At 41.3% G+C, this 121,896-nt stretch overlaps 3 protein-coding genes across 3 annotated transcripts; all 3 read right to left on the reverse strand.

The window, feature by feature from the left end:
- Positions 1-13,033: 13,033 nt before the first annotated feature.
- Positions 13,034-15,138, reverse strand: msx2b (muscle segment homeobox 2b). Its single transcript, XM_028421507.1, has 2 exons — positions 14,668-15,138; positions 13,034-14,341 (listed from the first exon to the last, which is right to left on the reverse strand). The coding sequence occupies exons 1-2, from the start codon at positions 15,044-15,046 to the stop codon at positions 13,884-13,886; spliced, it is 837 nt and encodes a 278-aa protein (XP_028277308.1). The 5' UTR covers positions 15,047-15,138; the 3' UTR covers positions 13,034-13,883.
- Positions 15,139-55,842: 40,704 nt separating this feature from the next.
- On the reverse strand, positions 55,843-88,721 carry nsg2 (neuronal vesicle trafficking associated 2). Its single transcript, XM_028421394.1, has 5 exons — positions 88,432-88,721; positions 87,941-88,114; positions 79,618-79,728; positions 59,046-59,156; positions 55,843-57,160 (listed from the first exon to the last, which is right to left on the reverse strand). The coding sequence occupies exons 2-5, from the start codon at positions 88,067-88,069 to the stop codon at positions 56,969-56,971; spliced, it is 543 nt and encodes a 180-aa protein (XP_028277195.1). The 5' UTR covers positions 88,070-88,114; positions 88,432-88,721; the 3' UTR covers positions 55,843-56,968.
- Positions 88,722-91,747: 3,026 nt separating this feature from the next.
- Positions 91,748-117,340, reverse strand: cpeb4b (cytoplasmic polyadenylation element binding protein 4b). The gene is made up of 10 exons (XM_028420859.1): positions 116,922-117,340; positions 114,908-116,145; positions 106,519-106,609; positions 102,909-102,959; positions 100,004-100,174; positions 99,751-99,840; positions 99,285-99,403; positions 99,051-99,165; positions 97,930-98,111; positions 91,748-96,395 (listed from the first exon to the last, which is right to left on the reverse strand). The coding sequence occupies exons 2-10, from the start codon at positions 116,096-116,098 to the stop codon at positions 96,168-96,170; spliced, it is 2,238 nt and encodes a 745-aa protein (XP_028276660.1). The 5' UTR covers positions 116,099-116,145; positions 116,922-117,340; the 3' UTR covers positions 91,748-96,167.
- Positions 117,341-121,896: the final 4,556 nt, after the last annotated feature.

The raw sequence follows: 121,896 nt of genomic DNA on the forward strand, positions 1-121,896 counted from the left end.
TTGTGGACTTTAATTTTTTAAAACCATCTGTTTGATGGAGGCTTAGTGCTTAAGAGAGCTAGGTGTAGCAAGAAATGTCAAAGCAGAGGCCATGTCTCTAACAGACTCTGGGTTTTATTATCAAAGATGATCAGATAAGATCAGCTCAACGTGTCTTCCCTTTTCCAACAGTTGCATCACATATATATGAATGAGAATATTGCATTTCTGTTTCAAAGGAGCTGAGATCTTTTAGCCAAACTGTTAACACTGGTTATTTCTAGCAATTAATCACAGCAGAAGAATAGAATACAGTAAATACATTAACACACATTCAGTTTTGAAAGTCATTAGTCATGGTGTTCTAAGAATTATGCAGACAGAAATGGATTAGGATGAGTTCTTGGAAGGTAAACTGTGAAGCAGTGCTGCCAAATGAGATTCCTGAGACCCATATTGTCCCTCTAAAGTTCGATTACTCTTTCCCCCAACACAATGAACACAGATAAAAAGCTCATTCTCCACACACAATTTTGTCCTCTATTAGGTCCAGCCTAATCTTTAAGCCACAGCTGAGAGGGGGACACTTTGTAGGCAGTCTCTGTCATGTTGTACCTGCTCCCGCAGCTGAGAATTTCACATGTGTGTCTTTAGAGCCGGGGCTCACACATTCTGTTTCTCATGCACCATTTATCTTCATAAATCCAGATTAGGACACATATTTTCCTAATTTCTGTATGTGTGAGAAAGAGAGAAGAGGAAAAATATACAAGAAGCTGTGTTTACAGTCTGGTGGCATAATATGCAAATGAAAAGGGAGATTGGCATACGATTTATACTGGGGATATTCATGAGAATACAGAGGGCTATTTTTCTCTTCAATAGACTGTGTGTGTGTGTAGGTGTGTTTGCATGTGTTGTCTGTATCCATAAAGATGATTGTCATTTTTCTGCTGCCCTGCTGGGGTCCAAATTTGCCAGTAATGTAATAGAATTATTCATAATACTCAGCACCACAACTCCTTCATTTTCCCATGAAAGGAGCATCATTTAATTGTTAATAGAAATCAGTATGGATTAGATAATCCCACAAATGTTTCCTCTTTCCAGCAAGAAAAAGATTTTTTAAGCTCTCCTCAATAGCATTCAGTGGAGTTTTGTTTTGCACGCTGGTCATTTTCTCATGTTTGATTAGTTCTGTCCTTCAGTAGTATTATCATTCCTCTTCACAGACTGGCTTTTGGCTCTCCAGAGGGGATGGAGACAGACCGTGTGTGTGTGCGTGTGTGTGTGGAGACAAAGACTAAAGAAGAAATATTCAAAGTAATGGCCCCTTTCATTAAAATAAGCATCTGCTTTGGTGAATAACACACACAGCCAGGGATTCAACACTCAAATTGCCCAGTTAATGAAAGCTTTTATATTAGTGGCTCCCAGAAAAGGATGTCAAGTAGGAAGAGCAAGCGATATGTTTTATCTTTCTGCAGCTGTAGCAGCACTTAAATGAAATAAAGAGAACAAGAGCACAGAATTAAGCATCAGCAGCGATGTCAGAACCAGCAGTTAACCCATAGGAAAAGCACTTTGGACTAATGTTTGATGGCTAAATGAGGACTGGGAAATGAAGTTCATAATTTACATGCACACACATCGGTCTTTCATAGATCTGTGGTTGGTTTTATCTTGAAACACATGTGAACTTCAGGGAATACAGACACAGAATATTCACTTCTTTTTTTTTTTTTTTTTTTTTTTACACTCAGTTGAATGACGTGGTGACGACTGCTGCCTTGACCGGGAGCCTATATATGCACATCATCACACGATGCGTGAGGTCACATAGTAACCCAACAAGGGATGTTTCCGTCGCCTTTAACGTTTGACCATTGCTGTCATTTCTCATGCCAAAGACAAGCTGACACAAACGTCCACCAGCATCTGCTTGGTGATTTGCACCTTTATATATAGCCCTCCATCCATCCCTGTTTTCCATTTACCTCATAAAGCTGAAGCATGTTTCCTTCAACCACTCTGCCTCCTCTTTCACACCTCCTGTCTTGCCACTTTCTATTAGCATTCCCTGGTCAGGGGGCCGTATGAAAGTGAGACGCACACCTGCCACAGTCGAAGTCCTCAGACTGTCACTTCTCAACAGCTCGGTTCACTTTGGCTTCAGCAGGTTGGATAGGTGGTTACTGGGCTAGTTTCTGTTTAGAATGACAGATAACTTGACTGGCTTTGCTGATTGACTTGCTCAGCTTGCCAACTGGTTATGTAAGTGCATGGCTGCCTGGCAGAATAAATGCCTTCAGGGTGGATGTCTCCCCTTAGCCGCTCCCTCTTTTGTCCTCTCTGCTCCTCTTCTATTCTCTCCTTCGCTCCCTCCTGCCCTCCCCAGTCCAAAACCAAACAGCAGCTGCACCAGAGGTAGGAGTGTCAGAAAGTGCCACAACTGTGTTCCTCTCTGTTTTTAGGCAACTTCCTAGAATAGAACAGTGTTCACAGCGTGTAGAGTGGAAGATAAACCCCAGAGGCTAGCCGTTTCACTGACATTCAGGAGCAGTGGTACTTAAAGTAGCTGCCATGTGCCCGCGCGCACACACACACGCACACACACACACTCTCTGGATGTCCAAACAAAATGGAATGAAAGTGTGCACGCTTGCGTACAGAATTGAGCACAGTGATGCATTTGCACATAAAGCATAAACATTAACACACACACACACACACACACTCACCAACACTTGTGCGCAGAGCGCAACAGATCGTGCCAGATAGGATTTCACTCTTACTTTAATATTGAATTTAGAATGATTTATTGATTGCAGCTATTTTAAACTGACTTCCCTCCAACTGTCTACTTGATGAAAAACTGAGTAGTAGGTTTGTAAACTTGAATTGGATTAGAAGGATTAAATGAACTGTGTGTGGTAGAGCAGTGTGTCAGTCACATCCTTCATTGTCACCAATATAAGTTACTTTTTAATGCACGGTTTAATGCAAGGTTTGTTTTTTTAATTGCAGGTTTGTTTGTAGTGACTGGTAAAATAACTACCAGCTATTTCCGAATTCTTTTTTTTATATTTGTGGACCTTTTGCTTTAACTGTATATGTCCAGCCATCCGTGCAGCTTCTATGGCTTTTACCAGTACACAGATGCATTCTAAGGTGTGTAAGCTGTGCAGACCTTCCACTGTGTGAATACCTAGGGAGTAAGGATTTGGTAGAAGGCGAGTTTGCACTGTGTCATTTTTATCTATGTGGTTAGCAGGACGTGTAAGAGTTGTGTGCTGAAGTCATGTTGTGTCCCCCCTTCCTTTGCTTTGGAAGTTAACCACAGCTGTGAAATCATCAAAGAGGAGCAGGCGAGCACAGAGCTAATGAAACCTCATCCAGATTAAAGACCAGAAAACAAAGGGGGTGGGGGGGGTCTGTTTTAACGATGACAAATGGATAAACTCTAAAACTGTAAGAATGGCCGATATCTTCAGAAACCCCTAGGTGCTCTTCAGATGTTAACAGCTCTTGTCATATTGCATTGCCCTTTGAAAGGTCACACACAGCAAATTGCCCTTGCAATGGTACGAAAAGGGCCAAACGGGCTTTGTCAGACTGACAAAGCAGGCAGCCACCACCCTCAGGTCATCTTGCCTTTAATGTGACGCAGCAGTGGAGAGTTCTGCTGACTCTTAGGGATGCACAATGTGTAGGATGCTGACTGACAGCCAGACCCTCCTGCTGTATTTGCCACAGACTGCAGTGTGGGAGGTCTTCCCTCCTTGCTGTGAGTCACATACATCCGTCCATGCAAGGGCATCTGACCCTATGAGAGGAGATGTTGAGAATAAAATCCCTTTAGGTTATTGTACACACACACAGTTGGATGTAAATTTGACAGATTAAAAAAAAACTGCATGTCAGTATGTGTTCTGACCATATAGTCCTTCTTCCAGTGTACGTGTTGCACAGTAAATCTGGATCTTCTGACAGTGTGCAGTATTTAAACATTTTCTATTTATAATATACTGTAATGAAGATTTCAATCAACTGCGCGGGCGTCAACTCTCCAGATCTTCAGCCTCTTCTAACTCTCTATGGTTGTGGTTGTTTGCAGTTTATTCTCATCAACCTCATTTTAAACAGCAGCGCCAGCAACAAAAAGGAAGTTATGACAACCACCTGTGCACAATCTGCCCAGCCCCAAGAAGCTGACGGTTAGCAGCTAGTTTGTGGAGAAAGTAGAACATCTAACATTAGTAGCTAAAGACCTAGATGTGTTTTTTAGGAATAAAGTCCCCCTTTTAAACTGCATCCTAATGGACTTTGTTGTGGAAACAATATGCGCTGCAACAAGTTTAACGGTTAGCATTGCAAATGGCTCAAATGGCATCTTATCATGCACAAAATACATCAACAACATGACTGTTAACATGCACGCTTTATCTCTAGTTTAAAAATATAATTATTTGTAGTGTCTTTTACAATCAGATTTTTTTTCACTGTGCTTTATAGAAACCAAGAGCCTGACACCTGAGCAAGCACATTTAAGGCCAATTTTACAGTATGAAACCTTGAGCAGGACCCTACTCATAAGTGGGGTGTAGCCTTGTGCTGATGGTCAGCTGGATAAAGGAGGGGAAGAGGAGGAAGATGGTGAAAGAAAGAGGAAGGGGACGAACAAGCAAACATATAATATAAGAACAATGAAGTCTGGTCATGTTGCCACATTTAATCCAAAGAACTGTTAGTGCTGTAACAGCAGGACTCACTCTGAGAGGTGTGGGTGAGATGTGTGTCTGGACAAATCCTGATTATAAACTCGGTATAAGATTGATTGTGAGGTCATTTATCTGAATATGAGAGAAAGCTTTTATAAATGGAGCTCATTCATCAAATCCTTCTTTGTTCATGCTGTTATGATGTGAGCTCAGTACGTCAGTATATCCACTGTTTATTATCTTCATGGCTTCTTGGCATCCATCAGAACAAAGTATCCAGTAATGCTGTTTACTTGCTGTCAGAATGAAGGGCTTTATTATCTGTCATTTCATGCTTATCGATTCCTTTTTTTTTTTTTTTTTTTTCTTGCTACTGAGAAAAGCAGAAACATCCCCACGGCTAAAAAGGTTATCACAAAAAAGCTCATCATCGTTCATCATTTCTTGTGTTTTATGTCAGATGAGATTATGTATATCAAGAAGACAAACTGTTTATTAGCACCAGGATGTGTGGAGCCACTCACACATTATTTCAGAACTGTTTGTTTTTGCTGCTAAAATGGCTCCACTAGGTTTTTATCCAAATAAATCTTTCTGAATGTACGAGAATGAGAATATGTGTGTAACCGTTACAGATAATACAGCAGTGGTGTTATCAGAGAGGGCAAACAAATGTGACTGCCTTCACATAAGTCATCACAATCCCCATTGTTGCCTTGTGTGTTTGCCCTCTGTGTGTTAGCTTATTAAATTATATCCCACAAGTCATTTCCAGTTCATAAATCTGTAGTTTTTGTCATGTAATTCCCCAACAAGGTGTAATACTGACTATAATGAGCAGCCAAATGGCATGAATACAGGCAGCATGTATTCACACACACACACACACACACACACACACACACTCACTCTCCCATCATTAAAGTTGGCACAATAGTAGCACCTTGGACACAATGTCAGTATTCACAGCTACAGTCTGTTAGCTTTGTGGTACTGTGTGCACTGCTCAACACTCGACATGAGTGGAATATGATCATATATATATAAGGTATATTCATCATAAACAGTAAAAACACTCAAGGCATTGTAATGTCTGCTGCATCCTACACCACAAATTGAACGGACAATTCTGAAAATAAAAGTTTTCTCACGTTTTCCTGACAGTGCCTCACTAGTTGTTGAAAATACTGTGAAGCTCAGACACATAAGAAGCGAGGGCTCAGACTCAACTGTCCTCATTCTGTGCAGCTAATACACCACAATCAGTCCTCTGATATTTTATTGATCACTGTACACAGGAAAAAACACAGACTGACAAGCCTTTTTTCCTCTATCGCACTCTTTTTTGTTATGTGTTTTGATAACTACAAAAAAAATAAATATAGCAAAAGGACTGAAATCCACAATGGGTTTCACTTTGTTAATGTTTATTGCTTACTACACCACAGGTTAAAAAACTGACACTGAATTGGTACCTATGCATTACACCTAGTGAATGTGACCCAGTGTAGTTGACAGTTTTATTCTAATGAGCAGCAAATGAGCCTGCAAGGAAGTGAGTCTTTGTTTAAGGCCTTTATTCAAACACATTCAAATACAGTATGTGCAATCTAAATCAAGCTGGGACCCTGTGAAGATGCAGTGTGTGGGACATTTTAGATCAGATCTAGCTTTGCATTTCTAAACTGACTGTGACTGTGTAATGTGGTGTTGAAGTGTGTCTGATCACAGTATATTTTGCTGGATTTAATAGCTTTGGGAGAAAGCTCTTATGTTTTAGTTTAAAGCTCTTCTTTAAAAGATTTGTGACTGAAAGCATCCTGGCAAGTTTCCAAGTGAACGTCTGGAGGGCTATTCAGCAGACAGAAATCTAGAGAGTGTAATTTCCAAGGATCGTGAACTCACCGTTATGTCTATGATGTATGCAGTTTACTACAGATTTTACTATAAACGATGTGCCGTGGTTATACTTGTTATTTTTATCACACATACACACTGCACAGGCTCTCTGAAAGAGAAAGATCCTCCACCCTCTCCCACTTACAGCACTGTAATCCCATAATGCTCTTGTGTTTCCATACACACACACACACACTTGTCACCTGTGCCCCCCCCCACTGATCTTGTCCCTTTAGATCCTGTGCAGATGCTTGTGCATAATCCGTAAAAACGAGATAGAAAGAGGTAGAAACGCATGCAGCCATACATGTGAGTCTAAAAATAGGTTTGTGTCCCACAGCTATGTTGTCACATGTCAAATTCAAACTGACCTGCTGGAATGTGAGTGTAATTGACTACTAAAAGGTCATACTACATCACAGCTGGAGTCAAACTATTCCAATAGGTGTGAAGGAGGTAGCTGCATATGTAAAGGGTTAACACTCATTATCTGACTTATTAAATCAGATCGTGTATATTACTAACACTTTAAATATAACTTTAAATATAATGCAGATACAGGCACTGTGCCTGTATCTGCATTATACACTCAACAAAAATATAAACGCAACACTTTTGTTTTTGCTCCCATGTTTCATGAGATGGACTTGAAGATCTAAACTTCATTCCAGATACACAATATTACCATTCCTCTCAAACATTGTTCACAAATCTATCTAAATGTGTGATAGTGAGCACTTCTGCTTTGCTGAGATAATCCATCCCACCTCACAGGTGTGCCACATCAAGATGCTGATCTGACATCATGATTAGTGCACAGGTGTACCTTAAACTGCCCACAATAAAAGGCCACCCTGAAATGTGCATTTTGTTTCTGCTTTATTGGCGGTCTGGGGACTCAGAACCAGTCAGTATCTGGTGTGACCACCATTTGCCTCATGCAGTGCAACACATCTTCTTCGCATAGAGTTTATCAGATTGTCTATTGTGGCCTGTGGAATGTTGGTCCACTCCTCTTCAATGGCTGTGCGAAGTTGCTGGATATTAGTGGGAACTGGTGCACGCTGTCGTATACGCCGGTCAAGCACATCCCGAACATGTTCAATGGGTGACATGTCCGGTGAGTATGCTGGCCATGCAAGAACTGGGACATTTTCAGCTTCCAAGAATTGTGTACAGATCCTTGCAACATGGGGCCGTGCATTATCTTGCTGAAACATGAGGTGATGTTCATGGATGTATGGCACAACAATGGGCCTCAGGATCTCATCACGGTATCTCTGTGCATTCAAAATGCCATCAATAAAATGCACCTGTGTTCTTCGTCCATAACAGATGCCTGCCCATACCATGACCCCACCACCACCATGGGCCACTCGATCCACAACATTGACATCAGCAAAGCACTCACCCACATGCTGTCTGCCATCTGCCCTGAACAATGTAAACCGAGATTCATCCGTGAAGAGAACACCTCTCCAACGTGCTAGACGCCATCGAATGTGAGCATTTGCCCACTCAAGTCTGTTACGGCGACGATCTGGAGTCAGGTTAAGACCCCGATGAGGACGACGAGCATGCAGTTGAGCTTCCCTGAGACGGTTTCTGAAAAGTTTGTGCAGAAATTGTTTGGTTATGCAAACCAATTGTTTCAGCAGCTGTCTGAGTGGCTGGTCTCAGACGATCTCGGAGGTGAACCTGCTGGATGTGGAGGTCCTGGGCTGGTGTGGTTACTCGTGGTCTGCGGTTGTGAGGCCGGTTGGATGTACTGCCATATTCTCTGAAACGCCTTTGGAGACGGCTTATGGTGGAGAAATGAACATTCAATGCACGAGCAACAGATCTGGTTGACATTCCTGCTGTCAGCATGCCAATTGCACGCTCCCTCAATGCTTGTGGCATCTGTGGCATTTTGCTGTGAGACAAAACTGCACATTTCAGGGTGGCCTTTTATTGTGGGCAGTTTGAGGTACACCTGTGCACTAATCATGATGTCAGATCAGCATCTTGATGTGGCACACCTGTGAGGTAGGATGGATTATCTCAGCAAAGCAGAAGTGCTCACTATCACACATTTAGACAGATTTGTGAACAATGTTTGAGAGGAATGGTAATATTGCGTATCTGGAATGAAGTTTAGATCTTCAAGTCCATCTCATGAAACATGGGAGCAAAAACAAAAGTGTTGCGTTTATATTTTTGTTGAGTGTATTTAGGAAAAAGGAGGCGCTCTATGGTTAAAATAGTACAAAATAAAAACCATGAGTGGTTTGTTTTTTACTATTTTTAACATTTTTTTTTATACCAGGGAATGCCACCTTTTGCCTGAGTGTATTCTGGAGAATACAGATACCTCTTGAAACATGTCTGCCAAAAGCTTATCAGTTTGGGTTAGCACTGGGCCTGTAGCTGGGAGCGAGGCGAGTGGAAGATGAGGCAACAGAAATAATATACTTGTGTGTGTGTATGCGTGTGAGAGATAGAGGAAAGAGAGAGCTACAGAGAGGATGTGTGTGTTTGTGAGGTGTAGCTCTGCAGAGGCATGTGTGACTAGTGCTTTCTTTTGCACTGTAATGTCAGTTTCTATTGCTGTGACATTCATTTGTGAGGGAGAAAAGGTGTTGTCGTGTGTGTGTGTGTGTGTGCATGGTCCACATGGCAAACTCAATCTTTGACATCTCAACTCCTCTGTCTTCCCTTATGAAGTCATGAAGGTTAACTGGATGGAGGATATCAAAGTCACAAAGGTGGAGCACTCAATTCATTCTTTCTCCTTCTTTTTTTTTTTTTTTTTTAACACACTCTTATTTAAGAATGCGAAAAGCACACACACACTCACACTCTTGTACTGGAGCTTTCTGCTGTGTAAACAGGTGCTGGAACAATATGGGAGTGTATAAATACGCCAGCATGTTTTCTTCTCCCTATCATTTGCATTTTTAAAGACATGATTATTCTCAGCTCACCAGTCACCAGAAAAGCTGATGAATGTTAGACACAATTTATGCAGCAGATGCAGATTATGTCTTTTTTTTTTTATTTTAACCCACAGACAAATAAAATGTAATTTGGTTTCTTAAGGAGCTATTTTAAGAACAGCAACCAAAGGGAAGCAGCCGGTTTTGGATGCTCTCTGGTGGATTGGTTAGGTTTTTGGATGTACACAGTGAGAGCACATCTGCTAAATGTTGTTGCTATAGTGACGCCTACTGGTCAAAAAAGGAAACTTCAGCATCTTATTTCTCTCCCATCCCATCTACTTGTTTGATGTAAAATGTAAAAAGTTGTTTTTTAACCATCTAAGCTTAACAAATACCTCATGATGTCAATGAATTTTTTTTTCAGTAATGTACATGTTATATGTGCCATTGATTAATTATACTTGCATTACAAGATAGGTGCCGTGGCTAGCAGGTTAGCATGCTAAATTACATCACTGCAGCCAGTGATGGCATTTTTGCATCTTTGAATGTTTCAAACTTTACAATTCCTTAGAGTTATGTCCAAACTGGCACTGACAGAATCATATTAAGTACCACACTGTTTCCATCATACCCTAGACTGTGTACAATACCATCTCAATGAAATGGTATCATCCACTTTATCCATGTATCACAGCTGCTCATCATTTATGTGAGGATGTTAATGTTAAACCAAACATGAATCAGTTTCTCAGTTTCCTGTTTTGTGTGTCGCATCAGTCAATACCTGAGAGGCCATACACATAAACAAGCAGCACATTTGCATCAACAGCTTATTCATGACACCAAAAGGACAAACTGAGAGGTATAAAAGGCCATGTAACTGCTTTCAGAAGCCTCTTCAAGATTTGATTTGGCCATAGAGAGATGCCTCGAAGCGTGCCTGTGCCTGGGGAGCATCGAATACGCTGCTGAAGAGTCGATCCTTCTTGTTTAGGAGTCTCATTAGTGTGTCTGTCAATGTTTGTCTGTGAATAAGTAATTTCATAACATCTCTGAAGTGTCTACTCATTAACAAAATGGCAATTTATTTAATTGCCTTCCCTCTCCTTGTGTGTGCTTTACCTCTGTTTGTGTACCAATCAAAGTCTGATTAATATCAATATGTCTTGTTATGTCATTAGTTGGAAGACTCCAGCAGAGGAAGACAAAATAAATAAAGGGCAAAAGTGCCTCATTTCTCTTTTTAAAAGGTCACTGGATTTAAATATAGGGGTCAGAATCGGACCGTTCATGAGAACCAGCTTAAGCACATGCTGTAAATGGCACAATCAAAGAGGAGAATTGACACGGCATTGAACCTTCCCACAGCCCATTGTTTTCTTGTGATAAATGTACTGGTTGAAACCAGTGAACGCCAGCATGGGCCAATAAATCAATAATTGTTAGAATGATGCATGGTGTAATAAAGAGGTCTAAAGTTTATAAAGTGCACTAAACCCATTCAAAGCTTCAATGTCTTCGCTAGTTGTGTTAAAATGACTGGTAGACTTGTCATCTTGTAGATTTCGCTCTGTGTGTGTCGTCAGTGAAACAGAAGCGTGTGTGTTTGTGTGCGCACGTATTCTGTGCCCAGTGTTGTCTTTAGAAGCTTTGGCCGTCTTCCTCTTCCACTGGCCTGCTCCCGGCAATTTCCCTGCATCTGCTGCTGTGTGGTTCTCGAGGGATGTCTGGCAAAACCCACTCACTCACACAGAATTCCTGTGCACCATGTCCCAGCCTGAAACTCACAGGGGGTTTCTCATTGTTGACGGCTCTCGCAGAGGCATCATTATGTGTAAACGAGTTAACTATGAGTAATTATCTGCAGCAGAAGATCCTGACTGCTGTTGTACATTGGTGGTTCACCGTAAAGAAAAGAGGGCCTGCCTCTGTGAAAAAGGAGGATTCAGCAGATTTTTCTTTAACCTAATAAACTGAAGACGTATACTACAAAGGTCAGTGCTGTGATCAATACATCAGAGTGGCACTTTTCTGATTCTGTGCAGCAGCTTTATTAGAGCCGCCCTCCAGCTTCTCTATTATTGTTTAATTTTACACAGAAACACACCAAAACCTTTAATGCTGTAGGGAGTGATGGATAAGGCTTTGACCTAAGGTTGAAGTTACTCAGCTCTCATTACATACATGTAAAATAGCCATGTAAAAAAAAAAAGTTTGAAATCAATCCTTTTTCAGGTAGTAATTGCACATCAGTGGAGTCATGTGCTTCCTCTGTCTCACCCAAGGAAGTTCACAAGCACATGGAGACAACAGAGAATCACACACCTACACAAGACTACTGTAAACATTATAATATGCAGGCATATTATCTTAAAATTGTAATAAATTTGAATTATCTGTGGCAAGTTGTCCTCCCATAGTTAAACTGATACCCACAGAGAATCAGCTGACTGGGTTGGTTACTTCCATTGTGCATTACAAAACATTTTCCCATGATGCTGTATTACAAACAACCACTAGAGGAGGTAGTAGACAAGCATATGCCACTGATCTGGAGAAGTGCACAGTCACTTCTTTCACAAAACCACAAATATGCCCAATCACTGCCACAAACGATGACAAAAACAAGTCCGCATTGCTAATGACAACCCTCCACACAGAGATACTTGAGATAATATTGAATTGAGCACCGCTGAAATATAAGACTCCTCCACTAAGTAGCACAGACTTGATGCTTCACAAGAGATTCACAGTCACTCCTGCCAATCTGCACTTCATTAAGCTGATTGCTAGCCTGTGTATAAGCCACTTGCTTTGCCTGGCCTGGCCCCACCGCCTTGTTCTGATTAAAGAGGAAGCTCATAAATATGCTGCTGCCTATAAACGATTTCCTTCTTACATCAAAGTCACACGGAAGTTGTAAGCTGCTTTTATAATTGCAACAAAGCACAGGCACCACCACACAGCATCAAACCCAGCCCTGCGGCTCCGTAGAAACTGGCAACGAGCTGGACCGCACCGGCTGATTCAAACTTTAAATATTAAGGAGTGGGACCATGATGCTGATTAGGATTAGAGCTGTAACATATGAATATGTGGCCCATCGACACCTCTCCCACAAGCAAATTGGAAGATGATTTCCAGTCAAATAAACAGTGAGTGCTGCTAATACTTACTGGTAGTAAAGCTGCATGTTTGCATTTCTGTGCAAAATAAACAAAGTGTATTTCAGTTTTGTAAGAGTTGGCCCGGTGACAGCTCAGTAATAACAGGAACTATCTGTGAAGTTGGATAATTTATGGGTATCATTTATGGTTTGTCAAACATCGCCTTGAACTGACCACTGTCTGATGGGAAACACAGACCCAAGATGAAACCACACAAATACACACACACACACAGGAACACAGCTGTGTATTCAAAGAAGAAGCAGAAAAAGAGTGTAACAGCTGGCTTGTTTCACTCATATTACTTAAAATGTGACTTTCTGTTGGAAGATCTTAGCTGCACTTTATTATTGATTTTTTTACACATAAAATTAGATGTCATCTTTTACAAAGGAACAGTCTGAAAGGCTTTGATTCTTGGTAAAACATATACATTTATAAACTGCATAGCACGTCGAAGGCCCTTTCAAAGGGACGTTCAGGAAGGAAAAATTATATAAATACACTTTTTGGTCAAACTTTTGTACGATATTTTCATAAATACACAGCATGAGGCGCTCATACATTTCCAGCATTATGATTTGAAGACACTAAACATGTCTATAAACGTCTTAAAGTAAAGATTGGGAAAGGCTTTTATTGCTACCAGTGATTAAACACAACTACAAATGCGTAAAGTTTAAAGAACCTCACGCCACACACCTGATTTTTTTCTTTTTTTTTTTTTTCTTTCCAAGGCAGACATTTTTGGAAAAATATATATAGAAGAAAGAATGTTTCAGTAATATGTTATATTATATTTGGCCTGAGTTGCTGAAACACTCATTCATCCATACAGGCATCTTTTAATATTAAGGCCCTTTTTTCAGCTTTTGCTGTGTCTGTGATGAAGAGTGAGGAAAGTCGCCCGGTCCTCGCCCCCGCTCAATTATTGCAAAAGTAAACAAGTGAGAGTATAAACAGCTGGATAGTAACACCTCTCCACATATAGACAAGTTGTGTAAACAGGCAGTCCAAAGGGGGCAAGAGAGTGGTAGTGTATTTTTATCCACACTGTGAGGAAAAATAGACTCTTAATTCTACTTGAAAAAATTGTGCATTTTATAAACGTTTTTTTTTAAAGCACGCATCCTTGGTGTCCATTGTGGGAATCCTTGGGAGCACATTTGTCTGTGATAGTTCCATGTTTTTCTTTATGATAAGTGGTACATGCTGTAGCCCAGAGGAGCAGCGTACAGTCCTAGAGGTGAGATGGGCAGTAAGGGTCTGCTGTGTTGGTGGTGATAGGCAGAATATGACTGTCCGTACAGTGACATGGCACCCAGCGACAGTGGTAATGTAAAGCCGGGGTGCAAAGCTCCTGCGGCAGCTGCAGCCACCGCCGCTGTCTTGGCATCAGCAGCCATCTTGAGTTTCTCCAGCTCTGCCTCCTGGAGCCTCTTGGCTTTTGCCCGGCGATTCTGGAACCAGATCTTCACCTGGGTCTCTGTTAGAGTCAAGGAGGAGGAGAACTCGGCCCGCTCTGCGATGGACAGGTACTGCTTCTGCCTGAACTTCCTCTCCAAGGCTAGGAGCTGAGAGGTGGTGAAGGGGGTGCGAGGCTTTCGGTTGGTCTTGTGTTTCCTCAGCTGACAGGCAGGACTGATGTGACCTGAGGGAAGAACCAATAAGCTCTTAATGAGGATAAGATCTGGAAATGCAGCATTTAACTGACAGAATGGCACACATTTAAACACAGTCACTACTTTAACTTAATACATTAAAAAAAGAAATCCACATTTTCCTTTTTGGTTTAAAAACATGACATATTTTGTCCAGCTGACTGACCACCCTGTCATCTGCTTCATGCTTGGAAAAGTTTCTCCTCTTCATCCACTTTTTAATTTAATGATAACAGTAGGTAATTGATTAAGATGGAAAAATGTAAAAACGTATCAATCAAAACTGCCCCGTGCTTGGTGTGAGAGAGAAACTTACGAGGTTGTGTGGAAAACGCGCTGCTGGTAACCCAAGGTGCGCACTCCTCTGACTCTGATGCTTCAGACTTCACCGGAGACGAAGGCGCAGTCATCACCATCTTTCTGCTGCCCCCGGGAGGACTGCACGTCTCCCGGCACAGATAAAGAGAGTTTAAACCCGCGGTGCACACCGCCGCTACTGATCTCCCTTTCCCCTCTCCGTCCCGGCTGTCCGTCTTCCTCCCGGACATGAGCGCCTCCACGCTGAACGGGTGATGTCGACGCACAGCCACCGGGGATGGCTTCTCTTCCCCCGAACGCTCTGTCAAGTCCGCGCGGCTGCCGTCGTCCTCGGATGAACTGCTGCCCAAGTCGTTAAAAGTCTCCTGGGAGGCCATGTCTCCTTCCAGGGGTGTCCTGCGAAAAAAAAAAAACAGGTGAAGTGTACTCCACGCGGACTGAAGGCGAAACTCGCTCCGGTGAGCGCAACGCTATGAGCTGTCAGTGGAGTGTGGGAGTCTGTAGACGCAGCACGTTGACACAGCTCAACTTTGACCAATCACTGCTGCCCAAAATGTTTATGAGCGGGCACGTGCTGCGTTCAGGGACCGTAGGAAACCGACTCTTCTTGTGTTTTCTTTTTTTCTGAGGAATGTGGTTTTCACCGTTCCCAAGTTTATCATTATTTTCCTCATTATCATTTTATTACTGGTGTTTTAAGCACCCTGGTCATTGTGGGTACAAGTATATTTTTTATATTTCCTGGTAGTGACCTTGGTTAATAAATGGATAGATTGTTTATTCATTTTAATTCCTCCACTAACTGTTCATCAGAGTTTTCAACGGCTTAAATTAAGATTTCCTCACATCTTCATGTCGCCTCTTTGGTTTCATTAAGTGATTCAAGGGGGGGGGGGAACCATGTGCCACATCATTATCACATGTTAAGCTTTGGTAATAGATTAGCTCTAACTCTAACCTCATGAGACTGCGTGTGTAAACACGGGCCCCATGCGGATAATTATGGAGAATTATACCCAGGATGAAACGCTGATCCCTTTCTTTTTTATCTCCCTCTGATTTGTTTGGTCTTCCTTTTATTGGGACTTTCCATTGTAACCTACAAAGCTATTGTGCACAGTGGCAGAACGGCTTTCACAGAATGGTGTTGCACTCAAATTACAGAGTAAATTGCTTCACTTAGTTTCCACATTTAGTTTTTTTTAAATTCTCTGCTCGGTCCGGCTGCTGTCTTTAGGGCGCCACTGGACATAAACTGGATTAGACGTTCACATGTCTCTCTCTCGCCATGTTTGTGGCTGGACCCATTCATCTTCCTGTGCTATGATTCAATCCCATTCACTGTGCATATTAGACATGAAACAACTCTTTGTGATTCTTATGAAATAAGTCATTGTGATTTTTGTCCCACGGATAATTTCACGTCCTGTCAGATGAAAGTGTTTGACTCCCGATGGAGAACTTCACACTTCATTTATGTGAAGAAACAGCTCTTTGATGGTGGTGGAAATATTTGGAGCTGAAATGTTTGACTTATCTTTAGATTTTTTTTGGTCATGCTTGCTTAAGTAATTTCTTATCTGTTGCCTAATTGGTCATATTTATGACTGAGGGCATTACTAATTAAATCTCTGTCGCTGACAAGGCCCAATCCAGTCATAATCTGCCAGTGTATACACAGCTGCTAAATACGGTTACAGTCTTACAATTCCACAGGAATAAGTTGACTTTAAGATTGTTTTCCTTCACAAATGGCAGCAGGAGTTCTTGAGAACTACAGAGAAGAATCCCTGTGGATTTATATACAGTAAATACTGTGGGTTTTTCTGTATTTTCACTTGCAGCCAGCAAACCTAACTTGTCTGTGTCGGTCTGTGGAGTAGTAGCGTTCCCAGGAGGCCGCCACCTCTTCCTTATTAAAGTGGAGTTATTTCACAGACAATCAGAGGTTTGTGAAGGCGCCAGTGAGCGGCTAGATGAAAGGACTGACTCCTCAGGGGAGAAACTTTTTTTTTTCTCCAGCTCCGTTCAGGATCCCCACCTCCTTCTAGCTAACACAACCCCCTGTCTCTCGCTCTCTGTGTGTGTGTGCTTCTACATGCTGCTTGTCAGTCTGTAACTCATTCTTTTCTGCCATCAGTGGCACATTCCCTCCTTTCTCTCTCTTTAACTCCTGTTTTCTTTGGTGCACTTTCATATTGTTATCTGTTCAGAAATGCTTTTTGCTGTCCTCTCTTGATTGTCTTCCTCTTAAACCCTTATGTCCTTCCTTTTTTCCAAACACTTCCTCACAATAAATAATAATTACATCCTCCAGAGTCAGCACATGGCTACGTTTATACTAATAAAGCATATGAATGGATTGCCTGTCATACAACATTATGTTATGTTTACACAAATGGCACATTTGATCATATTCCCCAATGTGATCCAATCATGGGACTGATACAGCTGCAAAAGTCCATCTGAGGTAGAGGTTAGGGATGGGGGAGGTCTATGTAACACTGCAGACTTTCATTCTGGAGTCTGAGGTTCAAGACCCCTGACACCAGCAGCTGTTTTGTTTTGACCTGCTGATTTTTTTTGGTTAAGTGACTTTTTTAATTCCAAATAAATTTGGTTAAAAAACAAGTCTTGTGGTTAAGGAGAGGTATTAAAACACGGTAAGGGATTAGATCAAGATAATCTTAACACACATGAATTCATAACAATAAACAGATTATACAGGGAAAACCACTCTGTCCCACCGTTGCCAGGATAGAAACGCTCCAATCAAATAGGGAGGGATATTGAAATCATTGTTTGTGTGTGTGTGTGTGTGTGTGTGTCGATCCGTCTTTCAGCCCTGGGGCATGTAGGAAAGTTCCAGTGGTAGATATTCCAATCACTGAAACCACTGGCACTCATTTAATTGTTTTATTTTGAAAACATGACGCATACTGTACCAATATGACCCACAGCAAATATGCACTCTTGATGTGCCGATACATAGATACTTATATCATGTATAGACTGCTCTGCATTAGTGTGTATGTAAGTGAAGATGAGACCACAGATTCAAAGTGAGCATTTTGCAGAAATAAGAAGTAAAGGAAGGAAGGAAGGAAGGAGGAGGGGTAGAAATGAGAGGGGTGCTCTCCTGGGTGTAGCAAAATTACCCACACATCCCACTTCCTTTTTTCCATAATATCATTTAAGCTTGATAATAGCAAAAGCAATTTGTCTGAGCATGTTTGTGTGTGTGGATGCCTGTACAGTATGTGTGTGTGTGTGTGTGTGTGTGTGTGTGTGTGAGACAGAGAAGCTTGAGAAGCCTCTGGTTGTGTGGGTCGGGCACACCTCAGAGCATTGTAATTACAGCAGAAGCTTTGAAGTGGTGGAATGTTTGGTTGGGATAATCAGCAGGCTGGGCTGCACTCACACACTATTTACATTCCCATTAAAACACTCGTTCATGCCATCACACCAACAACTTTTTTTTAACTATCTAGACTGACAGAAGCAACATGTTAAGTATAATGTGAGTGTTGCTGTCTCTTCTTTCTTCTGAGCAATAAAGAGCAACCTTGAAAGATTTCCACCATGTCCATACTGTGTGTTGAAATGTGTACATTAGAGATGCGGCAGGGACAGCAGAGACATCTGCTTCCTCAAAGTTCAGTCCTTAATCAAAAAGGGTGAGACAAGAAGATGGACAGGTTACAGCACAGAAAGAAGACATGAGCAAATGAGAAACAAATCCATTTACCTATAAACGATAAAGAGGTGTCTGACATTTTCCATTTTAATTTAAAACAAAAAACGTGTCAAGAATATTTATGACAGGGTGACTCAATCATTTATGTCCCGTGATGGTGAAATTCTCAGAGAGCCACACACTGGATTTGAGTTGACGTCTGAAATATCTGTGCAAGTTGCGTGTTTGTGTTTGGCTTCAACACCAGGAAGTAATTAATCAACATATACTGAAGCTGACTGTTGTGGTTGAGCAATATCATAATGTTTGGTGGGATATTGTATTAATTTCATAAAACAAATGCATATATATCTTTAAAGTTATATACTGTTGCAATAAGTTGTACATTTTTTCAAATCTTGAAAAAACACTTGTTTGGAAACACTGACTTGGACCACACCATGTAAAATCATAACGGAATACAATTACATGTCAACATACAATTTCCCTGTCATTTAGAATTACAGCTCAGCCAGCTTTGTATAATGTAACACTCCCTCACTCGCACACACACACAGAGAGACTCATGTATATATGTATTGCTGCAGAACAAACACACCGTGCTATACACACACATTCTTCTCAGTGAGACAAGTTAACTTGTCAAACCAGTGGGACATGTTGTAAATGACTGACACATGCACACTCAGGCTAATCACATTGGTTTGACTCGGATCCAAATTATCTCCGCACTGACACTCACCCCACCTCTCTCTTTCTCTCAGTCTCTCTCTCACTGAGCTTCCCAAGCCCTCAGAACCTCCGCCTGTAATGCACCTAAATGACTACCTTGAATGCCACAATGGCGCCAGAGCCAATTAGCTGTTAACACGGGAGACAGATCTATTCAGAAGTCAGAGAATGAGGCCTCCTGTAACGTGAAAGATTGATGCCCACTTTGCTAATGACAAGAGAAGCAGGTAATCTGTTGCTTGACTCAGTCCTGGGCTATGTTACAGGATAGTCAGCTGATGACTGTGAGCCTGCGGGGGAGGGCTTTGGACTGTAGGTCACTGGAGGGGTTTAATGGAGGACATTAAAACACAAAACATACTGCTGTAAAGACGTGTTGTAGCTGGAAAATGCAGGGTTATATTTTACAGTATCGTATAACCTAGTTATGTCTTTAATATTCCAGGTTGTATTTAGGTCATTGACAGTATTGAACAAAACATAACTAAAATGATTCCTTGGCTCCTTGCACCATGAGCTGAAACTGTTCTCCTGCAATTACATTTTTGGAACTGTTCTCTGCTCTTTGATGAAGGTTTGAACACTACCTGCACACTTTCACACTAATACAGGTTCATTGCTTCACCTCACCGTAACCCATCATTATAACAGGTCTTCCTTTCATTTCACAACTAAAATATTACACCTCGGAGGGTTTGGGAAAATTGGGTACATTCAGGCTCAGCCTTCTTTTAACCTTTTCTCGTTAATAGGTTTGCATTCTTTGCCTGTGCATGTAAGCGCTTATATTTATTTATTGTCTGTTAGTGGCGGCATTATAGCATCTCCTAGGAAACTCCTGCATACTTTGTACAATCAGCATTTTCAGATATTAAAACATAATCATCCCACAGAGTAGAAAAGAGACGTTAAGTAGAAACGGTAATTGTAGTGCTTCACTCCCTTGTGTGGTTGCTGTTGCTGGACGCTTGCCTTTTATTTCTTTACCTGCCCTTTTTTAATTTCTACAATATTGATATACTCTGATCTGCTTAAAAAGCTGCGCAGCACCTCTTTGCTGCTGGGATCAGACCTCCAGGCACCACATAGGATTCTTGTAACTGGAGGAAGCTACAGTGACTCACCAGTGGTCCGACGGCCACAGCAGCCACTACAGAGGCATCTTTCATAACATTACATGACCTATTTATGAATCTTGTAAATTTCACCCCCTTTGGTTTTCAGCTGACTTTGCATTCATGCTTTTGGAAATCATCAGACTTTTACTATTTGACTCACAGGCCTCATGACTTAAGTTTCCGTGTCAAATCGTCCCTCGGATTTAGAGTGAAAGAGACTAGCCAGGGGCCCATCTGTTCCACGTACAGCCACGTAGATTCCCTGTGACACACTATATCTTAATCAGTTTTGGCAGGTAGGATTTATGACAAGGCCGTCGTGTAAATCACAAGGAGGCTTGTTATTATGGAGAGGCACTGAAATGGTATAATTGTTTTTAAGTGGTGCTGGAGGGGGCAAGTGTTCATGTATTCCTGCGTGTGTGTGTTGTTGCATGTGATCGTGTGAACATGCACAGTATTCTGGGAAGTTTTCCAGAGATTGGGGGAATCCACCTTCCACACAACAAACAACTACAAACCACAAAAACAAATCTCCTTAAAAGAAATTTCTGTCTCATTACAGCAAATACCATTTCATGGTAGGAAAAAGCCACAACTTTCCCAGCTGTTATGACTGTGTTACACGCACTGCACAGGCTTATATGAGAATGAAATGGGTCTCATACACAAGAACTGAAGTGGGACAAATTTTCGTTTACACTGCTGTGACAGAACAGAACTGACATGTTACTACTGCTGCTTTATGCTATATGAAGCAGCACATTTTCAAAAAGCTGTTAGCATCCACACCAGAAAGGACTAGCCTCTGTGACAGGACGTTTCAGGACTCAGCAAGCTGGCACCTTGGTCATTTGGAGGTTGTTGTGGATGACTGCAAGGGAAATACCCAGCTCTGTGTGTTATTCATCGAGGTCATGTCACAGGATGCAGGGTCATCACCTTCAGCTCTCTCTCTCTCTCTTTTGGTATATTTTAAATTTAACAACCCACCTCTTCAGAACGCTGTAATAAGGTGAACCCTCCCTGGCCCTTGAGACAGAGGTAGAAGATGACCTCTTTTTTTAAAAAAATGAAAACCCAAAACGGAGATACAACAAAAGTTATTGACTGAAATGTACCGGTATGATGACTTTATACAAAAATGATTATTAACCCTTTGGAAAAAAAAAAGCTGTTTTAAAAAAATAAGACAATAAAGTTCAAACTCTCTTCCTCCATATTTATCATAGATGTTTCTTTATCTGGTTCTTCCCATAATGTATGCTGCCAGTCTCTCAGGATTTACAGTATACCGTTAAACGTTCACTCATCTTTATGGTGATTCATGCTTCTCTATCCGTGTTTGTGTTTAACTACCTTAAAGTAAGATGAGTATGTGCAGCTCTGCCATCAGTGTCTAGTGAGAGCTCATTTTATAGAGCCATAAAGATCAAAGCACTTAACTGAATAAACAAATCAGCCACTGATACAAAACAAGGACAGGAGAACATCAAAGCTCCTCAAGGCCATTTTAATGGTCAACATTTGAGACTGGCTGGATTGACAGGACTGACTGACTCACTGCTTTAGTCTCCCAGTGGTTTTACTGTGTGAGGCTGCTCATTGGCCAGCTGACTGAGTGACTGGACAACCTCTGGGCTGCCTGATGAACAGCTGATCATTTAAATCACCATGAGGCCGAGCGATCTTTGAAACATAACATGAGGTGTAAACAACAGCATGAGCAGAGCCCACAGTACCACAAGATCCTTTGTATTAATGGAATCCTGTGTGTGTGTGTGTGTGTGTGTGTGCGCCCCGCAGCACTCTCAGACTCGCTGCTGTTTAATAAGGGAAAGACGCCAGTCACACTGGGAACAGGGACGCAGCCTGGATATGATGGAGAGTGCAGCATACACACAGACCCTCACTGATCTCTGCTCTGACCCTGCTGAGTGAGAGGTGCCACAGGAGTCCTTTGTGGCGACCCTTTCTTCACCTACAGGGTCAAAGGTTATAAACCTCTACATGCGCTCTTTGAAATGGAGCAACAGGGGCTTGCTGTTGGACTTATTAGCAGGATAGCGATTAGCACGATTACTCTCCACAGCCAGGAGAAAACGCAGCGAGTGTAAACAGAGTGCACGTTCTGTGTTTTGTTTTGCCGTTTAGAAATGATACTTTTACTGGAGTTTTTTTTTGGTGGCTTTCAGACTAGAATATTCTCAGCTTTGATGAATTCACATGCATAATTTATACTGTTGTCACACCAGTGATATAATTCAGTCTTGGCTTCATCCCAGAGTGGTTATAATGAGCTGCAAACTTGTCTGCCATCATCAGGCCATCTGATCCTGTGTTGTTGTGCATAAGAAGGCTTTGTGAGATTGTTTGCTGGAGAAGATGGATAAGCTTTTACAATGTGCAATAATCATATTTTTATATTAACAATGGATTCAATTAACACATATCTTTTTCATTTATTTTTTCTAACTCCTTTTTTTTTTTAAAAAAAGGTTCTTCCAATGCATTTGTCGGACATTATTTTTTTAAGTAACTTAATTCATTGACAATAGTGCAATCACAACACTTTGTTTGAAAGAAGAAGACTGGAGATTACCCAACTTTAAATTGATGTTTTCAAGATTATGATTTAACATTTTAGTTTGTCTCCTCCTGTGTCGGTGCTTACTCCAAACCTTTCAAGCTGGGCTGTCTGCTGATCTTAATTGTCGACTGTAATAGTAGCCAGGAAACAGACTGATCAACTCCAGATGACCAGACAAAAAAGTAAGACAGATACCGAGAGGAAGGAGTCGGTTTACACTGTAAATGACGATTTTGTTTCAGACATTCATGGTAAAAATCACATTCTGTTTTGATTAATGCAAGAATAGCACTATGTGTTAACACTGAGGTGTTTTGGTTGCACTTGAGTTTATTCCCTACCTAATTGAATGGCAATTACTCATGATTCAGTGGTACTTGACTACCACTTAAGTCCTATTTGCTTGTAATTTCCCTGTGGCTGTGTTTTAGTACGTTGACTCCATCTCCCAGTTTGACCTAGAGCTCGGAGGAGTGAGTGACATTGTTTGCCTTTGGAGTAATGGCTGTCATTATGGTGAATTACTACTCTACCCAAACACAACTGATTCTCTAAAACCACCCCACAGTGCTCTGTCTCTATCTTGCTCTCTGGTCTTGGTGCCTTGTTACAATCAATTAAGCTGATTACAAGCACTATCTTCACCACTTCAAAGGAGGCCCATTAAAGCGGGTGAGACTAACTGTCTCTGCACTTCACTGCCCTGTTGTTTGTCTCCAAGCAAGAGCTTTGGATATAGTATCATGCTTATCATGCTTTAACATTCGAGGTGGTGAAATCGGTTGATATTTCACCAAATGTTAGAAACAAAGCTATTTTTTATTTCATGCTAAGATGAAAGGATAAATGACGAGTAATGACCTAGAGACAATTGCTCCTATTTCTTTTAAAGCTGAAGGTTGACTCCTTGTCAGGTCAGATGACAGGTCACACAATAAAATAGAGGGACAGGGAGAGAGGGAGAGAGAGGGCGCGAGACAACAAGTCTAGACGGTGTATTTAGGGACCCTCCCTGACTGCTTTGTTCTGCCCCATGTCTATAGGTAATTACCGCAACAAACTACCAGGAACCTTGTCAAATCTGAGACAAGTGATGGGTGAAATGATAGAAAAAAAACATGCAAGCACAAAAGAAATTAATTAATTGATTAATAAGGCCATCCATTCTCCTGCCAGTGAGCTGTCAGGCATGCATGTGCGCCAGGGCGTGGACCCATGAGAAAGATCTACTTCTACAAATAGCTGCAGCACTTTGTTTCCATTAAGAAAAAAAAGAAGTCACAAAACAAGAACATTATAACACTTTGGGTATGTAAAAATACTACATGCTGCATATTGATAGTATGATTATAGACTGCTGTAAATTCAGGCGGACCTGTGCTGCTTCTATCCCACCACCAGCATCACATGACATGTTGTTTATCTTGCTTCCACAGTGCCAGTTCAGTATGTTGGTGTTTCATGTGTGGTTTTTCTAATCATTATATAAATACTTCACACACCCTTACTAATTGTGCTTTCTCTTAAGGACAGTTATTACAGCCCTGATATTATTACAGCAGCAAAAACTCCACCTTACTAAAACTGTTGACTTATCATGGTACCAACTGGATGGTGAGACAGAGGAAGTAGTAAGTACAGGCTCCATATTTCTCCAGTTTTTTTCTTTTTGACTATTAATACAAATGAGTTACTGAGTATGAATAAGACTTATGATGTATTTATGTTGTGGTTCTGAAGAAAACAAGCCTTTAATCAAAACTCTGAAGGAGTACAGGTATTTAGGTGAACAAGTGATGACCTTTCACACCTGGAGACGGCTGATTTACCTTTGTAAGCCTTTCGGGCCTCTAATTATATCTGTGCTTCATTTCTTCACACCTGAAGGCAACACGTGAGAGTCGTATTTGGAGAATAATTTGCACTCTACATGGCATGCCATTGAAAATGTACATGAAGTCACTGGTTGAACACAGAGCGATGCTTATCTGTTATGAGCTTTTGCTGTTCTGATAATAGAGGGCCTTCAGCAAACCTAACATTTTCACCTGGCAGCGATGAGGTCCCCTTCAGAGCATTAAATATACGTTGGCGCCATGAAGTGCTTGAGACATAGATCCCATCAGAGATTAGCAGATAGGATTTGTCTCTGTATCTGTAATCTTCTCGAAACAATTCATTATCTGTAAACTCACGTTAAGCGTTTATGAAAGGGGGAAAACTTGCCGAAGATCTAATCAATTATCACAGCATCTTTCCCCCCTCACAATAAATGTATTCACTCTGCGTACAAAACCCACACTTACTGATGACAGATATCAGGGACTTCCAAAGATCGTGTCTGAACCTCAGCTCCGTTTGTGTAAATCTGCAAAGATCCTGTCAGTCGTGTGTAAGCACGTATTGATCACATCGCTTATCACTCCATATATCAAGCTCATAAATCCATAGAGTTAATTAAAATCACTGCACTGACTTACAAAGACTGTCAAGCGCTTCTGATAAACATCTCTGTGTCATGACTTGGCTAAATTCTCACTTGGGATTGGCTCTGATGCTGCAGGAACGTCACAGTTGGCAGCTTCCAGAAGCCTGCAGGTTCAAGAAGCTGACCAGACATTGTTATCTTAATCCCTAAGCTCAAAGCTGAAGAGGAAGTGCACTTCTTCCTTGGTCTACCTTTGACAGTAGCTGAAGTGTCTTTGAGAAGATCATGAGCATGTGGAAATGTGGCAAATATTTCCCAGATTTTAAATGTCAGAAGGAAAAACAGCTTTTCAAACTTTGCTCACACTCTTTGAAGTAGAGGAGCTCTCTCATTTTAGTGTCTCTCTCTCATTTGCTTCGCCAAACCCTGCCTGGTCACCACCCCTCCTCACACACACAAACACACACAGTAATATTGCTTTGTCAGCCGACAAAGATTAACCTCGAAATTGCCCAAGGGCATCCCAACTCCCCCACCATCAACCTTCCTCACCCTCACCCCACCACCTCTCTCAGTGTTTTCCTCCCTGTAGCTCTCTTTCTGTGAATACTTGCGCAACAAGTGGCGCCGCTGCAGAGCCCCCTGGGTATTAGAGGGTTGAGTGGCGTCCCAGAGAGCCGTAATTACACCAACGCTCAGGTGATTTAAGGGTCCGGGAACATGCTGACCCATGCATGGCACCGAAATACAACATTACACTGACACCTCGCCGCACTCTGTGTCTCAGGACACATTAGTTTCTCTCTAATGTCTCATATAATGATTTAGCTTTTTTAATTCTGTGGGAACGTGAACAAATAAATGTCTGTGTTTTAACAGAAGGTAACTGAACGCCACACCCAGTGAACGCAGCTTTTTCATCTTACAGCTTTATTTTTAGTGAACGCCATTAGCAGAGAAATAATAACACAGACAAGCACTATAGTCACAAGAACCTGGACTTGACAGGCCATAATAAGAGAAAGGGTTGATAATTGGGTTAGCTTGACTCTCCACCCCCTGCAGACATTGTGGTGACAACAGGGAATGTTTCTCTTTTAACAAGGTCTGAGGTAATGCTGCTTAAAGGGAAGGGGACGTTCCTCTGTCCTGTACTCTTCAGCTGTCACCCCTCTCTGTTTGTCTCCCTCCTGTCTTCACCCTCAAGTTGCTGTGATGGTGTGGTCACAGTGATGAATTTGAAATTGCTGCATAAGTCTAGAAGTTTCATGGCTGGATCTTCTCTCTACCCCTCTGTATGTCCTGAAGCTCCTCCTTATGCAGCAATAGTTAGAATAAAATATTCTCTCACGGCCTTTGTGGTATTTCACCTCCAGGGACCTACCATTGGGGGGGGGGGGTGTTGTACATGTGACATTTGTGTTGCCTCATTTCAAAGCAGTAATAAATGCGTGTGAGTTCACCAGAGGAAAAGCCTGAGAGACACTCATTAGCCCAAAGACAGATTCTAAATAGTTTCTTTACAGTCAGGGTTTTCTCAGCGTTGGCAAATGAAGTATTAAAGTTTCCCTTTCTTCCTGTTAAGATTTTGTTTCTGACAGTGCTTGTTATAGAAATTGTGCCTTTTCAGTTGTAATCCCTGCAATTAAAGCTGTAGGTGCGGCTCCATTACCTCAGCAGGATTAGTAATGACCCAGGAGAGAATATAATTGCTTCTTAATTTGAAGTTGTGAAGTGCATGAAATACCTGAGGCTCAGCCTGCCGGCTCAGCAGCGGTTAGTTCACGGATTAGCTGCCTTTTTCCCTCTTTTTCTGTTTTCCAAACCACAGTTTATAGGTCTTGTGTTTTATAAAGGTGTTTGCACAGATCCTTGTGAGAGATGTTACCCTCAGGTCCTCCTAGATGTCTATATGTCTATTCGTTTGACTTGTTTAACGCTCTCACCTATAGGTATTTAATTATAAGTGTGCTTAATGTTGATAGACCACTCTTGAAATGGGCAAAAGCTTTATATATGTAAATAGAATTTAAGAAATGAGTGTGTCATTTGATATAATGACCCCTCAGGCTCACATGGCTGTTATGTAAGAACAAATGCAGAGCTAGCTTTCTGTGTGCAGAAATGACACTGTTGCCACACAGGCCAGCAGGTGAGGCAGTAACACCTGTCATTACACTCAGGCCTGACATCTGTCTGGGCACGCCAACACTATGTAATTACAAGACCTTTGACCAGCAATAATGGTCTTTTAAATCCTGTCTTTTGTCCTCAGTGAGACACTTCCCAAGCATCCATTAGCAACAACTGATACTGAATCCTTGTTTAACTACAGGCGTCTAATGGGATCGTCTCTAGCTGCGTTCAACTGCAAATAAAAGTGGATTCAAAACTTTTCTGCCTCCTGAAATACATTTATTCATGTATTCATTCATTTATTATGTATTATGTAGTAGTTTAGAGGATTCAGTGTTCAACATGAAAGATTTTCCCCACCAAGACATGTTAGAGAACAACTAGCCTGCAGTGCTGCTACTCAATGTTATCTTTTGTCTGGCAATGAAGTGGAGACCAAGTGTGTAACCATTGTTCACATTCTTCTTCTTTTTTTATCTTAATGTTCCAAAACACAGATCTTTAACACTTTAGAGTTCCTGTTTTAACACCGTTTTGGTCAGAATATCTTTAATGGGTTTACATATTGTAGAATGTAATTTATAGTATACATATACACTACCGTTCAAAAGTTTGGGGTCACTTGGAAAAAATGTTTTCACACATACAGTCTAGACATTGTTCATGTGGTAAATGACTATTCTAGTTAGAAAAGGCTACATTGTGTTAGCTATTCATGTTAATTTATTTAGTAATCCCAGAGGGAAATTGTTTAAGGCTGCTGCCAAGCAGTGTCATACAATGACTAGCAAGGCGCGCAGCACAGGTGAAGTGTCTTGCCCAAGGACACACAACAATGACTTAGGGAGGAGTTAAGATCGAACCACCAACCTTCCGGTTAAGGCTAATTGATGATTAGAAAACTCCTGTGAAATTATGTTAGCACAGCTGAACTGTCATGCTGATCAGAGAAGCTATAGACCCCAAACATTTGAACCGTAGTGTACACATCACATGCACGCTCTAAACCTGTTTCTGTTTGTAGTTTTATTACTGTTTACTTGTCACTGTAATAACACACTATCAAAGCTGTATTAAGTTACACACACACATTTCCTATTCCTGCTGCTTCTCATTAAGCTTTCACCAAGCTGTCAAAGGAAATGTGAAGTCATATTTTGCTGCTTTTGTATAGAATTTGTCTGACATTTATTTCTATTCCAAAAAGGTAATGCAAATTTTTATAAAATCAGATTGGTAACACGGTATTTACAGTGTTATTCTAACTGAACTATTGATTTATTTTGTTATACTTTTTTCTGATAGTCTTGAAACATTTTTAATGATTTATTGATCCTTTTTTTTCAGGTCACACAACAATCAAATGCTCTAAGTCTGAGAGAGGAACACAAAAAGACAAAAAAAAAAAAAAAAAAAATTCCCCAGGATTTATTACGTGACCTGCATTGTTAGTGTAAGAACGGCACACCAGTGTTCAGATCGAAGGAGCAGTAGGAAAAGAAAAAAAGAGGCCGACAAGCAACAGGATGTCAATTACACGGCAGCAGTGAAATCCACACTTCATGTTGGCTTAAAGCTGTCAACTGTCAATAGAGAGGAATGCCAGACAGCCATGCTGGAGTCTGCTGGGGAGACGGAGTGCGTGCATGTATACACTTTGTAACTGTAATTGGAAACATTCATTCATCCATGCACAATTGTGCTGCACAAACAAACCCTCTCTCTCTCTGGCACACACACACACACACACACACACAGTCGAAGGCTTTGACAGCAAATTAATAGAGAACTAAGTCGTGTTCACATTTGCCCAGATGCAATTATCACTGCAGCTATTTTCTGCTGCGGTGTTACCTTGTCGTTACAATTATAGAGAGCTGTCAGATGGTGTTACACACACTGTGTGTGTGTGTTTGAACAGAACTTAAAAAACATTAGTGGAGAGTGTGTTGATGTCATCCATGTCTCTTGTCATGACCTTCAAGTTAACAGAACTGAAGGTGTGCAGGTACACCGACAGCCCTGCAAGGCTCGGTACACAGAACACAAGTGTTGAACACAACTAAAGTTCCTCCTGAGGTAAGGCCACATTCATTAAACTGTAGCTCCTCACATTCACCTGGTCAATGTCAGACTGTTTTCAGTTTAAATCTTCACTTTGGCATACTGCTGACCCTGTTTGATTAGGTTTATGAACACACGTTGGAGCTTCACATGCATTGACTCTGACTCAACCCTATGGTTGATGTTCCTAGATGTAATCTTTTCTATTTTAAAATGTAATTTATAGTAGTTCTATGTTTTCAGTTTATAGCCAACAATGTAGACCCCAAAGCTAAGGCTCTGGATCGTTCTTCACACTGCTCTCTATGGGTCTGTGCTACTTAGGTTTGCAGGGATCCTCTTTCTCTTTCATCCCCTCTGTCGTATCTCCTTTAACAGCCAACCATCAGCAGGAGGGTCCCCCCCTAAAATGAGCCTGGTCCTGCTCAAGGTTTCTTCCTGTTAAAGGGGATTCTCCTTGACACTGGTGCCTCAATTGATTGTTCTGAGGTCAGCCTCTGGGTTTTTCTCTGGGTGCTTCCCAGAGACGATTGTAACAGTAGAAAGAAATACTATAGAAATAAAACAAAATATTTAATTTAAATAAATCAACCTTTGGAAAATATTAAAAAGACAAGATGGAAGACTGATTAGGTAGGAGATATATACGTATACTGAGAGTGCGTTGACTGCCTCTTCTCAGTCAGACATGTGCTTTGTGTGATCAACAGAGAACTGCTTTGTTTAATGACAGAGGGCCCCCTGGTCTTCACGTGCTCTCACTAACTAACCTCTGCCACACCCTCCATCTAACTGTTAACACCCAAAAACAACACAAGGAGGAGAAAAAGAAGCAGCATAATAATTGATTACCAATATATTTAAATTCAACTTTAGCCTTCTCTGGATGATTTGTTCAAAAGCTTATATTATCTCCACATGTTTCAATTTCACTGACTTTATAGTCTCTATGACCTTTAGCAGAAACCTCCTGAAACTGGAGCCCAGAATGTGTGGAGCAAGCAGGGACACACACACACACACACCATAATTTAGTGGGGAAATAAGTCAAGCATGATGTGAAGCTGCTATTGACCTTGTGTGTGTGCCCTTTCTGGTGTGTTTCCACTAAATTAAGAACTTATTAGGACTTAAAAACCTGATCCTATTTCACGCGGGCAACCTGGGTAACTCTTCAAAGCCTGTGGTTTGCCTCATTTTTTTGTTGTAACACTTAATATTTTATGTCAGTGTGACAGTTGGAACATTTAAGGGAGGTCGTGTGTCAAAGTCAGATGTTAACACCGCGTATACTGGTCCTTGCCAGTAGCTAATTATACATGCTACAGATTCGAGGAGCCCTAACAAACAAGAAATAAATTACTTCAGGGGCTGAAAAATATGTTGATATCTTAATTTCAGCCCAAACACACATTTTATTTTATGCATGTTCAAACAACATTTCTCCTCCTGCTGTTCATGTTTGCTTAGAAAGGATTAAATTGCATAATTTGACAGGTTTTTGATGAAGGACTCAGTAAACATCCTGTAGAAGTAATTAGAACTTATTAGAAGTGTTGAGTTGAAACATTTTAATGACAAATCAGGAATGCAAGAATCTGATAATAGATAAAACATGAACAAGTTTAATCAAGTTAGTATTTTGACTGTATGAATTTAGAGCAGCATTAAAGGAGCAGTTCGTAAAATCAGTGTCTTGTTTCTGTTAAAACCCTGAGACACTGAAGGCACTAACAAGTTTTTAAAGTGTAAAACTTGACATTTTTGTATTATTGTGATGTCATAAACCTGCAGAGTTGATCCACTTTTTTGAATAGTGGGAAGAAACTGACGGGAGTTAATATAAAAGCAGTAGCCACGTGCATGCTTTCCCACTCAGAACTCACATTTCTGTCATAACACAAAACTCTTTAAAAGGCAGCAGCCAGAGCTTGTCCTCGCCTCTGTGGAAACAAACCTGCTGGGGTCATATGTGGTTCCATTCTCTGTCACTAGCTGCTCTGATTGTCTGTATCGAATGTGCGTTCTTCTTCTTTTTCCATCCTCTCCTGATGGATCGAGGACAGACCTGACTCTGCACTGCTTCACTACTAGTAACACTCAGCGGTGTGTGTTGTGCAGCTAGCTGCTTAGCATTCAGGAGCGAGCCCTTCAACACAACACATGCTAAACGCTGCATTAAAATATCTAGTCATGTCTTCATATTCTGATCTTTGCAGCTGTAAGCTGGTTTATATGACGGGGAGTTTTTTCAGTGCCCAAGCAAGGCCTCAAACCCTCAAATCCAGCCCCATTACCCCTGCAGTAAATACATGTACACATAAACAAGCAAAGCTGGGGACTGCCGCTCTGTTACAGGGTGGTGTGAAGCCACAGAGCTGCCTCACTCGAAGAAAAAAAAACCCTCATGGCTTAAGGTCTATTACAATAAAAAGGACCACAGTCATGATTAAAAAGGCTTTTAGTAGCTCCAGTCACAGTGTTTACACATGTTGTAATTTGAAATCAAGCTTTTGTAGACTGTATTTAGAAAGACATTCGACTACAAAGATTGCAGTTAAATACATCTCTGTAATTACTGGCTAACCCATTAGAAGATAATGGAACAGGAAAGTAATAGTGTGGAGTAAAAATAGAAAGAAAGATGGCTAAATTGGTGTATTGATGAAAGCTCTGCCGATGGAAACTGATAAGAACGGATGAATCATCATGTTTTGCATTCTTGCCAAATCATGTTTTATTCAGAGGACTCTTTTATTATAAGCAAACCTCTGTGGAAATGTCTCTCCGCCTCGTTTTGTCTGTCATCGTATTGCATTAGCTCTCTGAGCTAAATGCATCGAGGGCGGATATCGGATTTCTTGCAGAGATGAGACAGAGATGGACTGTGAATCAAAAAGACGCTGGTGGAGACGCTCTTCATGTTCCTCTTCACAGCTGCTGCCAACAGCGGGGGCAGTTTGGTCTCATTGTGTTATTTAGAGTCTGTGACACAACAAGGAAACACTATCTGCCTCCATTATGATTGATTTTATAATAAATGTTGTGGCTCTCTTTCAAACAGGAAAACCTGTTTTGTGATTTTGTAAGCCCGTCACTTAACCTGCCCACTCCTCATCCCCATTAAAACTGTCTCTAGAGACACTTTCCAGAGAGGGTGTGTGTGTGTGTGTGCAGTGAGTGGCTGCAGGTGTGGAAAACAGTATTTTGTATTGTGTAGTTTCCTGCAGCTGTCTTCAAACACAGTTTAGTCACTTCCCTTAAATTATGTAAAATGGGAAGTTAATTATTATCACTTAGCATTTGTAAACTGTTCTTTATCACACGGAGTCTTGTCGCATGAAATATGCTATATATATATATATAAAAATGTAACTAGACTCAAGCTCTTTTTTGTCCCCATGTGATGTCAAAGAGCTCTAAAAACACCATTGACCAGCAGCTTGAATAAAACAGTCCTCAGGCTGTTGGTGAGTTATAAATGAAGAATTCATAAACTGCATCTTTATGTTCAACCATGAGAAACACCCAGGGTAATCAATCAGAGAATAAGAACTGTATGATGGTCTTTGTTTAATGTATCTCCATCTGTTGTCTACAGTAACTATACTACTCTACATTGTTTGCACTTTTTAAAACTCTGATTTCTCATTCACACACTGCAGAGCGGCTGCTCAAGGCTCAGCTGCCTTTCACATGATAACAGGTGTTTTATTAAAGATGATCTCTGGGGTTCTTTCTGTGGGCAGCTCGCGTCTGGTCAGGAAAAGCACTGCTATAGTTTTGTTTCTTTATTTTTTTTTATCATGTACAATGGAGGTCTTTGCTGATTAATGAGCGGTTGCATGTCAGTGTTGGGCCGAACAGACTGATACTTTAATCTGAGCTGTAATCATCTTCATATTTGGAATATTAGTGTTTTGTAATACCTTTAAGTGATTAAAAGTTTCATATATATTTTTTATAAAATCCACATTCTGAAAGAGTCGGTGCCTTCCTGCAGCTCTTATTTCTCTTAAGTAAGTTGGGTGTTTCGATTATTTAGTCATTACGTTTTTATTTTATTTTCGATTAGATTAGAAGAAAATTGTGTACATAAGTTTGTTCTGTCATACTCAGTAGTTTATTGGTCAACACAATCACAAATACTAACCTCAAACCAGTCTGTTTCTTTTGCCTGTAATACACACAACACTGCACTGTGTTATGCAAGAGCTCCCCCTTGTGACGAGACCAGGTGCTTACAGCTGCTCTCTGCTCTCTGTTAGGGAATATTTTTAAACTTGTTGCATGATTCTTATTAAATCATTAAATGTGCTGTGTCAGCAAAAATTAAAGATTTGGAAAAAGCACCAAACACATTTAAATATTTTCACTTTGTTTCTCTCTCCCTCTCTCTCGTGGGGACGTCTCAGATGATCTCTTGTCCACTGCATAAAGATGCTCAATATATATTCTTTCTATATCACCCTTACTACTACAGCTAGTGCTTGTCAGCCACACTGTATTACAGCTGAGAGTCATTATGGTGCAAACTGCTCAGATACAAAAAGGCATACTAGATTTGTTCTCTGAGGTTTCTGGATTGGATATGATGACTCTGGAGAATGTGATCTACACCATGTCCAGTTATTAATTTAATAGATTAAACACCTTATAACCTGTGGTGCAGTAGTTCAGCTGATAGAGCTCATACACTGGCCAGACCTGGCAACATGTCACTGTATGTGAAAACTGTGCAATACTATAGGCAACCAGCAGGTGTCACTGCAGGGCATCCTTTTAAAGCAATAGAGTTAACACATAACTGATACACGTGTGTGTGTGTTCAACAAACAAATACGGTATAAAAATGTGTTTGATGATGCTGCTAATGGAAGTTTCTGTAAAATAAGAGTTTCAGTAGCATTCGTAGAGACAGGAAATGTCCTGCAGATTGTTTTGTCAGCAGAAATCGTTGCTCTGTGTGTCTCCAGCTCCTGCCAGGTGTCTACTGTTGTGTTGCAGAGAATGTCAAACACTGCACCAGGACCTGTACAGTCCAGTGGTTATTCATATCCTGACCACGTACCTCCAGAGTTTACTCCTCCTGTGGCTGCAGAGTGTGTGTGTGTTTGTCCCTACATTGACAATTGCTGCAGATTACAGTTAAGTGCACACATGCAGCTGTGTGCATTTATATACTGCACATGCACAGTGTGATTAAACCAAATTTGGTACTGAACTCTCTATAACACACACACACACACACACACACACACTCTCTCATCAAGAACCAGTAAAAAAAAGCAGCAAAGAAAACAAAGAAACGATTAATTTCAGTCTCTGTAGCTTTGTTGATGTCTTTCTAGTTATTAGTAATGTAATGGGGACACCGAACAATTGATTTATTCAGTAACCTGTGAGTGAGTGCATCAGCAGCATCAAAAAACAAACACAAGAACACAGATATTACATAAGGATGGAGGAGTCCACAGCAGATTTAAGCCTCAGTGCTCTGACTGTCACCATTTTGAATTTCTGCTGTCACTCAAAGCAGCTGCTCCCTTCATTTATGCAAAAACTTGAATATAATTTGACTAGATGAGTTACATAAACATTCACCACCTGTATGGTTGTCATAAAGGTGTATTTCTGCTGAAAATGTGGATGTTGTCACTGTGGGGATGGAGCCACTTTAGCAGCCATGCCTCTAGTGGTCATCTGAGGAACTGCAGTGTTTGACATTTTAGTAGAAGAACAGTGTTTACTTTTTTACTTAAATGCCTTTTAATGCAGCATCTGAACATCATTACTGTATAGCTCCTGTACATTGTACTGATCAAAGAGCCACATAGCTTCTTACTGTGCACATCTTTCACATGCTAGGACAGAGCAGTTGAGTTAAGAGGGAAATGAATGTGTGCAGTGAAGTGTGCGTGTCCAATGCTCCTAATTTTGCCTCCACAGGGATGTGCCGAGTTGCTTGTGTTTACTTACCAGGACTGAAGTTGGGATGGTTACTTGTGCATGTCAAAGCTGTCAGCTGCTGTTTGGAAAGGAGCCTTCATCTCGCACGCTGCAGATGTTTTTCCGGCTAATTTGATAACATCTGATTGACAGCTTGGTTAAATGTCCAGACATATTGTGGTATTTTCTCACCATTTCCATCAACAGCAGCAAGAGCATCAATCAGTAGTTGAAGCCCTCGAGGAGGCTGAATTGCAGCTTTGTGATGAGTTTTAAATATGTGTTATGTTAAAAGACACAACTTTTTCACAGTAGTTGTCCTGATTTCTCAAAACACAGATGTTGCTAGTGAAATGTGGCTCTGATTAAAGGTTTTAATATTGTGACTGTCCCTTGTTAATGTACATGATTACAGGAGTAGGCGGTAAATACAAAGCATTGATTAAAGATCTGCAGTGGCGGTTCTACATTGATTTACACCCCGGACGAGACCCCCCTCTGAGTGATATGAAACATAATAGAAAACTGCTTAGCGGCACAGACGATGTGCTCATGCTGCTCTCCATGTGTCATGAAAAAACGCTGCCTGGTTCGCCCATGCCTAAAACCGCTAGAGAAGATCTGGCTTAGAGGACCAGAGTGTTGGATTTAGTGACATCTAGTGGTGGGACTTCATTTATCATATCAAAATATTATTCGTTAAAATGTAGAAGTGCAACAGCATTCCTTTTCAGCTAATGGATCACTTGGACAGTTTAAAGGTAGGGTAGGAGATTTTGAAAACTCAGTGAGAGTCAGCCAGGTTTTGAAAGTAAACCCACGCCCCTTTCTCTCTAGTTCACCCCGAAGCCACGCCTCCCAACCAGTATGTGACTTCGGCCATCATGCACGTACCTCTCTGGTGCGCGCAGAGCAGGAAGAGGGTGACAACCAGCTACGCGCAGGGGCGCCTCGCAGGATTGGCTGATGTTTTTTTTGCATTTTATAGTTTCCACAGATGATTAATATTCTTCGTTTTAAAGCGAAACTGCCGAAAGAGAAGTTACACTAATTTAACAAAAAGTGCATCAGAATGAAATCTCCTACCCTACCTTTAATGTGTATGTTGTTATCCAATTTTGAATTCTTCTAATTCAAAGGTAGACCTGATACTTGTGGATAAACGTTGCATTGTAACATTTATTGTATGAGACGTGCTGATGGATGCCGTTTTGCAAATGAAGAAATCTCGACTCGGTGACAGGTTTGAGTGCCTTGCAGTCATTTCTGCTGTCAAACTAACCGTCGACCCTGTGGCACAGGAACAGATGCTGTTTCAAAGATTGATGAGATTTCAAACTATTTCTGACAATAACTCCTTCCTCTGCTGTTTCCTTCTTCTTGTGAATTATGAATTCTCACCTGTGTATTGTTATTGAGTTTGTTTTTGTCTTTGAACTCTTTGTTTCATTTAAGGCACCGGCTCTTATATTGATAAATAAAATATACCATGTGATTGTGGACCGTGTTAAATCAGGTTTATCTTTAAGTTTGTATATAAATTGTTTTATGCTCATAAACACCTCTATGGGTGGCCTTTTAAATATAGATTTTCCTGATAAGGAATGTTTTACCTACCCAGCAGTAGAGATTATGTTAGATTAGCTTAATTATGGGATGTCTTTGAGATTAGTAGCAGCTCTGATCAAAGAGCTTCCTGCATTTCCCTTTTTTTATATGCTCTTTAAATCCATTAATCTAACCAACCCCTCTGTTTCTTTACATTTCCAATCCCTTCCTTCTAGACCTGCTGCCATGGATCCAGAGACGTTCTGCCCAGCTCACCCATCCTCCAGTCAGCCCTCTAATGTGGTTCCATAGAAGAGAAGAAGAGAGACAGAGCGGACAAGAAGATAAGGTAGGCAGTACAAACATGCACAAGCAAACAGGGTTTGTCTTTATATTTAATTATCATATATGCAATAGCTGTATGTTTATATTCTTCTTGCACCTCTAAGCAACGAAGGCACACCTTATGACTTCTAAAAGATGCTGTTTCAAAGTGCACTGTACTCAGAATTTGCAGGAAATTACATGACACATCAACATGGAGCCTCCTCTCCTATCAAAATCAAAATCTTGTGTGTGTTAGTTTCATTGTAGCCATGGTGACATTTTCCAGTCTCTGGTCATTTCTTTTTCATGCTGGCATTTGTCTCTGCAGCACTTTTATTGCTTTATATTTACAATAAGAGCAAATCTATTTGAGAACAGTTTCAGCAGCGCCATTGTTTACAGAGTTATTCCTATTAGACTGCAGCTTGCTGTATAAATGACAGTTTTGGAAGTAGAAAATATCCTTTTTTGCCTCATCTCTCTCCCTCTCTCTCTCACTTGATGACAGCAGGGAGTTATTGTATTTCATAAATCTTTCACATTGCTCTTGTCCATGGAGCGTTTCGCTGTTAGTCTTTGCATCGGGTGGATCTGTTCCACACAACCTTTGCTGCTAGACATTTTAAAACATCATTACAAAATGAACCCAGGTCATGGAAGTCCAACCCTCAGAAGGTGTTTCTTGTAGATCCATCAACACAATATAAATGTAAACCTGCTGTTGGAAACTATATAGCATGAAACTCACCAGTAAACTAAGTTATGCTAACATTGTATCATTTAGAACTGCAGACCAGATTTGGGCAATTTGACTTCCTTTTACTTTACATGGTCATTAGTCATTTGATGCTCCTTAATATAAAAACATTACAAGTGTAGCAGAGGTCTCAGCACATGGCAAACTATTGCCATTTTCTTTTCTTGTCGTTACCATGGTGATTACAACATGCACTGACTGGGATTTAGTTTTTTTGTCATTCTTTTGCCCTCTCCTTCTGTCTTTCTCCTTCCTCTCTCACCATCTATCTTTCAGGATGAAAGGCTCGGTATCAGCCTCTCTCCCCCATTTTCCAAAGCCAGTCAGTTGCAGACCCAAGCAGTGAGAGGGATTATCCCTCCATTTCTATTAGTCACACACTCATAAACCATGTATCACTCTGAAGCTTTGTGTCAGCAACTCCACATCCAGAGTGGAGAGACTTCTCATTATTGGTGGATTGAGAGGTTTTAGCTTACACACAGAGCGAGCGCGATATTCTGAAAGTCATGTCATGTTTGGAGCAAAATGCATTTCGCAGATTACCACATGGTGTAATATGTTTTAACTTTCACTGCTGCTGTGACTCCTTAATTGGTCTATTAGTTCAACTTGGAGAGGGGCTATATTGGAAATGTTGGCTAATTACACACATTTATAAAGAAGTGATGGAAAGGCCTATAAACCTTATTCTCAGTGAGTTTATGCATGCAAATTAAGGCTGATCTTTTACCAGTATACCAGTCATCATGCTGCTTGGAACAGTCATAACAGAAAATAGCTACTTAGCACACTGACAAGATGATGAATACATTCAGCAATTTATTTATCCCTGCTCGCCTACTGCTGCAGCTTCTTCTTCTTCTTTCTCTGAATACACGGCTGTTTGGTATCGTGACAGTCAGGGAGGCTGTCAACAGCAGACACTGTCTCACTACAGTGAACGTGAGTGATGACCATGACAACCCTTGCTGGACCCTATGCTTTTTTTACCTTTCCATGCTTCCTTCTCCAGCTCTGCAGTTTTAACACAGCTTCATGGTTTAGTTTTCTGAATTCCCTCAACATGAAAACTAGAAAATGTGTCTCACTCTCTGATGAGGTCCATTGTTCCTGGCTTTACAACATTTGGAGAGTTTTGTTTTGTGCCGAAACACCTCTGTCATCAAATGCATATTATCAACCCTAGCAACCATTCAGAATCACCATAGCAACCGCCTCTTATACCTTAACCACCACAATAGGGGACCACATAGTGTGAAAGAGAGTTTGTTGGCTTGACAAATACTGATACGATGATCAGCGGTTGCCAAAGATACAGTCATGAAGCCATCACTCACAGTGAACTACTACAGTGTTGTAGCATGCACACTTTCATGCGCTGCTCATGTAGCTTCATTGTACTTGATGGATGTTGTTGTAGTGACTGTCATGAATAAACATTTTAATGCACATTCACCCTTAGGCATGAGGACGTGTTTGTGCATCCACATGTGAAAGAAGCTCTGAAGGCTGATGCGGATAGCTTGGTATGATGGAGAATATACAAAAACATCAGTGTAGCCCACTGTGGAAAAAAATCCTCTGGACAATGCTGCAGGCTGGAATAAACTTAGATTTTTGTGAATGTCTAAAACACTCTTTCTCATTTCCATATAGTCTTTTTTTATGTTTTTTTATTGATTTACATCAGTGAGAACAGTAGAATCTCCCAGAAAAACAGTGCAGTGGACCCATTTTTTAGTTTTAACCATATTTCCATCAATCATTTATCAACTGCTCTTTAAAAAAACACAACAATACAATATTTTATAAATATCATTAATACTATGAATGTGAATTTGGACATGAAATCGAAATCATGATTTAGTTAACACTTTGTGATATGTTGACTTGTAACAGGTTATTAATCACAGTATCAAGACTTAGTTGCATTGAAGTGTTGAACCTGCTTAAATGGGTATCCGCCATTTTTAATTTCAGTAATTACAACAGTGCTTTTGTGTAACGTTACCTTTAAAAAGTCTTAAAGATCAAGAATAATAAGACACATCACACATTCATTTAAAAAAGTGTTTATTTTTACTATATTATAGGGTTAATGAACAGTAAGTATATGTTCCAAAGCCTGGTGATTGTGGCCCTGAGTGAGAGTGCTTTTTATTTAGTTCCTTCATCAGTGAGTCATGTTAGGAAGACGTCAGTGAGACCAACCAACATCGGCCCCCAGAGGAGGCAGATGATGTGAGAGGGACTGCCTCATTTCCAATTCCACTCACGTCGCTTTTTTAATTAAGAAGATCAATATTGTTTCCTGCGCTCCAGAGAGTGTGCATAGGACTTTAATTTTGGACTTTCTGCCACTTGATGTCAATCTCTATCTCAGTAATAGACTAGAATGACACGGAGAAAGCAACTTCAGTGTAGACTACACAAACCCTGCTTTAAACTCACACAGGCTGCGAGCACTGCGAGTGTTTAATAGTTTGTTTATATGGACACTTTTTCCCGTTTTTTCATTTTCTTTACAAAATAATGAGATATGCTGCAGTGATACAGGTACATACAAACTGAATAAAACAATAGAAAGTTTTTATTGCATCTATTCAGCCTGTCCGCTGCCCTCTGTGAATATATATTGAAAACTTAAAACTTCCTTTTTTTGTGGTGAGAAATCTGCATGCACACTCATTATGTTTGAGTCTTGGGGTCAGACTGAATCTGCCCTGTTGTGATAGGCAGGAGGGAGGTATCAAACCAGAAGAGATAGAAACCTGATATCTGTGTGAGTCTGTATGTGTGGTGCAGGTCGTGTGTGTGTGTGTGTGTGTGTGCCAGGCTTATGATAGAGTGACTGACACGTGTGAAATAGAGGTCACGTCTTCATCTGAAACACTGAGGGAAACCCTTTACCTTCAATGCGACGTATTACTGCACAGACAGGCAGCTCAGGAGGAGCAGAGATCTGCTCATCTTACACAGTTTCTGGAAGCCAGTGATAAAAATGCTTTTTTTTTTTTTTTGCTATTATTTCCGACAGACAAACAGCATAATTGTTTTAAATTTTCCTGCCTTATTGTTCACTTCAATGTGGGACGTTGTTCCACTGTCCTGTATCCTTGTTTCACTGTGTTGAGAATATTGAGTTCCATACACACACAAACATGATATATCATTTTGAAGATAGACTGCAGGGGAGCAAGATGCTCATCAGACATCGTGCGGCACACCTGAATAAAATAAAAGATTCCCCACCACTTCCAGCTATGGTGCACAAGATGAAAAATTCCGATCCCTGACCCTCTGCAGGCTGGCAGAGCCTCAGTGTGGGCAGCCTGGAGGAGTCTGCAGTGTGGCAGATTATTCATTTAAAGCTTCCCACCCTCTCTTTGATGAGCTGATGTAGCTACATGTAAAAAAAAAAGAATGCTTCAGCTGAACTAAGCTTTCTGCTGCAGCCAGTGTCACTCTGTTAGCAGCACGTGTCACTGTGATACATCAGTGTATACTGTGCTGTCACTTAAAATGGTTGTAGCCTTACAGACCCCTGACACTGACATGTGAAGTGAAGCTCGGTGTGGCAAAAATCATTTGTGTTAGCTTCAATTGGAATACATATATATTTATTGCAATACTTTTATGCAGCCTAATCATAAGACCAACTTTGAGGAGATAAAAACCCTCCGACTCAGCCGCTCCCTGCTGACCAGCACTGCTTACACCTTTAATTGAAGTTAAATTTTCTTCAGATCCACCATAATGCTGACTCCTAACTCCTAGTGTTGTGGAGTGTGTGCTCATACTTATCAGGCCAATCAAAACAAAAGGCCTCTGCAGTGTTCTTTACTCTGCTATCAATATTTTTGGTCTTTGGAGCAGCAATGATATTCCAGGAGTCATTAAAGTTTCATATCCTCTTATCTGCTCTGGTCCAAGTGATTAGGATAAGATGCAAGCGAAATGTCTGCATCAGCTGATGGCAATCAGAGCAGCAGACTCACATTAACTGTAGATCTGACTGTTTTAGCTGAGCACAAAGAGAGAAAACATCGCAGCATGTGGGGAAGGAAAAAGTGTGCCCTTCATTTGTGAATCTTTCGAATTCATTCACGTTTGTTGTTTGTCGTTTGGCTTCCTGCCCTTATGAAGCATGGAGGTGACGATAAGCTTTGCTGTTTTAAGCATCTGGCTCCAGAAGAGCGGTAATTACTGAGCGAGAAGAGACAGACTTGGAAGACATGAGGCGGTGGAGGGAAAAAGAGAAGTGAAAGAGAGGAGGTGGGCGTCCTCTAAGGTGTTCATTATGTGGCTTCTGTATGAAACAGCAGGAATGTAACAGGCAATTTAAGCTGTTGTCCATGTTCAGTACAATCCTTTGTTAGGCAGCTTGTAATTATCACACCCACACTTTTTTATAAACAAAATAGCAGCGCTGGGTGTCTGTGAGGGCACATCAGTGGAAACTCTGGTTAAAAGACACAATATACACAGAAAAATATAAATTGCAGTCACAAAGTTTTGTCATAACTGTTGATTCTGTGACATCATCTGTTTTTGGTTCTTACACATTGGCTTCATGTCTCCAAGATGGTCAGTATGGACTCGTTCATTCTGTGCAGATTTAGAGGATGTCCTTCAACAAACACGTGCAAACTTTTTGTCTTAGTCTCTCAGGGGATAACCTCAGCACCCCTCTTGGTAGAAAAAATATTTTAATGAATCCATAATTTGCAGCCTTTCATATTTTTCATAATTAGAGGGAGATCATGCGCTGCACGCTCACACTTTCAGGCTGAGAATCATACGTTTTAATGGAACATTAGCGCTGCAGAGGGCAAACTGAGGTTAAGTTCACACTGAAGCACAGATATTACTCACCTTCACAGTACTGTACAGTGTGTTTAAGTAGGAAAGATGTTTTGCTTGCTTTGTTTTTTTTGTCTTTTTTTTGTTCTCTTGTTTGTGTGCCTGCTTGTCTTTTCCTGTTCGGCCTACAGTAAGAGCAAATTGTGCTCTGAGTTATTGTTTGTTATTGTTTATATAGCTTTGGACCAAGAGAAACATAATCTATCCACCATAAATACTGCACAACCCACTCTTCAGCATAGTTTTCAACTGATACAGTTCTTAAAAGTCGGCTCAGTGTGCAGAAGTGAAAAAAATATATACATTACTTATCCAAGGGAGGAGTCAGAAACCAATGAATGCTTGAAGTCAGAGCAGTATGCAGTCTGACATTAGGTCAAACACCAATATTAGGATGAATTGTTGTCGTCTATCAGGTCGAAAAATATTCAGACATTCATGAAAAAAACCTTCAAAAGTACAGGGACAAGCCACTTACTCAGACTCTGAACACTTGTTTACATAAAAGGTGTTAATATAGACCACATTCCTTTCAGCTATGTCTGCCTAATAACCTGGCAGTGTGTGTGTATATATATGTGAAAAGCTACGGTAAGCCGTGAAGACATGGTGTAGTTCTAAGTTTTAAGTAATCCGTGGCTTGGAGGCACGGTGGGATCGAGAGCCGGAACATAATTTGGGCAGGCTGTCAGAGTCAGGGGCCACGTATGGTTCAGGAAGTAAAACTGGCTGCAAACAGCCCTGTGTATAATGTGCACTTGGTGTTAGGCAGGAGCTCAGAAACAAAAGCTTCATGCTGCTGAAAAATAAGGAGACAAAAGAAGTAGATAATTAGATATTTTCACAGTCAAGAATCATCCTTATGTTGTCTCCTTAATGACACATATTCTAAGTTCATGTGAACAGAAATGGTGAGTTTTTGCTCCTGTCTTCTGTTCAGGCAGCCGAGAATAACTGCAGTGTATGTTCACACAAATTAATATTACCAGCAGCCTGTGACACCAGGGAGACTCATGCAGAGATTAATGCACAGTGATTTATTTGAGATGTTTATTAACACCCTGACTCAAAATGCATCGCGGTTAATTTAATACATTTGGAGGGCGATGATCTCTGTCATGATCATAGTCAATGTGTTTTCATGCAGCACTTTCTTTACGTGCTCTCTCCTGTCTGAGTGAGCAAAATAAGATTTCATTCATTTTTCACTCTTGTGTCTGCACGAGAGATCTTATTATTACCAAGCCCAGACTTGGAGGCTAGAAGGTTTTCATCACTTCACCCTAATTATGCTATTTACATCTACAGCTTTAGATAATTACGCTGATTCCATCTATTGAAATGGAACCTCTGACTTCTCTGGTTAATGACCTTGGATGTCTTCGGGTGATTTTAGTTGACTCTTTGAACTGCAGGTCACACTGGAAAGAAAACTTCTATTATCTCCTGAGAACAGCCGGGCTTTATAAGTGCATTAATTAAACACTGGTGTTTGTAAGATTTAAAAAAAGACACAGAAGCAGAGATTAGGGATTACACTGAACAACACAGTTTGACATTTACATTCTGTTGCCAGGCTTCAGACAACATTGTGATCAATGGCTCGCTGATAAATTGCTGTCAGGATCAATTCTGGAGAGTTCTCTGGCAGTGGTTATTGAATGCATGATGAGGTCTGACTCCCGTCAGCATGACTCTGCACTGTTGTAAAGGCATGAAAATAGTGCTGGCTGCTCTCTGTGGGCTCAGCACTCACTGATTTTATTCTGTCTGTACAACAGATGTCCTGTCTGTTACACAAAACACTCTATTGTGTCATATTTATCAAGGTGCCTCGTCTTTTTGTCTCCACTGTTATCTGATAGTTTGACAGAGGCTTAAAGCTACATTTTAATAGCAGCTCTTGAATTGTTTCTGTCCACATTTGGTGCATATATTCTTTATCCAACTTTCTCTAAATTGACATGGATGTCTGGATGTTTGCATCCAAACATCCAGCCCTCTGCTCTACCTGCTGCTTGTAGTGGAGAAAGGAGACCTCATTAGCAGTGAATGCTAAGAAGTGGAAATGGGGTTCTGTCATTAATTCTGCTCTCCAAGAGAGCATGTGCCAAGATGTTTCATCACTCAACAAGATTTATAAGAAGTAGAGTTCCAGTGCTTCTCTTCTTTACATGATGGACGATGGTTAGTAACACATCCTCCTAAAAAAAAAAAGAAAAAAAAAAAAAAAAAAAAACACCACCTTTGGTCGTAAATAGGTCCGCCATATGTTATCTGAACATTGGACCAATAATAAGGCTGCAGTACTGAGTAAAAAGTAAGGAGGGAGATAAGGATGGTGGGGGTAACTTTCACTTAGGAGTCTGAGGTTCACACTGTGAGCTGTTTTGTTTTCACCAAATGAACTGCCCAACATACAGCATTATGTAACGTTAGGATTAATGGTACGTGATTGTATTTCATTCATTCATTGGACTGATACGGCCACAAATGTCTGTGTAAGGAGGTCGGGTGGAGGTCTTACCAACATGGCCGACTTTTATTCAGGTTTCCAGTGTTCAAGTCCCTCTGACACCACAAGCTGTTTTGTTGTCACCCGCTGTTAATTTATAGGATAAAGGGTTAGATCAGACCATCTTAAAACACACAAATTCATAACATTAAACACATTTCTACATTTGGCTTCCATCAGTCGGAATGAGGTGCCTCTATGTTTTCAACGAGGGCTGAAATTGATGCTGGTGTTAAACTCAAAGCAACTCTTTACTGGCTTTGAACTTTCTGGAGGTCAGGTAGAGGTGCCACAGTGGAAACTTTAACCACAATCTCTTATTTACATCACAAGGAAACACTTTTATTTTTTTAATGTAGCCCCTGCTGGCATCGGCTCTGATGCAGCAGAATTTTGAAGGCCTTGGTCAAGCTGAAGGTTGTTCTAAAACACAATTGGATTACACCTGAGATTAAATTCCTGAAGGACAACAGAGGATTGTGAGAAGGTGATGGACTGTAAAATCAGAGGAAATGTCAATTCTACATATGCAGGACCATATTTTTGCATGAAGACATGTCCCTGGTGGTGTGAGTGATAAACCGTGCAGTTCTTATGGTGTTAGTTGCTTTGAAAACTGGCAGTTCGCCTTTATTATTAGCTCCTGTTCTGTCAGGTGTTTTCGCTAATCTACTTTAGGGATGATTCCCTGAATTCCCCGAGATCTCATTCTCATACAGTTTTAAACCAAGTTATGTTCTCAGTCATTCATTATATAATTATTTCCTGTGTTTTAGTCAGCCTGTACTCACAAGGAAACTGCAACGGAACATGTGTGCGTCCTCCTTCAGCCACATCTCTAAGTGTTCATGAGGATCGGGACTTATCATGATGATCGCTGAAAATGGCTACCGTGCAATTAGAGCGCCATCCAAAACAAAAACACAACAGCTCGCAATGTTGGAGGGACTTGAACCTCAGACTTCACCATGTCCACCACGACCCACCTGTTTACTCACTCACACTCTTGTGGCTTTATTGATCCCATGTTCAGATGATATTGGGCAATACAAGCCCATACTATCGGTTAGCATAAATGTTACTATGTGTTGTATCTGGCAGGTATTTTATTGATTTTTTGTGTTGGTTTAGTCATGCATATAGTGTCTTTTTCGGTCTGATACCAACTCAGATACCATCCATTGTTAAATGATGCAGGAATCAAATATAAACAGATATGTGAAAAAAGAATTTATTATGGTAGAGCAAGAAAAAAAAAATCAATACAAAACTAAGTAAGAATGCTTGGATGGATCAAAATAAATTTTAATAGCACAAACAAAAGATATCACCGAAAACACTCTCAGTTTCAAAGTAAAAGTTTCAACGTACTGTTTGCACATTCGTTGTATTTTAATTACTTTGGGGGTTTGTGGGTTTTAATTAGAGGCTCGTAGGTAATTTGTAATTATTATTCTCCTCACTTATTATTACAGGAGTGATTTCTGGGTTCTATAATACACTGACTGCATTCATTTTCTCTTCACAATGTGCAGACAGAATACCGAGCTGAGCTTTTAAAATATCAATGTCATCATACATTGCATTATGATGCTTTAGCTGTAATTTGTGCATTTGTGTGATGCTTTTGGTCACTGCTGGAGCCACTGTGTTGACACCAGCAGCAGATTTCAGGGACAGTCATAGCAACAACAAACACACAGGCTGTGCCCTGCAGTTAATGTTGAAAAAGCATCTCCAGAATATGGTCAGCATATTCAGATGTGGATCTCCCATAAACAGAAGATGTTGCAGAGGATGAGCAGCGCTGTACCCGTGTATGTGGGCTAGTCCCAGAGGTTTGCTAGCACTGCCGCAGATGAGTCAGACTCTTTACAAACACCAGGGAACAGATCCTGTAGCTGAAGGGCTCTTCACAGTGCATTTATCTTTCTCCCATCTCTTTCTGCATTCCTATTACCTGCACCTCTAGTGCTTCCCCTAATCGAACTGCTCTCAAAACACCTCTCTGCCTGCCATTCAACTCCTCTTCCTTGGAGTCCATTTTTTTCTGCAAGTTTCCAGCCTGTTTGTACTATAGTCTCTTTGTATGTTTTTTTTTTCATCTTTTCTCATCTCTCAGAAACTGGCTTTCATATGATAATTCATGTGGCATTATTCAGTAGTATTGTCGGAGAGTTTTTGATGTAAAGACCGACGCATTGCATGAGCTGATATGACTGTGAGGATGAAACATGGACCAGGAGTGGCCCGAACAAAGACAGAAAATCTGTAGGCTCATAAATACATTTCATTTTATCTTACAAACAGGCCGACATCGCTCCAAACTGCAGCTTTGCCATCTAGACTTTGATTGTTTCTTGCAAGTGCTGTAGTAAAATAATGCAAAAAAAAATGTATACACTAAGTACTGGACCACAATTAAATGTGTTTGCTAACCATACACCAGTGTCCAAACAGACGAAGATTAGATTTATCAGCAGTGCAATTTCCATATCTAAAAAAGAGCCTGTGGCTGTCTTTAAACATAAGGATGATGGAGAGAGAAGTCTCCTTATACCACATTTGCTTCTCAGAAGAGCAGTAAACAGATTAGGGGGATTTTAAAAGCTTTCCGTTGCTCCTCTTTAGCATACACACACACACAGACTTTACAAAATAATCATTCTCTAATGTATTGTCTGGAAAAGTGCCACCACGTGTCATTTTTGAGGTGATTAACTGTAAATTCCTGGAAGGCACACAGTGAGTGCAGCGTCGGTGGCTGTGGGATGGATGGCACAGGAGGTGGGTATTAGAGTTAGGCTGCACTTTAGACCTGGTATTCTCAAGTGTTTTGGGTGGAGATGATCACGAGCACATGTGCATACATGACTTTTAAGTAATGTGGCAAGTGGGCCGGCAACGCAACTGCTGTAAGAAAGTGACGACAGGAATGGAATACACACCAATAGTTATGTAAATGCCACCTGCAGATCACTAATTATTGATAAATATGATGTAAAGATGCAAATATGTAACTCCCTTTTCCAGTCAGCCATGTTCTTTCAGCAGAGGAGTTTAAATGGAACAGCCTCTGTTTGTAGGTTTGTGTGTGAGCATACCCTCTGGTTTCCTGACATTTTCAGTGGAATGATACGACATTTCGTCATGTCTTAGAAGAAGTGAGAGGGAGTATTACTTTCTAAAAATGTCTTGACCTCTGTGAGATTGTCTGTCCTCAACTCTGTGACATTTCACATAACAAGAAAAGACCTGCAGTAGCATGTGTGGAGAAGTAAACCTCTGTACCACAGTCAGATTTCACAGCGCACTCTGGGCATCCATTGCCAATCAGACATTTAATTGGATGGATGGATGGATGGATGGATGGATGGGTGGGTGGGTGGGTGGATAGATTTTTGTTATATCACCTTTCATCATATTTCACAGAGGCATGATATTTCAGATCTCCCTGTCCTCAGATGATTCAGCTGAGGGTTGTGTGTGGTCAGGTTTTCCCTCGGATGCATCCACCCAGCCTGTCACGTCAGCCTCAGGACTGTGAGTATGTGTTCTGTCGTCAAACGCAGTCAGACGGAGCGCTTTCTGTGCTCGGTGCCTGCAGATCAGCACATATGTGCCCTCTGCATGTCGCTTTCACCATCATCCCATGTACCATCTGACATACGGCCTGCTGGTGAAGTCACATCTCCTGCTGCATAATGTAAGCTGTAGTATTCACTGATAAATAATCATTTTACTTTACTTTACGTTCCCGTTTGGAGCGATGCTGACATTTTCTGTGCTGCGTAGACCTTTTCAACTAAAGCAAAATCAGGCAACGGACCAAAAAACACAACAACAACAAAAAAAGAAAAGCTCCTCAAGGCAGATGTGATTAAATGCCACAAATTATCTGATATGTTAAGAAGCTCTCACGCAACAGCAGCAGAAGAAATCTCTGCTTCATTATCAAAGTGCAGCTAATAATGTCTTAGGCTGCTTATTTAAATCAGCGAATATCAATGTGAATACACATGAATAGTTTTCACAAGGAATAAAAAAAACCTGACGCACTACTGCTAATGTTCACCTAATGACACGTGGTGCTTGTGTAATAATAATGCTGGAGGTGAGCGTTGTCATTAATAATTTCTACAACATTAGTTTTTACACATGGGTAACCTGAGACATTTGTGTGTATTTTTCTGCCCGCCTTCTGGGCTTCAAATCAATTCAATCAAAATTTAGTTAAGAGTTTTTGTTGCACAATGAAATCACGGTCATATTATTCTTTGTGTAAATTAACCCTTTGTGTTAGGTTGCTATTTGCAAAACAGCATCTCATCTTAATTACATGAGCACAGAAAACCTTTGTGTGTTTTAAAGTTTGATGTTTGTTGTCGTTTTAGCATTTCAACTTTTCATTTTTTGCCCTTTTTGTTGTTACCTTTGATGACCACCAACTATTTGACCACATGGGGGCAGCACTAACGGGTCATGCTAAACATTCATTGTCTCCATGGTTATTTTTGTGGCTACTTTGTGAAGGAATTTCAACATTTGTTTTTAGTATTTTTTTTTGTATGGCTCCACATCTCCATACATGTTTTATTAAAAGCATCTTCGTGTAGCTGTAAGGACACTCAAATACACACTCATGACTGCATTACAGTACTTTCCCCCTTATTTCTTTCCTCTTAGGCTTGAACTGGAGGACTCTCTCTTTTATTTCTGTGACTCACCCTCCATTTGTTTGCTTATGCTCCATATGTTTTACTCTTCCAATCCCTTCTGGCATCTTCTCTCTATTGAATATGTTTCTGTTGTTGGACAAATTAAAAAAATATATATATTCATCGCATTTAAAATGTTCAGAATCTTTGTAAAAATATAATGTAGCATACAGTCGAGTGCAAAGTGTGGAGATGGAAGAGATGCCTGGCTATCTCTGTGTGTTCCTCCTTCTCTCCAATTAGCAGTTGCAGGTGATGATATGATGAGGCTGATATGCTGCCGAATAACGGCCCAATTTCAGGATAATTAGAGAGGGAGGGGGGCAAAGGGAGAAACCACAAGACAAAGACGATAGATGAGGATGTGAGTTTTATCTCTGACTAAACACTGACTTTTAATGAGCACCATTCCAAAAGTCATAATTTAATCAACAATGACATCATTAAACTGAAGGAAGGGCAGCTTTTGTTTTTGAATGAACCCTACAGTTAACAGATTCAACATTCACTCTCTGAACTTTGGGCCTGTCCCCAGTCTGCTTACTGTTATTGCGGTCTATTTGTGACAACTTACCTGAACCCTAGTTGCTGCTGCACTTTAGCTAAATAACCTGAAATCCTAATATAATACGTAGACATAGACATAGACATTACAGCGAGTTTCTGGGATCAGAGAGCTGTGTACTGCAGCGAAGTGCTTTGGTGTCATTACACTACAATTAAACAGCATCCTGGTCATGCTGGTAGCTCCAGCCCATAGAAGATGAGTCATAAAATGAACACATTCCTGGCCAACAAGTGCACATGAAATGGATCCAGGCTGGTATTTAACATCCTTTCTTAGTAATCCCTGCACTTGTGGAGCACATTTTGCTGTCTGCAGCACACAGTGCTTTGGCATCCTTTCCTAAATATGACTGACATCTGACCAGGGATTATCCCATTGCCCCAGTTTCAGTGGGACCAGCAAGAGCAGAGAGCACTGTGTCGTAAATAAGCTGCACAGAATGCACAAAGTGTGTGACTGCCTGAATGTATGAATGAATTCCTATTGGTGTGTGTGTGTCTTTGGTAGTTTAAGCACGCTCACACATATGCACATTGTTAGTCTGTGTGTGCATATGATCATTTGCTTCAGAGTCAGTGGTCCTAAAGAAGCAGCAGGAAAAACAAAGTAGACATAATGATTTTATTTGTAAGCATAATAACCTAATGACTTTCCAAAATATTAATAATAATATAATAAATATAATAAGTAAGGCTTAGCTCATTTTTTCTGTTGAAAAATGTGCAGCCAGATTGCACATTGTGTGCAGCCAGACTATTATTATGCTGCCTCCCAGTATCCACTCAATGAGAGAGAAACAAGACTTACATCCCATAACCCAGACATTTCTTTCTAAATAATTGAACTGTGCTCAGTATTTTGAATATTATATGTACTGAGCTCAGCAGGAGCACCTCTGCAGCAGCGAGGGTTCATGGACTTAACTGGCATTCTCCTAAATGAGTGGGAGAAACTAGGCCAGAAGAGAGTAGCTACTCACACAGGGGGGGCACTTCCTTACATGTATTAACATCAGACGTTCATGTGTTGATTTAGCCTTTTTCATTTTAAACGTCCATTTTAATTTATGAAATATTAGTTACTGTGTTTTAAAGTGCAGGGAAAGTCGTGCTTTGTCTCAGTCAGACGAGCAGGGAAACCCCCATTTTTTTGTGTTAGTAGTGAATACAGATGACATGTTTGATGGAGCTTTTTGTTCCAGCTAAAGAGTCAGGGAGAAGAGTGTTGAATAATGTCTTTGATCTAATTTCACTGTGAAGTGTTTGTTGCGGTTGTGGTTGTGTTGTATTTGTGTTCTTTCTTGGGAGCATGCTGCAGACAGATCATAAACACTGAACACCTCCATCTTCTACAGAGATGCCGGAAGCCATGAACTAAGTGTCTCCCACACCCCGACCCCGGGAGTGAAACATTGTTCATTTCCCTTCTTGCCAAAATCTTTTATCACATATGTACATTGTGTGGCATTCAAACTCAGGTGACAAATCAAACACAGACAACTGCCAAAGTGCAGCTTTGATGGAACTCCTCATCTCTGCTTCCCCACCATTTACCTGGAGCTCCGCTCTTCCTCTTGCAATTCCCTGCGGGTTTTTCCCTCCCTCCCTCCTCTGCCATTTCTCTCCTTCTCTTCCTTCTGTTTTCCTCCTCCACCTCTGAGGGCCCACTGCTGAGAGGCAGCCTTTCTCTGACAGTGGGGGGGCGGTGGTAGCTGAAGGGAGAGATGGAGGTGCACAGCACAAACTACACAGATGGCCTTGTGTGTGTGTGAATTTTCAACCACATCTAGAAACCTAACAAAACAAAATGCAGAGAATACAAAATTACAGATTAAATCAACAAAAAAAAGAAGCATTTAGTCATATTAACACAAGACTCAGAGGTTTAAGACGGGTGTTAAAAAGAGATTATATATTAGTAATAATGGGCAATATGAATCTGCTAACTGCTACAACCACCTCTGAACTCACCTTGTCAGCTGACACAAACCATCTTGGCAGGATTAGAATCATTCTGTAAGGAAGTTATTGGTGTCTTTTATGGCCTATATCACAGGTCTTCAACAGGGGGTCCGTGGCCCCCAGGAGGGGTCCATGGAGGAGGAGAAATCTTCCACAAACTTAAGTTACATTAACATAAATCCAACCTGATGTAGCGATTGAATAGTATCAGTGGATACTAGGTACATGATATACTAGATGATGTACTAGATACAAGGTATATGTTTATGAATGGCAGTGGTACCTTGCACCTCTGAATTCTTTGAAAAGTTAAAATGAATGCACAATAACAAGGTGACAAGGTGCATTTATACATAGCACTAGTCCCAGTTTAATAGTTTAATATAAAACCATTTATACAATATATATAGTACACTGCTTCATCTCTACATCAGCTTAAGGGGTCCTTGGCCTGAAAAACATTGCAGACCCCTGACCTACATAGAGAAATCATCCACCAACATGTTAATATTCGTTTCCTTAGTGGCTTCTCTTATTTTCCCTACGGTGATGTATTAATGTCATTGGATGACATTGAATGAATGTGTCCAATAAAGGGCCCAAAATTATATCACATTAACTAAAAAAAAACAACTGAATGTGGAAAAACTGAAGTCACCTCAAAGGTATCTGTCTCTTGCCAGAAATATCTACTTAAGTTAGCATGCTATCTAGCACGCTCTGGTCTGTAACATCATGTAATACCAGTGCAGCACGAGAGAAAGAAGAAGTAGACGGTGTATAATTCATAAGTCTTTGCCACTCATGTTGACTGACAGGCTGTCAGCAAAGTGTGGAACGAAGCCTGTTCAAACATGCACCATGCCGGTCAAAACAACAACAACTGGGAGTTGGTGATTGTAAACAGTGATGCTTCATGTTCACTTCAGTCCTTCTCATTTGGAGTCCCAGAGGCTGCTCCGAACAGACAGAGGCCTTATGCTCCTTAGTATCAGACTGTTTAGGTTCTAAGACCTGCGTAGACTATTAAGTGGACTGCACTGCAGCTACTGTGTAATGTCTGCTGTAATACTGTATAAGTGGAAACAACAAGGTGAACAGTACAACGGAGCGTGTAGTTAAAAATCACATATTCTTTTGAAAACCTCCACTTCTAACAAGCTGCAGATGATTTTGCTGTTTGGTGAGAAAAACACAGTCTTCGGCTGGCTATTAAAATATGTGTGACAGCACGTGTTAGCTTCAGCAGCTGTTATCATTCTGTGGAGGAAACAAACGCTGCAGATTGTCAGGAAAGTTTCACCGTGTCTCTTCTTCCTCTATTCTAGGAGACAACTCTCTTTCTCTGCTAAATTTTCCCTTTCCTTCCTCAATAACCCTTTGCTACCTTGAGAAAAAACACCAATGACCTGTCTGCAACAATCAGTCCTTCCTCGCATCAATATCTAATATCCTGCACTGGAAAGAATTTAGCAAGAATTATACTGCTGGAAGCCATTTACTGTTATAATTAGAGAGCCGAAGAGAAGATTAAGGAGCAGTTCATCCCATATCTGATTGCCAATTGTCCCCTCTAAGTAATCAGGGCCATAAGGTCTTTAAAATGAATGGCCTAATAAGCTTGGAGAGGATCCTACACCTCTGCAGAAGAGACACTGAGCGAGTGCAGCTAAAGTCCACACGTTTATCTTTGACACCTTTGTCTTTTCCTCTCAGTAAGTTTAGACCTTCAGATGTGCGCTCTTAACATCCCCTTGCACATTTGAAGTCACCAGCTGCTCTGCTTCTCCTGACCTCTCAACTCACAACATGTCAGGGTGGTGTAGGCATAGTGTAAGCACTGCATAAGCATAACCATCTGTCCAGCCCATCCTGACTCTGCAGCCCGTCCTCACCAGGAACACGGAGGAGGAAAAAAAAAAGGCAACGTCAGGAAAATGAGACGTGTTTGGCAGCTCAGTGTAGTTTTCCCCAGCTGATATGATAGTATTGTGTAAACAATTGTGTGTCTTAAATTGTTCCCATTAGTCAGTCTCATTCACTCGCAGTAGGTGGCTGTTTTAATCATTTCGATTCAGCTTTGTTTGTTATGTTTTTACTAGCAGTATTTACCAAAAACAGGCTTTTCTACATCTTTGAACAATTATGGATACATCAGAAAACGCATTATATCACGGTCTGCATTGGCTGTGATATATAATCATAATTATACACAGCGTGAGATTTAATCAATATCTCCCAGCTTTAGCGGCGAGTATCACTTGACCGTATGGTTAAAAAAAAAAAAATGAAACGGGCAATTCTAGGAGGAGAGAAAGAGATAAAACCTCTTAAGGAGCCATTATGAACTAATTATGGAAGAACATGCCCACAAAGAGAGGACAGAGGAAAGCATCGACCCGTGTTGTGCTGGAAACCTCTTTGCTCAATTTAAGAAAGGGAAAATTACAAGTCGATCATCACCTGTCGCTTGGAAACATGACAACAAGTTTTTACTAATGGTTGTTTCCCAGAGGGAGAAATTATAATTCAATATAAAAGGCGTAGCTTCATATTACTGCTGTTATTGCTGTGTTGTATGTCTGTAGGGTATAAATGGCTCAGACTTGCCTCCATTAGTGATGTAAGTCTGTCTTTAGGCGTTCTCAGTGTTCATTTGTCCAGTCCTGGACTGATTCTGCTCTTTATATAATATCTTCTTATTCTTTTGTGGTTTTTTTCCCCTCTCTGATGCATTCAAGGCCTGTTCCGCTGCTCAGCAGGTAGAAACACACACAGCTGACAGGTTCATTCGAATACATGAGTCTAATTACTGTGGAAGCGCCATCTATTCATAGCACTCAAAACAACGGCCTTATCTGCCATTCACAAAGGATTCTGAAGGTGAAAAATATATCCAGTCGCCATTAAAGATACAGGTATTTTTGTGGTACTTTTGTTTTTTTCTGCTGTCAATCACAGGTGTGTATCGTTATACCCAACAAATTGGCTCAATGTAGCTCGGGAAAAGGTCCACACAGGGACAGCAGAATGCATACCTAATGTGAGTATGAACATCTGAATAATGTAAAATGTTGAAAAAAAAAAGGCATCACTGTCGCTCACGTTGTGAGTGCCAAAGAGACGCAGCGGTAAGTGGGACTGACAGACACACTCAGCACAGGTCACAGCTTGTTTTTATTTTGAATTTAAACCGAGAGAGAGAGAGAGAGGGAGGGACAAGTATGCACACTGAGAAGTTACACCAGGGATCGCTACATATCAACTAACGACATCACAATATCTCATTAAAGCGCTTGTGACGACATTATAAAATAAAAAAAAAGAAATAACTAAAAATACAGTACAGGAAGAACCTTGGCTGCAGTTGAAGCCCATCTAGAAACGTAACGATACACAGCGGCAAATAAGAGACAGTGATGTTCTTTCCTCACCTGTAACATTGTGTTTTAATGAAGCTACAAGACTGGCAGCTGAAGCAAAATGTGATCAGTTCACATGAAGGAATCGTAGGTTTTATTTAAAAAGAAAGAAGAAGAAAGAGAAGCTACTACAATGCAAACACACAAAACTAGCCTGAATGCACACCTGTATGTACAGCTGGGGGTCACTCGGGGGGTGGGCACGAGATATTAGGATTGAAAACGTATGGCACAGAACATTGAAAATGTCATCATATATATATGAACTATCAAACAGCCATGGACACGGAGCAGGTGTGGGTAAGTGGCATCAGACAGAGGGGGGGGGCTGGAACTTTGTATTTAAAAATGTGTCACAGCAGTGTAAGAATGACATGTTTGAGTGGGAATATGAAGTGGTCTGAGTGTTTCTGATGGGTGAAAAGAAAAGAATAATGTAAATGAATATACAGTATACACACTTCGAACTCCAGAGAATCTCACAGAGAGGAAGCGTGAAATTCAGACTCGTGCCTTTGTACAAAGAGTTAACCTGGTAATCACATATAAAACATCCATACATTACAGTAGAAAATAAATATATCATGACAGTCAATGAATAATAAATTAGAAGGGAGGGGAGTAAATGTTGTAACCAGTGTGTGTGTGTGTGTGTGTGTGTGTGTGTGTGTGTGTGTGTGTGTCAGCAGACGATGAAGCTCCCAGGAGAGCCAATGAGCAGACGATGTAATCAGGATATGACCTAGCTGTTTTAATGTCTGCATGCATGTTTCCACTCTATATTGTCATTATGTGGGTCTAATAATTCTAAACACTCACCTACGTGTGTGTGTGTGTCTGTGTGTCCGTCTGTATGTACTTTTTCGTGTCTGCACCTGTGCATGTTCACATCTTTTTAACCGTTCAGTGGCCCTCGCTGTTTGGAGGCTTGGTGTCATGCCCTCCCGCCCCTCCAGGCAGCCAGGGGGAGACGGAGTGCGAGGTGGTCTGCTTGGCCATGCTGTAGTGGCTGATCACTGTGTAGAAACGGCCCCTGGAGTTGGCATCTTGGGCAGCGTAGTAGGCCTCAAGAGAAGCAGGGATACACCGCTTGTGCTGTGAGGGAACATGGAGATGTGAAGATTATATTCTCTGCCTCACATTAAAAGCATGTTGGTGGGTTCTATGTTGACAGACCAGCTTTTTTAAAGACTTTTGGAGACACTTTTGAGCCTTTTAACACCTTATCTTATTAGTTATTGCTCCATTCTAATTAAATTAGATCTTACTTTGTATTATTAATAGTACATGCCTGAGATTATCAGAGGTAATAATGAGAGGAGGGCTCTCACAGCTATGAATAACATGTGTGTTATTATCATTAAATGTGAGCCTGTATTGCATTTGAATGTGTTTTGCAGCCTTTTGTGCTGCTGTGTGAGGAAACGTGTTTCTATCGACACTTTCGCACCTCGTGAGTGTGCATGTGACACTGCTAATAATACCTCTGCACACTGCAGTCAGAGCCCCTGCAGAGGTTGCAGGCCTGAAACTAGATTTATTCCACCTTAAAGACTAGATTTGTCCAGAGAGACACACTCGCACACGTTTCCAAGGTGACCTCCTACCAAGAGGTACAGTGAAACTTCTAAACACAGGAAAGGAGAGGCTGCATCAGCCGGGTGGCTGTGTGAGACATTTTGTTTTATCACCGTAATAATCAGGAGTCCATCATCATGTGGTAATTATTGTAAAATTGGCAGTAAGCCTAATTTTCACCTAATAGGAGTCTTTCTTTCTTTGGCTTCTTTGTCAAGGAACAAAAGTGTCAAATTACACTTGATTACACTGGTCATAACTAAATCCCTGATATCACTGATTGATGTTTGCCTATCAGATGAGCCTCATTAGTCTGGAACATGACCTCAGAAATTAGTAAAAGCAGGGCAGGAGTATTGTGTTTTTTCCCCTCCCTGAGGACACCGTGCTCACCTTTCATTCTTTAGTTAGATAGATGAGAAAGAAGAGAAAGCCACTGGGTGGAGAAGGTGCAGCACATCACTTCGCTTCAGCTGAAAGAATATTTGCCAACATGGCGCACCTAATTGTTGAGTTGAATAGCAGCTGTACGATGTACAAAATATGTATGGAGGTGAACCACATTTTTATTTTATTTTTTATTTATTTTTAAGTGTACAGAGAACCAGCTGAGCAGGCCATCCTTTAATCCCTGCTGCCACCGTTACATTCGAAATATTCAATAAACTTCAAGGATCAATAGCTAATGAAGCATTCATTTATCTCATACTCATAATTTTTGTAGCTGAGGTTTTAATTTAAACTTTTATAGTCTGACAAAAACCATCAATCTGTTAGGAGAATTATCAGCACGCTGGTTATTTCTCTTACAGCAAAGGCTGCAAACAATGAAAAGGAAATAAAGACTTTTTGCTCAAAGATCAAACTATTCTGATGAGCAGTGACCCCAGTAGCAACAAAAGTAGGTTCACAGTAGCAGTAACATTACAATGTGTATTCAGGTCTGTTTTTGACTTGAAATGAGGCTCTGTTCCACCTCCTTTAATAAAAACACACCCAATTCAATTGCAGTGGAGGTGCTGATAAGCCGCAGAGCTTTGGAGATTGTTCATCTTTCTGTGGCATGATCACATTATCCCACTTAAGGTGTGACAGACTGTGTTACCGCATCATTTATTTCCCCAAAATCTCTAAGAAAGGGGAAAGACGGTGTCTTCTTTGTAGCACACCGCTAACTCTCACTGACAGGAAGGAACAAAGGAATAAACCAAATGTCACGCCCAATAAAGACACATGGTGGCAAAGGGGCAGAAATAAGTGATTCAGTGATCATAAAACTGGCCTTAGCTGGAGGCTTAGTTAACTGTGAAGAGGTGATGCACAGCTGGTTACTGTACAGTCCATCTGACTGTGCCTTCTGCTCCAGATAAATGTGCCGTAAAATGAAATACAGGCCACTTACCTTATAAATGAATCCATCTGGGCAGGCGTGGTCGTAGGTGAAGGCTTTATAAACCACCAGGAACACGATGCAGGCGAGGAAGGCCAAGGCCAGGATGATCAGGATTGTCACCTGGAGGGAGGACAAACGCTGGTCAGTGTGTGTGTGAGTCAGGGTTAGGGTTAGACAGTGAGAAAGATGGACTATGTGCACCGGTGTGTGGTGTGTGTGTGTGTGTGTGTGTGTGTGTCCATAATAAATGGTAAGATGTTCCCTCACTGAGGTCAATAGCTCCTCAAGGCAAGGTGCTCCTGTTGAGTTATGTGATGAATGATTCAAAATATGACACTGTTAAAGATTACCTTGTTTTCATGGACACAATGTGGCTAAATATAAGACATACAAGTCAGTGAGGTAAAACAGAAGCACATGAGCATCTCTGCTGCTCAGCTCTGTTTTTTATCCCACTGCAGGATTTCACTGTGCACACTGCGTGTGTGATCCTACTATAACACAGCTCGTTTACATCTTTTTGTTTTAACTGTATTTAGACTTTGTGTTTATTTTTCACTGTGACATATAACAATTATATACTTCTAATTGAGCTTCATTTGCATGGCCCTTATTAAAGTTTAAAGCTGAGGACTGAATCAGCAGATCCAGCAGGGATGGTGAAACACCCTCAGAAAGTGATGCTATGAACCCAGCTGCTTTGATTTTTAAACTCTTTGATATAACGTGACCTGGATAAAAGAAAGTTTTCACAGACGTGTCCTCATTAAAATACAAATGTCCTGCAGAAGTGGAAGTACAAAGCTCCCTACAGTTACCTCAGACTCACACAAAAATAATAAACCTCAAAGATATTACCTCCTGGTGTGCATATGCTGAAGTGTTGTCATGTGCTATGAGCTTAATATACACCATGTCATTGCATTTTGATGTCCAGATTAATGAAAATGAGTAATATTGGTGTAATTTTTTGCCGATGTGACAGCAATCCAATCATTAAGATGCATTTGTCTGTTTCATTGTGAGATAATTCATCACTGCTTGGTGTTTTCTGCAACCAATCCTGCACCGACTGTCAGCAAGGGGGAATCAATTAGCCCTTCATCTAAAAGCTGACTGTTTCCAGCTGTTTGCTGTCTAAAAAAGCAGAGGAAAGAAAAATGTTCTTCATTTCTCGCTGTTAATAAGGAGGGGAATTGATGAATTATGATTCTGTCCAAGTCAAACTTACTCTTTCCACCATTGATGTAAATATTTTATGTAAAAAAATAAAAATTTCGATCAGTTTCAACAAAACGGAACTATGAAAAATGCTTAATATCAGCCAAAAGCAGCACTGATGTAAAATTTCTGCACGCTGGTGCAAATATGCAGAGTGAAATATTCATTTTTCCCTGGCAGGCTAGACAATGTTGTTGTAAAGTAGATTAACATATAAAAGGATTTGTTTCCTCCTACTTCCTACTTGACACCCTGATTGGGTGCCTCTGACTTAGCATTTAATTAGAATTATGCAAATGAGGGCAAAGGATGTCGCTGTAGGTATGTATGTGGTGAATGAATGAGGTTGTTGGAAAAAGTTGCTTTTATATAAAAAAAAAGTCACATTTATCTGAGTTGAGCTGAAGAATAGAATCTTTCATAACACTTCAGAACAGAGCATTAGAGCCTTTCTTAAATTTACAGCCCTCCATACGATCTGTCACGGCGACATGTCAAAGCAATTACACATGGGTGTGATCATCAGTCTTCATCAGCGTTATGTGGGTGGACAGGGACATGCAAGCTAAGTGACTGTTTACTCGTGTCAACCGGGGGACACGACTCCCAGCCTTGGTCTCCGTTGACACTCTTGTGGTAAATTACATCTCCCGCATCACATGGCGCTGTGGAGGATGCATTTAAAGTCACGGTGACCCCGCCTCGTAGAGCAGCCGCAGCAGACAAGGGAGTGACTGATTAAGACCCGTCCTGACCCCCCCTTTTTCAATGGTTGAATAGGGATGCACATGAAACGGCTTATTAAGAAGAGGGATTACCGTAAAGCTCTTCATATCACAGAGGAGGCAAAGTGAGCGTTTCATGTGTGTGTGTGGACTTAAAGACTTTCTAACATGAAACGGAGACTCAATAAGTGAGGAGATTTGCAGGCAGGAAGTTGAACATCTGCGTTTGAATTGTTTGACTGAAACAGTCACTCAGTAGATTATTTACTAAATGAACTGTCACTCTTTAATGAGTCTTAAAATTAGGTCATGGAACAAACACATACATGGGAACAGATTAGTGGGATTAACCCTGGAATGGAGGGCGTAGCCTGTTTTAACGTTCAATCGCACTGTCACATCTCCCCACTGAAGTCTAGGGGCTGGGGGGGGGATGTGGACAATCAACCTGTTTGCGTTAGGTATGAAAGGAAGCCAGTGGTTTGCGGTACGGTTCTTTACTTGGGTTAAACAAGAAAATTACAAAACAAGAGCGGGGGACAAAAGGTCCAGCCACGCCACAGAACAAAAAAACAAAAAAAGACAATTTCAATGCGGGTTTGACACACGGAGGTCAACTGGTCATTTTAAAACAAACACAAATCTACTCGTTATGAGCGGAGGCACGGCAAGGCAGTGCTAACAAGGAAAACTCAGAAAAAAAAACCCCCTTCTAGTCAAGCGGACTAACAAATGCTGGTAAACACTCACAGGCCAGTAGGGGTTGTTTTAAAAGGCCAGGAACACAGTAACATAAATCTACTCGTTCGTACGAGCGAGGACAATCCATTCAAAAAGGAACACAGCACAAGTCACTTACTCACTGAGAGCGGCAGCACAAAGTTACACAAACAATCTCAATGTTAAAGCACACGTCGTAACGACCATAGTCAGCGCAACAGACACCTCTGTTGCGCTGGGGAGAAAGACACACACGCGCGGCAACCCTCTCTTTAGCAGTCTCCGCCGAGATGTAGTGCTTCGAGGCTTTGTAGCGGCCGCCCAGATTGCAGAACGAACATTGGTGGAGGAGTCTCGTAGCCAGCCAATCGTGAAGAAGAAGAAGGAGATCCAGTTTGCATGGGCCCCGCCTACATTCACTCCCATTCATTGACTCGGGGCCCCACCTCCAAACTCTCTCTCACACCCACACACACACACACACACGTCACTCTCATCCAAACGGACCAGGGGTCCGTAACACCCCCCCCCTTAAGAGTGACGTTGACAGGAAAAGACAGTAGCAGATTACATTCGTGACAAAGCATCAGCGATTACATTCTCAGAGCCCTTTTTGTGTAATATGTGCAGGTTGTAGTCCTGCACAAGAGCCGCCCACCTCATAAGCCTCTGGTTATGATTAGACATACGGTTGAGGAAAACAAGGGGGTTGTGGTCAGTATACACCGTTACCGGCCCGGAGCTTGAGCCAACATATACGTCAAAGTGTTGCAAAGCCAGTAGGAGGGCTAACGCTTCCTTTTCAATGGTAGAATAGTTGCGCTGGTGCTTACAGAATTTTCGGGAGAAATAACTCACCACTCGGTCAATTCCATCCCCGTCCTCCTGAAGAAGTACTGCCCCAGCGGCCGTATCACTAGCATCCACCTCCAGTTTGAAGGGACGCGTGAGGTCAGGTGCTACTAATACAGGAGCATGGCAAAGCAATGCCTTTGCATTTTCAAAAGCAGTTTTGCAAGCAGGGCTCCACACATAGTCATTCTTGGGGCTGAGCAACGAGGTTAACGGGTGTACTACAGCCGAAAAGTTTTTACAAAAGGTCCGGTAGTACCCCACCATTCCCAAGAATCGACGTAGAGCCTTTCTAGTCGCGGGAGGGGGAAAGTTTAGGATTGCCTCGATTTTTGCGTTAATTGGTTTAACCTGACCACGGCCAACTTCCCTACCTAAATAGGTAATCATAGCTTTCCCAAATTCACACTTTGCCAGGTTCAGGGTTAATTGTGCATCAGCTAACCGAGTGAACACTTGTTCTAAGGTTTGTATATGGCCTTCCCAATTCGATGAATAGAGAACGAGGTCATCTAAATACGCGGTACAGTTTCGGAGACCAAACAGGACGTTATTTATTAAGCGCTGGAACGTGGCCGGAGCGTTGCACATGCCGAAAGCCATCACCGTATACTGTAGGAAGTGATCGGGGGTAACAAACGCTGAGATTTCGGCGGCGCGCTCGGTCAGTGGGACTTGCCAATACCCTTTTAATAGGTCCAGTTTGGTCACAAACTCAGCATTGCCGATGGCGTCAACACAGTCGTCTATGCGCGGTAGCGGGTAAGAATCAGGCACGGTAAGCGCGTTTACTTTTCTGTAGTCCGTTATGAATCGCGGGGTTCCATCGGGCTTGGTGGCAAGGAGACACGGGGAACTCCAAGGGCTAGAACTATGTACTGCTAACCCATTCTTAAGTAAGTACTCCGTTTCAGACCTCATCAACTCCCGTTTGGCTGGGTTAACACGGTAAGGGTGTTGCTTGATGGGCACAGCATCACCTACATTTATGTCATGTTTAGCTACGGTGGTGCGCGACGGGACATCACTAAACAGTGTCGGGAATTTGTGGATGAGACTAACTATGTCGTCACGCTGTTTTTCAGTTAAATGTAAGAGATGGTCCTGTAGATTATCTATCATAGCGGAGTTTGTAAGCCGAGCACTGGTCGGCATCGAACGCACAGTGGGACACCCCTCAACACACTCCTCCCTCCCCACCGGGGTAACACCACACACGGGAGATGTTTTGGTTGCGCCCACTTCACTGTCACTGCACTCACGGGGAGTGTACTTCTTTAGCATATTTATGTGACAGACTCGGGACCCTTTTCGACGATCAGGGGTTGCAATCACATAGTTTGTGTCCGAGGTGCGTGCGAGCACCTCGTAGGGTCCAGTAAATTTAGCAGATAATGCAGCTCCCGGCGTGGGCAATAAAACTATCACCTGGTCTCCTACTGCAAAATGTCGCGGTACGGCGGAGCGGTCAAACCTGCTTTTCATTTTAGACTGTGAGGTGAGAAGCTTTTCCTGAGCTAAGGCACGCGCTTTAGCCAGGTGGGTTCGAAGCTTCCCAATATACTCCGTAGCACTGACGTGTGAGCGAGGCGCCGACAGAAATTCTTCTTTTAGGGCTTTCAGCGGGCTGCGCAGGTTATGTCCAAACACTAATTCAGCTGGACTAAAACCTAAAGACTCCTGCACAGCCTCACGTGCCGCGAAGACGGCGTATGAAATACCCTCGTCCCAATCTTTCTGGGTTTCGTAACAGAACTTCTTCAGCATGGACTTTAAAGTCTGGTGCCACCGCTCTAAAGCCCCTTGCGATTCAGGATGATACGGGCTACTCGACACATGTTGAATTTTTAGTGCATGAAGTACCTGTTTAAACAACCTGGACATGAAGTTCGCACCCTGGTCAGTTTGGACCACTTTGGGTAAGCCGAAAGTAGTGAAAAACTTTGTCAAGGCTTTGGTAATCGATTTCGCTGTTATTTTTCGCAGTGGAATAGCCTCTGGGAATCGAGTTACTGCGCACATCACAGTGAGTAAATATTGATTTCCACCCTTTGTGCGCGGCAGTGGACCCACACAATCAATGATCACTTTCTCAAAGGGTTCCCCTACAGCAGGAATAGGACGGAGTGGAGCAGGAGGGAGTGGCTGGTTCGGTTTCCCCACAATTTGGCATGCATGACAATTCGTGCAATGGCGGACAACGTCCTTTTTCAAGCCGGGCCAGAAAAAATTATTTAGGATCAAACGATAGGTTTTTGTAATGCCTAAATGTCCGGACCACGGGCCTTCGTGTGCTAACGCTAGAATTTGTGCTCGATATTTTGTCGGCACTACAATTTGGTGGATTACATTCCAATTACTATCTGGGGAGGCGCACCACTTGCGCATCAGAATGCCACGCTCTAAATAGAAAACTGGCATATCACACTCGACATCAGTAGTACTCACTACTTTAGCATAGCACCCACGCAGTGTTGGATCAGCTTTCTGGGCCGCACACAGTGTAGTACAGTCAACAGGGGGGGGAGACCCAGGAGGAGAGGACGAAACCCTGGGCGCCGGCGCAGCAGGAACTGCAGGGTTCTGCTCCTCCGGACTCTCCCTCACAGGTTCTGCATCATCTGAAAATACTGAAGAAAACAGCGTATCACCCAAAGCTAGCTCCTCCTTATTTTCACGAGCCTTACGAGCTTGTGCTCGGGTGATAGCACAGGTGGGAAATGTAGTTTGTTCCACCCCATCATTCCCCGTTTTAAATGATTTAGGATGGTTTAGAATTTCCAGTGCAGGGGTTACTTTCCCGCCCGCTATGTCATTGCATAACAGCATTTGTATTCCCCTTACTGGTAACGCAGGACAAACTGCAACAGGAAATACCCCAGATATCAAATCAGATGTCAGTTGAATATAGTGGATAGGACGCGGAACATACCCCATCTCGACACCTTGAATGACGGTGCTATAGCCAGCTGCTGTCTGCTCCGAGAAGGACAAACAGTTTGCGAGGATTAAGGACTGTGATCCCCCGGTATCGCGTAGGATGCGTATCGGTTGCGGTTTCGTTTCGGCCCCCACAAGTGACACTAAGCCGTCTAATAGAAACGGTTCAAAACAGGAGTCAACATTTTCGGGTGATGTTTTGCCTTCAACTATTCTGCTGCTTATTAGACTTACAGGCTTGGGCTGGGTCAGAGCGGCGTTCTCTTTGCGTTTGACAGCCAAACAATTGGCGATAACATGTCCAGTTTTATGGCAATAATAACATTCACGCTCCTCTTTAGAGGGACCGGATTTGACTAGCCCGGTAGAACCACGGGGTCCCCCAGCAGAACGCTCTTTATTACCGATCACAGCGGGGAAAGCTTTATGTGTAAGAATATACTCATCCGCGGTAACCGCCGCCGCAGCCAGTGAGCCTATCCTTTGTTCTGTAATATGTGTCACAATCCGCTCTGGCAAACAACGCTTAAACTCTTCTAATAGCATTAATTCACGCATTGCGGCAAGATCGTTTATCTTTTCTGAACTGCACCAACGATCAAAGAGAATACTCTTGTCTCGAGCAAACTCGACATATGTTTGAGCAGACGTTTTCCTGGAGTTTCTAAACTTCTGCCTATATGCCTCAGGCACCAACTCATACGCTTTCAGAATTACAGCTTTCACAATGTCATACTTTGTGCTGTCCTCCACAGGGAGTGCTGACACGACTTCCTGAGCCTTACCATTTAACTTGCACTGCAACAATAATGTCCAAAATTCTTTGGGCCACTTCAGTGCATTAGCCATTCGTTCAAAAACGGAGAAATATGAGTCTATTTCAGCTTCCCGAAATATGGGAACTAGAGCAATATATTTAGTAATGTCGAAGGTGGTGGAAAAAGGTTCACATACCGCACCGGCTGGCACCGATGGTAATGTGCTGCTTTTGGCCTCCAACTCCAGTTGACGTAATCTGACAGCTTTGTCAGCCTCAATCTGCATTTTTCTCAATGCAAAGTGCCGTTCTTCCGCTCTCTCTTGAGCTTCCAATTGTAGTCTAGCCAGGCGTACTTTCAGCCGAGCATCCAGACGTGAACTAGCACTGCTCTCAGGAGAAGTTGGATCATAGCGGGGAATTGTAAACGGGGTTTTCAGCTCACCCGCTGCTCCACTGCACAGCGAGGCCGCAGCAGCGACTGCGTCCCCATTCCTCCGCCCAGTGCCAGCCTCGGCGCCCTGTGCACCAGGCACGCCACTCTCAGCCACAGGGTCTGCCTGTGCTGGAACGATAACTCCCAACTCCACCAGTCTGTTCTCAATAAGAGTTTGCAATTCCTTTTTTTTAATTTGGCTAGGATGAACAATCTCATAGATTGCAGCAATTTTTATTAAATCATCCTTCTTAAATTTAAGGAGCGCTTCTACAGAAGGGGCAACAAAAAAACTTTCTAGCTCTCCAGCGGCCATGTTAATCAGTAAGGCTCAGGATCCGTGGTGGCTACACTCTGTAAACGCCAAGTAATGAAATACCGCCAGCAAACACACCGGATAGTAAAATATTTTTTTTTTTTTTTTTTTTTTTATATAGATCCCGGACGAGCCCCCACTTGTCACATCTCCCCACTGAAGTCTAGGGGCTGGGGGGGGGATGTGGACAATCAACCTGTTTGCGTTAGGTATGAAAGGAAGCCAGTGGTTTGCGGTACGGTTCTTTACTTGGGTTAAACAAGAAAATTACAAAACAAGAGCGGGGGACAAAAGGTCCAGCCACGCCACAGAACAAAAAAACAAAAAAAGACAATTTCAATGCGGGTTTGACACACGGAGGTCAACTGGTCATTTTAAAACAAACACAAATCTACTCGTTATGAGCGGAGGCACGGCAAGGCAGTGCTAACAAGGAAAACTCAGAAAAAAAAACCCCCTTCTAGTCAAGCGGACTAACAAATGCTGGTAAACACTCACAGGCCAGTAGGGGTTGTTTTAAAAGGCCAGGAACACAGTAACATAAATCTACTCGTTCGTACGAGCGAGGACAATCCATTCAAAAAGGAACACAGCACAAGTCACTTACTCACTGAGAGCGGCAGCACAAAGTTACACAAACAATCTCAATGTTAAAGCACACGTCGTAACGACCATAGTCAGCGCAACAGACACCTCTGTTGCGCTGGGGAGAAAGACACACACGCGCGGCAACCCTCTCTTTAGCAGTCTCCGCCGAGATGTAGTGCTTCGAGGCTTTGTAGCGGCCGCCCAGATTGCAGAACGAACATTGGTGGAGGAGTCTCGTAGCCAGCCAATCGTGAAGAAGAAGAAGGAGATCCAGTTTGCATGGGCCCCGCCTACATTCACTCCCATTCATTGACTCGGGGCCCCACCTCCAAACTCTCTCTCACACCCACACACACACACACACACGTCACTCTCATCCAAACGGACCAGGGGTCCGTAACACGCACATTAATTGTAGATTGAACGCAGAGCAACAGCTCAACAAAGAGCTCACCCGGCCCCTTTGTAACAGAAACGACTGCTCGGAAATCCCTGTTCATGCAGCCGCGGCCATGTGGTGTATAAATCCATTAAACATCTATCCTGACCTTTCTCCATTATTCATAATCTGGCTGAACTCCTCAGCAGACCTGAGGTGGTCGTCAGCATAACGCTGGATGAAAATTCCCTCCCTCCCTGCATGCATGCATGAAGTGCTGCAATATCTTTATCTCTGAAGAGCTCTTATTTATCTGTGTGCAGTCACGTCAACAAAACTATGGTATCTCCCACGGAGGCACCTCCCCTCTTTCATCCTACACTACTATCAGCATCAACGCATCCACATCCGTTCCTGTGTGTGACGCAGATAACAGACAGATGTATGTTTGTCTGGGAGGCAGGCAGAGGTGCAGCGTGCTGATACAGTTTGATCAAGAACAACGGCCGGACACATCAGTAAAGCTGGCAGGTTATCACACCGGCTGAGCTGTAACTGTTTTGCCAAATGTTCTGGTTGTATTCAAAGCTGCAACACTTAGATCCAAAAATAAAAAAAAAGTGCAGCGTCTCAGTCATCCTGTGGATTCACACTGTGAGAAAAATAAAACCACAGAAGTGAATATTTTTGGCTTTGAATATGTCCAAGTTAATGATATATAAAAATATGTGCTAGTTGAGTTTGGATATCTTTTGCATACATTTATTTAGGATTATAGTTGTGATGCTTCATTTCCTCATTTGGATGCTTTCACTGCTCATCTATCAGTCACAGTTAAATACGCCCCCCGTGTCTGATGTGCCTTTAGAAGGGTGCAGGAAGTGTCTGCATTGCTTATTTTTATCATCACTATTTTACTTTGATTCAGCCTGTTTTTAGATGGTCTTTTTTAAAATATAGAATGAATAAAATTTGTGCGATCATCCACAGCGTCATCAAGGTGGCAACGTCAAGGGAAAGAGGCTGTCACAGGAGTCGACACCTGCTGTTGTTTTTACCAGGCTGTAATCATGTTCTGAGGCTGGCTATTTGAACATGAGTGTCTATGGGGATTGACTCACTTTTGGAGCCAAAGCCTAAAGTCTGTGGAGGGAACTGCAGTTTTTAAAACACAATCACACGGCCTTCACTTCACTGCTGCTTCATAAAAGCTTGTAAATCTTAAGACCAGAGCTGGAAAAGCTGTGCATGTGGATGTGAGATGTTAGCCTTGTCACATGTGACCTTTTGGACCCTAACCCTAACCAAACAGCCTCTGCTTTGATCTGTCCTGTGACCTTTATGTTGTTTTTAAAGGGGATGCTTTCTAAATCTGTCACCGGGTTCATTAATCCCATTACTCAACAGACTTCCCTGAAGGCGTTGGAGTGATTACAGTTCAGCCCAGATGAAACATATCTGGATGTTAATCTCTGTTTTTAGTGCACGTAGCTCTACATGTGCAGCACAAAGAAAATAATCCATAAAAAAGGCCTCAGCTGCCATTGTGCTGTTACAGAGGCGGAAACAGGAAGATGAATGAAAAGTAGTTGTTTTTGCTTCTTTCAGCGGTGTATGGATTGAGGCATCAACCGATATCCCATTGTGTTTGCTGCCCTCCTGCCTGCATCCCTGTTTGTCTGTCTGTCTCTGCCACCTGCTACCAATAGGAGGGAGTGAGGTCCCCCATCTGCCCCTGGATCTCTATCACTCGCTCTCTGTCCCACGTTCGCTTGCTGCTTTATTGTCTTTGTCATCTCTTCCTTTATTTCTCACTTTGCGCACTCCGTCACTATGTTACCAGTTTTTATCAGAGCCATTTTTCTCTCCCATCACACACACACACCTTTTTTTTTTTCCTTTCTGCTCCCGCTCAGACACACACTTACATATTCTCCTCTGTTCCTCGACCGAATGTGAGGAGGTGTCTGCTCCCCCATATTGCCTGTCAACTTATAGCAGTGAGAGTGTGGGTGGTGTGTTGCATTCCAACATAGCACAGTGTTAAAAACTAAAAAATATAGAGAAAAAAATCATATGTCAAGCGGTGGTGAAACAGGCTGTGAAAAAGCAGATCCATTTAGAAAAGTGCCTTCAAACTTGTGATGCGCTGTGCAGCCAGAAGTGTGTTTAAAAAAAACACACACACACACACGCTGTTGATTATTTTTCTACAATCCAGATCCGCACAGTCAGTGAAAGTGTGTGTGTGTGTGTGTTGTCAAAGATGAGGGTAAACAGTAGGTGAACTGTAGATGTTTAATCTGCAGTCAGAGATGAGAGCGCTGCAGAGCAGATGAACAATCCCGTTGCATCTTTTATAATCTGGGTTGATTGTTTGTCATTCTCAATAATACACAACCTGTGCGCAGCTGCAGCTCCCTGTTGTCTCACTAATAGGAAAAAAATAAAAAAATTCACATGCATCAAAACAGCTGTCTGCTCCAATTTGGTGTACAATACAGTGTAGGTGGAAGTAAGTTATTAAATGGCTGCAATCAGTCAAGTCAAGTGGTGACTTATTTGTTTAAAAAGACTCCTGGCAAAGACAGAAATCACAGAGTGGAGCTGGAAATGTGCACCCAACCCCCCGAAGCTTTATCATCTCAGGCCAATTAAAGGTCAGGACACTGAGCAATTGAGACACTAAAGATTCATTTATTCATCACACGTGTGAGCGTTTAAGTCAGGGGATCAGCTTCTGACATAAAAATGTAAATGAAATACTCTGTTATCCGCTTTAAGCAGTTTTGTAGGGGTGAAATTAATGAAATGGGTGACAGGATGCACGTTAGCACAAGCGGTGTGGAACTGCAGCCGATAACTAAAAGGCCGCTGGTTTGATCCCTGTGTGCCCTTCGGCACAAAAAACGGTTTGTGTGTGATCATCACTGTACATGTAATGTAAATGGGCAGAGATTAGATGGGAGGAAATTATTTGAAAGAAATCCTTGTTTTAAGACTGCAGGACGACCATGAAGGCCTGAAGCAGTGGCAGTTATAATCATATTAAAATAAAATGTTCAATCTGGCACATTTAACTTGTTTATTAATACACAGTACATTGCTATAGTTGAGGGATCTTACTGCTGAATCTAGTTAAAATAGAGCTTTTACAGGTTGTAGAGTGTAAAAATACATTATACAGCAAGAGGGATGGTTATGTTAAGATTAAGATTGAGATTATGTCCAAATATTAGCAGTTCATTTACAAAAATGTTGAGAGAAAATAGTGACTTCTCATCTGGTGCACTGTGCTGTTCTCCCCCCTCAAAGAATATAAAGGGAAAAACGTGTCTTTGTTTTGAGTCAGTGGAACAAAGACAAATCTCAAAGCAGGCATTGTTTGGGGAGCCGACTACCTCAGAGCGGAGTATCTGAGACAGGGCAGCGGAGATGTCACGGAGACCATGTAGAGAGGGATTTGATCTCTGGAGAACCGGTTATCGGGTTGAGACAAGTGCAGTTACAGTGGTGGTGTGGCAACAAAAGTACAGACACTGCACTGTCGAAGCTCATCTCATTTCAGGTGGAAACTCAAACTGTTAAAATGCCAACCTGAGAAAACAAAACGATTTCAGGTTCAGCTGCACAAAAGCACACAGAGAGAGAGCTTTGATTCATCTGGTCAGGTCAACAAACTACACACTGCCCCGGCTGTTTTTCAGTGGACTTTATTACAGGTCCAGCATTTGATATAAAGGTCACTCGGATGCAACAAAGAAAACAACTCGCTCACTAAAGCCAAACTGGGTTCTATATATCGATGGGAGCCATCATACGTCGGCAAACTCAAAGATTAGGACAGATTTACACATGGTGAAAAGGGGCTGCGGCTAAATTCTGAATTCTGTCTGTTACGGACAAATATAATCTCCTTCTCTCTGAGTGTGCACATCCAGAGGTGGATCACGTTCTGTACTTGAACGTCCTCTGCAGCCTCCTCCATAAAAGCACAGTGAGAGCTATTTTCTTTTTATCCAGAACAGGCCCAGCACTGAATAGAATGGGGAAGATACACAAGTCATCACCTCGACTTAACCATTCACATCTGTGCTCTGCTCTAATCAAACATTTCTGATTTCATCTCAAAACATCCAATTCATAGCGACTTGTGCCCTATTTTTTGGGAGGCACATGCAGCCTCTTAAGAAATCATTTTTTGGAAATAAGAGAGCTGCTTTAAGCAGCTTTTTATGTCAGGCTTTGCAAATGTTAGACATGTATATGCATTAATGTATAGTGAAATGGTCCTTTAATACTGGTGTGTGCCTATAGATGATGTATTTCTACTTCCTCCTATGTTTAGCAGTAAATGTGTCATTAAAGGAACATCCCTCTCTCTCAGAACCCACTCGCTCGGTGCATGTTCAGCAGGAGATGGGTGCTAATTATGCTAATGTATCCCAATTAACCAAGGTCTCTATGGAGACAAAAACTTCAAAGGTTTCTGTCAGCGCACACTGTCATGTTAGTTAGAAAACGCTCAGAGCAGAGTGTGCTCTCGGGGTATAGACTCCAAATCAAATAGCAGGTGGGCTAAATAACAGACAGAAGTAAGAGACAGAAAGGGCGAAGGAGACAAAAAGTGCATAAACAACACACGTCTGCAGCCCTGAAAACCTTCAGACACAAGAGGACACTGCCTTTCCCCTCCTCTACATGTACATGATATCAATAGAACCTATGACAGATACAGTATATCATATATCAGTATCAGTGTATAGGTTGTTGTCCAATATGCAACAATATAGACACTTTTTTTAAGTAACACAATTCAGAAAAAAAAGAGGTTTGGGTAATTTCGTGTCATCTCCAGATGGTCTCTCCAGCAGGGGACACTCTATTGTTCACAAAACGTTGAATTTTGACTGTTAATTTATGTATTTAAGTGTTCAAAAAAAAAATCCTGTAACTGCGTGTTGTGATAAATGTTTAAATAATAAACCTCAGGAATCAAATCTGAGTGCATCCTCAGTACCACGCACTAATCATGCATCAGTAATGAGTCTCTAAGGAGACTCTAAACATCTGGATTAGATTAGCTAATCAGCTTCTACTCTGCTAGATGAAGACGCTGAAGGAGAGGAGATATTATTAATGATGGGACCTGCCTCCTTTAACACACAGCACAACTCTAAACATCTGTTTACATCACAAGACAAGGTTCATTACTCTAATGTCTCCCTGTTCTCCGTCTCCTGGGTGCTTTTTGTCTTCCTGCACATGTTTATCTTGCACAAAGCCACCTGTGTGTGTGTGTGTGAGAGAGTTTCCCCTCAGATCTCCTGCAGTTAACTTGTTTAATCAAATTTATTATCAGTGTGCAAATCAAGAAAACCCAACTTAAGCTGTTGGATTAATCGATCTTTCAAAATTCCAAGAAATTCCAAAGTCATAGTTTTCACTGCCTCTGCAAATCCCCGACTGATCATCAGAGGCGAAAATGTTCAAAGAAGAAATATGAGCGAAAAAAACATTGTGGGGACAGATTAAAAGGATTTCTGTGCTTAAAGAGAGCAGACGAAGAGGTTTTGGAGAGGGATAACATTCAGTGGGGAGTTTGAGGATTTGTCTTGAAGAAAAGAGCTTTAGGGGTAAAAAGAGATGATGATCTAAGCGGACTCCTGCCTTAATCATAGCTGCAAAGTTACTGCATCACTGAAAGTCACTTTAAAGTTCCCATGGAATTGGCTGGCAGAGTGCTCGTTGTTTACACATATTTATATGTTTCTTGTAAAAAAAAAAAACAAGGAGTGAGGAAGGCTGTGGCATCCAGAAAAGTCCGGCTGATGAAACGGACAACATGACTATGACAGTGAAGCTTTCTGGATCTGATCTTCACTGGTAGCTTTTCTGACCACTGTGACAGTGCAATACCACTGATGTCGGGACGGCAATGAAAGAAAAAGTTGGACCAGTTGAGAGGACAGATGTTAAAGAGAGAGGAAACAACAGGGGAGTCAGAAGTGGAGGGTCAGACTAGTCATCTGCAGTCTGTCTGTCTCCTAATTGCTCCCATGGCTCAGGTTGTCAGAACAACAGCAGCAGCAAAGTGAAGGACTGTGGCTGAGGGCAGGGAGCACGCTCGCCTCCTTTCTTCACTATCATTTTCAACATGGCAGCATCAAAGCTTGGCTTTTTCTTAGCGGTACGTCTCCATTTCTACAGCTCTCAAGTCCTTTCTGCTGCAAACCTGAGACCTGAGAATCAGCTGAGCAGGAGTTTGTTCTTTGAATGGTCTTCAGTGTGCCACAAATATTGAAGGCAGGCTGCCAGGACACAGACGCAGGGAGCTCACACTGTGGTGGCCCATTGTCTCTCAAAGTAGTTATGCCCATAATTGTGAAAAATGGTAAATGGTAAAATCGTCAAATGGGGATGAAAGGGTGGACGGTTCTATTAACCTAAGTCTATAGTTTCACACAGGAGGCTGATGCTCCTGTCCAGTGTCTGACCTTTAATTCACTTCCTCATTATTTCTTATTCTCATTGTAGATACCTCACATGATTCTCGGTCTTAACCCTTTCATTCACTTATTAAAGTCACATATGGTAATATGGCAGGCAAAAGTTTGACATCATGTGCTAGTTTTGTCACTGCTCCACTGGCTGCTTCTGACTGATATTTGATGGTGTCAAACTGCATGGACTTGTTGGCCATGGATCAGTCTCAGGAGCCCTTCTTTAGTCTTTAGACTTATTAACAATTGAGTTTGGATGCTGCCGCCTCTGTTTTTATGTATGGAGAATGAGATAGGATGACACATCTCAGATGGATCCAGGGTTCTTTACTTGTAAATTGGATTTTCTATTTGCCTTGACCTTTGAGATAAATCAGGACATGCAGTTGAAATTTTATTCAGATGTTGCATGAATATATGGACTGAGAGGGAGACATGATTTATGTATATGTATTCACATCTGCTGATATCGACAGGAGGACGGTGATTGAAGCACACCGTCCTCTGAGGTGCTGCTTTATTTGGGGTCTGAAACAAGAAGTAGAGCAGAGCTGATGCCATCTGGATTTCTACATCACTCACACAGCAGCGGCGCTGTCTGTCTGCGTCTGTCTGTCTGCTTGAAGACTCGTCCGTCTGTCCGTCCAGCTCGCCTGTCTCATATGGCAGCTGACACAAGGGACCTCTTTGCAGTGACAAATGACTGAGACTTGAGTTGACATTGAGGCCTTTGGGATGGCAAACTGACCTAACCAGGATTGTGTTTGTGGTTCAGTGGAGCACAAAGATGCACACACACACAGCACCATCTAGCTGGGTTTGATATACAGAATGTGTTAACAGCATCCTCCTTCTGCCTGTTTCACACTGATAACCAACACAACCAGCAGAGGTCTGTGAACACCCCCAGTCTGAACCAGTCCATAATTTGTAAGATCAGTGTGTGTGCGCACACCAAGCCTCTACTACATAGGATCACATCTGGCTAGTTCATTTTATCAAAAACCAATTCTGAACAATAAGATGTCTGTGAGTATGTGCCAGGAGCTGGCACAGTTCTACCTGCGAGTGTGTTAGAAGTGCTGTAAAGTGCTTCCCAGCATAGAGTTTGATGAGAGAGTGTGATGGTTCTGTTGCCAATTGTTGGCTTGTTATGACACGATGGTGAGGGAGAGAAACTCGAGGAAGCCGGCGAAAGGAGGCAAAATGGCGAACGAGAGTGGAAGCTAGACTAGGACAGGATGAGAGGGGAGAGAAAGCGAAAGGGGGGGGGGGTGTGAGGAGAGAGTGAAAAAGATTTGCCAGTGTGAGGGCTAAATGTTGCCAGGCTGAATCCCTGAACAGGTTAACTCGCAACTCCAATGTCACCAATCGTTTTTAAGGCGCCTATGGACAAAACCACAGCTGCCGAGGCGAAGATAATAATAATCCAAGCCTGTTACTATAATAAAGTCCACTCAGGACTTGTTAAAAATGGCTTCCAGAGTGTAAAAAAGCAGAAGCAAAATGTAGGAATGTATAGCCCTTAGGCTTATCTGCTTTAAGTTGTGCAAAAATATATTCAGCTAATATGCATTTCCTACAGTAGTCTCATTAAAAGTCAAATATGCAGTTTCTGGCTTGTAGTATTATTATTATTATTTCTGATTGATTTTACTGCACAAACACATCCAATAGTCTGAGTGCAAATTCTGTATATGAAAAACAAGCGTACAGACCTTCAGGACAACAAGAGAGCTAGCAATAGATGAGCCTTGTAGGATCTGATGCTTATATACAAACAGAGACGTGTGTTTTTCTGGATGTGCAGCATCAGAGGAGTCGATCTGTTGTCTCTGCCACATCTACAAAAAAAGCATCTGGCCTGCCTCCTTAAACATCACAGAAGGCTTCACGGGTGATTCAGTAAACCCCCCCCCCCCCTTCACTTCAGTCTGTGTGAGTGCATCGATGTGGGTGTTTAACCGGGATCAGACGAAGGCTACGAACGCTCCCTACAATCAGCAGTGTTAGTCATCCTTACAAAACAAGTGAGAGGGATACATGGAACAGGAGGCCATGTAAGGTTTCACACCACAGCCATAATTACCTCCAACCCGATGAAGGCCTTCTTTAGAGGCGGGAGACGGCAGCAAAGCTTTTATCTGAAGGCGGAATGGTGGTAATAATGGGATAATTGTTTTGGACGATGGCTGCCTCTCCCACCGCTACCTGCACAGGCCTGCTAACTTCTGCTGGCAGCGAGCGTGCTCGGCTTGGCAATCACTGTGCTGTCATGTGGTGTGTGTGTGTGTGTAAGAGAGAGAGATGAGGTTTGTGTTGACATTTATCTGAGAGTGTGTGAGTCCTGGATGTGTGTGTGTGTGTGTGTGTGTAAAACACAAATCCAGCCAACTACACCATGTTTCCTGAATAGCAGGCAGGCCAGGACCCAAGCAGGACAACACAAATTAAATCCTCCCTTCATCAATCTCGACACCTGCATCTCTCAATCTCTGCCCCGCCATGCCAGACTAATCCGTTCCCCTCATCCAATAACACATTTTCAAAGATGATCTTCACGCCATTCTTTTAATGAGATAGTCTGCAGCTGAGATCTGAGATCATTTGTAGAAAGAGACTGAATTCAAGCCAACAAAAAGGAAGTCCTTGACTCCAGGCGGTCAGCTTCCATCATGTTACTGTGTCTCATGTGCATTTAATGAGATGTGTCTGTGGTTGTATGGATTGAAAACATGGGCAGCATGCACTTCACATATATTGAAGCGAAAAGCAAGGATTTATATTTTATCTCTCTTCATCTCCATCCACACAAGACCTCTCCAAGATTAGGTTGCTCAGCATGCAGAGAGATTCAGGAGCTCGTAGGCTGTCTCTACGTTAGCAAACTAATGAGGTAGGAAACGTGACTTCCTCTGCTCGTTCATGGAACAAAACAACGACAGGGAATCCACTGCAAGCCGGGTCTGCTGGGAGTAATTAGAAAGACAGAGGGAAAAAAGAGAGCGAGAGAGGAAGGTAGAAGACATGCGGCAAGGGACAAAACTGGAGTGGGAGGAACGGGGAGCATTTTGACATGAACCTGAGCTAGCAGAGGGATGCGGGATGGAGGGAGGAAACATCAGCAAACATGTCTGCTGTTTTGTCCACATTGCTCTGATATTTTCAGCCATGCAGTCAGCCTTCTCCCCACACACTCCCTTTTTCCTGCTTGCCTTGCAGAAAGATCCATCTGTGTTCACAAGAATGCTGTCATGGCTGTGTGTCCCTCTGTAGATAGAACTCACAGCTGAAATGTAACATGTCCTTTATAAATGAGGTTTACTTGCAAAAGTGTCAAAATAAAAGGCTTACAGTTTATATCAGGAAAAAAAAGGAAACTCAGTCCTGCAAGCAAGAAATATGCAAGTGAAAGGACAGAGAGAAGCAGATGAGGACAGAGAGTGGTAAGCAGGAACAAGGCGGTGAGGGGGGGCAGATTAGAGAGCATTTTACACTCTGAGCTCTTCATCCATCAACACAATCTGCAAAGCTTTGAAGAGAGAAGAGATGTGCAAGCTTTTCATCCAGAAATGTTTGCTCTGCACTGCTCAGCGTGCAGGGATCTGTTGTGTGTGTGTGTTGCTGCAGAATCAGCTCTGTCAGTCAAGTAAAGCAAACAGTTCAGTCGAACACCCAGAACTAACCAACATCACACATAATCACACAGATGGAAAGACAAAAAAAACTGCCACAAAGCAGCGTGCCAGTGAGGAATAAAAAAAATAATCTGCTGCAACGTTTCCGCCAGCTCTATTGACCAACAATCTCTCACTGTGATTTATCCATAAATATAAAACACCTAATTATAAAACATTTAAAGGCACAGACTTACCAAACCGCACAAAGAAACAGGAAGCTGATAGCCAACTAGCATCGCTTCATGTCTGTCATTGCGAAACAAATCACTTATTTTCACACCACAACCATGTCAGCGTGGAATGTTTGCCGAGCACCTTCCTGCCATTCTAGTGAATAGTCTGTACCCTAAAAATGACCACCACTTCATTCAAGCATAGACCAACATGGCCGTCCTAGCATGGCTAATAACACTATAAACTACAAACATGTGAAGCACTAAACACTCCTCCCTTAAAGTGCCCTATACTGCATAATGTGACTAAATACCTGCTATTTATTCTCCTCACAACAGACATTTTCTCTTGCTATCTTAGTTTCATACTGCCCACTCCCTAACCCTTTTTAACATCGATAATTTCAAAGAAGCTGATAAAAGGCTACTTTCAACCTTTTTATGTGGCTAAATTTGAAATCAATAGAGAACTCCAGGAGGGCAGCTGGGCTTAACGGCATGTTCGAAACTGATATGATTTCAATGTAAAAGTTTTTTTTTGTCCATGTCGTTTTTGCCATTTCCAAAACACCAGGCTCATCTCATTGTTCTGAAGAGGCCCAGTTTTCTACTTAACCTTGGCAGCAGTGCTCTGAAACAGCTCCAGTGTGACAGCCTGTGAATATATATGTCTCATCCAGATGGATTTCACAGCCTCTCCTGCCGTCCAATATCTAATCCTCTTCTCTCCTGCTCTGAAAGACCTCTCAGACCAGCGTAACACCTCACACACACACACACACACACACACACCTACACTCGAACATTTGCTTTGCACGTTTTTCCTCCTCTTTCTCTCTGTCGGGGTTGCCATGGAGGGAGGTTTTCTCAGCTGCCATGACAACATGAGTTCTCTTTGGTCTCCCCTAACGACAGAAGAGCGGAACAGACAGTGCCTTGGTGATGTAGATGTTTTCGGAGCTGTAACTCGCACACACTCCTGAAGTCACCTGTCTTCTACTTTGCCAGGGAAAGACAGCAGTAGAAGGAGAGCTCAACTCCTTTAAAGCTTCAGTAACATACAGACACATAATGGTGCTTCATCACATTTCAGTCCCAGTTTACAATCCCACCTGTGTGGAAAGTATTTTTGGAAAAAACAACTTTTAATCCTGCAGGTGCATTTTCAAAACAACAACGCTTGTACTCCAAGGTCAGATAAATCAGTATCATGAGCAGAGCTATGATGATGAAACACCTACTCAACATCCCTACAGTGTTATTTGTAGTGTTATATTGTACTGACTCTTACCTTAAGTCTCTCAGACACCCCGTCAGTGAAGCTGATGGTGAATTCCTCCACCTTAGGAACTTTCAGCCGCTTCTTCTCTGTCTGGTACTCCGTGCGAGTTTTCACCACCACCTGCAGGAGACAGGAAGTTACAGATAAAATGGTTGAATTGTCATCCATACTTGGGTCAGTGCGGCGAATGGCTGATGTCATGATTGTCTTTACACTTTATATTAAATTAGGACCATTCTATATTGTGAAAAAAGTAAGGAAAAGAACATAATTTATTTGTCAGTTATGCATAAAACAAAGCCCACTCTGCAATCCCAAACATTGCTTTTCAGCATGTTTCACATACTGTACTAAGATTTGATTTTTCTCAACTGCAGGCGTAAGACCTTTTCATGCTTTTGTTTTGGAAATCATACTTCCAAATCAGAACCTTTCATGTGTTAATGGGGCTTTTATTGTGAAGACAATGTGTAAGCATACATGCAACAACAGCCAGATAAGATTAAAGGACAACAAAGCAAAATGGATCCAAATGGATCATTCAACCACCACTGAATCGGTTTAAACCATCATCCATTAATATTAACACTGATTATAGTGTTGAGGGTTTCATGCTGGATATTATTTGTTTCCAATATTTCCAATTTTGGAAAACCAGCTTTTAATTGATTATATTTACAAAACACTACATTGTCACTACAGAGACAGGATTTTAAGGCAAATCTTCAACCATTTGAGGATAAAAGAATAAAACATAACACACCAGTAGCTCAAACATTGTTCTTTTTATATATATATTTTCTTGTAAAGCAGAAGTGCACAGCTGAATACTCAAAGGTGTAAGCTGCTATTAGAACCTAAACAGCAGAAGCACAAATACATACAACAGCGTCATCAACACAATGACTCTGTGCTGTTAGGTGTGTCAGTTTGTTTCTTAATATGTGCCCACAATCCAAGAATGAATGTTTAGACGGTGCTTTGAGGGGGAAAGTAAAGCAGCCAGTGCAGCAGAGCCGTGCCCCAGTACTGTCAGTCTCACACTACTCAAGCAAACAGGTTCAGAGTTGCAGTCAAACTCAAGAGTGAAACTTCTGCTGCGACTTGTAGGTGAGCTGAGGGAGCTACAAGTACAAAAACAACTGAGAGTGGATGTGATTTTCTCATTAATGTAGAAGCAAAGTGTCACAACAATAACATTGTGTGTCCTATTTTCACAAGTATAGCTAGTTTTTCTATGCCAGAGATGAACAAACAGCTTGTTTATCCCCTCAGCACTGACTTGTGGGTCCAGTGCTTCAGCTTCTTTTTCTCTTTTGTAGCACTGACATAAGAAAACAGGAGGATTTACTTCATCACTCCACATTACGAAGAAGACAAAGTGCCCCTACTAGTTAGAGCATTCATATGTGCTTCAGAGGACAGGGTAGAGGAGAGGTGGATGGAAGGGGGGGGCAATGTCTCTGTGTCCTTGTGGCTAATTGTGCTGCCTCTGAGCGGCTCTCCGTCACTTTGAGACAAAGCCAGAAACTGCTGTGCACACAAACCGGCTCTACTATCTGAATAACAAAGCTGTCAGTCGGCTATAGAAGGCTCTTATCTGAGAGTTGAAGGCCGCAGTAGGTGTATGCTGGATACAGTGCATTTGATTGGCCCCCTGAGGCTCCAGTGCCCCATGGCTTTCAGTAAAGCAATGCTAGCCGTTGCCATAGTCATAACTAATGTCTCAATTTTGCCTCAATTCTCTACCTCATTTCGCAATAACACACTCCGGGCCTCCAGGTTGAAACACACCAGCGCCTTATGTTGCTTCATTACTCTTTCCCCTCCTATACCTTTCACTCCTTTATTTCATATTACCTAATGAAGAGGCCATCAATCAATGCTGCCTCATTTACGCAGCCCTTCAGCTATCTGCAGCTCAGGGAAATCTGCTGGGAAGAGTGGCACCTTCTCTGATTAGGCAGGTCCAAATACTCTCTGCGAAACCATTAATTTATGAACAGAAAACTCTTATTTAACGACACACGATGTAAAAAAAAAACAAAAAAAAACATACATATAAATGATGCAGCAGCCGTGACAGGAAGGATGAAAACACTGTAATTACAGCTTGCCCTCCACAGAAGCTGCCTTTTATTTTTTCATTTTTGATTTTGTGTGAGAATCCATTAGTGCATTCGAGCAGTCCTGTGTAATTTAGTTTGTAGCAAAGCTGGCGCTGTGATTCTTGGAATAAATGTCGGCCAGGCAGGTGGCCAAGATGAAACGTCTCCACAAATATCAGGTGGATTTGCATGAAATGTTCCCAGAAGGTACATCTGAATGTCACTTCTTGAAGTTCTTCCAAAGATGCTTGGAACTTTTGCTCCAACATTATTAGCAGATTGACGTACAAGAGCTATCATTACATGTGGATGTTGATGTTTTCTCAAAGATGATGACATGAATACAGCCAGCAGTACACTGTGTCATTTTTATGGTTGTGGTCTGCTGCTGACATGCTGTCATCCATCTGAATTCTATTTGGATGTTTGCGACAATATGTATTTTGAGGGAATATTTTATCACTATGGTAGCTGATGGCACAGGTTTGAATCATAAAATGTTATGAAAAAATCATATGGATGAAGCTTCTTTGATGTCACCCATCGGTTTCTGAAGGGCTGTTTTGAGTCCTTTGGTAGGCCCTAAGCGACTAAAGCTGTAAAATCGCCGGAAGTAGTTCACTTTATCTGGGCAAGAGCGACTAAAGCTACAAAAGCGACAAGGTACAAAATTTGAGTGACTAAAAAAAAAAGTTGAAGACAGCTTAACGTTATGCAAATTAGCTATGACGTGTTTTGGCTGTAAAACACATCACATAAAAATGATGTGCGAGAAGTTGATCACTGCCATTTGTTGTTAGTTGGCCTGCTGAGTTGATGAAATGTGTGAGAATATTTTAAACTTGCCTGCTAATCAAGCTCCTAGCATGCTAGTCTTGATTTTTTTTTGTTCTTTTCTTCTTTTGTGTGTTAATTTGATTAAATACTTGCTGCTTTTACTAAACAGATCCTGACCTAAAAGTGAGAGCTCAGTTTATTTAAACAAGCACACGTTCTCTTGATGCCAAATGACAACTGTGTTTTTTGTTGTCTGTTTAATAGTTAAGGTGTGCCACAAAAAGTGGAAGCAAAGTCAAAGCATATGGCTGTGAAGCTGCCTGTACTAAAAGCACACGGCTCCTTTACATGGATAAGAAAAATCAAATGTTTGAATTCCTCACGTTGTTGACAGTACCACAGTCTGCCTAAACTCCAAATACAGGCAAAGAGAAGGAGCATGAGTGGAGTTGAGGCAGGCGGGCGGCCTTCATTTGGTGGGTGAATATTGACCAATTTTACGTGTGACCCAAAATGAATTTTTTTTAATCATACTTGCACATAAGTTTAGTTTGATTCTTTTTTTCTCCATAAATGATTGATAAATCTCTCAAACTTTAGTTATGATTTGTGTTTTCCATCTCTGTAACATCTCCTTTTCTTATAAATGGCCATTTGTTACTCTGTTTTTGTGGTATGTGTGTGTCTGTGTGTGTGGATATATAAAACGTTATGTGTCACTTTTTTGTGTCAATCTGATCAACAATCAGCATAAAATCAGAGACAGCACAGCCTCTGCTGCAGTTTTATTCTGAGATACTGCTCACAGATATTCAATCAGAATATGTATATATACATATTTTATTCTGCTTCACTCACTTTCAGATCTAAACTTCAGCTCTGCACTTTATTTCAGTGTGGTGAGTTAAAGGCTGCGGCATCATGATCTGATGTACTTTTTACATCTTCTACTGTATATTTGAGCGACTGCAGATGTGAGTGAATGACACACACAGTACATGAGACGGTTTTAGCTTGTCAAACCCGAGCGCCTCGCCGTCTTTCCATCTGCAATCACAGTATTTTTTTTCTTTGACTTGATATTCCCGGTGGAAAAGCTGTCAGAACTTTTCCTTTCAGCCCATCTTGCTCATCGTGTGTTATTCCACAGATGTGTTATCACGATGATTGCTGTCTCATTTCTCATCCCCAAAGACAGAGCTGCAGGAGAGTGTGTGTGTTCTGTAAAAGTGTCAGCCTGGAAGGCAGCTACAAACATCTTTGGATTTTACTGTTTCCTTGTGAATAAAACATTCAATAAAATCCATTAAACTGGTTGATTTGAATTACAGTAGACAGTGCAGTAGACACAGAGCAGAAATAAGAAGAGATTCTGAGAAAAGAAATCTGAATCATGCCGTGTGTTTGAGGCTTTTGTTGTGCTTCCTGAATCAATATAGAACCCACCAGAACCCTCCTGTGTGGCTGGATGTAAAGCTACCCTGCATCATCGTCATGCTGGGTGTGTGCTGGGTGATATTGATTGGACAATATGGTTGTTTAGGCTTCACGGTTATAAACCAACACTTCAAACCAATCATGTGTTCATGGTTGATGTAAAAACAAGCTGGGATCACTGGGTGAGCACTGCAGGTTTTCTTATCTCATCCGGCTGGATCAATATCTATTTGCACAGCTAGAATAAGAAACCAGCAGGGCTTTGACTCCTGAGGAAACCACTGGTCCAACCATGAGGCCGCACTGCAGTACAGCAGTTTACAGCATCAAAGCACACAGGAGCTCTGATGGCCTCTACTAAAGACACTAAAATACATACGTGCATGCTTTTCTGCATAATCTATTACATTACAGTTATTTGTCAAAGCTAATCTGGCCTACAGACCCCGTGAACTGGCAGCCAGATAAATGTGGTTTATGTAAAATTTGCAGTGATGTGTCAAATTAACCATTGCCTTGTCTGGTTATGAAGCTCCATGTTGAAATCATTCACTGATCCATTACTGATCTGACATGCTGGATGAGGATTCCTGCTCCCAGGAATTCCTCCTTCATTTCTGAAGATAGGAACACACAGCTGTGAAGAATGAATGAGACTTAAAAGCTGCTCTGCAGCAACAGAAGGGGGGCAGGAAGAGGCTATGCAAGGAAACCTGCATGATTGTAAGCCTGCTTCACAGTCTTTGTATCTCTGCTTTGTTCTTGCAGAAATGACAAACTGAGTCTCATTTCATTTCATTCCACTCTCCTCTGCTTGTTGTTGTTGTTTTTTCAAACTACCAGCAATTCAATCAAGATATTGGTGACCCAGGGGGTGCTGTGATGCGTCCCGGCCCAGATGAAATCAAATCTAATACCTTTCTAATGCCTCAGACTGTAGGTCACAGGAGCATTGTCGTGTGTGTGTGTGTCTGTATGAACTTCACTGCTGTAACTTTGTCCTGCCCCTGCAAATATCCCTGGGTAACCCTGCAGTCGGTGAGGTCACACAGTCATCAGGCGGGATAAGCGTGAAAACAGCTGGGGTCGTATTTTTAAAGCTGCTCAGAACCGCGCTGCTGATCTGGAGTCAGGTCACGTGACCCAATAAACCTTGTTTTAGCTTCAAATGATGGAGAGAGAGAGAGAGAGCAGAACTTGTCTCAGATGGGTTCAGATCGGCTGATAAAAAGCTGATTAACAATGAACCCTGTCCGGGTGGGGCAGGCAGCAAAAACAACAGCACCATCGACATTAGAGGGATTATAGAGTGGAGCAATGCTGTAGTTTCAGATAGGGACAGAAATCCAGAAACAAAGGTGTTATTTACAATGCCGCCTTTGTCCCTAAAGCATAATACAGTATCATTTTTAGGGCAGCCGGCACACTGTATTATGCATGTATTATGTGGTGGAACTTTCCCTTTTCTTTGCCATTTTGTTGGTAGAGACGAGTACTGACTGCAGGGCAGTGCTGACTGCTTGAACTCAACATCACAGTTTACTTCCAGTAAAAAAATAAATGACATTTGAAAATAGACTGAGGAGGAGTTGAGGCTTTGTCGTCTTATTTGCACTTGCACACAGAGCCGGGAGATCAGCACATAAGCATGCAGTGAAATAAATACACTTTTCCTTTTACTTCCTTCACCTGTCTGACCTCCATCTTTTCCATTTCACTTTAATCTCACGGCGCCAAAAAGAAGAAGTAAAAAAAAATAAATTCAAGGCAAGGCTGAGGTGGCCCAGACACATACAGGAGACGACCCCACAGTGTGTGCACTTTTCTTCTTTACTGAAAATAGTCCTTCAAGGACATTTCCAAGCAGCTCTACACAGCACACGATCTGCTGAGCTTCACAAGGCTGATACAAAAGGCAACTTAGCTAGCTAAGCAGCTATTTCCTACAAGAAGCAAGACTAAATAAATAAGAATGAATGCTTACAGTGTATGAATCCACTGAAGGATAACTAGAGTCTCAAGCAGCAGCTCCATGTGTTAATAATCAACCCTTTTGCCAACCACGTCAGTCATACATTATATGTCCATTAAACTAGAGTTGCTGCTCATACACACGTGCACAGAGCAGCCCTGTGTGTTTCTAATAAAGTGAAGTGCGGCTGCCATCATCAGCGCCCCCTCCACTCTGATGTCTAATTACAGATTTCATTTATTTCTTGGCCTTGTTCATGCATCACTTACCAGAAGGAGGAAATTCTCACACTCTCACAAGCCAGACAAAGTCCAGAGATTCAGCAGCAAAATGACCTTTACAGCCCCCCCCCCCCCCACACACACACACACACTGTCCCAAGCAAGAACAAATGCACCCATCTGCATTTACATAATGATTTATTTTTAAAGAAAAACTCATCAAGAGTTTTTCTTTAAAAAAATGTGCTTGATGTACGGTCAACTTAAATCAGTCAATGCAGGCTGACCAAACCATTTCCCAGTCCTGTGAGCACAAGGGAGGCATAAAAAAAATCTGCATCAGCTGTCAAGGAGTTTATCCAAAAGCAGCAAGCAGCAGCAATCTTTGTGGATGGTTCTCCTGAGGCATGTAAAAATTCATGTCAAGACAAAAAAAAACGCCTTTCTTCTTAAATGTCAGTGACAACAGCTCAGTTAGCAGAGGAGGGCTCCTCTCCACTCTGTCAGAGTATACCTGTTCAGGTAATCAATAGGCGTCTGTGCAATCACACAGCAAAATACTATATGTGTGGTCTGTATGTCAGCTCAATAGCAGCTTTGACTGCAGCAATGTTCTGAGTCCTGTGGGATGGATTTAATCAGAGTACAATGACTGACAGCTCTATGAATGTCATGTCGCTAACTGGCGGCTGCTGGCAGAAACAACATGTCACTCACACACACACACACACACACACTTCTGTTGCATTGTACATACATATACGCAGGCTCTATTGTGAACCAAAGTGCGTGTGAGTGACAGGTTAACTGGTATGTGAAATGGAAATAGACTGCCTCCCTCAGCAGAAAACACACCGTGATGTTTGTTTCTAGCAGTGCAAATAGAGGTTTGATATTCACGAGATAATTCACAAGGCCACTAGAGGGCGCCAGTTGTTTCTATCGCCCTGGAAATTCATACAAATTCTGATTATCCACTATATTCTCCTGCTAGCTGTTGTGTGTCAGGTTTCATGCGGGCTTGTTTTGTTCTCTCTGACACCACCTGTGGTGATACGTGGTAATTGCAGGTGTGATTTTGAGCCTTTGCCTCAGGGTGATAGATGTGCATCCCTAACGGTGCTTGTGATTTTGTACAGAAATTTAAAGACATTTACAGACATTCAAATAAGCTGAGGGTGGCTACAGACTCATGTCATCATTTTTTCTGTCACTTGAAATAACTCATTGGGTTGTAGACATATAGATTAAAGTCATTTTGTGAAAAATACAATGCACAAACTGTGACTGTTGCCTAGAAACGCACCAATCACAATAGATGTAGGGTACAATGATGCTTTGTGCAAAAAAAGCAACAATGAGCTGGCCTATTGTCTAATTGCAGTGATTTTTATAATGTGTAATCAGTGCAGCTTTCTGTACCAACCCTTTAGATACACCAATCAGCTCTGTGCTGCCACCATGGTAACTGGATTAACGAGTGGTGGTGCGGTTACTATGGGATGTCAAGATGATAAATGACAGTCTGTCTGGCACCAAATCTGTCTCCTAATCTCAGCTGGAAAACAAAGGACATGGCTGGGAGACAGCTGAGATGAATGAGTGTGTGAATGAAGGAAACATGATTGGTCCGTGTGTGCATGTGTGTACTGGGGGTGGCGGGGGTTTAACATAAGAGGGTTTGAGGATGGCATAGGTCAACAACATTGAGTTAATATATCAGAAAAACAGACAGATGTATAAACAAGCAGGAAAACACAGTCTGTCTCACACACACACACACACACACTCGTAGGTGTAGGTGGAAAGTCTCTCACCTTGTCAGGTGCTTGGCTCTGGAGGCTGCCCACATCCAGCGGAGTGATGAGGGGCACGTTCTGAAAGCCGTCCTCCACGCTCACAGCTTTGGCCCCTTTGTCTTGCAGATTACTCCCCAGTTTCACCATCTTGGTCCTGTACGTGTGTCTCCCTTATTCCCCTGAAGACTGCTCCTAAACAGAGAAGATGTCAGCTGTTTACCTCAGAGCCTTTCAGGTCACAGACACAGGCTGTTTGATCATGTAACAGCACATTAACTGTTAACTGAACTGTAGCTGTGAAGTGCACAACATGTTTTGTTTTGTTTCGATAAATACGAACATGTAATTAATTAAATTATTATAAATTAAAAGAGAAAATAGAATTAGTTTTCTGGTAAAAACTACAGCAAACAAAAAAAAAAAAAACACGTCCTCGCTTGCAAATCCTTCTCAATCCTTCTTGTCGTCAGAAAATCAACAATCAAACAGATAGAGAAGGTATCACTTACAACCGGTCGTCCTTGTCCGTGCGCTGCCTCTGTGCTGCGGCACTGTTTGTGTCTGGAGGCGGAGGGGAGCGCGGGTGAGGAGCAGGTGAGGCTGGAGGCTGCGCTGCGGTGTCGCTGCTGCTGATGCTGCGGGGGAAAGCGACGCTGAACCGCCGGAGACAAACTGTGTGTCTGGCGGCAGGTTTTCCTACCAGCAGGCAGCCCAACCCCCTAATCCAGACACAAGCCCTTCACTTCACCGCGCTGCTGCACCCAGCCGCTGGAGCTACCGCTAGGGGGGATGTTTTCCTTTCGGGAGTCTCGTTTGTTTTGGCCAAAGTGGAAGGAGAATTAGTGATGTGTTTGTGGTGGCCTCGTAAACACTGCCACCAAGGTTGAGAGTGTGAATAATTATTAATGATCAGTGTTATGATGCGTTAAATAGCATTACGAATTTTGCAGCAATATAGGTCCTCCTAGTGTGCTAAAATATGCACTTATTGTTGATGTTTTTTTTCATTTTGTTGCTTAGACATAATATTTAAAAACCTCACACCTCTCCTCTTGTAAAAATGTTCACTCTTTTGTGAAATGTTAATTGAAGAAAACGAAATATCCTACAGTACCTGAAAGCAGCACTCAGACTGGCTCCTTCGGTCTCACAGCGCCATCTGGCGGCTTTCTCAGTGACACACAGTTAACAGAAGCTGATGCCAAAGGCGAAATATTACATGTGAAGGTACTGGAGGATTGATGACTGTGTTAATTAGAAGCTAGAGACAAACTGATCCTATAAATACATTCAAACATCTGGTTAACAGAACAATACCAAAACAAACAAAAATGAGATAAGTGAGGCCATTTTTCCTAAATCAGATGTTTAGTTTTGCACTTTGCTCAGTCAATGACCTGCTTTCTGAATGAACTGTGACACCCAGATATGGTGTCATGATCTATATTATCAATTACAGGTCATCCAGAGAATGTATTGTCAGTGTGATATCATTTCTGTAGAATGTGATCCTGTTATGTAACAAATTTCTGACACCTGCTCTACTCTCACATTTCACAGAGGCTTCCTTGGCATTGGAGGTCAGCCTTTACCCTGCGTGCACCTGTGTGCCGAAACACACACTTTGTCTGGTCATATTGTTGCCAAAAATGTATTTACATAATTTATTCATTGTGAGAATCTCATAGCTTTTTTTGTGGTGTTGAAAGCGCATCCCTGTTGCTTTGTTCTGTGAAGTACCACAGCTCATGCTGCCATGCTGTTCTTATTTATTCATTGAAATTAGATGATGTCTTGTTGATTTTAACCTTTCAGTACGTGGCCTGATTGTTCAGTCTGTTGGGTGTGGAGCAGATCTGTTTCCCTCAGATATCACAACCTGTTCATCCATGTTGTGTTTTCTGTTTAAAGGCACCATAAGCCTTCTTATTCTGAATATTGATTAGGGTTTCCATTATCATTAAATAAAGCTTTCATACAAGAACTATCAATACAAGATGCAGCCAGCTGGTGGGGACACTGAGCCATCATATAACATGCAGTCATGTTTTTCCACTGGTTTGTTTGATTAATGTTAATTTAAAAAAAGTAAAAAGCATCAACAAAGCATCATTGCTGCCTCATGTCTGTCCTCTAAAAGTTGAAAAGGAGAAGTACAGTCTTTGTTCTGCTCGGAGTTCATTGATCAAAGCAATTGTTTGCTTCCTTCCACTGCCTTTTTACTTTGGGGGCTTTGACATACATTTTTTTTTAGAGATGTTTCCTGAAAGCACTTTGAATGGGTTTTCACACTAGAATGGCATTTTTATAATAATAATAATAATAATAATAATAATCAGGCAGCTAATGTCTAATAATTGTGTTTTTGTTGTTGTTAAACATAAACATTGCTGGAAAGTAACGAAGTATTTGTACTTTGTTACTGTACTTAAGCAATTTTTATCAGAATCAGAATCATGTTTATTGCCATGTAAGTGAAGGGGGTTCACATTACTAGGAATTTGCCTTAGTGATTGGTGCATACAAAGAACATATAGTAATTAACATGCAATAAGATAAAAACTAAGATAAAATTAAGTAAATAAACTACAGTAAGGCTAAATTTACATGACAGACATGGCATAACAGACATACAATGAACAGAACATAAAATACTTGGCGGATGAAATGGTAAACATAGACCCTTATATGAACGAATGGAACAGTGTAATAATGTAATAATGTAACAGGTACCACATGGATCGGTGAGGCGGTACTCGTGTGCAAGTAGTGCAAGTTGGAGTAAACGGTGCAAATAGTCGTCATTGTGCAGTGACTATACTAAAGTGACCTTCTGAAGTGACAGTGCAGAGCAGTGCATTAATTACAGTTTAACAGTCCAACAGCAGAGGGGAAGAAGCTGTTCTTGTGGCGTGAGGTTCTGGTCCGAATGGACCGTAACCTCCTGCCTGAGGGGAGTGGCTCAAAGAGTCCGTGTCCAGGGTGAGAAGGGTCAGCTGTGATCCGACCTGCACGCCTCAGAGTCCTGGAGACGTACAGGATGTATGTATTTATACTTTACTTAAGTAAAAATAATACTGCATACTTTATACTTTTACTTTATTACATGTTGCAGCTGTTATCTGTACTTTCTACTCCACTACATTTCTACAGTGTTTGTAGTTACTTGTTACATTTGATGAACACAGTGCTGGACTGACGTGAGGTCAGACTCTGCATTGAGTAGTGTCACATTGCCAGCTGTGTTTCTATAATGAGCCTCAGTCATGATGCCGGTGCTCTGGCTCAGTTAGCTAACTAGTTAGCTGCTGTCTGCTAACACAAATCCATCCATTAATGTCTGAATAACATGAATCATAATATTACTCTAAAGCAGGAATACTGACACAGTAAAAATGGTGAATGCCTGTTTTTTATTATCAGCCTCTCTGCTCACTTGATGCCCACAGCCTGCCTCATGACACACAGATGGTTGTCACATTGTCAGTTTTAATTCTAAGATGATATCTTATTTTAACCTGTTCATGTATCCTTTGCAATGGAAATCAATATATATTTGCTGCGTAAGAACTTTTACAGCTTTAAGTACATTTAAAATTACTTAAGAATTTTACTTATATAGGATTGTTGATGTAGCACTACTTTTACTTAAGTATATATTTTGCTGGGTAATTGTACTTTTACTTAGGTATCAAGCTTCAGTACCTCCTCCATCACTGCCAATAAATACAATAACTTTAAAAGATGAGTCCGTTTGGGTTGTAATAAATCAGGATAATCTAAGAACACACATTATCGATGTTATAAATAAGCACAACGAGGACATGTTTTCATCACAGTTAAGATTTATTTCATTCAACATTTCACATTACAAATATTTAAAAATTATGCATACTGTTATAAATAGTTGGCTGCAAACAATTAAATAACATTAGATTTTTCTTTTTCGTTTCACTAGCACTTCTACAGACCAACTCCTAGAAATATGGACATATCCGTATTACATAACTTAATTAGAAAGGAAAATACAAAAATAGGAACTTATAAAGTGAAATGACAATAAAAATTAAGGTGATATCTTAAGTAAAAAAATGCTATTAATAAATACAACAACCTTCCCATACACAGTTAAAAACTATTGAAATCTTGCCATTAAGTAACATTAACAGACAAATATTTAAATATTTATTTTCCTTCAGAAAATGTGAACCATATATTGTGGAGCACAATATAGCAATTAGTAAAAACTAGACACTTTAACATATTAAAAGCTTCACCTCAAAAATATAACAAAAATCTGATCAAAATTATAAAAATCAATTATACATTCCAATTAAAAATATACCAATAAACAGCTAAATACATTGTTGACCTAATAATTACAATGCAATCAATCACAGTAGCTTAAAATAAACAAAATAAGCAAATGAGCACAAAACCTTTTAATGTTTTAAAAATAACTTCAATTATTTATATTAGTACAAATAGTTTGATTTCTTTTTCTTTTTTACAAACACCAGCATGAAAAGGATTACAATAACAGTAGAAAATGACTGTGAAAAACATATTAACATCTTCTTTAATTAAATGTCTGCAATTAAAAATGGCATTAAAGAATTACATTGCAAAGAGTCTTTATCTGGAAAAAGGTTCAAAAGAAGTATTGCACATAACAACTTGAAGTTAACTTGCAACATTTACCACATTCAAGTCTTTAAGCTCCCCTTTTCCTCCAGATAGGTCTATGTAAGATCACCTCGACAGACAGCGGGGACCAGTTCTCAAGTCTTTTTTTTTTTAAACAGTGTTCTATAAGGATGCTCAAAGTCCTGCACTGCCAAATCACTTGTATTCATCTCTCTGTCATGTGCATCCTGCAGAGGTCTGCGAATGGGGAAGCAAGGAGGAGATCAACACAACGAGGGGGGAGGAGGGGGGAGGTGAGGTGGTGAGAGTGGGTTTGGGTGGGGGGGTGTCCTTAACAACTTAATAGTTGAGAAACATTTGGTGCACACCACAACAATTAATTTTAATAGCTAATTCATGTACTTGTCATTTTCTCTTTTCTTTTTTTTTCGTCATGCATGCTAAGGATTACAATAGGTGCTAGTTGGCAAGTTCAAGAATATATATATATACTTTTTTTTTTCAAATATTAAAATATCTAAACACCAAACATCCATTCTTGTGATACAGGATTCAGCGTTAAGCCTGAACCAAATTTTGCATTCTCCTTATAATAAGTTATGCTCCATCTACGGAGAGGAAACCAAGACAGAAGTTACCATTTCCAACTAGTATAGCCATGTTTAGAGACATTAACATCGATTTCAAATTACAACTTCTTCAATTTTTTTTTCTCGCCATGCTGTTATTGACCAGATTGACTGGAAACATCTAATGTACGAAAAAAAAGCTAAGACCAAGAGAGCGGTACACTTTGGTCTCTCCTCTGCAGATCTCAAGTCGCATCAACACAAGTGCGCACTTAGTTGTAAAGATTCCTCAGCACTGAAATGTATAAAAAGCATAATTGAAAATAATATATATTGAAATCACTCAACTTTTTTTTTTCTTAAAATGAACATTTCCATATATGCAGATCTCTCAGTAACAAAAGTACAAAAGCTACCTTTCACAATGTGAAAAATTGAGGTATTGCAAAAAGGAGTTTCCCCATTTGTGAAAAATGTGCCTAAAATGACTGTTGGAAAAAGAAAAAATATTTAGAAAAGTAGTGCATAATAAATGTTTATATGTGCATGACAAAATAATTTAGCTAGAAAACACTGTACCAAAAAATCAGCAGGCCATGTATAAAATAATCTTTTTTTTCATCTCATTTAACAGCAAATTCTTCACAAAGTGTTTTAACTTCTAAAATGCTCACCCACCACACCCACAAAACTAATGTCCAGGGTGCAAATCTGGTGCAATGACACCACGCCGCGATATGAGGATTCTCACTAGTGTGTATAATCAAGTTTCTGTAACTAACTCCCTGACATTTAAAATGCTCGGCTATTAGATTACCGCTGAGTGACTCAAAACGTCCAACAAATGTGAGGATTAGTTTTAGTTTTGCTGTGGGGACGTGCGCTTCATGTTCAATTCTTTCCCGAACACGCAGACTCTTATTTGAGATTAAAAATAAAATGGCACGCACCTCCATTTTGGAGCTATGGAGGGTGTGAGGCCTTTGTGTGTGTGTGTGTGTGTGTGTGTGTCTGCAAGCCCTGTTGGTTTTCCACTGGTGTTCCGATGGTTCTGACTGCACTCTGTGTCTATATATAGACAGATAGACATATGCAGGGTGTTCATATAGAATGATCATACTGCATACATCATGTTCAAGGCCAATCTTTGGTTTGCTGGAGTCCATCAGGGCTTGTGACAGTTAAGCAGAACTGGGTAAAAGTGACAGACCTAAGAAAATATATATGAAAAAAAAACATCCTTGATGTAATGAGAGAGAAAATAAAACAAACGACAACAACCAAAACTAAAGTAAAAAAAGATACAGTATGACCCACTACTGCACAGCCATCTTTGGTTCCCAAAAGCCACCTGGACCTGCAATCTCGTTATCAGGAGCAAACTGCATGTGGGTCACTAGTGTGTAGTAGTAGAGCACACTGCAGAGACTATCTTCATTTATGCTTCAAAAACACTGGATGCTGAGTTGGATTAGCGTGGCGGGAGAAGGGATCGAGGGTTCGCTGTAAGGGCAGATCCCTCCATGACTCAAATGTGTGCTGACGATTTGAAAAAGCAGATAAACTCTCGTTGCTTCTTTCATTAAGCGTAGCTGACTCTCGGATGCAAAGTTTCATTAAAGACTTGGGAGAATTGCACTGATACGTTTAAAAGGAAAAACTAACAGAGACAGGCATATCCTGTTTGGTGGTAGCCCCATTTAAAAAAAAAAACTGCAATAAAAGGCGGCCCCACTTTGACCAGCCTTCTCTCGAGGAGTTACTTTAACCTAAGTCCTGAAAGATCTGGATCCAAACCCTGCTGGGTGCAGGATTTGATCCACAAAATGAGGCTCTACCCTCTGTTAGCTGCTAGTTTATAGCAGCCGAGGCTGCAGGCAGACATGAGGAAGGGGGGAGGAGGGGTAAGTGTTTTCTCTCTGTCTCTCCTGCAGCCTCCCTTAGCCATACATTCCCGTAATACACTGTACGATGCTCTGCTCTGTCCTTAGCACAACCCTGGGTTCGATTACAAAAATAAGGAGGTGATGAAGCAAGCGAGTACAAAACCGTGCCAGTCTCATCACTCTGTCTGGTGCCTCCCTTTCCTCTGATTATACTTCTGAAGGAAGGAGAACACCAGAGAGCGATTCTTGCTTTCCTTCTTCTTTTTACTGTATTCGGCACATTAGCAGCTGAGTTTGAGGTATTAGTTTTTGCATGTCAAAATGGAGATCAAAAACCCAAATCTGTGTTGCTAAAATTTTGCTGTGATATTTTCAAGTAACATCAAAATATTTGTATGGTCATGGAAATCATAAAAAAAGAGAGAGAGGTTGAGATATTTTTGATCTGGGAGGGAAATGAATCCATTTCGTTCTGCAGTGGGCCCTCTCGGTTCTTCAGAGTTAATTAAGATTCAGCTTTGGTTAACTACTAAGGGTCTCATATACTGTATCTTCGCTCTTTTAACTGGAAATAAGTGCACTCTTCTTTAGCAACACCTTTGAATTCACATTTGCTCTGGAGCCTCTTGCAAACTTAATCCCACTTCTATGAAATAAATAGCCAATGACGTACTGTTTGAACAGTTTGCTCTGGAGACTCGAAACGAAAGAAAAAGTCATTGCTCTGCTACGAAAGAGGCCAACCAATTACCAACTGAAGAGTATTTGTTGTTTTGGGGGCTCTCTGTTTAGAAAATATGCCAATTTGAATAGCAGAGTATTATCATAATCACACCATATCAAAGTTTCCTATATATGTATTTTTTTTTTAGAACTAAAAAAATATTTCAAAAATCAAAAGCATAAATAAAATTATGTTACACATCTTTTTTTTCCTTTGCTGGACATATTTGGATATAGTTCCACTTTTTCTTTTTTTCTTTTAATCTTTAAAATATTGATATATATTAACTTAAATCGGTGACGTTAGAGCAAAAAGGAACCAGCAACAGAAAAGTGCATTTATTTGTACAATGACTTGCGACTCCTGCACTACCTGCCCTCCTGCTCCTCTCTGTTGCCTCTCCCTCTCTTGTCGTCCACTCAGTTCCAGCGGAAGGAGATGTGACGGGGTCGGTCACCTCCCTCCTTCACTAGGGGTTTGTGGAACTCTCGGCCCGCGCGGGAGTGGATGGCCGCCCAGCAGTACTCGCAGTAGTACTGCAGGCAGGTGACGTTGGCGCAGAAGAACGGCGCAAACTTCCCGCCGCAGCGAGTCCCCTGGCACTCGTCGCACAGCTGGTCATCCAGCACGTATGGCTTTACTTCCACCTGTGGACAGAGGAGGAATTCAGCACAATTTTCGCAATAGTTTTGCAATTTTTTTGGATAAATGATGCAATTATATACAGGCTTAAAAACAGCCCTCCTTACAGTATATGACAACATACTGTACGGTATATTTATTCAGTGCATTTACATCTAGTAATCCCTTCTCTATAAATAGTTTGTATTAGCTGTATGTGTGACAACCATTCCAACACACATAAGGGACTCACAGAAAAAGCTGTGTGTGTGATCTGGCTTCACTGTTTATCGTTTCCTTACTTTCCTAGACTACTTACTTTGTAGAGTGTATTTTGACATGTTGTAGTAATAGCAGGAAGACAGAAATTGGAACATTTCAGTTACAAATGACCAGAATTATTGTGTCAACAATAGGAGTTTGCATCGTCTCTTAACAAACATATTTGAAAGATTTGTCATAATGACTTGCACTAAGGTTTTGATAGTTGTCCAGTTGTTGCTGAAATGTGTGGATTTCAAACTTCCTTTTGCTGCTACATATTTTGAAACGACTTCCTTTTTCCACTGCTTAGCTCAGTGATGGAGGGATTGCGTTAATAGCGAGTGAATGTCACCAAGGCACTCAGTCTACAAAATTTGCACTCCAATTATGCAAATGAGCGCGGCCTGCTATTATTTCAAGATTTTATTATAATGTTACCTCTACACTGCATTTCTACTATAGCTTTCCTCACTTAAATTACTGAGTGTAAATGTGTAAAGTATTTGTGTCACTTGCAGCCTTTTTTATGGTAATTCCTCGCCTGCTGACAGCAGTGGGTACGTCATTGACAGCCTTAGCTTATGAGTACACATCTATGACAAAGCTGGGCCTCATGTCAGACATTTTTTAGCTGCCATTGTGAGTGTTACACTAGTCATTCTACTGCCTCCACTAGTCGCTGACTTGTACAAAACAGCTGCTAGTGTTGCAAAGTGGGAGGAGGAATCTCAGGCACCCTGGTTATAGATGTAGAAATCCCATTCATAGCTCCCACAGAAAGTGTTACTCACAGTTGGAGCACTTTGGATTGTCACGAAACTCAGTCAGTTAAAATGATTATCCGCATACAGCAAGCTTTGTGCCTGAGGGTACAAAGGTACCATTTCCAAGGGAGAATTTAACAATGACCCTAAAGGTGCGTTTCAACCCGAAATAACCAATCGCTGAGCCTAAAATTCTGTCAACACCGTTGTCAATAACACGCTTAAAACCGTCGGAACCACTCTATTCTACCAGTGACTGTTATATGCAGCCACGCCTGTTTAAAAAGTCTTTGTGCCTGTTTTTATGTCTTAGTACAGCTTAGTGCAACACAACTTGTATATGGTGACTTATTTGTTACTCTTGCAAAACTTAAGATTGTGTTCCAAGAACTGGGGCAAAGGCAAGAAGATTTCTGAGAGAAACAGAACAGGAAGTAAGGTAGGGGGGGAGACAAGTGAAGAAAGAAGAGGGGGCCGAGGGGGGGAGAGAGGACAGAAAAACACTGAGCTCTCTTCTTTTCTCTCCACTCACCCGTTTATCGATTTCTCCATGCTGCAGCTGTACAAAGCGAGCACTGATAGCAGCAATGTAACTCTGCTGATTAGAGAAGGCGACCCGCCCCGCTCCCTTGGGGTACTTCAGCTCAGGGTCTGTGTCGATGCCAGCGTAGCAAACTCCACCATACAGGCGGTCCATGATCATAGCCAGCTCCACTGCAGAGGGGGTGGTTAAAAAAAACAAAAGACACATAGAATTAGCACAGTGAAAACAAGTCTGATGCGCAGAAGCAAAACACACACAATAACAAACAATGTAGCTATCACGTAGACACACAGGGATGTTTAATGCATAAACTCATCACTCTGTAGCCAATGAAAACAAAAACAACACATCCAGCTGATGAGGGTTGTTCATATTGAGTTTAAACCATCAACACAACAAGATTAAAGTCCACCAGAGTTTGATAAGACTAAAAAAATGAGAACAGTGGGCAGGTACAATAAAGCCAAAACAAAGCTTTTAACCGAAGTTAAAGTTTATTTTTTGACAAACATTAACAAATAACCCTGTAAATTTACAACTCAGTTCTACATTTGAAAAATAAAAGTACCGTAGTAGTATTTTTTTTTTTTTTACATGTAAATTTAAACCCCCAATATGCGGTCATAAAATATTAAATCCACCACAGGGCCTTGTGACCTTCACCACTACAGCACAGAGGTCTAAAACACAGCTACCAGTGGTGCTGAAAACATGAACACACAGTGCACGTAATGTTGCTATCAGAGAAACATGAAATTTAATATTCTGCTGACCACAGTGTGCCACAGAGAGTACTTCCTGAATAACTGGTGTAGGTCAGTGCCTTATTAGCCCTACCCTCTAGCAGGTCTAACTTTATTATGAGCTCATGACATTACACATCGGAAGTTAAAGTGGCTCTTTATTGTTTTTCTTTTTTTTAACATTTGGTGTATGACTTAAATGCAAGGGGGGTAAAATATACAGAGATGTATTTAAAAAAGGCCTTGGCCTTTGATAAACAACAACATAACAGATGACAAATGCTTCAGATTCAACCCAAAATTACGCTTCAAATGTATATGTTTGAAACCTAGGCCTTATATTAAAAACAAATATGAATACATTACCTGCACGGAGAGGGCGAGGGACTCCTCCCACAAAGATGGTTTTCCTCGGGTCCAGAGGTTGAGATCCATCCATCACAAAGTCACTGTCATTCAGGTTCCACGGGCGGATTTGGACCTGTCACACACAGAACCTACAGGTTACAGCTCTAGAAGCAAATTCACAGTTCCACTCGACCACTTTGTTCAGTGAAAACAGCAAGAGATAAAAGCGTGTGTGTGTGTGTTCCCACTGACCGGCTTGTCTTTGATGGTAGGGCTGGACACGCAGAGGTACAGCTTGCCGTCCTCTTCGATGCAGGCATCGATCAAAGCCTGCACTGAGCTCTCATCCTGAAACAGCAGGAAGGCATAGCCTACACAAAATAAAGCAGGGTTATTCACACTGCCGGGGACACAGAGTATTGACAAAGAATCACTTTGGAATTTAGCACGCTGATTACTATGACTGTATGTCTGATCACGACACTCTACATCCACAGCAGGAGGGCATAAGCTTTTACAAACAGACAAACAGCTCGGGCATGTTTAACAAATGCTTCAGACCATAGGCTGAAGGCAAAACCTGGATACATACATATTGATAGTACTGAAACAGAATCCAACATCATACTACCTCTTTACAAAAAGGCTCATTTCACCATAGTAATGCTCATAAAAAAACAGCACAGTGCGATTTGGCTCTGGTGGCAGTTTAAGATACCTTTGGGAGGGAAATAAGATTTGCTCTCAGCTTTGTGAGGCCAGTCCACAAACAGGTGTCCAAAACGCCGGAAACTGGCTGTTATCTCATCTGGAATTAAGAAAACAGAATGTATACTTATCAGTGTGTTAAAGGACTTATTTTCACTGTGTATTGTTAATCCTTAACATCGCATCTTAGTTTAAATCATTTCAAACATGACTAAAATTATGTCGGGAATTATGACCTAACTATCGTAATGCAACTGCTGTACCTTCATCTATATCTGGAGGCAATCCTCCAACAAAGACCTTGCGTGAGTAGCGTTCGACACGCTCTCCATTCTGGTGTGGGAAGCAGTGTGGGGAACCCAGGCCTGCGAGACCCTGATCGCCACGCTCGTCATCAGGGAAACCATCCTCCATGGGGAAGAGAGAGGAGTGGCCTGGTACAGAAAAGATTGTTAGATATTAGATTTATTGCCTAAGGGCACAACTACATGTAATGATGAAGGCACCAAAGACAACTGTCCATTAGCACTTTTATTTCATGAGACACCAGTTGGCTATTTGACACAAGGTGAGAGAGGAAAGAAGTAACATCATCTACCACATCGCTGCGGATGCATTAGAGATGCATTAAAACATATTTCTATTTCCCTAAATTCCGAGGCAGCTTTTATACTCTAAGGTGAGAAAGAAATGTTTAGCTAATGTGTTTAAAAGCCGAAAATACTGCAGTCTGGAAAAACAACAGTGTAGGTGTGAATGATAGCATAAGCCACATAAATGTTAGCAAGAACCAGTTTTAACTTAAAATCCTGTCAAAAACAATCAAGGGGTTTTTAATGAATGAAAATAAAAAGTAAGTAATTAGTAAAATGTCATGTCACTAGATTTCTGAATATGCATGCAGTTATCACAAAAAACACTCTTCTCAGGGAGTAAGCTTCAAAGTAAATTGTGTGTGTGTGTAGGCCAGAAAGAGGTTAAGCACTCTCTGGCCAATTCCCATTCCCATGCAGTCCTGAGCTGCTTTATAAAGATTTATTCAAGGGAGTTGACCTTAACTTACAGTATGCGCAGTGTATGTGCCTGACCATATGTTGCTACACTTGTGTCCCGCTGCCTCATTCATTGTTAGTTAAAGCTTGTTCTGTCTGACTTAATCTTGCAATATGCATGTGCAAAAAAAAGTAGGCATATAATGAGAGAAAACTTAAGGATAAAGATGCATAAGATAATTTCACAGGCATATAACAAGGCCTCAACAGTCATGCAGAGAAATATGTCACTTCACTGTACGTACACAAAAAGCACAGTCATTCACAATGTATGTGTCCATTTATGTAACAACATACCAGCAACCCACAGCCAACAACGTCATGACAATACGATTTAACATCACATCACTCAAAGACCTATAGAATGGAAAATATGCTAAAAAAAGTGACATCATATACTGGTGATAATATTTTACCTCGTCTCCTGCTATAATTCCTGGCTGCATGTGGAATAAGGACAAATCAAAGAACAGGATTTTCATAAAAGACGCATAGTGCATTGTACCAATAAAAGTGCCAGGTGGAGCTAGTAAATTGAGAACCTGTGTATGATTTCAAATGAAATACATAAAAGTGAGGCATTAAGAAGAAACATGCATCCAGGGACAGCAGCTTTGCTTGATTTTAATATTGAATTTTTCAGCCAGTGTTGATTTTCTAATAAAATCTGGCAAAAGAGCTGTTTAACACTTGAGGGAGGGAGGGAGGGAGAGAGGGAGGGAGGAGTGGGAGTAAGGCCTTCAACTAGGACCAAGTCATAGGTTTGACACCTCCTCCTTCTGCATTGCAGTAATTTCACAAACAGTAACATCAAGTATAAAAGCAACATACACCGTTCAGGTACATACATTCAAGTCTGATGCACACTAAAATAGGATTCACTATGCAGATTCAGAATACACCTAATGCATCATCATGGTTGAGGTGAAAATAGAGCTGATTCAGTGCAGTCTCCCTAACAAAACCAAGACCAGTGTTCATCCTGTATGTCATGATAATCCAAAAGTAGATTTGCAAGAGCCATGTCGATGCCACTGTAATGGAAGCAGAAATGCATCTAACCACAGGGTGGTAAATAATGTTCCTTTGCCAAGAACTGAAGTAAAATAATTAAAACCCAGGTACTAGAGTGATTTAGGTATCAACCTCAATCTAAAACTGTAAGATGGTAGAGAGGATGAAGAAGTGGCCAGAACACACAAGCAATAATCCTCACCTCCCGTGGTGGACTTTTCAACCCAGATGGACATTAACTCTGGGGGAGAAGGTCAAAGGGAGTGAGAACCAGAGATGGGAAAGTAGATTGAAAGGAGCTATAAAAAGATGTGTGTGAGGGTAAGAAAAAATAGATTGGAGGAGAAACGATGATAAAAAAGCCATGTGGGGTAAGACGGGGAGATCAAGAGAAAGAGGAAAGCAATCTGTGTATGCTTGTGAGGTAAGAGAGAGTAAAAAGGGAGGGACCGAGAGAGAGGGAGAGAGGGCTGGTGTGCAGCCTCAATCCACTGCCTATCCGCTGGCACCATCTGTCTCAGGGCTTGATGACAGCTCGTGGCCATGTGATTACACCATGTGACCCGGCAATCTTTTCAAGAAACAACTCAGGCTCTCCTGTTTTACATCCTGTCCCACGGCCAGAAAGCAAAGGCTTCCAACACAATTGTACAATGACAAAGGAAATGACCAAGAGTTAACAGCAGTTGTAGTTTATTATATTGCTTAAACTATTTGATCACATTAAGGCCACTTTCCTGTCTTATTATATCAAAACTAGGTGAAAGGTCACAGCTAAATATGCTTGGTGGTTAGGGTTACAGTGGACATGTCAAGGTTTGGCCCTTTTGAAAACAAGGAACTGAGAAGATACCCTAAAGTCTGAAAGCTACATACAGACACAAACACAGTGTCACCAACATGGAGATTTAACTGAAGGTTTTTAGTCCACTTCATGAGAATAAAATAACTTTGGTATTTGGTTCTTTGAAAAAATGTAAACTGTAGAAAACTAAATATTTAAGCACATTTTATCAGTCAAGGGTCAATTCAATCAAAATTTCTTATTATGGATCTTGATCCCTATTTGTAAAGTGTACTGTAGGCTGGCGATCATACATACCATTGAGGGGAAGAGGGTTGTCCCCTCCTGGGTGGGGGAACCCCAGACGACCTATACAAGGAGACACAGAACAGACATATGAAGAATAGAAGTTTGGACATGACTCATATGAGATTCTAATTTTTTTTATTTTATTAGGAATAATGATGTTGCTAATGTGCTGGCTCTTATGACCTAGATTTGACCAAGTAAGATACCAAAACTGTCATAAAACAATTTGTCATTTGACACAAAGCTGTGAACCTAATGGTGCAACATATCCAAAGATTAACTTGCTGATGGGTGCTTTTTGATCTCTTTTGCACGCAACACAGAGACATAAAAGGTTTCTTGTATTAAAAGTTGATTAAAAGTGTTAATACAGAATAGGCTTTGAGCTTTGAGCACACAGTGTTGCTTCCACATCAATTTCATTAAAGTCTACATCTGTGGGACAGCAACCATCTCTCTCCTGCTCTCTCTCTCTCTCTCATCGACCTCTATTTGCCTATCTGCAATGTTCCCTTCCTCTGAGCCACATATCATACATTTTACATTAAGCCATTTGCCTGTGCCTTCTTGCACATACACACGCCCGCACCCACACAAATACATGTTATGATGCCAAACAAGCTTAAAGTTATGCAAGGCCCGCTTGCTGCAGAGGGATAATGAGATGAAAGAGCTGAAATAGTGTGACCATTGTTGTACGAGTATGGACCGCCCTGTGATTGGTGCATTCCGATGCCTCAGTCACATGGAAATGCGTTAGCCCCTCCCCCCATACCTCGCCTATTGAGCCCCACAGACCAGAGAAAACACTACGACACACACACACACACACACACACCACAGAAACCAGGACAGACCACTCATGGATGCTATTTTCATGCATTCGTCAGAAACTGAAAATTAGTGGCTCCAAAATACAAGTTGAGACTTTATTAAATATCAAACATGCCAACCTAGAATAGATTATATGGACAAGGTCAAATATTCAGAAAGATTCACTGGTTTAGTTCCCTCTGTAATTTAGCTTGGTAATATACACGATGATAGCCGCACCGTGCAAAATCCAAAGTCTATCTGAGCCCAACCTGTCATATTTGATTTTAAAAGCCTTTAGTTGTCTTTGAGAAGCAAGTGTGCAGCCATGCAAGTACACCCTATCCCTGTGTGTCTACAGGGTTGAGTGTGCCCGCTCTGTGAACCTTATTTGCATGCTGCTGGCTGCGTACAGTACAGCAACATTTAAAGCACATGCATGCACATGCACACACAACACAGTGGTGTGTGTGTGTGTGTGGTGGCTGAACAGAGGGATCCATTCTGTCAGTCAGGACAATGCTGGAAGCGTTTCAAAGCCACTTCTACTGTAGACATTTTGTCTCGCCTGTTCCCTTGCTTCATTGCTCTCACTTTGTTCAATATGTTACTGGAATGAGAAATCGGCACTCTGATGATGTCTAAATGTGCTAGTGTATGCATGCCATCTATGTTTATTATATTTGTGTGTGCGCTCGTGTGCATGAGAGACAGGGAGCTAAAGCGAACAGGAGTTGGCTAGAGAAGAGTCAGTGCTTAAAGAAAATGTGCTGTAATTATGTTTTTCTTTTTGCTTTGCTCTAAGGGGAAAAAGCAAGGACCTCACTTACATCACTACTACACTTGGCACAGCACTGTTCAAGCCTGGACTGTAATTATGAAAATAAGGAATAAATAGTATCATATATTATAGCAGACAAATAATTATGGAATATCTGGAGGTCTAAGCCATGATACAGAAAAGGAATCATGAAAAACAAATCAGAAAGACGAGGAGTGAGGTGAGCAGATCAAATGATAGAACTTAGAGGAAAGATAAACAAAGATGCCATATATTAGACTTTTAATTTTTGTGTATCACAGATACACCTCTGGATGACTCTTTTCTTAACAAAGATAACAGCACTGTAGCATGTGTGGACAGAGCATTGTGGTTCAGCTACTATAGGAGGACTGAATCGAAACGACGTAGCAATTTGATCAGATTTTTTAAGACCCTGCAGGCTTTCATTTGTCAAAGAAACAGAAGCTTTGGGTTTTCAATTTAAAATAAAATTGGCTTTGTCTGGTGCCAAGCTCTTGGATCCAACAGTCGGAGGAATCTGTGCCAGCGTGACTGGTGCTAAGATACTAAAACGCAGCTAATGAGGTAGCCTTCAAGTCCTCTTCTCTTAATACTGAGAAGATTTACTGAGGTTTGACAGCAGAACATTAGATCACAGCTGGATGCGGCTGAGCATAGTGAGTCTGGAGCTGAAATAAATGCGAGGTGATAGTGAAGTGTCTTAGTTTTCAGTTATCTTTTTTTACTCTGGCAGTGAAACTGGCATGTATGCGCTTTTGTGGAACATAAAGCTTTGTATACAGTCAGTTTAATTATAAAGGGAGTCATTTCCTTATTGAGGCTATAATTTAGAGACAAATGGAGACATGTCGCCTATGTTTGTTTTAATTTCCTGCACTGTAACATTTTTAAAACAAAGGATTTTTTTTACGTCACACAAGTCACCTGATTTTTGTCGCTCAGCCCATTGTTGTTAAGATGTCCATATCATCTGGAATTGAGTCTTATGATCTATTATACTACTAAGAAATTTTACAATCAGCTTCAACTAGTGTGTCACACCCAAATCCTTTAAATTCAACCTTGGCCTTGAGAAGGTGTTTCCTTTCCAACGATGATCATTACAGGGAGTGCTCATAGAGTTACTCCCTCTTTGCCAATAGCTAGCAGGTCTTTTCTGTTGACAGAGTACTTGCTATCTGTAATTACTGCAAGCTGCACTCTTTAAAACAGTAAACAATGCTAGCTACCTGCTGCCTTAAGGGATCAAGTTCTGGATTGATTTGTCTGATAATCAATAATCAAGTCAGTCAGGCAATTTCCAATTGACAATTTTCTGTTCCAGCTAAAAATCGCAAGACATATAAAAGAAACATCATGACCTATAACACACCTAAACAGATGTTACCTTTTTGCAGTTTTAACAGCAATATGTTGGAACTTTGTAAATTCCGGTCACTAAATACATCTTATTGAGCAGAACTGTGCAATATCCCTCAGAGTAGGAACCTCTGCAGCTGGGATCATTAGAAACTAATGATGACAACAACTTCATTTCAGATCAGTGGGAGTCTTTCCAGCTTCCTCTCACAAATCCTCTCTTAAATTCCAAGCCTAAGCCCCCATCATTGTCTCTGCATCTTCTTCTCAAAATGCATGAAAAAATGAGGTCACTGCACCATGCTCAAGTAAAGATTTTTTTTAAATAAAGAAGGCAAGAGAAGGGAAAAAAAAGACAGAGGTGCAAGCTTGCTGCTACACAGACTGCCCCTTCTTATTTTTGATTTGTTGGTTATGACCATGCAACAGAAGTGAAACTTCTCTTTTATAAACAGAGGTGTTAACTTATGAATAAGTATGTGAGCAGATATCACCTCTCATGTGTGTCCATGACTTGTTCTATTTGATTCTATTGACTGCATTACTGCTGGCATCAGAATGTAAAACAAAAGTGTAGCAGTAGTAGTACTAAGTGTAGTTGGTCCATGTCTTATGTTCTTGATTGACAGCTGGCATATTCACCTTTCAGGGTGTCCTGCTCAGCCCTCATGATGTCAATCAGGGAGCTCTCCAGAGTGTTCATGTTGAAGCTGTCAAATGACCTGGTGCGTTCCTACAGAGAGAAGAGAAAAAAGAGAAACACAGGAATTTTATGTCCAGTTTACTTCTTTATGCCTGCTTCAAAGCCATATAGTTTAATCATACAACTTCTAAATATTATGTTGGTAACCAGTAGTCTCTAGTGGCTCTATTAAAGGTAGCTAAAGAGCATGCCCACACAAAAAGAGGAGAGAATTTACAATTTTACAGTCCTGAAACACTTCACACCTTGCCTGAACACTTGTGACCAAAGTAATTAAAAAAATAATCCTTTAAAATTCAAAGCAGCCAGATGCATTCCTGGAACTTGCTTCAACATTATTCTGACTACAGTTTTAGCTAATTTCAGAGAACAAGACAAAGGATAGAACAGAGTGCTGTTTGTATTGATGCATATCCCTATCTACCTTGCTTTGAAATACACCAACACTCAAATGTATGAGAGCATCTTAAGTTAGCACTGTGGCCTAGTTTCATAAGTGGATTTTAACCTAACTCATGGAAATGTTCTAAGAACTGAGAATAAAAAATGTTTTTAAAAATTCTTTTAAACATTTGTTCTGCTTGAACTACTCTCAGGTCCTCAGAGCAATTTCCGCGTATGACACAGGTGTGACCTATTTGTGTAAAACAAGCAGTTTTGTAAGGGAGAACCTTCTTGTGTAAATTTAGTTTTCTCAGTCTAACATAAGATGTCCTGATAAATTAAATCCACCTTTTTACACGTTTTTGTGTGAGTAATATTCTTTAACTTGTTAACTAAATGACTGATCATAAGCATAATGCATAATGAAAGCTAACCCAGCAGTAGAATCAGGCAGTAGCTGAGTGAATTCTTGGGCGTTTGCCAATGAATGCCAAGGGCATCCTTGGCATACCTGCCGTACTGGATGTGTCAAACAAACATGTGTAAACACACACTCATACAGTGTTTATACATAAAATACGCTCACACACCAAAACATGTACCCATATACACACACACATACTTCAAGTACCGTACTGATAAGGTTCCTGTCTTGACTCCACCTCACCCAGACAAAATATGCAGCCAATGGCAACAACTTCTTAAACTGATAAACTCTGCTGGCTTCCTTCTGTTCAAAACAACCGATACTGCTGCAGACAACATTATGAAATCTCTTATTGTTTACACCTTTAATTGGTTTTAAATGTCTTACATCCCCACAAACATCATGTGTCTGAGTGTCTAAATCCTTACTTCCTCCTCATGCCTGTTTCTTTCCAGTCATCTGCCACTGAATGCCACTTTAAAAGCAGAAATACCTTAAAAAAGTTTCTTGTTCCTCAAGCCCACGTCACAGAGCTCACACTGCTTAGAGCTAGTGACTGTCTGGTTGTTGCTTAGCAGATTGTACCTTATGACTAAAATATTTAGTCATACCTTTATGTTTATTCTCTCTAAACTGTCTGATCACGACTGAAATGAACTGTTTTCCCCACTCATGTCAATCACTACATTATTTCAAAATACACATATGGAATAAGGTAATGTGGACTGCCACCATGTTTTCCAAGTTAAAAAATAAGAACCAGAGTAAACAAAGCAAGCTGATCGGGTGTGAAAACAAGAACTGCCATTTGTCTATTGTGCAAAACACGTTCATCATCATTTCCATCACAGGCAAGTGCAAAGTGGAAAGAGAAAAATAAAAAAATTGGAATAGCATAACGTTGCAACAAACTCACTAAACGCTTAGAGAGGTCAAAAGAAAAGAAAAACAGATTTAAATTACCCAGTTTAATTTTAAATACACCTCTTCAAGTCTGAAAATCTTCCTGACAAGCGCTGCGTGATCTGCTCTATCCTCAGAATGACTTATTATGGACAAACTTTGCACAACAAGAATTATACAAACCAGTCCACAACTCTTCATTCCGAGCGCTGTCTTTCCTACAAAACACATCCATGCCTAGATTGTCTAGTTTTATTCCTGCAACCAGGTCAAACGCTCACAACAAACTGTAGACAACATCTGTAATGAACAGTTAAACCACCCTGTAAAGAAGTGTACAATGTAACCATGAACTCCAAAGGGGTCAAATGCTAAAACGTTCAGAAAAACCTTTGATGAGTAGGTCTGCCAGGCAGGCAACCTACTTTTTCATCCACTGCAGACACTGTCTGGTGTCTGCAGTGGATCACAGCTACTTTTACTATCTGATCAGCCAAAGAGTGTGGTTGGATCTCTGCCATGCTGGCTGGTTTAAACAGCCAAAAATTTACCAGTATTTGGGCTGCTGTAGATTTCCCACACTGACTGAAAGAAGCTAAAACATAAGTGATGTGCGAGAAGAACACACCCCGTGCACATTGTCTCCTTCAAAACAAATATCAACACAGGGATATAGGCCAGACTATGTCTACTATTTTCTCATATCCTCCTAAGTAACTTATGTGGACTTAGGCTATTGCTTCAGGTCAAATAAACCAGCAGGAACAAGTGAACGACTGGTTACTGCAGGAAGTATACACTAATGAGTCTAACCTTGAATTATCCACAGTAAACAAATTTAGATATGAATTTTTATTTTCAGCATTTCTAGATGTTATGGTACCAGTTTGTATGATCCTGATCCTCTTTGAGAGGAGTAGTACCACAGGGTAATTCTATTACATTGTGGATAAGAGGAATTTTGTGGCTCAGATGGACTCAGTATGGTGGACTTGAAGCCTGGCTGGTGCTCTGCAGTTGCCAAGCATTAGCCCGGAGAAGTGCAGACGGTGATTAATCATCAGATTTGTGCATCCTTCTCTCTCTCAACAACTGGCCAGCTGACCAGCAAAGTGCTTATCCCGGACAGATTGCAGGGTGTGCACAGACACACACGCACATGTTAGCTTCGAGCAAGTCACACACAATTTATAGGGTAGTCCATGTCATGTGTATCTATGAAAGCTTGCCCACAATAACCCAGGGCTATAGGTATAAATATGAAACACATGGTGGCACATACTGTGTTATTTTCAAGCAGCACTGAAATGTAGCCTGAGGTGCCAGGGCCAGGGTAAGCAAATAAAGAAATACAACCATGAACTTGTCTAGTTAACACTAAATGTAACTAAAAAGCTGAGACACATCTAATTTTTTTACCTAAAAAAGCAGAAGACATTCTGCCTCAACCATAGTACGCTACCATTTGAGATTGTTGAGACTGTACCGAACTGACATGAATACATCAGAATCGGCAAGTAATGCCTGAATCATCAAATCTGAAATTATCACTTAAGGTGGTGCGTCCTCTGAGACTGTACAACCATAAAAAAAATATCACCAACTGGGGAGATGTTAAACTAGGTTTATTGGATTTAGTTACTGAGCTGAAGTGAATTTTGCTGCAGTGATTATTCTATTTAACTGTTAAACTCACCAACTGTTTAATAATTTACTCTTTTGGCACTTTTTCAGCCTAAATGACAAAGAATTACCAGTTTGTCCTCTATTGAACAGTGGGTTTTTAGACATAATCTGAGATTGCAGAATACTGGTGTTTTGTAATCAGAAGTGTGTAATTTGTAAATGCAGCATGCAATGTCTCTGTGACTACCCTGGTTATTAGCTCCAAGGCTACGAATAACAAAACTGTTGTGCCTCTGTACCTAACACACAGAGCAGCACCACTAGCAGCAGCAGTAGTAGAAGTAGTAGTAGTGCCTGTGGTCGGAGTACAAAGCAGCTACTTTGTGTGCAACCATTGTGTGTTCTATCCTAAAACTCCACCAGGAGAGACCAACAGTCCTTTGTTGCCTTAGTACTATTCAAATTTAAGTCAAACAAATATCCAGGTAAAGTGTTGTAGAAATTGCAGCCATGGCTAGACATCAATGTCAAAGCCTATTTGTTTCACATAGGCCTTTTAGCTGTCACCCGTGAGAAACAGATAAGTACCTGTACCAAAAGCTTTAACTCATTTTCAGTCATTTTTGTTTAATTATGAAGTCTGGATGTCACATAGCCAAAAACAGCCTCAGAATTTAATCTAACGGCACAAAACAGCGCCAACTCCAATAGATTTTGATGACAGGTAGAGCAGCAAAGAATGATTACATACAGCATACTGTGGGTGATTAACTCAAACATTAATCACCCATGTCACCTGCCTGTTAATGAAAAATGGAAGTTAGAAGGCAGAGGAGCGGAGAAAGTGAAGGGGTAAAGGGCATGAGGATACATAGGCGCCGTGTAATTTTTCAGAGGTTGTTTTACAGTCGCCCCACATTCAATTGTGCAACGCTGAGCTTCTAATCACATTTTTTGAGACAACAAGAAGAGAGAGGAAGCCTGGAGCAAAGAGAGGAAGGTGGAAACAGCCATGTAAGAAAGGTGATGGTGTGGAGAGGGAAAACAAGTTGTGAGGTTAGGGCATTGTCAAAACAGAAGAAAGGAGTGCAGGAAAGGGAAGCAGGTCGAGCTTTTGATGCTCACGATTTTCTTTCTTCCTGGTCAAGTATTTCAAAGACCCGGTATGACATTAAATACCCCCAGCTGTCAAAAACAACCAATTACTCAGTGTTGGCAGAATGGCTCAGTAGTGTGTCTATGTGCACATTTGGGGATTTAACAGGAGTAACAGACGCAGGAGTTCAAGCACCATTTGCACTGCTCGGGGATGAGGCCAAACTGACTCCTTTACTGTATGCAATGAGCGAGGCTAAATACAATATGACACTTTCACATAAGCTTTCAGCTTCGTCTTCTTCCTTTGTTAAGACACATGCTGAAGACATAGGCTAGGGACTAATTAGGGCTCATGCACATATGAGTATGTGCACATACACATGGGGATATGAGTGCTCTTTCTCCCTGATTCAGAGCATCTGTCAAGGGTGTGAGAAGGGCACAATGTGACTGCATGAACATTGGAGTTATGTGCTTGCCAGTGCAGCTCTGTCTGCTTATTAGTCTATAAAACATTTCTCTCATTTAACACCATTGTCACAAGGAAAAGAGGTAATGGCTGCAACCTTGAGGTTCTACAGCTTAATGAATAAAGTGTTTATACAGTAGCTGCATAAGAATTTGCATGTATGTCACACACAAGAGAAGGCGGACTACCTGAAATGATTGCCTTCCAAGTCAATGTGTCAGGTGAAAGAAAACAAACATCAAATCAAGAGCTACTTCACAAATGTACTACATTGTTTACGAGGCCATGGTAGTTTCTAATATTCTGCTTATAAATAACAAATGTGAAAATCTATAAAAATACTCATAAGAACAGTGCCTTTTGTACTAACCATTTAGATGAGAATGATGCATCATTTTTATTTTTTTTTTAACAATTAGATGGATATTTTATTTGTATTTTTGCTAGCCAAAGCAAGTCACAATCTACAAGGAAGAATTTCTAAAAATATTCACACAAGCCTGAAGAGGCAGTTTAATAATGCACCTTTAGATAACAGTACTACATAAGCTGCAGTTTTCTAAGCTACACAAACACTGAGGGGGGAACTGTAACCAACGGTTACCCAGGTGGCTTACTGAGACAATATCCTGTCCTGGCTTACACTCCTTCAGGCCCTGCAGGTCTTGACCTGGTCACCGGCCAAAGCTACCAATCGGAATCAGCCCAGTACACCTGACACAACAGCAGGCCTTTGACCTTGAAATGTGCAGGTGAGATATTATTAAACAAAGACAGAAAAGAATGGACAAAAAGAAGAAGGAAAAAAGAAGCCTTTCCTGACGTTTACAGGACAAATATCTGGCCGACGGCTAGTAACTAGCTGAGCAGTGCTTTAGCAGTTAGCAGCAGTGTGGCTGGACCAGAGCCCATCTTGAATACTAAAGCTGCTTTAATACAGCAGTGGCCATCCCTGTTGTAGCAGGAACATATTCTGCCTCTGCGTGTGGTGTACACCACTTTGGATGAAGTAAGTGCCAAACTTGTGCTTTTAGTCTGCATATTCTTATTTGCTGATACTCTCAGTTGTTTGAGACGAAGGCATGATAACACCAAGTTCTAACACTGAGAAGTGAGTGTGGAATCATAGCATTTAATTGAGCTTGTCAAAAGTCTAGATTACAATCAAGTTTTACCGAAAAATGTACAAAAGAGGAGAGATTTCATCAATTGTAGAAAGAAAAAACTGAATTTTGGAGGGACTGATCCCTCATCTGTCATGTCAGTGCATAAATGTGAGGCAGTTGCAGAAGGCTTATAGTGGAAGAGTGTGACAACTGTTCCTTGTGGGATCCGTTTAGTTAAATACAGTATTTTAATATACAAAACCTGCAAGTCCTTTGTGCAAGGCAACATGTACATGATCCTAAATCAACAAATACTAGCTTAATTTAGTCCACATAAATTATTGGTGATAGTATTTCTTCAACAAAGGCAACAAAATGGATGTGAATGGAAAGGAAATGGCCTAAACCCACAAGTCTACTTTTCATGTCACATGTAAATTTAAGTACAGTCACCACAGACACAGACTGACATACGCCTGTATATACAGAGGAAGCGTCTGACAAATGAACTTGACACTTGGCTGCCTGTGCAATAATTCAGCCGTGGTTTCTACAGTGACAGCATCCACACACTGCAACATGATCTATATGCTCACTCCAAATTCAATTCCCACACCAGTGACACTCACAGTCATCTTCAGCATGTCCATTCAATCTAATTGTTTAATTAATATTGATTAAGCGACCATTTCTATGTTAGTTAATAAATTATCTTTATAATGTTAACCATCTGGACATGTATTGTGTGTTTTTTGTTATTTGTAAATGGGTTATACTTATATAATCAGTCCCTCTCCCCCTCTCACACATGCACACACACAGTAAGGCCATTCTACGCCCATCCTCCATCTGCCCTTGCGGTATCAAGAGGGCAAGAGGACAATGCTACTTTAGTTGATCTGATTCTACCACGAGGAAGAGCAACATACTGCAGCTACAGTAAAGCTAGCTTTAGCTTAACGCCAACATGGGGATGTAACAGAAGGGACTTTCAACATGGGTATGGAATGACAATTCTGAATAAACCAATTCTGATTTCTGTCCCCTTTTTGTAATAGTGGAACCTTTAATCTAAATAGGTTGCATGTCAATGCAAAATATTAATGCTAGTCCTTTAACTTATGGGGGCACCGGGGTGCTACTTGTTTAGCAAAAAAAATATCCAGGACATGTCAGGACATGTCAGTATGGCCTTACTGTTGGAACCGGTGGAGCACTGTGAGTCATTAATTGATAATGAAGATAAATAAATACCAGGAAAAGGTCAGTGAATGTGTCACTTGCTAAAGTCTAAATTTGGTTACTTTGTTGTGAACAACATGACAGTAAAGCCGACTTCCCAGAAAATAAAGTAGCCCTTCACTAGTGCTCTCTAAGGCCAATTAGTAATGTTGTTAGGCTATTGACAGGCAACTGAAACAACAAAGACAAGCAATCATTCAGACAATTAAACACCATCTATTATCTATCTATTAGCTGGTAAACAGGTACCTATGACTGACCCTGAGCTAATTTGACAGAGTGGACTGCAAGCAGATGAAGGAACACAGTCCAAAGGCTATAGTCAGTTCTTAGAGAACCCTTTAATCAGGTCATCAGGTCTATGCAGGGCCTATAGAAACCTCCCTCTCTTCACCCCCACCTCCTTGTAATGATCGGCACAATCGATCCTTGCTGGATCAATAAAATGAATTTATCTTAAAGCTTGCTCTACCTTTTTGCACCACAACTGATTTCTATGTCTGATAATATAATTATTCCAGCCATCCTCCCTGTGTGTTCTGTTATCAAGATTAGAATAGGGATAGGCTGTGATGGCTATGGCACAGGTTATTAATAAGCTGAAATCTGATGTATATAGATTCCCACAATTGTTCTCTTTTCAGGCTCCCTTGCCTTCCTTATTGCTAAACCTCCTCTCCCATTTCCATTTCCTTCTCCCCCTCTTTTTTCCCCCTCCATCGGTGATGCCTCCCCTACTCCCCTATACCAACTTCCTCCCTCTCCAGCTGATATACGTGGCACACACAACTGCAGTGACAGAGCCACATTAGTCATCATAAGGGACATACAGGAATGAAAGTACAGATTCCAACCACAACAGTAACACATGCACTGTGTAAATCCAAGCCCTCTTCCCATGTCTAAAAATAGCAGCTATACCGCATATGGTGATAACATTAATAGATGACATAAACGGCACATTGATGTTTAATAATTTAGCTGACTGCTGAATCTTACATAAAAAACAGGGAAATATGTTACAGTTAATGAAAATAAATGGCAGAATTTAACTTAAATTAATCAACACTGACCTGAAAAGGGAAGATGTTATCACTGCGGCCAACGCCATCATCCATCCAGGACTTGGGGTTGAAGCCCGCAGGACTGTTTCGAGGGTACTTCTGTGACGCCACGTGGTTGTTAGGGAAGGTCTTCTTCAACGGAGAGATAGAGTTGATGGGGGTCATCCCACCATTCAGCCCACGACGATAATCTCTGCCCTGAGATCCTCCCCAGCCACCGCCACCACTGCCGTAGCCTCCTCCAGGACTCCAGGAGGTGGAGGAGCCGGGGGAGGGAGAGGGGCTCTGGTAGCTGGCCGGACCCCAGGGGGACGGGGGCTTGTTCAGGCTGTTGGACAAATGTGGCAACTGGCTGAAAGCCGGATTCCTATGTGGGAAGGGTGGCGGAGGGTGGGGAGAGGCTGGGGAACGCCGATGCTGCTGGTGTTGGCTATGAGGGTGTTGGAAGTGGGGGTGCGGTGGGGGAGCCGGGTGATGCTGGGACAAGGCCGCTGCTGGTCCAATCTGAGGGGAGAAGTTCCCACCAAACCCCGGACTGACATGGTGTGAGAAGTTCTGGAAAAGCAGAGGCCCGTTGTTGGCGGAGGCTGGGTTGAAAAAGCTGACGTCCTCATTGATGATTGTTGATGGTGCAGGCGGAATAGCAGCTGACCAGTTGTTGAAGCCAGTGAGTGATGACGAAGACGTACTTGACTGGACAGCGCCGGTTCCCCCAAGACCAGGTGTCTCCTGGTAATCAAAGCCAGTAAGGACAGGTGACTCCAGACGGAGCTGCTTCTCCTTTCCGTTACTGCCTTCACTTGTGCCGTTTTCTGTCTTGCCTTCGTCTGACCGGGCTTTTTCCAGTTCTGAAATTATCCCACCACCGCTTCCACCCTCTTGGTGACTCCCAGGAGACAACTGCTGCTGCTTTTCTTGCGTTTCTTGCATTTCCTGTTGCTGCTGTGCTTTGGGCTTCTCTGGGCCCCCCAGGATTTCGTCTTGCATGCTGTTGTGGGTGGCAGAGGCAGGGAAGAGCCAGGGAGAGCCTCCTGTGGTGCCATTCCCTGCGGCTGTGGTGCTGTTTATGAAAGCAGCAGGGCTCTGCGACACATTTTGGTGGTGATGTGGGGGCTGCAGATGCGGGTGGATTCGGACAGGGAATGCAGACTTGTTGCCAGTGTTGTTTTGAACTAGGACTCCGAACCCGTAATCCCCCATTTGTTTTCTCCCCCCACAAACAAATGCTATCCCGTGATCGTTTGGTCCTATTGAGAGAAGACACACAGGATGGCATGCACTGAGTTAGCAGTCACCCCCTCTCATTTCCCTATAGATGAAGGGATTTGAAAACAACTAGGTGATGGATATGAAAACCTCTTTCTGTCTGTTGCCTACACATGTCACAGTCATACAATATGATCAGGAAAGAGCTTCTAATTGCCCAGTTGAAAAAAGGCCAGCCAGTTAACATTACATCTTTAGCTAATTATAACCCCGTGACGTTGCCAGCTTGTAAGTCTACAGCTGAGCTGCTGGCAGTCACCAGTAAAGCCAGAAACACTGCTGTGTCGAGCACATACTCTCCATTAGGAGACGTCTTACCAACGCAAATCTGCTGACAGAATATTTATTACCAACAATACGCCCGCAACGACATCACAGTTATAGAATACATGAAGAAATTCGAAAAATAATAGCACTACACTGACGTACCGTCAAAAAATAATACATTCGACCTTGTTTGACAGCTGTCAGCAGTCTGCTGAGAGTCCACCCCTCGAATTGTATCCGATATAAGTTCACATAAACGGAAAGGTGACTATTCAAACCTGCCACAAATTCATGTGAATCATTTCTGTTGTACGTTTGAGACGAGCGTCGATAGACAAACATTTTAAACAAAAAAAACAAGATGTTAGCTGAGCAGCTAACTTTTCCACCCGCTGCTAACATTAGCTTGCTAGCTAGTAACCGTTAGCACGATTGCTAGCTAGCTGGACAGGCTGGAAACAGTGCGTATAAAAAATATATATATTTTCACCTTCTGATCACCACCTTCGACCTCGGCGATGTCTTTGTCGAGATCCCTCCCTCGGGCTGAGATCGAGGGGGTGTCCTTGAAACAATGAGTGCGGCAGGCAGAGCTTTTCAGAGGCGATTTAATAGCTGACTCGTACAGTGCAGTCGGTCAGCTTTTTTTTTCTCCCTTCTCCTGACGTGTCCTGCCTGCTCAATGACACAGCTCTCTCTATCTGCTGCCTCTAATCTGCACTGTATCGCCACACAGCTTTGTTAAGGTGGCAACGTGTGAAATATATTCGGCCGCGGTTATTTTCACAAACCCTGTTCGATTGGGTTCATTGTTCGTTTGATTTCAGTATCTTTCCTTGCTAACTGTCTTTCCTTCAGAGCCAGCCGATCCCTGTGTGCTTCTTGGCTGCCCCTCTCTCCTGGAACCGACCGTGGCCGAATGACAGCGAGAGATCAGCCGAGACACACTTCCGCTTCTGGCGCCGCCTTCCCGGCCGTGACCACTCCTTCGCAGAGCCACACCTCGGTATGCGATTGGCCGTGCGACCGGCAACCTCGCCCCGTTCCTTCATCATTTAACAGCCATGCAACCAATAATACACCCAGCACTGCCCACTGAGGTCAGACAGATAAAAAAAAAACCTCCTCCCCTGCACGGTCCTGTCCTTTCACGATGCAGCCGGTATCAGGTCGTGAGAAAAATGAGAAACCCAACCCCCCTCCTCCTCCTCCAAAGGATGGCAGAGCCTCTGAAAAAGAGCATCCCTGGCCCGAGCTGTTTGATCTCATGCTCGTTTGTTGTAAACGTGGAAATGGAACAGGATGCATGGTGTCATTTCAGTGCCTGTTTTTCCTCTATATTCTGGGTTAACCCATTTTAAATGGCATCGTCTGTACATTTCATCCACTGATCACTGCACCGTGCTGGCACCCACATGTCTTTTACCACCTGATTTTCTTATGTTGCTTTATATACATTAATAATTGCATATCTATGATGTATTTTCTTCATTTTGACAAATGTGATGTGTTGATAGTAGACATTAGTAATATTTTATATTGGGAATTTGATTTATTCCAAATATTTATTATACAACTGTGTGTCTATAAGGAGACAGTTTACTCAGCTCAGCACCTAACCAATCAAATCCTTTCTTCAACACCCTGAGTCTGTTCACTGGTTACTACACAGTCAGAAATAGGGTAGAAGGCGATTAAGGTAAGAAATGTCTGTTGTGTGGAACTAATGAACATCATAGTGGTTCCAACCTCTGTGATAGATAGATAGATAGATAGATAGATAGATAGATAGATAGATAGATAGATAGATAGATAGATAGATAGGGTATTTAAAATGTGCATATATGTCACAAAATATACAGAGGGATGATGGTAGAAAGAAGAAAATTAATATATACATTTAGACAAGTATTCAAAAATGATTAACAGAAAGTACTGTGTAGCAGGGGTTTCTGTTCGAGCTAGCATGCTAACAGGCTAGTCCTGGATCGTACCATCACACTGCTTTGTACCACAGGATGAGATGTGAGTGAGTCTTGTAGCATCTACTCTGTACCCTTGGTCCAACATAAACAGATTCTGGCCATAGAGCTATTTTTCTCTTCTTTATAAAGAACATCTCGTCAATCACACTGACAGGCACACAGTCAATGTAATAAACAACCTGAAAACAGGATTAGTGAGGCAGGTTCTGCGTTTATTTTTAGCCTTATGGACCTGTCGTTTTTTTATTTTTGTTTCTCTTGTAAATTAAACTCACCCTTAGCTTTTTTCTATCGGCTCAGTATTAATAGTTTATGATTTATCACGATTTCAGTCCCTCCTTTCCCTAATATATCTCATCTAAGAGAGGTGTCTGTGTCTCTGCCAGATGTCTGACCACCCAACCCTTTTTTCCCTTCAACACCCGCCCACGCAGTTCCCCACTTCTCTTTATCTGCCTCCCTGTCCTCCTCTGTGTCCTTCTCTCCTGTACGGTCATTATCACCGAGAGGTCATCAAACAGCTTTGACTCTGTCAGTCTCTCCGACCCTCAACTGGCAGCGTTACATGCAGTCGCAAATGGCTATCTAATAAATCTGTCACTTCAAGTCCAGCTGGGGGAGAGTGATAAATTAGAGAATCTGTAGTGTCCTGCATTATTTAACCCTCATGCATTGTTCGCAAACACTACCCTAATGTGTTGTTCGGGGACAAAAACGTCCCCTAACTTTAACGGTTTTAAAAATATATTAGATAAATATATTTTTGAATTTTTTTTGCATAGACCTTTTCATTAACTTCAGTTCTAATCAACAGTAGTGAAAAAATCATTTTCCCCCAGGATTTTAACCCTTTAATCACCAATTTTATAAGGGGTGGTGCTGAAAATTGAAAAAAAAACACACAAAATGGCTCATTTTTAATAGAAAAGGTGAATGTGGACTGGATTCTTTTGAACCTTTATTACAGTCTTGGTCATGTCAAACATCAGTAAAAAAATTGACTTGATTGCATTATTAGTTTTTGCACAGCACTGGATTTTCTTTTTTTCTCCCTAATGTGTTGTTCGGGGACAAAAACGTCCCCTAACTTTAACGGTTTTAAAAATATATTAGATAAATATTTTTTTGAAATTTTTTTGCATAGACCTTTTAATTAACTTCAGTTCTAATCAACAGTAGTGAAAAAATCATTTTCCCCCAGGATTTTAACCCTTTAATCACCAATTTTATAAGGGGTGGTGCTGAAAATTGAAAAAAAAACACACAAAATGGCTCATTTTTAATAGAAAAGGTGAATGTGGACTGGATTCTTTTGAACCTTTATTACAGTCTTGGTCATGTCAAACATCAGTAAAAAAATTGACTTTATTGCATTATTAGTTTTTGCACAGCACTGGATTTTCTTCTTTTCTCCCATTTTGTCCCATAGACTTACATTATAAACACACTTTTTTGACTGCACAGCCATGGCACTACATAATCATGCATTCTTGATTGTTGGTGGTTTACCCTGTTGGTAGGAGGTAAAATTTGTGATTTTTACAGTTAACAACTTAATTACCATATTAACCCTTTACCTGCAGGCCTGTGCTCATGTAGTGTAGTTTCTGGCTTGTATATGGAGTTATAGGGAGTATTTTAGCACATAATTGTGTGTCTACACACTGTGTGTGTATGTTAGAGAGGAAGAGAGCCATTTGCACACTGATCTTGTTGTCTGTGAGTACACACAACCACAGAGTCTTCATAGTAAACAAAAACAAAGAAAGTGTTGCTATGCACGTGTGGCCCTTTGATGTCTACAGGTGCAGACTAAACAAAACAAAAAGGCAAGTGGTCTTACATGTGACCTTGTGGTCATTTGATGGTGAGAAGAGCAGAAAGCAACATGAAGAGAGGATTCACTTGTGCACAATCTCTGGAAATGATTGTGCAGCCTGGCTCTATGAAGGGCCAGGCTGTGAAGCTGTGAAGGCTGCACAAGTAGATCCGTCACTTGTTCACAAGCGAATCCTTCATTCGTTCACAAGTGAATCCTTCACTCATGCACAGGTGAATCCTCTCTTCATGCTGCTTGCTGCTCTTGTCACCATTAAATGACCAGGAGGATGCATGCAAGTCCACTAGTGTTTTTGTTTTGTTTAGTCTGAACCTCTCAGCATCAAAGGGCCCGGCACTTACTTTTAGGGCTGCAACAAATTTACTTTACTTTACTTTACTAAACTACTTTTAATACTAATTTTAGTAGGGGACTAAACTGTAGATTAGATTTGGTTAGTCAATGATTATTTATTATGTTATCAAGTTATCTATCTATGGTGTCTATTTAGTAACATGCACATGTACGTATGGTCGTGTGGAGCGCAACACACCATGGAAAAGGGGCACTTAGACCTCACTTAGACTAATTCAGTGATCTCAACTGAGACACTAACCTAAAAGTAAAGTCACTCTACTGGAGGACGTGTTTTCCGAAAGCTAAAAAAAAAAAAAAAAACAGCTATTTTACCCATCCACAACTTCAGACGCCAGAACTCCTGGATGTTTTCATTTTACATGCTTATGCATTGCCGTTGTACGTCTGAATTAGGTACACTTCACTTACTTAGTAACTTTATTTTCCTGACTTTCCTTCCCTGACAGTGTGCAAATGGCTCTCTTCCTCTCTAACATACACACACAGTGTGTAGACACACAATTATGTGCTAAAATACTCCCTATAACTCCATATACTTAAGCCAGAAACTACAGTACATGAGCACAGGCCTGCAGGTAAAGGGTTAATATGGTAATTAAGTTGTTAACTGTAAAAATCACAAATGTTACCTCCTACCAACAGGGTAAACCACCAACAATCAAGAATGCATGATTATTTAGTGCCATGGCTGTGCAGTCAAAAAAAGTGTGTTTATAATGTAAGTCTATGGGACAAAATGGGAGAAAAAAAGAAAATCCAGTGCTGTGCAAAAACTAATAATGCAATAAAGTCAATTTTTTTACTGATGTTTGACATGACCAAGACTGTAATAAAGGTTCAAAAGAATCCAGTCCACATTCACCTTTTCTATTAAAAATGAGCCATTTTGTGTGTTTTTTTTTCAATTTTCAGCACCACCCCTTATAAAATTGGTGATTAAAGGGTTAAAATCCTGGGGGAAAATGATTTTTTCACTACTGTTGATTAGAACTGAAGTTAATGAAAAGGTCTATGCAAAAAAAATTCAAAAATATATTTATCTAATATATTTTTAAAACCGTTAAAGTTAGGGGACGTTTTTGTCCCCGAACAACACATTAGGGAGAAAAAAAGAAAATCCAGTGCTGTGCAAAAACTAATAATGCAATCAAGTCAATTTTTTTACTGATGTTTGACATGACCAAGACAATAAAGGTTCAAAAGAATCCAGTCCACATTCACCTTTTCTATTAAAAATGAGCCATTTTGTGTTTTTTTTTTTCAATTTTCAGCACCACCCCTTA

This window comes from Parambassis ranga, chromosome 14, assembly GCF_900634625.1.
Source record: "Parambassis ranga chromosome 14, fParRan2.1, whole genome shotgun sequence".
Classification (NCBI taxonomy): Eukaryota; Metazoa; Chordata; class Actinopteri; family Ambassidae; genus Parambassis; species Parambassis ranga.

Excerpts from the sequence above, each read along its gene's own strand:
- msx2b (XM_028421507.1), bottom strand. The coding sequence starts at position 15,046 with ATGGCCTCCCAGGAGACTTTTAACGACTTGGGCAGCAGTTCATCCGAG. Across the intron at positions 14,342-14,667 it reads CGCGTTTTCCACACAACCTC|GTCACATCAGTCCTGCCTGT; the intron begins GTAAGTTTCTCT and ends TTCTTCCCTCAG.
- nsg2 (XM_028421394.1), bottom strand. The coding sequence starts at position 88,069 with ATGGTGAAACTGGGGAGTAATCTGCAAGACAAAGGGGCCAAAGCTGTG. Across the intron at positions 59,157-79,617 it reads GGGTGTCTGAGAGACTTAAG|GTGACAATCCTGATCATCCT; the intron begins GTAAGAGTCAGT and ends TCCTCCCTCCAG. Across the intron at positions 57,161-59,045 it reads CAGATGGATTCATTTATAAG|CACAAGCGGTGTATCCCTGC; the intron begins GTAAGTGGCCTG and ends GTTCCCTCACAG.
- cpeb4b (XM_028420859.1), bottom strand. The coding sequence starts at position 116,098 with ATGGGGGATTACGGGTTCGGAGTCCTAGTTCAAAACAACACTGGCAAC. Across the intron at positions 100,175-102,908 it reads CAACCCTCTTCCCCTCAATG|GCCACTCCTCTCTCTTCCCC; the intron begins GTATGTATGATC and ends TTTCTGTACCAG. Across the intron at positions 99,404-99,750 it reads ATCTTATTTCCCTCCCAAAG|GCTATGCCTTCCTGCTGTTT; the intron begins GTATCTTAAACT and ends TATTTTGTGTAG.